The following is a 144,179-nucleotide window of genomic DNA, read 5'->3' on the forward strand; positions in this document are numbered from 1 at the left end:
CGGAAGTAGAAAGAGAAAAACATAACAAACGATAGTTGAGTTCATAACCAGTAGAACTGCCTCCCCCAAAATGTTAAAGAATATCCATGAAGCAGAAATAAATGATCATAATTAACATGGTGAAAACAAAAGAATGTGTTTGCAAGACTCATTGGTAGTGACCATCCTATTGTCAAGGTGGTCCATAATTACCTAGAACTCTAGATCAAAGATTAGAAAATGTATAAAATAAACACAACCACAATAACTTGTTTTAAACCATATTTAAAAATACGTAATTTTTAAATGAAATTTATTTATTTTCAGCATAACAGTATTCATTATTTTTTCACCACACCCAGTGCTGCATGCAATCCGTGCCCTCTATAATACCCACCACCTGGTACCCCAACTTCCCACCCCCCGCCACTTCAAACCCCTCAGATTGTTTTTCAGAGTCCATAGTCTCTCATGATTCACCTCCCCTTCCGATTTACCCCAACCCCTTTCTCCTCTCCATCTCCCCTTGTCCTCCGTGCTATTTGTTATGCTCCACAAATAAGTGAAACCATATGATAGTTGACTCTCTCTACTTGACTTATTTCACTCCGCATAATCTCTTCCAGTCCTGTCCATGTTGCTACAAAAGTTGGGTATTCATCCTTTCTGATGGAGGCATAATACTCCATAGTCTATAGGACCACATCTTCTTTATCCATTCATCCGTTGAAGGGTATCTTGGTTCTTTCCACAGTTTGGCGACAATGGTCATTGCTGTTATAAACATTGGGATACAGATGGCCCTTCTTTTCACTACATCTGTATCTTTGGGGTAAATACCCAGTAGTGCAATTGCAGGGTCATAGGCAAGCTCTATTTTGAATTTCTTGAGGAATCTCCACACTGTTCTCCAAAGTGGCTGCACCAACTTGCATTCCCACCAACAGTGTAAGAGGGTTCCTCTTTCTCCACATCCTTTCCAACACACGCTGTTTCCTGTCTTGCTAATTTTGGCCATTCTAACTGGTGTAAGGTGGTATCTCAATGTGGTTTTAATTTGAATCTCCCTGATGGCTAGTGATGATGAACATTTTTTCATATGTCTGATAGCTATTTGTATGTCTTCATGGGAGAAGTGTCTGTTCATATCTTCTGCTCATTTTTTGATATGATTATCTGTTTTGTGTGTGTTGAGTTTGGATACAAAGTCAATGTACAGAAATCAATGGCTTTCTTATACACTAACAATCAAAATATAGAAAGGGAATTTAGAAAATCGATTCCATTTATTATAGCACCAAGAATGATAAGATACCTGGTAATAAACCTAACCAAAGAGGTATAGGATCTGTACTTGAGGAACTACAGAACACTCATGAAAGAAATTGAAGAAGACACAAAAAGATGGAAGACCATTCCATGCTCTTGGATCATAAGAATAAACATTGTTAAAATGTCTATACTGCCTAGAGCAATCCATACTTTTAATGCCATTCTGATCAAAATTTCACCAGTATTTTTCAAAGAGCTAGAGTAAATAATCCTAAAATTTGTATGGAATCAAAAGAGACCCCAAATAGCTAAGGAAATGTTGAAAAACAAAAATAAAACTGGCAGCATCATGTTACCTGATTTCAAGCTTTACTACAAAGCTGTGATCACCAAGACAGCATGGTACTGGCATAAAAACAGACACACAGACCAATGGAACAGAGTAGAGAGCCCAGATATGGACCCTCAACCCTACGGTCAAATACTCTTCAACAAAGCAGGAAAAAATATACAGTGGAAAAATACATAAATTTTAATATCAATTACCTAAAATGTGAAGGACAGATAAATGTAAGGATAAATTTATGTATGCTATCAATAAGTTGTTATCAGTTTAAAATAGGATATTATAAAAATAATATATTTTATGTAATCCTTTACACAATTACAAAAGCAAACCCATAGAGATAAACAAAAGTTATATGGAGTGCCTGGGTGGCTCGGTAGCTTAATCATCTGCTTTCTGCTCAGGTCATGATCCCAGGGTCCTGTGAACTTGCTTCTCTGCTTCTCCTTCTCCCTCTGCCTGCCACTCCCCCTGCTTGTGCTCTCTCTGCCTCTCTGTGAAATGAATAAATAAAGTCTTTAAAAAATAAAAAATAAATAAAAATAAAAGAAAACTTACAAAATAGGAATCAAAGCATATCCCTACAAAAAGTCATCAAACAACAAAAGACAGCTAGCCAAGAAAGAAGAAACATATAAATTAAGTTAAATGGCAATGGTAATAAATAATTCCTTTAGTCATAAAATAATTAAATTATTTAATCAAAAGACACGAAATAATTGAATGGAGAAAAAAAATCTAAGAATATGCTGCCTACAAGAGGTTCACTTTAGCTTTAAATACACACACAGACTGACAGGCAAGGGACGTAAAAAGACATTTTAAGCAAATGGTCCCAAAAGACAGCACTGATAGCTATACTTCTATCAGACAGAATAGACTTTAAGCAAAAACAAAGGTCAAGAGACAAAGAAGTCATTATATAATGATAAGAAGGTCAGTCCACCAGGAATATACAGCAATTGTATTTATTTATGCACCCAACCTTAGAGCAACTAAATGTATAAATCAATTACTAACAGAACAAAAGGATAAATAAACAGCAATACAATAATAGGTAAGGGCCTCAAAACCCACTCTCAACAATGGAAAGATCATCCAGACAGAGGATCAATAGAGAAACAGTAGATTTGAACAACACTGTAGATCAAACAAGATCTAACACATATAACCATTAGATGCCAAACAATAACAGCAGAATACACATTTTTCTCAAGCAGCTATGGAAAATTTCCTAGGATAGATCATATTTTAGGCCACAAAAATAGTCTTAACAGATTTAAGATGATTCAAATCATTTCAAGTATCTTTTCCAATCACAATGGTGTAAAACCAGAAATGGGTAACAAGGGGAGAGCTGGAAAATGCTCAAATACATACAAATTAAACACCACACACTGAACAACCAATGAACCACAGAAGAACTCAAAAGGAAAATACACAGATATTTTGAAAAAAAGAAAACAGGAAACACAGTATACCAAAACATAGGGTGGAGCAAAAGCAGTTCAAAGAAGGGAGTTTACAGAAATAAAGGCATATACCAATCAAAAAGGAATACAGCCTCTGAAAAACCTTACCTTACACCTCAAGGAACTATGAAAAAAATTAAGTGCAAAGTTATCAGAAGGAAATGAAGATTTCAGTGCAAAAAGTAGAAAACAATAAAACTGTATGAAAGGTTAACAAAACAAAGATTTGGTTTTTTGAAAAGACAAAGCACATTGGCCAACCTCTGACTAAACAAGAAAACTAAAAAGAGGACCAAAATTTAAATAAAAAATTATAAATGAAAGAGAAGACATTACTACTAATACAGAAATACAATAGATCATAAAATGCTATGAACAACTAAAAGCTGATAAATTGGAAAAATTCAAAGAAATGGAAAAATCTGTGGAAAATACAACTACCAACACTGAATCACAAGTAAATAGGATATCTTAACAAACTGATAGTGAGTCAGAAGATTCAATCAGTAATTAAAAATCTACCAAGAAAGAAAAGTGCAGAACCAGATAATTTCACTGGTGAATTATACCAAGCATTTATAGAATTAACACCAATTATTCTCAAACTCTCCCAAAAGACTGCAGAGAGGAAACACTCCCAAACCTATTTTTTCAATACCAGCATTACCCTAATATTAAAGCAGATAACAACACTACAAGAAGACAATAGACCAATATCCCTTGTGATTACAATACAAAAATTACACACACACACACACACACACACAAATTAACAAAGAAAATTCAACAGTATATTAAAAATATAATGATCAAATGGGATTCATTTCTGGAATACAAGGATGGTTCAACATACACAAATCAATAAATGGGATACATAAAAAGAGTCTGAAAGTTTTCCTTCTGCTTCTATTTTTTGAAATATCTTCAGGAGAATAGGTATTATTTATTCTTTGAATGTTTGGTAAAATTCCCCAGGAATCCATCAGGTCCTGGGCTCTTGTATTTTTGGGACGTTTTGATCACTGCTTCAATATCATTAATACATATTGGTCTATTCAGGTTGTCAATTTCTTCCTGATTCAGTTTTGGAAGTTTATAGGTTTCCAGGATTGCATCCATTTGGTCTAGGTTGTTTAGCTTTGGGGCATATAACGGTTGATAATAATTTCTGATGATTGTTTCTATTTCCTTGGTGTTAGTCATGATCTCTCCCTTTTCATTCATAATTTTATTAATCTATTTTTTTATGAGTTTGGCCAACAGTTTATCGATCTTATTGATACCAAAAAAAAAGCTTCTAATTTCATTGATGTGTTCTACTGTATCTCTAGTTTCTATCTATGCTCTAATCTTATTTCCCTTCTTGAGTGTGGGGTTGGCTTAATTTGTTGTTGATTCTCTGGTTCTTCAAGGCGAAAAGAGAACTGGTGTCTTCTGGATTTTTCCTTTTTTTTTTTTTTTTTTTTTTTGGAAGGCTTGGATGGCTTTGTACTTCCCCCTTAGGACTGCCTTTGTTGTATCCCGTAGGTTTTGGACCAAAGTGTCTTCATTCCCATTGGTTTCCATAAATTGTTTAAGTTCTTTCTTGATTTCCTTGTTGAGCCAAACATTCTTTTTTTTTTTTAAGATTTTTTTTTAAATTTATTTGACAGAGAGAGAGAGGGATGACAAGTAGGCAGAGAGGCAGGCAGAGAGACAGAGGGGAAAGCAGGCTCCCTGCTTCCGAGCAGAGAGCCCGACGCGGGACCTGATCCCAGGACCCTGAGATCATGACCTGATCTGAAGGCAGAGGCCTAACCCACTGAGCCACTCAGGCAAGCCAAACATTCTTAAGCAAGGTGGTCTTTAGATTCCAGCTGTTAGAATTCCTCCCAAACTTTTTCTTGTGGTTGAGTTACAGTTTCAAAGCATTGTGGTCTGAGAATATGCAGGGAATAATCTCAATCTTTTGGTGTCAGTTGAGTCCTGCTTTGTGATGCAGTATGGAGCCTATTCTGGAGAAAGTTCCATCTGCACTCGAGGAGAATGCGTATTCTGTTGTTTTAGGGTGGAATGCTCTGTATATATCTATGAGGTCCATCTGGTCCAATGTGTCATTCAATGCTCTTGTTTCTTTATTGATTTTCTGCTTGGATGATCTATTACTGAGAGTGGCATGTTAAGATCCCCTACTACTAATGTATTCATATCAATATGACTCTATCTTGATTAACAGTTGTCATATGTAGTTGGCTGCTCCCATATTGGGGGCATAAATATTTACAATTGTTAGATCTTCCTGGTGGATAGACCCTTTAAGAATGATGTAGTGTCTTTCTTTATCTCTAACTACAGTCTTCAGTTTAAAATCTAATTGATCTGATATGAGAATCGCTACCCCAGCTTTCTTTTGAGGCCCACTGGCATGAAAGATGCTTCTCCAACCCTTCACTTTCAGTCTGGATGTATCCTTAGGTTCAAAATGGGTCCCTTGAAGACAACAGATGGACATGACCTGTCATTTTATCCAATCTGCAACCCTGTGCCATTTTATGGGAGTGTTTAGGCCATTCGTGTTGTGACTATTGAGAGATACATTTTTATTGACATCATGCTGCCTGTGAAATCCTTGTTTCTATAGATTATCCCCCAAAATTTCAGTTCTATGACACTCTTGGGTTCTTTCATATTTTATAGAACCCCCCCCCTTAATATTTCTTGTAGTGCCAGCTTGGTGGTCACACATTCTTTTAAACCTTGCTGCTGGTCTTGTAAGATCTTTATCTCTCCATCCATTTTGAATGTCAGTCTTGTTGGATAAAGTATTCTTGGCTGCATGTTCTTTTCATTTAGTGCCATGAATATGTCTTGCCAACCCTTCTGGCTTGCCAGGTTTCTGTGGACAGGTCTGAAGTCATTCTGATGGCCCTTACTCTGTATGTAAGGAAGCTATTCCCCCTAGCTGCTCTCAAGAGTTCCTGTCTAAAATTTTGATTCATCAGTTTCACAATCACGTGTCTTGAGGTCTTTCTACACTCTATGATCTTGGGGGAGCTGACCTTTCTGCCTCTAGGACACAAACGCTGGTTCCATTCCCCAGATTGGGAAAATTTTCATGGAGAATTTGTTCAACTATATATTATAGTCTTCTTTCTTTCTCCTCCCCCTCAGGGGTTCCAATAATTCTTGCATTGGAGCGTTTCATGGTGTCATTTATTTACCTAATTCTGTTTTCATGGCTTCTTAGCTCTTTGTTCCAGGCCTCCTCCTGATACTTTTTCTCTATCAGTTTGTCCTCTAGATCACTAATTCTATCTTCTGCCTCAGTTACCCTAGATGTTAGAGAATTTAAATCAAATTGGAAATCATTGATAGCATTTGTAACTTCTTCCCAGATTACCCTGATCCCAAAACCAGGCAAAGACCCCACCAAAAATGAGAATTTCAGACCAATATCCCTGATGAATATGGATGCTAAGATTCTCAACAAGATCGTAGATGATAGGAGCCAACAGTACATTAAAAAGATTACCCACCATAACCAGGTGGTATTTATTCATGGGATGCAGGGGTGGTACAACATTCACAAATAAATCAATGCAATAGAACAAATCAATAAGAAAAGAGAGAAGAACCACGTGGTCCTCCCATTTATGCAGAAAAAGCATTGATAAGATACAGCATTATTCCTGATTAAAATGCTTCAAAGTACAGGGATAGAGGGAACATTCCTCAACTGCATAAAATCGATCTATGAAAAACACACAGCGAATATCATCCTCAATGGGAAAAAGCTGACAGCCTTCCCTTTGAGATCAGGAACACAACAACGATGCCCACTCTCACCACTCTTGTAAACATAGTACTAGAAGTCCTAGCAATAGCAATCACACAACAAAAAGAACTTAAAGGTATTCAGGTTGGCAATGAATAAGTCAAACTCTCTCTCTTCACAGATGACATGATACTTTATATGGAAAACCCAAAAGACTCCACCCCCAAATTACTAGAACTCATACAACAATTTAGTAATGTGGCAGAATACAAAATCAATGTACAGAAATCACTAGCTTTCTTATACACTAACAATGAAAATACAGAAAGGGAAATTAGAGAATCAATTCCATTTACTATAGCATCAAGAAACATACGATACCTGAGAATAAACCTAAGCAAAGAGGTAAAGGATCTGTACTTGAGGAACTACAGAAGACTCATGAAAGAAATTGAAGAGGACACAGAAAGATGGAAGACCATTCCATGCTCATGGATCAGAAGAATAAACATTGTTAAAATCTCTCTACTGCCTGAACCAATCTATACTTTCAATGCCATTCTGATCAAAATTCCACTGGTAATTTTCAAAGAGCTGGAGCAAACAATCCTAAAATTTGTATGGAATCAAAAGAGACTGAATTGCTAAAGAAATGTTGAAAAAGAAATACCTGATTTCAAGCTTTACTACAAAGCTGTGATCACAAAGACAGCATGGTACTGGTACAAAAACAGACATATAGACTTGTGGAACAGAGTAGAGAGCCCAGATATGACCCTCAACTTTACGGTCAACTAATCTTTGACAAAGCAGGAAAAAATATACAGTGGGAAAAAAAAACAGTCTCTCAATAAATGGTCCTAGGAAAATTGAACAGCTGTATGTAGAAGAATGAAACTCTACCATTCTCTTACACCATACTCAGAGATAAATTCAAAATGGATAAAAGACCTCAATGTGAAGCAGAAATCCATCAGAATCCTAGAGGAGAACATAGGCAATATACACATATGGTTTTTTCTTCTAAAATCTTTTCTTCTAAAAAATTTGGCATAGATCAAAATACGCCCTAAATCTAACACTGGGCCTGTTCTAGTCTCCAGCCTGAGAAAACTCTTTCCACTTTCTTTTTCTTTATTCTCCCAACCAACTTATCTTATCAACTCCATTTTTAGAAATTAAAAATTTTTTTTCATCTTTATAGTCATATTCCATCCCTTCATTGTGTTTACCCTTATATATGTTTTTCATTCTTTAAAATTTGGGGAGGTAGTTTCTTCTAAGGACCAAAATACTCCCAAAATTAAGTGGGTGACCCTGTTCTAGTAACCAGTCTAACATATATAAATTTCCTCTTTTTTCTTTTTCCTTTTTTTTCTTTTTTATATTTTTTCTTTATTTGTTTTCTTTTTTTAATTTTTTTCTGAACTTCTTTTACTCCCTTTCTCCCCCCATGATTTGGGGTCTCTTCTGATTTGGTTAAAGCACATTTTCTTGGGGTCTTTGCCCCCCTTTTAGTATTTTATTCGCTCCGTCATATATTCTTATCTGGATAAAATGACAAGGCAGAAAAACTCACCACAAAAAAAAAAAAAAAAAAAAAACAAGAGGCAGTACTGAAGGTTAGGGACCTAATCAATATGGACATTGGTAATATGTCAGATCTAGAGTTCAGAATGACAATTCTCAAGGTGTCAGCCAGCCTCGAAAAAGGCATGGAAGATATTAAGAAACCCTGTCTGGAGAAATAAAAGCCCTTTCTGGAGAAATAAAAGAACTAAAATGTAACCAAATTGAAATTTATAAAGCTATTAATGAGGTGCTATAAAAAATGGAGGCTCTTACTGCTAGGATAAATGAGGCAGAAGAAAGAATTAGTGATACAGAAGACCAAATGACAGAGAATAAAAAAGCTGAGCAAAAGAGAGACAAACAACTACTGTACCACAAGGGGAGAATTCAAGAGATAAGTGATATCATAAGACAAAACAACATTAGAATAATTGGGATTCCAGAAGAAGAAGAAAGAAAGAGGGGAGCAGAAGGTATATTGGAGAGAATTATCTTAGAGAATTTCCCTAATATGGCAAAGGGAACAAGCATCAAAATCCAGGAGGTGCAGAGAACTCCCGACAAAATCAATAAGAATATGCCCACACCACGTCATCTAATAGTAAAATTTGTCTTAGCGACAAAGAGAAAATCCTGAAAGCAGCCTGGGACAAGAAGTCTGTATGTAACACACAATGGTAAAAATATTAGATTGGCGTAGACTTACCCACAGAGACCTGGCAGGCCAAAAAGAACTGGAATGATATATTCAGAGCACTAAATGAGAAAAACATGCAGCCAAGAATACTATATCCAGCTGGGCTATCATTGAAAATAGAAGGAGAGATAAAAAGCTTCCAAGACAAACAATAACTGAAATAATTTGCAAACACCAAACCAGCTCTACAGGAAATATTGAAAAGGGTCCTCTAAGCAAAGAGAGACCCTAAAAGTAGTAGATCAGAAAGGAAAGGAGACAATATACAGTAACAGTAACCTTACAGGCAATACAATGGCACTAAATTCATATCTCTCAATAGTTACCCTGAATGTAAATGGGCTAAATGCCCCAATCAAAAGGCACAGGGTATCATAATGGATAAAAATAATAAAACCCATCAATATGCTGTCTACAAGTAACTCATTTTAGACCCAAAGACACCTACAGATTTAAAGTGAGGGGCTGGAAAATAATTTACCATGCTATTGGCCATCAAAAGAAAGCTGGGGTGGCAATCCTTATATCAGATCAATTAGATTTTAAGCCAAAGACTATAATAAGAGATGAGGAAGGATACTACATCATACTCAAAGGGTCTTTCCAATGAGAAGATCTAACAATTTTAAATATCTATACCCCTAACATGGGAGCAGACAACTATACAGACCAATAAATAACAAAATCAAAGAAACACATTGACAATAATACAGTAATAGTAGGGGACATTAACATGCCCCTCACTGAAATGGACAGATCACCCCAGTGAAAGATCAACAAGGAAATAAAGGCCTCAAATGACACACTGGACTGATGGACATCACAGATCTATTCAGAACAATCCATCCCAAAGTAAGAGAATGCACATTCTTCTCTAGTGCATATGGAACATTCTCCAGAATAGATCACATTATGGGTCATAAATCAGGTCTCAACTGGTATCAAAAGAGTGGGATCATTCCCTGCATATTTTCAGACCACAATGCTCTGAAGCTAGAACTCAATCACAAGAGGAAATTTGGAAAGAACCCAAATATATGGAGACTAAAGAGCATCCTTCTAAAGAATGAATGGGTCAACCAAGAAATTAAAGAATAATTGAAAAAATTCATGGAAACAAATGATAATAAAAACACAATGGTTCAAAATCTGTGGGACACAGCAAACACAGTCCCGAGAGGAAAATACATAGTGATACAAGCCTTTCTCAAGAAACAAGAAAGATCTTAAATACACAACCTAACCCTACACCTAAAGGAGCTGGAGAAAAAAACAACAAAGAAAGCCTAAACCAGCAGGAGAAGAGAAATAATAAAGATCAGAGCAGAAATCAATGAAATAGAAACCAAAAAAACAAGAGAACAAATCAACGAAAATAGGAGCTGGTTCTTTGAAAGAATTAATAAGATTTATAAAGCACTGGCCAGACTTATCAAAAAGAAAAGAAAAAGGGCCCAAATAAATAAAATCATGAATGAAAAAGGAGAGATCAGAACCAACACCAAAGAAATACAAACAATTATAAGAACATACTATGAGCAACTCTATGCCAACAAATTTGACAATCTGGAAGAAGTGGATGCATTCCTAGAGACATATGAACTACCACAATTGAACCAGGAAGAAATAGAAAACCTGAACAGACCCATAACCAGTAAGGAGATTGAAAGTCATCTAAAATCTCCAAACAAACAAAAGCCCAGGGACAGACAGCTTCCCAGGGGCATGCTACCAAACATTTGAAGAAGAATTAATTCCTATTCTTCTGAAACTGTTCCAAAAAATAGAAATGGAAGGAAAACTTCCAAACTCATTTTATGAGGCATCACCTGGATCCCAAAACCAGACAAGGATCCCATCAAAAAAGAGAATTACAGACCAATATCCTTGAAGAACACAGATGCAAAAATTCTCACCAAATTACTAGCCAATAGGATCCAACAGTACATTAAAAAAATTATTCACCACCAAGTGGGATTTTTTCCAGGGCTGCAAGGTTGGTTCAACATGTGCAAATCAATCAATGTGATACAATACATTAATAAAAGAAAGAACAAGAACCATATGATACTCTCAATAGATGCTGAAAAAGCATTTGACAAAGTACAGCATCCCTTCCTGATCAAAACTCTTCAAAGTGTAGGGATAGAGAGCCCATATCTCAATATTATCAAATTCATATTATCTATGAAAAACCCACTGCAAATATCATTCTTAATGGAGAAAAACTGAGAGCTTTTCCGCTAAGGTCAGGAACACAGCAGGGATGTCCGTTATTCTCTAGTGCACATGGACCACTGCTATTCAACATAGTACTAGAAGTCCTAGCCTCAGCAATCAGACAACAAAAAGAAATTAAAGGCATCCAAATTGGCAAAGAAGAAGTCAAACTATCACTCTTTGCAGATGATATGATACTATATGTGGAAAACCCTAAAGACTCCACTCCAAATCTGCTAGAACTTGTACAGGAATTCAGAAACAGTGTCAGGATATAAAATCAATGCACAGAAATCAGTTGCATTTTCTACACCAACAAGACAGAAGAAAGAGAAATTAAGGAGTCAATCCCATTTACAATTGCACCCAAAACTATAAGATACCTAGGAATAAACCTAACAAAAGAGGCTAAGAATCTATACTCAGAAAACTATAAAGTACTCATGAAATAAATTGAGGAAGACACAAAGAAATGAAAAATGTGCCTCTGCCTTCAGCTTAGGTCATGGTTCCAGGGTCCTGGGATCGAGCCCCACATCAGGCTCCCTGCTCAACAGGGAGCCTGCTTCCTCCTCTCTCTCTCTCTCTCTGCCTGCCTCTATGCCTACTTAAAATCTGTCTGTCAAACAAATAAATAAAATTTTAAAAAAGAAATGAAAAATGTTCCATGCTCATGGATTGGAAGAACAAATATTGTGAAAATGCCTATGCTACCTAAAGCAATCTACACATTTAATGCAATCTCCATCAAAACCCCATCCATTTTTTTCAAAGAAATAGAACAAATAATCCTAAAATTTAAATGGAACCAGAAAAGACCTCAAATAGCCAAAGGAATATTGAAAAAGAAAGCCAAAGTTGGTGGTATCCCAATTCCAGATTTCAGGCTCTATTACAAAGCTGTCATCATCAAGACAGTATGGTACTGGCACAAAAACAGACACATAGATCAATGGAATAGAATAGAGAGCCCAGAAATAGACCCTCAACTCTATGATCAACTAATCTTCGACAAAGAAGGGAAGAATGTCCAATGGAAAAAAGACAGCCTCTTCAATAAATGGTGCTGGGAAAATTGGACAGCCACATGCAGAAAAATGAAATTGGACCATTTCCTTACACCACACACAAAAATAGACTCAGTGGAAGAAGGACCTCAATGTGAGAAAGGAATCCATTGAAATCCTTGGAGAAAACACAGGCAGCAACCTCTTCAACCTCAGCTGCAGCAACTTCTTCCTAGGAACATCACCAAAGGCAAGGGAAGCAAGGGCCAAAATGAACTATTGGGATTTCATCAAGATCAAAAGCTTCACACAGCAAAGGAACAGCTAACAAAACCAAAAGAAAACTGACAGAATAGGAAAAGATATTTACAAAATGACATATCAGATAAAGGGCTAGTATCCAAAATCCATAAAGAGCTTAGCAAACTCAACACACAAAGAACAAATAATCCAATCAAAAAATGGGCAGAGGAGCACCTGGGCGGCTCAGTGGGTTAAAGCCTCTGCCTTTGGCTCAGGTCATGATCCCAGGGTCCCAGGGTCGAGCCCCACATTGGGCTCTCTGCTCAGTGGGGAGCCTGCTTCCTCCTCTCTCTCTGCCTGCCTCTCTGCCTACTTGTGATATCTGTCTGTCAAATAAGTAAAATCTTTAAAAAAGAAAGAAATAAAGAAAGAGAGAGAGAGAGAAAGAGAGAGAGGCAGAGGACATGAACAGACATTTCTGCAAAGACATCCAGACACATGAACCAGGCCAACAGACACATGAAAAAGTGCTCCACATCACTCGGCATCAGGGAAATGCAAATCAAAACCACAATGAGATACCACCTCACAACAGTCGGAATGGCTAAAATTAACAAGTCTGGAAATGACAGATGCTGGCAAGGATGCAGAGAAAGAGGAACCCTCCTACACTGTTGGTGGGAATGCAAGCTGGTGCAACCACTCTGGAAAATAACATGGAGGTTCCTCAAAAAGTTGAAAATAGAGCTACCCTACAACCCAGAAACTGCGCTACTGGCTATTTACTCTAAAGATACAAATGTAGTGATCCAAAGGGGCACGTGCACCCAAATGTCCACAATAGCCAAACTATGGAAAGAACCTAGACGTCCATCAACAGATGAACGGATAAAGATGTGGTATATATATACATATATACATATATACATATATATACATATACATATATGTATACATATATACATATGTATATATATGTATATATGTACATATGTATATATATGTACATATATGTGTGTGTGTGTGTGTATATATATACAATGGAATACTATGCAGCCATCAAAAGAAACGAAATCTTGCCATTTGCGACAACATGGATAGAACTAGAGGGTATTATGCTTAGCGAAATAAGTCAATTGGAGAAAGACAACTGTCATATGATCTCCCTGATATGAGGAAGTAGAAATGCAATGTGGGGGTTTTGGGGGTTGGAAAAGAATAAATGAAACAGGGTGGGATTGGGAGGGAGACAAACCATAAGAGACTCTTAATCTAGCAAAACAAACTGAGGGTTGCCAAGGGCAGGGGGGAGGGAGAGGATGGTGGGGTTATAGACATTGGTGACAGTATGTGCAATGGTGAGTGCTGTGAAGTGTGTAAACCTGGTGATTCACAGACCTGTACCCCTGGGGCTAATAATACATTATATGTTTATTTTAAATTTTTTAAAAATATTTTTTAAAAACCCACATTGAGATACCATCTTACACCAGTTAGAATGGCCAAAATTAACAGGACAATAAACAACATGTGTTGGAGAGGATGTGGAGAAAGGGGAACCCTCTTACACTCTTGGTGGGAATGCAAGTTGGTGCAGCCACTTTGGAAAACAGTGTGGAGATTCCTTAAGAAATTAAAAATAGAGCTTCCCTATGACCCTGCAATTTCACTACTGGGTACTTGCCCCAAAGATACAGATGTAGTGAAAAGAAGGGCCATCTGTACCCCAGTGTTCATAGAAACAATGGCCACAGTCACCAAACTGTAGAAAGAACCAAGATGCCCTTCAACGGATGAATGGATAAAGAAAATATGGTCCATATATACAATAGAGTATTATGCCTCCATCAGAAAGGATGAATACCTAACTTTTGTTATCAGCATGGGCAGGACTGGAGGAGGTTATGCTGAGTGAAATAAGCCAAGCAGAGAGAGTCAATTATCATATGGTTTCACTTACTGGTGGAACATAAAGAATAACACGGAGGAGGTGGGGAGTTGGAGAGAAGTGAGTTGGGGGAAATTGGAGGAGGAGATGAACTGTGAGAGACTGTGGACCCTGAGAAACAAACTGAGGGTTTTGGAGGGGAAGGTGGTGGGGGGTTGGGTGGGCCTGGTGGTGGATATTGTGGAGGGCGTGTATTGCATGGAGCACTGCATGTGGTGAATAAACAATGAATTCTGGAATACTGAAAAGAAAATTTTAAAAAAGAAAATATTACAATGATGTTTCACCTCATGCTTGTTAGAACAGCTATTATCAAAAAAATAAGAGATAACAAATTCTGGTGAAGATGTGGGAAATGGGGGACCCTTGTGCACTATTGGCAGGACTGTAAATTTGTATAGTCAAAATGTAAAACAGTATGAAATTTCCTCAAAAATTTAAAAACAGAACAACTATATGATCCAGCAATCCTGCCTCTGGGAAAATATGTGAGGGAAACAACAATACTAAGTCAAAGAGATTTGTACCCCCATGTTTATTGCTCCATTATATGCAATAAGCAAGACATGCAAGCAACCTAGGAGGTCATCAAGCGATTGTGTGATAGATATATAGATATAGATATAGATAAATATATATTTGTAGATATATTTCAGCCATTATGTATATATATTTGAACCATTAAAAAAGGAAATCTTGCCATTTGCAACAGCATAGATGAAACTTGAGAGCATTATTTTAAGTGAAATAAATCAGAAAAAGAAGGAAAAATCTGTATGATCTCACTTACACGTGAAATTTTTTAAAAAATTTAAACATAGAAAAAGAGATCATATTTGTGATTACCAGAGGCAGAGATGGGAGGAGGAACTGGATAAAGTTGGTCAAAATGTTCAAACTCCAATTATAAGATAAATAAGTAATAGGGGTGTAAAGAACAACAGTGCCTTACAGGATATTTGAAAGTTGTTCAAAGAGTAGATTCTAAGAATTCTCATCACAGGAATTTTTTTTCTTTTTTCTTTTTTTTTCTGTATCTATATGAAATGATGGGTGTTAACTAAATTTATTTTGCTAATTATTTCACAATTATATGTCAAATTGTTATACTGTAAACTTTAAACTTATACAATGCTATAGGTCAATTATATCTAAATAAAACTGGGGAAAAGAGAATCTCAGCTAATAAATGCATTAGAAATAATAAAATTTGAAATCACCATTTTGCAACTCTTATTGAAGATTTAGACATCTATCTACAGTCATTCTAACCGTAGATAAAATGTTGTCAAGGGATTTAACCATGAGATAAAATGTTGTTGGAGGACTTAATGGTGGTAACAGGCTCACAAATCCAATCCATTTGACCAATCACAGCATCACTAAAAGTGCAACTATCAAACAACATGTGTCTCCTGATATAATGTAGGAAGAACAATATCATAACAAAAATGAACCTGAGATTCACCAAGCTTCTAGCTCCTAAATACTGGCTTACAGGAAATTTGATGATAGAATAAAGATTAGTAAGATGATTAGGAAAGAATCAACCAAATCTAAAATGTGGGAAATTCTACAAAATGACTTTTCAAACATAAATTGGATGAGATAAAAGGAGGTAAAACTAACAACAACAACAATAATAATAATTATGGAGTGCCACAGGCATATTCTGTATCTCTTGATGTATTGTTTTTCATACTTTTAAAAAGTAAGACTAATTTTCCTCACCATGTGGGCAATATCCTCCCTGTTGTGAATGCATAGAGTAAGAAAAGACATAATTAAGTTAGAGTAGGAATTATAAGGAAGCTATAACTACAGATAGAGCATAAATATAAAAATCAAATATTTCTGAACAACTTTATACCAATATATGCAAAGAGATGTCCAAATTCCTGGAAAATGTGATACCTAAAATGACTTGTAAAATAAATGGAAGTACTAAATAATGCAATGTGTTGGTCTGTTTTGCCTACTGAAACTACGTACCACAGGCTAGATGGCTTAAACAACAGAAATTTATTTTCTCATAGTCTAGACACTACTGGAAGTCCAAGATCAAAGTGTTAGCAGGGTTGACTTCTGATGTGGATTCTCTTCCCAAATTACAGGTGGCTACTTTCTTGGTGTGTGCATGGGAAGAGAGCTCTGGCATTTCTTTTCTTATGAGGACACCTGTCCTATGGGATTAAGGGCCCACACTTAATTATCTCCTTTAAACCTCATCACCTTCTTAAAGACTGTATCTCTAACTACAGGGACAGAATTCAGTAATAATATTCAGTATATGTTAAATAAATTATATGAGTAGTTTATCAACTTCCCATGAAGAAAACAGGCACAGATGATATACTACCAAATATTCAAGGAGTTGATTATGGTGATCATATTTGAAGTCTTTCCAAGAGAAAAGAAAGTAAAAACACTTCCAAATGCATTTTATTAAGTTAGCATTACATAATATCCAAATCAGATAAGGACAGGACAAAAATAAGAAATATAAACTGATTTCTCTCATGCTTATAGGTAAAAAATTTAAAAATTATAAACTAATAATAAACTCAATCAAACAGTGTTTTAAAAAATTACCATGGCCATGTTAGGTTTTGTTTGTAAAATGTTAAAATTAGTTTTAACATGCATTGGTGCAATTAATCATATGAATAGATTACTGGTGAAAAATATATATGCATCACGAAATATGCAGAAAATGAATTTAATTCTTCTTAGGAAAAATTAATCATTTATGCATAATTTGTAGCAAACCAAGCAGAGTATGGAAACTGCCTAATCTGATAAAGAATTTCCACCAAAAGCCTTTCATAAATAGTATTTTTTTCTTTTTTAATTTTTTTTATTAAATTTTTAAATTTTTTATCAACATATAATGTATTATTAGCCCCAGGGGTACAGTTCTGTGAATCGCCAGGTTTACACATTTCACGGCACTCACCAAGCACATACCTTCCCTAATGTCCATAACCCCACCCCCTCTCCCTTCCCCCCTCCCCCTGGCAATCCTCAGTTTGTTTTGTGAGATTAAGAGTCTTTTATGGTTTGTCTCCCTCCTGATCCCATCTTGTTTCGTTATTCTTTTCCTACCCCCCAAACCTCCCATGTTGCCGCTCCACTTCATATCAAGGAGATCATATGATAGTTGTCTTTCTCTGATTGACTTACTTCACTAAGCATAAATGGGATTTTTCACGTTGATATGTTAAAAGTATTCTTGTAAAAGTCAAGAATGCCTCCATCACAGGTTCCAGACAACATGGCATTAGAGAACCAGCCAGAGTAATTTCTTTTGTTTCTGTTTTTTATGGAAACCAAAACTGCTCTACAGACATATGTTAGAATTAGGGAGCTTAGCAAATTATATGAATAATCAATAATACATCTTCCCACAACACCAATAAAAGTTTAAAAGCTTTATTTTTAAAATGTCATTTACATTAAGAGCAAAAATATAAGATATTTAGGGAAGGCACTTGACAAAAAAAGGGTCTTCATAGGGAAATTTATATCCAAGGCACTGGAAAAGATATAAATAAATGGAGACATTGCCAGGTTCACTGATACTGGGAGTCCAGATGGCAGATTCAAATCAGACCAAAGAGTATCTATACATTAATGATCAATTAATTAATTTAATTCATTAAATTAATTAATGAATTAAATTAATTAACTACAGTGTTACTGTAATCAAGTATTAAAAATTTGGGGAGACTTTTCATAAGATCAGGCAACTAAAACAAATGGCCAATGGCCAATCTAAATTCAAAACTGGATATTTTGAAAGTATTGCTCATGGCAATTATCAGCTCCTACTGTTCTCAGAGGCTACAGTGTGTAAAGTTATCTAGAATCAATTTAGAAGAATCATAAGCCTATGATCTAAGTGAAAAGTAAGAGGTAAGAAGAAGAAGATCTAAAATTTATATGAGATTTAAATAGTGTTTCTAAAATTTATATGAAAGAGCAAATGGGTTTTCCATGTTTTTCCATGAAGCAGAGACAAGCCATCTCCACTCAGCTCTCTTTACATTTCTGATCCACAGACACTGTGCACATAGGAAATGGTTCTTGTTTTATGTCATTAATTTGCAGGTGGTTTGTTACACAGCAGTAGATAACTGGAATGTCCCTCATTCACAAAGGACTTTGGAATGCTTTCACCTTCTAGACCTTCTAGATCCTTCCATGTCCATGGGTGGCTTCAGTGTTCACATCAATGATGATTACTGTACTCTAGTCTCCCAGCTCCTGGACCTCTTCACCCACAGGGATGTCCCCATCTAAGCCACCTCAGCTGCCACCTTTGAGTTATGAAAAAGCAGGATCTTGAGGATTTTAATGCCCACCTGGAGGGTTTAGGATACGAGACAAATGGCGGCCTCATCTTATCCCACCCCACTCCCCGCCCCCACCCAAAAATCCCAGGACTCTTGCCTGGGGTTGTCAGAAGGCAGGACACTGAGCAGAGCGGCAGGTCATAAAGTCACCATGCCAACCCTCCTGCCCATCATAACAAGGCCTTCTGCCCTGGGGGCACGGAGGAAGGAAAGCGCAGGTAGTGGGGCCATCGCCCCAGAGCCAGCCACTTACCTCTTCCGCCCAAAGGGCAGGTAGCAGGTGGAGGCTTGAAGTGGGTCTTGGGAAAGGGCTGGAGAGGCAGAGTCTTCCTTAGCACAGGAGGAGTCCACCGAGGCAGCAGCCTGGGGCGACCTGAAGTGGCCAGAATCCAGCAACATCGCGAGAGCGGCCCAGAAAATGGGGAGCCACAGCCTGGGTTTGCCAGGCCCTGCACTCTTCCTGCTGCTGATATTGCCGCCTCCGCTGCTGAGAGCCGGAAGCTTCCTGCACACGATCAAGGCCTCCAGAGACATGAATGAACCCGGTCAGAGCAGGAAAAGCCAACACCACAACCCCCGCCCACATGGGAAAGTCCTCCAACCCAACAGCGGTCCGAGCCGCTACTTACCGGAGATCCGGATAGACGAGTCCAAAAAATGCCAGAGTAATTTTGATCTTTACTTCATCTTGGACAAGTGAGTGGCGCTCCTGCCCTACCCAACGCCCCAAAGGCAGAGCGATCCCTGAGGCTAATATGGGCAAGAGGGGACCAAAGGGGATGCCAGCTTCCGTGAGGGGAGGGAAAGGGGATTCTTTCCCTCAAGAAATCTCTGCAGACTCGTTCTTGAGACAGAAGGAATGCCCACAAGAATTTGTTCTCTGGGACTTTTCCTTTTGGAAAGGAGAAAAGGCCACAATATGGTTTTGGGGTGGCTCTCAGTCCCTCCTCTGACAGGGCCAGGATTTGTGCCCTGCATGTCCCTTAAACAGCTGGAGGGGCAGGTGATTGCTAGAAGCTCTTTCTAGTTAGAAGCTCGCTGGGTTTCAGTTTCTGTCTGTATGGTTTTTTGCTTGTGTTGCTTTTCACCCACGTGGATTCTATTTTTACTGGGCACCAGAGAGATTGCCCTGTTGCTTCTGGTGGGCATTCTCAGACTGTCACTGCTTAGAAAATCCTTTGCTTTCCTTCCCAGACTTTTGCTTCCTTCTTCAACCCCTTGGAGACCATGTTCTGGATTTAGTGCACTTCCAGAACAGCTAGGTCTGGCCAGCTGTTGTCCTGGGAAGCTGGGTTGTGCCTTGGGCACCCTGTAGCCCTCAGAGAAGGAAAGGGGGTGGATATTCATCCTGGGTGGATATTCGTTTCTAACTGGCGTATTGGATTGAGAATGAACTTTACTGGGTCAATACTATCAGTGGTATGAGAATAATATTATTAAAGCACATTTTGGTTTCCAAAACCCTCCCACTTACACTTCATCCTCAAAACCACTCTGGGATGTAGAGTAGGGAAGATATTTGCACTTGCTATCTCCTGGAAAGGGGGTGGGATCTGGAAGTTGGATGAAGTAGCCCCCAGGCTGGTAGGGATGACAGGACTCTGGCTTCCTGTGTACCCTGATTACAGCATCCCAGGCTGTACTGCCTCTGGTTCCTCTTATTCTCTGTGGAAGCTGATCACCTGGGGGTTGGGAGGGGGGGCAAGTGTGTGGCCAGCCACGGGCTTCTGAACAAAACCAGCAGAGCTGGGAGCCGCTCTGTCCCCTGGAATAAGTTCCTCCTCACTGTCTAGTGAAGGGACTTCTGAATTGCTCTGAGCAGGTCTTGCCTCAATGATATTTTGCCCAGCCCAGGGAGGTGATGATTTCTCTCTTAGGCATTAGGGTTGGAGTTAGGAAGACTCTTGTTTGTTGGGAGATTTTTGATTACTGATTCAATTTCTTTGCTGCTTTTGGATCTGTTCAGGTATTCTACTTCTTCCTGTTTCAGCTTTGGTAGTTTATATGTTTCTAGGAATTTATCTATTTCTTCATTTGTTGGCATATAAATGCTCACAATATTCTCTTATAATTGTTTGTATTTCTTCAGTGTTGGTTGTGATCCTTCCTCTTTCATTTATGATTTTATTTTTTTAAAGATTTTATTTATTTATTTGACAGAGATCACAGGTAGGCAGAGAGGCAGGCAGAGAGAGAGAGAGAGGAGGAAGCAGGCTCCCTGCTGAGCAGAGACCCTGATGTGGGGCTCGATCCCAGGACCCTGGGAACATGACCTGAGCCAAAGGCAGAGGCATTAACGCACTGAGCCACCCAGGCCCCCCATTCATGATTTTATTTATGTTGGTCCTTTTCTTTTTGATAAGTCCAGCTAGGGGTCTATCAATCTTGCTAATTCTTTCAAAGAACCAGCTCCTAGTTTCATTGATCTGTTCTTTTTTTATGTATTTCTGTATCATTGATTTCTTCTCTAATCTTTATTATTTCTGATTTAGGCTCTATTTTCTCATCTTTTTCCAGCTCCTGGGTGTAAGGTTGGGTCTTGTGTTTGAGACTTCTCTCACTGTGTTGCTATATACTTCCCTCAGGACCACCTTTGCTGCATCCCAAAGGAATTTAACTGTTGTGTTTTCATTTTCATTTGCTTTAATAATAAAAAATATATTTTTTAATTCTTCTTTAATTTCTTGGTTGACCCATTCATTCTACAGTAGAATGTTCTTTGACCTCCACATATTTGTGGTCATTCCAAATTTTTTCATGTGGTTGACTTCAAGTTTTATAGCATTGTGGTTTGGAAATATGCAGGGAGTGATCCCAGTCTTTTGGTACTGGCTGAGACCTGATTTGTGACTTAGTATGTGATCTATTCTGGAGAATGCCCCATATACAGTCAAGAAGAATGTGTATTCTGCTGCTTTTGGATGAAATGCTCTAAATATATCTGTGAAGTCCAATTAGTCTAGTGTATCATCCAAAACACTTGTTTCCTTGTTATTGTTGTGCTTCCATGATTTGCCATTTTCATGGGTGGGATATTAAAGTCCTCTAATATTTTTATATTATTATCAATTAGTTTCTTTAATTTTGTTATTAATTGGTTTGTATATTTGGCTTCTCCCAAGTTAGAGGCATAAATATTTACAACTGTTAGATCTTGGATAAACCCCTTTATTATGATATAGTATCCTTCTTCATCTCTTATTACAGTCTTCGCTTTAAAATCTAGTTTGTCTGATAATATGGATGGCTACCTTGGCTTTCTTTTGATCTCCATTAGCATGGTAAATTGTTCTCCACCCCCTCACTTTCAGTCTGGAGGTGTCTCTGGGTCTAAAATGAGTCTCTTATAAGCAGCACATCAATGTGTCTTTTTTTTAATCCAATCTGATATCCTATGTCTTTTGATTGGAACATTTAGCCCATTTACATTCAGAGTAATTATTGAAAGATATTAATTTAGTGCCATTGTATTACCTGTAAAATTGCTGTTCCTGTTAATTGTCTCTGTTCCTTTCTGGTCTTTACTACTTTGGGGTATGCCCCCTCCCTCTCTCTCTGTTACTTTTGAGCTCACAGGATCCCTTTAATATTTGTTGCAGGGCTGGTTTAGTGATCACATAGTCCTTTAGTTTTTGTTTCTCCTGGAAACTCTTTACCTCTCCAACTATCCTTAATGACAGCCTTGCTGGATAAAGTATTCTTGGCTGCACACTTTCCAGTTTAGCATGTTGAATATATCATGCCAGTCCTTTCTGGCCTGCCGGGTCTTTGTGGGCAGGTCTGCTACCAACCTTATGTGTCTGCCTTTGTAGATTCAGGGCCTCTTGTACCCAGCTGCTTTGAGATTTTCTCTTTATCTTTGAAATTTGTAAGCTTCACTATTATATGTCGGGGTGTTGACCTATTTTTATTGATTTTGAAAGGGGTTCTCTGTGCCTCCTGGAGCTGAATGCCTGTTTCCTTCCCCCAGATTAGAGAAGTTCTCAACTATAATTTGTTCAAATAAACCTTCTGCCCCTTTCTCCCTCTCTTCATCTTCTGGGCCCCCTATTATCCAGCTATTATTTTGCTTTATGGAAATAAGTCTCTCTTTGTGATCTAAAAGGTTTTTTTTTCTCTCTTCTTTTCAGCTTCATTATTTTCCATCATGAAAATATTTTATATTTTACAGATATAAATCTGCTATAGCACTGACTCTTTCTTCTGCTCATTCATCTTCATTTTTATGTCCTCCACTTTGGACTGCATCACAGTTATAGAATTTTTAATTTTGGACTGACCAGATTTTATTTCATTTATTTCGAGGTAAGGAATTCCTTAGTGTCTTCCATGCTTTTTTCAAGCCTATCTAGTATCTAGAATCATTCTAAAGTTCTAATTCAGACATCTTACTTATATCTGTATTGATTAAATCCCTGGCAGGGAGTACTACCTGCTTTTCTTTCTTTTGGGGTGAATTTCTCCATCTTGTCATTTTGTCCAGAAAAGAAAAGAGAGGAGGAGAAAAAAACAATAATAACAATAAAAAAAGACAAAGCAAACAAAGACAAAAACAAAATAAATAAAACAAAATAAAACGAACCAGATCCTGGGTATGTTTTAGTCTGCTTGTTAAAGGAAACAAGATCCACTTACATCAACTTGGATGGAACTGGACAGTACTATGCTAAGTGAAATAAGTCAATAAGAGAAACACAATTATATGCTTTTACTCATATGTGGAACGTAAGGAGTAGTGCAGAGGACAATAGGAGTGTGGGGGGGAACTGAATGGGAAGAAATCAGAGAGGGATAAAAACTATATGAGACACTTGACTCCAGGAAACAAACTGAGAGTTGCAGAAAGGGAGGTGGATGGGGGATGGGGTAACTGAGTGATGGGCATTAAGGAGGGCATATGATGTGATGAGCACAGGGCGTTATAGTGAACTGATGAACATTTGAATATTATATCAAAACCAATGATGTACTATACCTTGGTTAACTGAATTTAAATTTAAAAAATAAATATAAAAATTTAAAAATAGAAAAAATAATAAAAATTTTTAAAACTAGACCCAAAAATAAGAAAAAAAGACTTTTAATATAAAGTGAAATACAATGATGGGAAAAAATAAATATGTATATAATGTGTACATATAAACACAAAATTTAAAAGAATTGAAAAAATAAGAAAATAACTGGAAAAAAATAATACTGAAAGCCTAAAGAATAAAGAATGCTGTATACTGTTTTCCCCCAAGTGCTGAAGTTTTGCAGCCTTCTATGATCTGTAAACTTGGTGTGAGATAATTGTTTGTGTTGGTCTTCTAGAGGGGAGGCCTGCTGCACTGACTCTCAGTGGCATTCGCCCTGGTGGAAATGTACCTCCAGTGTGAAGGGAGTTAGGGCTTGGCGTAAGCAGCTCTGGACTCCACTCTGTGGCACTGTTTTCCTGCTTGAAGGCTTTCAGTGCTGATGGGGCCCTGCTCTCTAGTCCTGGAGCTAAAAACTCACTCCCCCAACTCTTCAATGAGCCCTCATAGAAAAGTAGTCAATGACTCTTGTCTCCCTGGTTTTCATTGCTAATCTGGGTTCACCCAGCCTATGACTGAGCATTTTTATCTCAGATGCATGACCGAGTTTCAAAACTCCAAATTTTTCTGACTCCTGCAGTTCAGATACAAGCTATTTTTCTCCAAGTGATGAGAGAGGGTCTTGCCTCACTATTGCCTTTTGCTGGACCCTCCCAGGAAAGCAGTCACACAACTCTGCAATGGTTCACAGTTTAAGGCATGGCAGAGCAGAAAACTGGTACCTAGACTCATTGTTCTCACCCAGCTTCCTTGCTCTGATGCCTGGGAACTCTGCCACATTTGGGCATACCTGTTCTTGTGACCGTGGGGATCCTACAATCACACTGTCCCATCTGGAATACCACTCCACTTTGCCCCCTGAATACCTTTAAGCCAGGGACATCCCCCAATGTAATACACTGCAAGAAGTTTTGATTTTACACTCTACTGCTCCAGAAGCATGCTCCTACCTATGCAGTATCCTCAGCTATTTCTCCCTGGATTCATCTAACTTCCCATCTTTCAAAAGATGGTCACTTTTCTACCTGTAGACTTGCAGCATTTCTTTTCTCAGATTGTCAATTGACTTCTCATGTGTTTAGAATGATTAGACAACTATCTAGGTGTATGTGAGGAACCAGACAAACTTAGGATGTCCTTCACCATCTTCTGTTTGTACATTTCTTTAGAAAAATGCCTATTGAACTCCTTTGCCCATTTTTGAGTTGTTTTATTTTTATTGTTGAGTTGTAAGAATTTTTTTTAATTTATTTTTTATTTTCAGCATAACAGTATTCATTATTTTTGCACCATACCCAGTTCTCTATGCAATCCCTGCCCTCTATAATACCCACCACCTGGTACCCCAACCTCCCACCCCCTGCTCCTTCAAAACCCTCATATTGTTTTTCAGAGTCCATAGTCTCTCATGATTCACCTCCCCTTCCAATTTCCCCCAACTCCCTTCTCCTCTCTATCTCCCCATGTCCTCCATGCTATTAGTTACGCTCCACAAATAAGTGAAACCATATGATAATTGACTCTCTGCTTGACTTATTTCACTCAGCATAATCTCTTCCAGTCCCGTCCATGTTGCTACAAAAGTTGGGTATTCGTCCTTTCTGATGGAGGCATAATACTCCATAGTGTAGATGGACCACATCTTCCTTATCGTCTGTTGAAGGGCATCTTGGTTCTTTCCACAGTTTGGTGACCGTGGCCATTGCTGCTATAAACATTGGGGTACAGGTGGCCCTTCTTTTCACTGCATATGTATCTTTGGGGCAAATACCCAGTAGTGCAATGGAAGGGTCATAGGGAAGTTCTATTGTTAATTTCTTGAGGAATCTCCACACTGTTCTCCAAAGAGGCTGCACCAACTTGCATTCCCACCAAAAGTGTAAGAGAGTTGTAGGAATTCTTATATGCTCTAGATAGCAGTTCCTTTTCAAATATATTATTTGCCAATGTTCTCTCTCATTCATTAGGTTATCGTTTCATTTTTTTATGCTATCCTTTGTACAAAAGTTTTTAATTTTGATATTTGGTTTATCTATTTTTCTTTTATTGCTTGTGTTTTAGGTGTGATATCCAAAATACCATTACCAAATCCAACTTCATAAGGCTTTTTCTCTGTGTTTTCTTCTTAAAGTTTACATACAGACCTTTGCACAGACCCTAGAGTCACTAACATGTATGGAGAAAACATTAAGATATTTTTGTATCCCTGGAATGATTAAGGAGACTATGCTAGAGTTTAGGCACAAGATCCCTTTAGAAGTATGCATTTTACTTATTTTTCTAGCAGTTTGTATTTTTTATGTTATGATAGTCACCATACAGTACATCATTAGTTTTTGATGTAGTGTTCCCTAATTGATTGATTGTGAATAACACCCAGTGCTCCATGCAATCTATGCTCTCCTTAAATACCCATCACCAGGTTCACCCATCCCCCACCCCCCTCTTCTAAAATCCTCAGTTTTGTTTCTCAGAGTCCATAGTGTCTTGTGGTTTGTCTCCCCCTCCATTTCCCACACTTTATTTTTTCCTTCCTTCTAATGTTCTCCATGCCATTCCTTATGTTCCACAAATAAGTGAAACCATATGATAATTGACTTTCTCTGCTTGACTTATTTCACTTAGCATAATCTCCTCCAGTCCTATCCATGTTGATGCAAAAGTTGGTATTCATCCCTTCTGATGGCTGAGCAATATTCCATTGTGTATAGGTACCACATCTTCTCTATCCATTCATCTGTTGAATGGCATCTCAGCTCTTTCCATACTTTGGCTATTGTGGACATTGCCACTATGAACAGTGGGGTGCAGGGGTCCTTTCTTTTCACTACATCTGTATCTTTGGGGTAAATACCCAGTAGTGTAATTGCTGAGTCATAGGGTAGCACTATTTTAATTTTTTGAGGACGATCCATACTGTTTTCCAAAGTGGCAGTACCAACTTGCATTCCCACAACAGTGTAAGAGGGTTCCCCTTTTCACTTGTTGCTTCTTGCTTTGTCAATTTTTGCCATTCTAACTTATGTAAGATGGTATCTCAATGTGAGGGTTTTTTTATTAACTTATAATGTATTATTTGTTTCAGTGGTACAGGTCTGGGATTCATCATTCATACACAATTGACAGCACTCACCATAGCACATACCCTCCCCAATATCCATCACACAACCATCCCATCCCTCCCACACCTATCCCTCTGGCAACCCTTAGCTTGTTTCCTGAGATTAAGAATCTCTTATGCTTTGTCTACCTCTCTGGTTCCATCTTGTTTCATTTTACCCTCCCTTCCCCTAGGATTCTCTGTATTTTTTCTCAAATTCCTCATATCAGTGAGATCATATGATAATTTTCTTACTTTGATCGACTCATTTTGCTTAGCATAATACCCTCTAGTTCCATTCACGTTGTTGCAAATGGCAAGATTTCATGGTTTTTGATGACTGCATAGTATTCCATTGTATATAGATACCACATCTTCTTTATCCATTCATCTGTTGATGAACGTCTAAGCTCTTTCCATAGTTTGGTTATTGTAGACATTGACACTCTAAACATTCGGGTATACGTGCCCCTTCAGATCACTGCATTTATATCTTTAGGGTAAATACCCAGTAGTGTAATTGCTGGGTCATAGAGTAGCTCTATTTTCAACTTTTTGAGAAACTTCCATACTGTATTCCAGAGTGTCTGCATCACCTTGCATTTCCACCAACAGCGTAGGAGGGTTCCCCTTTTTCTGCATCCTCGTCAACACCTGTCAATTCCTGACTTTTTAATTTTAGGCATTCTGATGAGGTGGTATCTCACTGTGTGGTTTTGGTTCCCTGATCCTGAGGGATGTAGAGCACTTTCTCATGTGTCTGTTGGCCATTTGAATGTCTTTTTTGCAGAAATGTCTCTGCATGTCTTCTGTACCTTTCTTGATTGGATTCTTTGTTCTTTGGGTGTTGAATTTGGTATGTTCTTTATAAATTTTAGATACTAGCCCTTTATCTGATATGTCATTTACAAATATCTTCTCCCATTTTGTCGGTTGTCCTTTGGTTTTGTTGACTCTGTGCAACAGAGTTTACTTTTCTGTGCAAAAGCTTTTGATCTTGATGAATTCCCAAAAGTTCATCTTTGTCCTTGCTTCCCTTGTTTTTGACGGTGTTTCCAGGAAGAAGTTGCTCTGGCTGAGGTAAGGAAGGATGCTGACTGTGTTCTCAAGGATTTTGATGGATTCCTTTCTCACATTGAGGTCTTTCATCCATTTTGAGTCTATTTTTGTATGTGGTGTAAGGAAATGGTTCAGTTTCATTCTTCTGCATGTGGCTATCCAATTTTCCCAACAACATTTGTTGAAGAAACTGTCTGTTTTTTTACTGGACATTTTTTCCTGCTTTGTCGAAGATTCGTTGCCCATAGAGTTTGTGGATCCACTTCTGGACTCTCTATTCTGTTCCATTGATCTGTATGCCTGTTTTTCAGCCACTGCCATACTGTCTTGATTATTACAGCTTTGTAGCAGTGCTTAAAGTCTGGAATTGTGATGCTGCCAACTTTTTCTTTTTTCTTTTTCAACATTCCTCTGACTATTTAGGGTCTTTTCTGATTCCATACAAATTTTAGATTTATTTGTTCCATTTCTTTGAAAAAAACTAATGGTATTTTGATACGGATTGCATTAAATGTGTAGATTGCTCTTGGTAGCATAGATATTTTCACAAAATTTTTCTACCAATCCATGAGCATGGAAAGTTTTTCCATTTCTTCTTGTCTTCCTCAATTTCTTTCATGAGTACTTTATAATTTTCTGAGTATATATGTTTTTCTTCTTTGGTTAGATTTATTCCTATGTATCTTATGGTTTTGGGTGCAATTGCAAATGCACCCAACTCCTTAATTGCTCTTTCTTCTGTCTTGTCATTGGTGTATTGAAATGCAAATTATTTCTGTGCATTGATTTTATATCCTGACACTATAATGAATTCCTGTATGAGGTCTAGCAGTTTCTTTTTTTTAATTAAATTTATTTATTTTCAACATAACAGTATTCATTATTTTTTCACCACACCCAGTTCTCCATGCAATCCGTGCCCTCTATAATACCCACCACCTGGTACCCCAACCTCCCACCCACCCCCGCCACTTCAAACCCCTCACATTGTTTTTCAGAGTCCATAGTCTCTCATGATTCACCTCCCCTTCCAATTTCCCCCAACTCCCTTCTCCTCTCTAACTCCCCATGTCCTCCATGCTATTTGTTATGCTCCACAAATAAGTGAAACCTTATGATAATTGACTCTCTCTGCTTGACTTATTTCATTCAGCATAATCTCTTCCAGTCCCGTCCATGTTGCTACAAAAGTTGGGTATTCATCCTTTCTGATGGAGGCATAATACTCCATAGTGTATATGGCCCACATTTTCCTTATCCATTCGTCCGTTGAAAGGCATCTTGGTTCTTTCCACAGTTTGGCCACCGTGGCCATTGCTGCTATAAACACTGGGGTACAGATGGCCCTTCTTTTCACTACACCTGTATCTTTGGGGTAAATACACAGGAGTGCAATGGCGGGGTCATAGGGAATTCTATTTTTAATTTCTTGAGGAATCTCCACACTGTTCTTTAAAGAGGCTGCACCAGCCTGCATTCCCACCAACAGTGGAAGAGGGTTCCCCTTTCTCCACATCCCCTCCAACACATGTTGTTTCCTCTCTTGTTAATTTTGGCCATTCTAACTGGTATAAGGTGATATCTCAATGTGGTTTTAATTTGAATCTCCCTGAGGGCTAGTGATGATGAACATTTTTTCATGTGTCTGATAGCCATTTGTATGTCTTTATTGGAGAAGTGTCTGTTCATATCTTCTGCCCATTTTTTTATATGATTGCCTGTTTTGTGTGTGTTGAGTTTGAGGAGATCATTATAGATCCTGGATATCAACCTTTTGTCTGTACTATCATTTGCAAATATCTTTTCCCATTCTGTGGGTTGCCTCTTTGTTTTTTCGACTGTTTCCTTTGCTGTGCAGAAGCTTTTGATTTTTTTTCTATTTCTTTTTTTTTAATTTTTTATTTTTTATAAACATGTATTTTAATCCCCAGGGGTACAGGTCTGTGAATCAGCACTCATCAAAGCACATACCCTCCCCAATGTCCATAACCCCACCCCCCCTTCTCCCAACCCCCCTCCCCCCAGCAACCCTCAGTTTGTTTTGTAAGATTAAGAGTCACTTATGGTTTGTCTCCCTCCCAATCCCATCTTGTTTCATTGATTCTTCTCCTACCCACTTAAGCCCCCATGTTGCATCACCACTTCCTCATATCAGGGAGATCATATGATGGTTGTCTTTGTCTGCTTGACTCATTGAAGCTTGTGATTTTGTTGAAGTCCCAAAAGTTTATTTTTGCTTTTGTTTCCTTTGCCTTTGGAGACATATCTTGACAGAAGTTGCTATGGCTGATATCAAAGAGATTACTGCCTATGTTCTCCTCTAGGATTCTGATGGATTCCTGTCTCACGTTGAGGTCTTTTATCCATTTTGAGTTTATCTTTGTGTACGGTGTAAGAGAATGGTCAAATTTCATTCTTCTACATATAGCTGTCCAGTTTTCCCAGCACCATTTATTAAAGAGACTGTCTTTTTTCCACTGTATATTTTTTCCTGTTTTGTCGAAGATTAATTGACCATAGAGTTGAGGGTCCATATCTAGGCTATCTACTCTGTTCCACTGGTCTATGTGTCTGTTTTTATGCCAGTACCATGTTGTCTTGGTGACCACAGACTTGTAATAAAGCTTGAAATCAGGTAATGTGATGCCCCCAGTTTTATTTTTGTTTTTCAACATTTCCTTAGCGATTCGGGGTCTCTTCTGATTCCATACAAATTTCTGGATTATTTGCTCCAGCTCTTTGAAGAATACTGGTGGAATTTTGATCAGAATGGCATTAAAAGTATAGATTGCTCTAGGCAGTATAGACATTTTAACAATGCTTATTCTTCCTATCCAAGAGCATGGAATGGTCTTCCATCTTTTTGTGTCTTCTTCAATTTCCTTCATGAGTGTTCTGCCGTTCTGCAGTTCCTCGAGTACAGATCCTTTACCTCTTTGGTTAGGTTTATTCCCAGGTATCTTATGGTTCTTGGTGCTATAGTAAATGGAATAGATTCTCTAATTTCCCTTTCTGTATTTTCATTGTTAGTGTATAAGAAAGCTACTGATTTCTGCACATTGACTTTGTATCCTGCCACGTTGCTGAATTGCTGTATGAGTTCTAGTAGTTTGGGGTGGAGTCTTTTGGGTTTTTCATATAAAGAATCATGTCATCTGCGAAGAGAGAGAGTATGACTTCTTCATTGCCAATTTGGATACCTTTTTATTTCTCTTTGTTGTCTGATTGCTGTTGCTAGGACTTCTAATACTATGTTGAACAAGAGTGGTGAAAGTGGGTATCCTTATCTTGTTCCTGATCTCAGTGGGAAAGCTGCAAGCTTTTTCCCATTGAGGATGATATTTGCTGTGGGTCTTTCATAGATAGATTTGATGAAGTTCAGGAATGTTCCCTCTATCCCTATACTTTGAAGCCTTTTAATCAGGAACGGATGCCGGATTTTGTCAAATGCTTTTTCTGCATCAATTGAGATGGTTCTTTTCTCTTCTCTTATTTATTTGGTCTATCACATTGATTTGTGAATGTTGAAGCATCCTTGTAGCCCAGGGATGAATCCCACCTGGTCATGGTGGATAATCTTTTTAATGTGCTGTTGGATCCTGTTTGCTAGGATCTTGTTGAGAATTTAGCATCCATATTCATCAGTGATATTGGTCTGAAATTCTCCTTTTTGGTAGGGTCTTTTCCTGGTTTGGGGATCAGGGTAATGCTGGCTTCATAGAAAGAGTCTGGAAGTTTTCCTTCTGCTTCAATTTTTTGAAACAGCTTCAGGAGAATAGGTGTTATTTCTTCTTTGAAAGATTGGTAGAATTCTCCAGGGAATCCATCAGGTCCTGGGCTCTTGTTTTTTGGGAGGTTTTTGATCACTGCTTCAATCTCATTACTAGATATTGGTCTATTCAGATTGTCGATTTCTTCCTGGTTCTATTTTGGGAGTTTATAGTTTTCCAGGAATGCATCCATTTCATCAAGGTGGCTAAGCTTATTGGCATATAACTGTTGATAATAACTTCTGATGATTGTTTCTATTTCCTTGGTGTTACTTGTGATCTCTCCCTTTTCATTCATAATTTTATGAATTTGGGCTTTCTCTCTTTTCTTTTGGATTACTGTGGCCAGTGGCTTATCGATCTTATTGATTCTTTCAAAAAACCAACTTCTAATTTCATTGATACGTTCTACTGTATCTTTGGTTTCTACCTCATTGATCTCAGCTCTAATCTTGATGATTTCCCTTCTTATGTGTGGAGTTGGTTTGATTTGTTGTTGATTCTCCAGTTCTTTAAGATGTAGAGAAAGCTGCTGTGTTCTGGATTTTTCAACTTTTTTGAGGGAGGCTTGGATGCCTATGTATTTCCCCCCTTAGGACCGCCTTTGCTGTATTCCATAGGTTTTGGACCAAAGTGTCTTCATTCTCATTGGTTTCCATGAATTGTTTCAGTTCTTCTTTGATTTCCTGGTTGATCCAAGCATTCTTAAGCAAGGTGGCCTTTAGCTTCCAGGTGTTTGAGTTCCTTCTGAACTTTTCCTTGTGATTAAGCTCCAGTTTCAAAGCATTGTGATCTGAGAATATGCAGGGAATAATCTCAGTCTTTTGGTATTGGTTGAGTCCTGATTTGTGACCCAGTATGTGGTCTATTCTTGAGAAGGTTCCATGTGCACTTGAGAAGAATGAGTATTCTGTTTTAGGGTGGAATGTTCTGTATATATCGATGAGGCCCATCTGTTCTAATGTGTCATTCAATGCTCTTGTTTCCTTATTGATTTTCTGCTTCGATGATCTGTCTATTTCTGAAAGAAGCGTGTTAAGATCTCCTACGATTAGTGTATTCATATCAATATGACTATTTATCTTGATTAACAGCTTTCTTATGTAATTGGCTGCTCCCATATTGGGGGCATAGATATTTACAATTGCTAGATCATCTTGGTGGATAGTCCTTTTAAGGATTATGTAGTGTCCCTCTGTATCTCTGACTACAGTCTTTAGTTTAAAATCTATTATCTGATATGACAATCACTACCCCAGCCTTCTTTTGAGGCCCATTGGCATGAAAAATGCTTCTCCATCCCTTCATTTTCAGTCTGGGTGTATCTTTAGGTTCAAATGGGTCTCTTGTAGACAACATATGGATGGGTCCTGTCGTTTTATCCAATCTGCAACCCTATGCCATTTTATGGGTGCATTTAGGCCATTCACATTGAGAGTCATTATTGCTAGATACGTTTTTATTGACATCGAGTTACCTTTGAAGTCTTTCTTTCTGTAGGTTGTCTCTATATTTCTGTTCAATGCTATTCTTAGGATTTTTCCTCTTTTATAGAACCCCCCTTAATATTTCCTGCAGTGTCGGCTTGGTGGTTGCATAGTCTTTTAAGCCTTGCCGGTCTTGGAAACTCTTTATCTCTCCATCCATTTTGAATGTCAGTCTTGCTGGATAAAGTATTCTTGGCTGCACGTTCTTCTCATTTAGTGCCCTGAATATATCTTGCCAGCCTTTTCTGGCTTGCCAGGTCTCTGTGGACAGGTCTGACGTTATTCTGATGGGCTTTCCTCTGTAAGTAAGGAGCCTCTTTGCCCTAGTGGCTTTCAATAGATTATACCTACAATTATAATTCCTCAATTTGACTATCAGGTGTCGTGATGTTTTTTTTGAATGTAAAATCTTTGGTGAAGACCGTTCAACCTCTAGTACATGAACGCTGGTTCCATTCGCGAGATTGGGAAAATTTTCATGAAGGACTTGTTCCACTATATCTTCTAGACTTCTTTCTTTCTCCTCCCCTTCAGGGATTCCAATAATTCTGACACTGGAACGTTTCATGGCATCATTTATTTCCCTGATTCTGTTTTCGTGGTTTCTAAGCTGTTGTTTCTAAGCCTGGAACAAAACAGGATCCTCCTGATCCTTTCTCTCTATCTGTTTGTCTTCCAGATCACTAATTCTATCTTCTGTCTCAGTTACCCTAGCTTTGAGAGAGTTTAGATTGGAACCCATTGAGAGCATTGTGAACCTCCTCCCTGGTAACTTTAAGCTCTGCCCTAACATTGTGAACATCCTGTCTGGTCGCTTTCAGCTCGGCCCTAATCAATTCTGTTTGGTCATCCATGGCTTTCTCCAACCTAGCTATTGCCTGCATAATTTTTAGCCTGAATTCTCTTTCTGACATATTGTCTATGTTGATATCCGTTAGCTCTGTTGCAGAAGGTCCATCCTCTGTGTTTTTCTTTTGTTGGGCATTCCTCCTAGTCATTTTGGTGGGAGATGACTGAACAGATGTAGCTGGATGTATTAACCGTGGTGCAGTCAAGATACACCCTGGAACACTTCTGAGCAATCAGGATTCCCCACCCAAACGAGACACAAAAGAAAAGAAAAAGAAAAGAGATAGAAAGAGAGACAGGAAAGAAAGGGAAGATGAAAGAGAAGGTTCAGCCCATATGGGCCCCAAGGTAAGATATATGAAGTAGACAAACAAAAACAGACAAACAAAAAGACTGATAAAAGTATATGACAAGAGAAAAAATATATATATATGCAAATAAAGGAAGAACCTCGTCAAAAAGAACCCCAAGTGTAAGATTTATATACTATCAGGACAAACCCAAAAACACTGAAACACTTGTGGAAGAAAAAGATGGAGAGTGGTTATAAATTCTCAGTGTGTGCGAGGAAGGTTGTTTTGATTCTTCCTGGATGTATCTTGATATCTTTGTTAAAGGACTCAACTTTCCTAAGATAAAGGGGGATTAAAAATTAGTTTACCTATAGGGGTAGTATTGATTGGGGAAAGGGGATTACTTTGAAGTTTAACTCTATATGAATATTAGAAGATAAAAATAAAAAGGAATAAACTAGACTAAACTAAACTAAAATTAAAAAAAAAGGAATTAAAAAAATAGAAATGCGAAAGAAAAACATAGGTGTATGTATCAAAAAGTTCAGGTTAGAAGGTTATTACAGAATTTGATGTACTGGACAGCTCGCTGTGATGGTTATTAGGTTAAAGAAATTACCTATATATATTAAAAAAAAAAAATGAACTAGAATAGTGGGAATGAATGATGTTCCCTGACTTAAATGAACCAGAATAGTGGGAGTCAATGATGCTCCCTGACTGAAGTCCTCCCGCCCCTCTCAAGGGGGTGGGCTCTGAGAAAACTGTTTTTTGTTTTTTGTTTTTTCAGGCTTTTGTTTTCTGGCGGTTTTTATGTTTGTTCACTTTTTTTTTTTTTTCCTCACTTTGACCGCTTTTGATGGTTTTTGTAGTTTTAGAGGAAAACAAACCGCACCCTGATCTCCCTCTCAGAGAGAAGCCTCAGTCTGGCTGCAGAGCCTAAATAAATTCCCCCTTGGCCGCTGGAAGAGCAGGTTCCAAATCAAGGTCCCTGGGGACGCAGGATCTTTTGCTTGTACCCAAAGCCAAGGTAGTGGCGGCTGTCTGGGCGGCTCCAGACCGCCAGAGAGGTTCCAAGCAGCGATTGCACACTGAGATTTTCCCACTGGCCCGGGCTGGGAGTGCCTGGTCTTTCTGGATCTAAGAGCGCCTAGCTTGCGCGCACCAATTTCAGGGAAGGCTGAGGTTCGCGCGCGGGTCTCAGGCTCTGAAAATGGGGCGCAGGTCCGAGAGCACCAGGCTGGGCCTTTGCGCACCTCTCTGGGGGGAGAGTTTGGTGCAGGCTCTGAAACAATGGCATGTATCAAAGGGCACCAGCTTGGCTTTTATACGTCTCTCAGGGGAGTATCTCAGGCTCTATAGCAGGACTCTCGCGTTCTGCCGCCCGTTGTGGCTCCCATCCCCTCACAGGAAACAGACCCCACGCGTTCTCGGTGCGCTGGCGGCTTAGGGACCAAGAGCTGGTTTCTCCGCAACACTCTCTCTGCCTTAGCACCAGGGGAGGCTGTCCTGGGACCAGGGACTTAAGCCCCTGTCCCTAGCCATCCCAATTCCCACAATTCCCCCCCCCCCCCGAGATCCTTTGCTCTTTTGGAGTGCTTTCAACCAGTCTCCAAATTAATGCTGGTCCCCAGATGCAGGGCACTCTCGCTCGTATTGCGTATTACTTTCCAACGGGTCGCCTCTGGTGGCTCCCTCCCCCTTTTGTTTATCTTCTGATATCAGTCACCGTTCCTACTCCACTTTACCTGCCCACTGGCGTCTTCTCCCCCTGTAGAGATCCAGACGTGTATAATTCTGATCTCAGGCTGATTTCATGGGTGATTGGAGTTCTTTGGTAGGTAATCAGCTCACTTTGGGGTACAAGTTGAAAAGGTGCCTCCTCCTACTTCCCCGCTGAGGTCTAGCAGTTTTGGAGTGGAGTCTTTCGGGTTTTCCACATAAAGTATCATATCATCAGCAAAGAGCAAGAGTTTGACGTCAGTTCGGATACCTTTTATTTCTTATTGCTGTCTGATTGCTAAGGCTAAGACTTCTGGTACTATGTTGAATAGCAGTGGTGACAGTGGACAGCCCTGCCATAGTTCCTGACCTTAAAGCAAAAGCTCTCAGTTTTTCCCTATTGAGAATGATATTCCCTGTGGTCTTTTCATAGATGGCTTTTATGATATTAAGGTATGTCCCTCTATCCCTACACTGTGAAGAGTTTTGATCAATAAAGGATCCTGTAATGTGTCAAATGCTTTTTCAGCATCTATTGAGAATATCATATGGTTCTTTTTCTTTTTTTATTAATATATTGTATCACATTGATGATTTGCACATGTTGAACCAACCTTGCAGCCCAGGAATAAATCCCACTTGGTCATGATGGTGAATAATCCTTTTAATGTACTGTTGGATCCTATTGGCTCGTATTTTGATGAGAATTTTTGCATCAGTGTTCATCAGGGATATTGGTCTGTAATTCTTCTTTTTCATGGGGTCTTGTCTGGTTTGGGGATCAAAGGAATGCTGGCTTCATAAAATGAATTTGGAAGTTTTCCTTCCATTTCTGTTTTTTGGAACCATTTCAGGAGAATACGTATTAATTCTTCTTTAAATGTGGTAGAATTCTCCTGGGAAAGCTGCCTGGCCCTGGGCTCTTCTTTCTTGGGAGATTTTTGGTGACTACTTCAATCTCCTTACTGGTTATGGGTCTGTTCAGGTTTTCTTTCTTCCTGGATCAGTTTTGGTAGTTTATACATCTCTATGAGTGCATCCATTTCTTCCAGATTGTCAAATTTGCTGGTGCATAGTTGCTCATAATATGTGCTTATAATTTTTGTATTTCTTTGGTGTTGGTTGTGATCTCTCCTCTCTCATTCATGATTTTATTAACTTGGATCCTTTTCTTTTCTTTTTGATAAGCCTGGCTAGGTGTTTAGCAATCTTATTAATTCTTTCAAAGAACCAGTTCTTAGTTTCATTTATCTGTTCTACTGTTCTTTTGGTTTCTTTTTCATTGATTTCTGCTCTGATCTTTATTATTTCTCTTTTCCTGCTGGGATTAGGCTTTATTTGCTGTTTTTTTTTTCTCCAGCTTCATTAGGTGTTAGGTTGTGTATTTGAGGCTTTTCTTGTTTCTTGAGAAAGGCTTGTATTGCTATACACTCTCTGTACAGGACGACCTTTGCTGCATCCCAAAGATTTTGAACACTTTTGTTTTCATTTTCATTTGTTTCCATGAATTTTTAAAATTCTTCCTTAATTTCCTGGGTGATCCATTCATTTTTTAGAAGGATGCTCTTTAGCCTCCATGTATTTGAGTTCCTCCCAACTTTCCTCTTGTGGTTGAATTCTAGTTCCAAAGCACTGTGGTCTGAAAATATGCAGGGAATTATCCCCATCTTTTGGTACTAGCTGAGACCTGATTTGTGACCCAGGATGTGATCTCTTCTGGAGAATGTTCCACTGGAGAAGAATGTGTATTCTGTTGCTTGGGGATGGAATGATCTGAATAAATCTGTGATGTCCATCTGGTCCAGTGTGTCATTTGAGGCCTTTATTTCCTTGTTGATCTTTTGCTTAGATGATCTGTCCATTTCAGTGAGGGGGGTGTTAAAGTCCCCTACTGTCATTGTATTATTGTCAATGTGTTTCTTTGATTCTGTTATTTATTTGTCTATATAGTTGTCTGCTCCCATGTTAGGGGCATAGATATTGAAAACTGTTAGATCTTCTTGTTGGACAGACCCTTTAAGTATAATATAGTGTCCTTCCTCATCTCTTATTATAGTCTTTGGCTTAAAATCTAATTTGTCTGATAGAAGGATTGCCACTCCAGCTTTCTTCTGTTGTCCGTTATAATGGTAAATTGTTTTCCACGCCCTCACTTTAAATCTAGAGGAGTCTTTTGGTCCAAAATGAGTTTCTTGCATATTGATGCATCTTGTTTTTTTAATCCATTCTGATACCTTGTATCTTTTGATTAGGTATTTAGCCCATTTACATTGAGGGTAACTACTGAAAGATATTAAATTAATGTCATTGTGTTGCGTATAAGGTGACTGTTACTGTATATTGTCTCTGTTCCTTTCTGGTCTGTTACTTTTAGACTATCTCTTTGCCTAGAGGACCCCTTTCAATATTTCCTGTAGGGCTGGTTTGGTGTTCTCAAATTCTTTTAGTTTTTGTTTGTTCTGGAAGCTTTTTCGTCCTCCTTCTATTTTCAAAGACAGCCTAGCTGGATAAAGTATTCTTGGCTGCATATTTTTCTTATTTAGTGCTCTGAATATATCATACCAGTCCTTTCTGGCCCGCCAGGTCTCTTGGATAGATCTGCTTCCAGTCTAATATATCTACTATTGTAGGTTACAGACCTCTTCTCCCAAGCTGCTTTCAAGTTTTTCTCTTTGTCTCTAGACTTGTAAGTTTTACTATTAGATGACCGGGTATTAACCTATTTTTATTGATTTTGAGGGGGATTCTCTGTGCCTCCTGGATTTTGATGTTTGTTTCCTTCCCCAAAGAGTAGTAGTTCTGTGCTATAATTTTCTCCAATATACCTTCTGCCCCTCTCTCCCTTTCTTCTTCTTCTGGGGTCCCAATTATTCTAATATTGTTTCATCTTATGGTATCACTTATCTCTCAAATTCTTCCCTTGTGATCCAGTATTTGTTTTTCTCTCTTCTTCTCAGCTTCTTTATCCTCCATCATTTGATCTTCTATATCACTAATTCTCTCTTCTGCTTCATTATCCAACAGCAAGAGTCTCCATTTTTTATTGCACCTCATTAATAGCTTTTTTTATTTCAACTTGGTTAGATTTTAGTTCCTATATTTCTCCAGAAAGGAATATTCTATGCTTTTTTTTTAATTTCTTTTCAGCATAACCAAATTCATTGTTTATGCACCACACCCAGTGCTCCATGCAATACATGCCCTCCATAATACCCACCACCAGGCTCACCCAACCTCCCACCCCCTGCCCCTTCAAAACCCTCATATTGTTTTTCAGAGTCCATAGTCTCTCATGGTTCACCTCCCCTTCCAATTTCCTTCAACTCCCTTCTTCTCTCCATCTCCCCTTGTCTTCCATGTTATTTGTTATGCTCCATAAATAAGTGAAACCATATGATACTTGACTCTCTCTGCTTGACTTATTTCATTCAGCATAATCTCTTCCAGTCCCGTCCATGTTGCTACAAAAGTTGGGTATTCGTCCTTTCTGATGGAGGCATAATACTCCATAGTGTAGATGGACCACATCTTCCTTATCCATTCATCTGTTGAAGGGCATCTTGGTTCTTTCCACAGTTTGGCGACAATGGTCATTGCTGCTATAAACATTGGGATACAGATGGCCCTTCTTTTCACTACATCTGTATCTTTGGGGTAAATACACAGGAGTGCAATGGCAGGGTCATAGAGAAGTTCTATTTTTAATTTCTTGAGGAATCTCCACACTGTTCTCCAAAGAGGCTGCACCAACCTGCATTCTCACCAACAGTGTGAGAGGGCTCCCTTTTCTCCACATCCTCTCCAACACACGTTGTTTCCTGTCTTGCTAATTTTGGCCATTCTAACTGGTGTAAGGTGATATCTCAATGTGGTTTTAATTTGAGTCTTCCTGATGGCTAGTGATGATGAACATTTTTTCATGTGTCTGATAGCCATTTGTATGTTTTCATTGGAGAAGTGTTTGTTCATGTCTTCTGCCCATTTTTTGACATGATTATCTGTTTTGTGTGTGTTGAGTTTGAGGAGTTCTTTATAGATCCTAGATATCAACCTTTTTCTGTACTGTCATTTGCAAATATCTTCTCCCATTCCGTGGGTTGCCTCTTTGTTTTATTGACTGTTTCCTTTGCTGTGCAGAAGCTTTTGATCCTGATGAAGTCCCAAAGTTCATTTTCACTTTTGTTTCCTTTGCCTTTGGAGACGTATCTTGAAAGAAGTTGCTGTGGCTGATATCAAAGAGGATACTGCCTATGTTTTCCTCTAGGATTCTGCATACAAAGTCAATGTACAGAAATCAGGTGCTTTCTTACACAATAACAATGAAAATACAGAAAGGGAATTTAGGGAATCCATTTCATTTACTATAGCACCAAGAACCATAAGATACCTAGGAATAAACCTAACCAAAGAGGTGCAGGATCTGTACTCGAGGAACTACAGAACACTCATGACAGGAATCGAAGAAGACACAAAAAGATGGAAGACCATTCCATGCTCTTGGATCAGAAGAATAAACATTATTAAAATGTCTATACTGCCTAGAGCAACCTATACTTTTAATGCCATTCCAATAAAAATTCCACAGGTATTTTTCAAAGAGCTGGAGCAAATAATCCTAAAATTTGTATGGAATCAGAAGAGACCCCAAATTGCTAAGGAAATGTTGGGTGGAAAAAAAAGCTGGGGGCATCACATTACCTGATTTCAAGCTTTACTACAAAGCTGTGATCACCAAGACAGTATGGTACTGGCATAAAAACAGACACATAGACCAGTGGAACAGAGTAGAGAGCCCAGACATGGACCCTCAACTCTGTGGTCAAATAATCTTTGACAAAACAGGAAAAAATATACAGTGGAAAAAAGACAGTCTCTTCAATAAACAGTGCTGAGAAAATTGGACAGCTATATGTAGAAGAATGAAACTCGAACATTCTCTTACACCGTACACAAAGATCAACTCGAAATGGATAAAAGACCTCTTCTATGCTTTTTTCAAACCCAGATAATGCCTTGATAATCATCATTCTGAACTCTAGTTCTGAAATCTTACTAATGTCTGCATAGATTAAGTCCCTAGCCATCAGTACTGTCTCTTGTTCTTTTTTTTTTTTTCGAAGTGAGCTCTTCTGCCTTGTCATTTTATTCAGATAAGAATAGATGAATGAAAGAACAAAATAGTAAAAGGCTAGCAATGACTCCAGAAAACATACAGTAACCAAATCGGAAGAAACCTGAAACTGGAAAGGGGGACAGGAGAGAAAAAACGAGAAAAAAAACTATATATATATATATATATATATATATATATATATATATACACACAAGTGTGTGGCTTTGTTATATATTAGGTTAATAGAACAAAGCCACACACTTGTATATATAAAATCAAGTGTGTGGCTTTGTTCTATTAACCTAATATATAACAAAGCCACACATTTGATTTTGGGTGTATTTTGGTCTGTTAGAAGAAACTGCCTCCCAAAATTTTGAAGAAAGAATAACATATATATACAAAAATAAGAGTAAACATGATGAAGGGATGGACTATGACTGTAAATATGAAAATTTAAAAAGATTCCATAAAAGGAATTGATAAGATAGGAAGTTGGTTGAAAAAAAGGGGGGAAAAAAAGGAGATAATTTGATCAGGCTGGAGACTAAAACAAAGCCATACAGTAGATCTAGGGCATATTTTGTTTGGGAGAAGGGGGTGGGATTATGGACATTGGGGAGGGTATGTGCTTTGGTGAGTGCTGTGAAGTGTGTAAACCTGGTGATTCACAGACCTGTACCCCTGGGGATAAAAATATATGTTTATAAAAAATAAAAAATTAAAAAAAAAAAAAGAAGAAACTGTATCCAAAATTTTAAAGAAAGAAAAACTTATATGTATACAAAAAATGAGGTTAAATACAATGAAGGGATAGAATATGACTATAAAAATGAAAATTAAAAAAGATTTTTACAAAGGTATTGATAAGATAAAATAGGTTAAAATAGGAAAGAGGAAAAATTTTTTAAAAAGAAAAAGAAAAAAGTAGCAAAAATTTTAAAAATTTAACTTTGAAAGACAAAGAATCATGGGTAAAAAGACACAAATTCTATGTGCTGTATTCCCCTAACACCAGTGTTTTACAGTTCTCATTGATTGATGAACTTGGTCTTGGCTGAATGTTTTTGCTGATCTTCTGGGGGAAGGGCCTGTTGCAGTGATTTTCAAATGTCTTTGCCTTGCCAGAGGCCCAACTGAACAGTCTGCTTGGGTTCATTCTCAGTAGCTTTCGTTCCCTGAATGATTTCTGTACAGCTTTAGAGGGCAAGAATAAAGATGGTTGCTTCCTAATCTCTGGCCAGGCCCTGTAGGAGCTGAGAGCTCGGGGCCCCACTCTTCAGTGTGCACTCCGAGAAAAGCACTCAATCTGTCCCATCTCCCTGGCCTCTGGCCACAATCTGAGTTGACCTGGCCTGTGACCGAGCATTTCTTCTCTGGCACACAGCCCATTTGGAGTCTCCAAACCCAGCAGATTCCTGCAGCACACTCCCATGCCACTCCTCCTGGTAGAGGAAGGAGGGGCCCTTCCCAGATCTGCTGCTTGTGAGGTCCCTGCTCAAAAAGTCATGGTCCAATGATTTAAGGTAACCTTGAACTGAGAGCCCATCCTCGGCTCCATCTCTGCAGCTGGATTCCCCGTTCTGATACCTGAGAACTCTGCCACATTCAGACACCCCTGGTCTTTCTGTGACCCCAGGGGTCCTGAGACCACACTGTCCCCATGAGGGCTCCACCCCTGCTTAACCTCTGGAGCAACCTCCCTCTGTGGAGCAGACTTCTAAAAGTTCCCATTTTGTACTCCACTACTCTACTGCTTGCTGGGAGCCAGCCCCAGCCCCCTGCAGTCTCTCTTCCTGTATGTTGCCTCAGATTCACTTATCCACATGTCCTACCTTCTAGAAAGTGGTCACTTTTATGTTCTTAGAATTGCTGCTATTCTTCTCTTCCATCTCCTGTTTAGTTGGATGTGTTGAGAATGGTTTGTTAACTATCCAACTGAATTCCTGGGACCAGATGAAATTTAGGTCTACTCTTCCACCATCTTGCTCCTCCCTCCTCAGTGTGGTTTTGATTTGAATTTCCGTGATGGCTAATGATGATGAACATTTTCTCATGTGCCTGTTAGCTATTTGTATGTCTTCTTTGGAGAAGTGTCTGTTCATGTTTTCTGCCCATTTTTTGACTTGATTGTTTGCTTTTTGGGGGCTGACTTTGAGAAGTTCTTTGATATCTTGGATATCAGCTCTTTGTCTGTAGTGTCATTTGCAAATATCTTCTCCCATTCCATGGGTTGCCTTTTTGTTTTATTGATTGTTTCCTTTCCTGTGCAGAAACTTTTTATCTTGATGAATTCCAAAAAGTTCATTTTCACTTTTGTTTCCCTTGCCTTTGGAGACATGTCTTGAAAGAAGTTGTGGCCAATGTTGAAGAGGTTACTGCCTAGGTTCCCCTCTAGGGTTTGATGGATTCCTGTCTCACATTGAGGTCTTTCATCCATTTTGAGTTTATCTTTGTGTATGGTGTAAGGGAATTGTTGATTTTCATTCTTTTGTATATTGCTGTCCAATTTTCTCAGCACCATTTATTGAAGAGACTGTCTTTTTTCCGTTGGATATTTTTTCCTGATTTGTCAAAGATTATCTGACCTAGAGTTGAGGGTCCACATCTGGGCTCTCTATTCTGTTCCACTAGTCTATGTGTCTCTTTCTGTGCCAGAACAATGCTGTCTTGGTGATCACAGCTTTGTAATATAGCTTGAAATCAGGCAACGTGATGCCCCCAGCTTTGTTGTTCTTTTTCAACATTTCCTTGGTGATTCATGATCTTTTCTGGTTGCATGCAAATTTTAGGATTGTTTGTTCCAACTCTTTGAAAAATGCCAATGGTATTTTGATCTGGATGGTGTTGAAAGTATAGATTGTTCTGGGCAGTATAGACATTTTAACAATGTTTATTCTTCCAATCCATGAGCATGATCTGTGTGTCCACAAATATATATTGTCAGTGTGAGATATTTTTCTCTCTGGATGGATATTGTCCAAACTAATTTGTAATGAGCTCTATTTCCTTGGTTTGGAGACAAGTACTTATAGGGATTGGGTATTCTAAAATTGTAAGAAAGATAGAAACTAACCTAAATATATTTCAAATTCATATGATCTAGGCAAATACTTAGTTATTGGTTTAAGTAAAATAGACATGGCTTTAGTTATCAGCATTAAAATTAAAACTTTCATGTGTCTTGGTTTACTAAAATAAGTAGATATGATCTCTGTTCCAAAATGTTTAAAAAAAAATAACTTGGGAGAATGATGAACTTTTATGTTTCATCAGGGTTTTTTTTAATTTTATTTTAATTTCAGTTAGTTAACACACCACGTTCTATTAGTTTCATGTGCACATTATAGTGACCCATCACTTCCATCCATCACCTGTGCACATCAGAACAAGTGGACCCCTTAATTCCCATTGCCTATTTCACTGATCCTCCCCATGTTTCATAAAGTTTTTATGGGTAATCTCAACAAAACTGTTAGGAACAAGTACATTGAATAGATGTAAATTAAATTAGAAATTTTAGATAAAAATAAAAGAAAATAAAAGTTTAACACTTTTAGTTCTTACATTTAAGTTTTTTATTCATTTGAGTTAATTTTTGTATATGACATAAGGTAAGAGCCCAAATACATTATTACATGTAGACATCCAGTTTTCCCAGCACTGTGTTTTTTGAAAATAGTGTCCTTGCCACATTGAATGTTCTTGATATCCTTGTTAAAAGATCAATTGAACATACATATGAGGGTTTATTTCAATGCTCATTATTCTATTCCATTAGTCTATATGTCTGTCTTTATGCCAGTATTACACCATTTTGATTATTGTAGCTCTGGGGTTTTTGTTGTTGTTTATTTAGATTTTTATTTAAATTCTAATTAATTAACATTTAGTGGAATATTCACTTCAGGAGTAGAATTTAGTGTTTCTTTGCTTACTTATAACAACCCATACTATCATAACAAGTGCCCACCCATTACCTATTTAGACCACCCCCAACCTAGCTCCCTCCATCTACCCTGTTTGTTCTGTATTGTTGAGTGTCTCATGGTTTGCTTCTCTCTCTGTTCCCTGTTAACTTCTGTTCTCGTGTTTCCTAAGTTCCTCATCTGTTTGAAGTCATATGTTATTTGTCTTTCTCTGACTGACTTATTTCATTAGCATTTCATTAGCATTGGAGCACTCTCACTCCATATGTCACAGCTATATATACATGTCTATATATGTCCCAACTCTTTTATCCTTTCCTCAATGGGTGGACAGTTGAGCTTGGCGTATAGTTTGGCTATTGTTGATAAACCTGCTATAAACATTGAGGTGTATGTGACCCTTGAGTCTGTATTTTTGTATCCACTAGGTAAGTACCTAGAGGTGCAATTGCTGAGGCATAGGGTAGTTTCCTTAAATCTTAGAGGATTACACAGGCAGTAACTTCTTTGACTTTAGTTATACAAAAATCTTATTATTTTATTTTATTTTATTTTTTCAGTGTTCCAAGATTCATTGTTTATGCGCCACACCCAGTGTACAAAAGTCTTAAAAAAATAGATTTAAAATAAGGCATCTGAGCTTCATCACGAGGAAAACCTTCTAAACATTGAAGGAAACAACCAACTAAACTAAAAGGCAACCTTTGGGATAGGGGAAAATATTTGCAAATGACCTCTCTAGTAAAGGGTAAGATCCAAAACACATAAAGAGCTTATCAAATGAACACTTAAAAAAAAGTCATCCAGTTTAGAAATTAGGCAAAATAGCATGAATAGACTTCTTTCCAAAGAAGACATCCAGATGGCCAAGGGGCCCATGAAAAGATGTTCAACATCATTCATCATCAGGGTAATACAAATCAAAAGTACAAGGGGTATCAACTCTCTCTGGTCAGAACGGCTAAAATTAACAACACAGTAAACAACAGGTTTTGGTAAGGATATGGAGAAAGGGGAACCCACTTACACTGTTGGTGGGAATGCAAACTGGTACAGCCACACTGGAAAATGGAGTGGAAATTTCTCAGACAATGATTATTGTAGCTTTGTAATAAATTTTGAAACCAGAAAATGTGAGTCCACAAACTTTGTTTTTATTCAAGACCTTTTTTTAAGATTTATTTATTTGGCGAAAAAAAGACTTATTTATTTATTTGAGAATGAGAGAGAGAGCATGTACATGGGTGCACACATACAAGCTTAAGCAGGGGGTTGGGCAGAGGAATAGAATCTCAGACAGACTTCCTGCTAAGGGAAGATTCTGTAGGGCTTGATCCCATAATCCTGAGATCATGACCAAGAGCTAGGCATTTAACCAACCAAGCCACCCAGTTACCCCAAGAAGTTTTTTAGATATCTGAGGTCTCTTAAGATTCCATATGAATTTTAGAATGAATTGTTCAGTTTCTGCCAAAATAAAAAAAAATGCTGAGATTTTGATAAAGATTGCACTAAGCCCATAGATGGCCTTGGCTACTATTGCCAGCTTTAAGATATTAAGTCTTCCAGTGAATATGTAAGGTCCCTCCAATGATTTGAGTCTTTTTAAATTTCTTTTAGCCATGTATTATAGTTTTCAATGTACTAGTCTTCTGCCTCTTTGATTAAATTTATTCACAAGTATTTTGTTCTGTTTGATGATATTATAAATGGATTTGTTTTCTTAATTTCCTTTTTGGAATGTTCATTGTTAGTGCATATCAAAATGTAACTGATTTTTTAATGTTAATTCTGTATCCTGTAACTTTGCTAATTTCTTTTATTAGTCAAACAGTTTTTGTGTGTATGGAATCTATGGGGTTTTCTACATGTAAGATCATATTGTCCAAGAACAGAGACAATTTTACATTTTCCCTTTCAATATGGATGCCTTTATTTCTTGTCCTTGACTAATTGATCCAGCTAGAACTTCCAATACTCTATTGAACTGAAATGATGGAACTGGGCATTTTTGTATTACTTTTGATCTTAGGAAAAGCTTTTAGTCTTTCACCACTGATATGTCAGCTATGGGTTTTTCATATATGGCTCTTATTATGCTTATCATAGAACTTTTCTCTCATTCCTAAACAGAGCATTTTTGTGACATATGTTCATTTTTTCAAATGGTTTTCCTCATAAATTGGAATGATCATGGAATTTGTTTCTTTTTTGATCTATTAAGCCTATCATATTCTATTCTGTTAATTACATTGTTTTATTTTTGCATTGAACCATGTTTCCATTGTGGAAATACATCCTAGTTGGTCATGGAATATAAATCTTTTAATATGTTGTTAAATTCAGTTTGCTAGATTCTTTTGCTGAGGATTTTTGCATCCATATTCATATGGGTTATTGATCTGTACTTGAAGTATTAGTATGGCTTTGATTTTTGGATAATGCAGATCTCATAGAATGAGTCTGAAGTTGTTCTTCAATTTTTTTGAAGTGTTTGGGAGAGATTGGTGTTAACTCTTCATTAAATGTTTGTTCATTTCAACCTACAAAACCTTCTGGTCCCAGGCTTTTCTCTTCTGGGAAATTTATAATTACTGATACAATCTCTTTACTAGGTCTATAGGTCTATTCAGATTTTTTTTAATTTACTTTAAATTTTCAGCATAACAGTATTCATTATTTTTACACCACACCCAGTGCTCCATGCAATCCCTGCCCTCTATAATACCCACCACCTGGTACCCAACCTCCCACCCCCTGCCCCTTCAAAACCCTCAGATTGTTTTTCAGAGTCCATAGTCTCTCATGGTTCACCTCCCCTTCCAGTTTCCCCCAACTCCCTTCTCCTCTCTAACTCCCCATGTCCTCCATGCTATTTGTTATGCTCCACAAATAAGTGAAACCATATGATAATTGACTCTCTCTGCTTGACTTATTTCACTCAGCATTATCTCTTCCAGTCCTGTCCATGTTGCTACAAAAGTTATGCTTCTTTTTGTTTCAGTTTTGGCACATTGCATGTCTCTAGGAATTTATCCATTTGCTGTAGGTTATCTAATTCATGGATGTATAATAACTCTGACTAATTTCTTATGATTCTAAGTATTTCTGTAGTATCAGTTGCAATATCTCCTCTTTCTAAATTAAATTTATTTATTTCAGCACCTTTTTTATTTTGTTCTCTGCTAACTTTGGGATTTATTGGTTCTTTTTTTTTTTTCTCGTTCCTTGACATGTAAAGTAAGATAAAGTAAGATATTTTATTTGACATTTTGCTAATTCCTTAATATATGCATTCCTCATTATTCATTTTCCTCTCAGAACTGCTTCTGCAGTATTCTATAGGTTTTGCTATTTGTTTCCATTCCCATTAGTTTCCATTAGGATTTTTTCTTCTATTTGTTTCTTTTTCCCATTCTAATCTTCTTTGACTCATTGGTCATGTTTAATTTCCATAAATATATGTTTGTTTTCCAGATTGTCTCTTGTTTTTTATTCCATGTTGTTCAAAAAGACAGCTATGACTTAAATCTTCTTAAATTTGCTAAGACTGGAGGAGTCAAGATGGCGGAGAAGTAGCAAGCTGAGACTGCTTCAGCTAGCCAGAGATCAGCTAGATAGCTTATCTAAAGATTGCAAACACCTGAAAATCCATCGGCAGATCGAAGAGAAGAAGAACAGCAATTCTGGAAACAGAAAAACAACCACTTTCTGAAAGGCGTTTTCTTTTTTTAAAAATTCTTTTCTTTTCTTTTTTTTTCTTTTCTTTTTGTTTTTTTTTTTTCTTTCTTCCTTTTTGAACCTCTTTTTATCCCCTTTCTCCCCACTCACGATTTTGGATCTCTTCTAATTTGGTTAAAGCATATTTTCCTGGGGTTGTTGCCACCCTTTTAGTATTTTACTTGCCCCTTCATCTACTCTTATCTGGACAAAATGACAAGACGTAAAAATTCAACACAAAAAAAAGAACAAGAGGCAGTACCGAAGGCTAGGGACCTAATCAATACAGACATCAGTAATATGTCAGATCTAGAGTTCAGAATGACAATTCTCAAGGTTCTAGCCAGGCTCAAAAAAGGCATGGAAGATATTAGAGAAACCCTCTCGAGAGATATAAAAGCCCTTTCTGGAGAAATAAAAGAACTAAAATCTAACCAAGTTGAAATCATAAAAGCTATTAATGAGGTGCAATCAAAAATGGAGGCTCTAACTGCTAGGATAAATGAGGCAGAAGAAAGAATTAGTGATATAGAAGACCAAATGATAGAGAATAAAGAAGCTGAGCAAAAGAGGGACAAACAGCTACTGGACCACGAGGGGAGAATTCGAGAAATAAGTGACACCATAAGACGAAACAATATTAGAATAATTGGGATTCCAGAAGAAGAAGAAAGAGAGAGGGGAGTAGAAGGTGTACTAGAGAGAATTATTGGGGAGAATTTCCCCAATATGGCAAAGGGAACGAGCATCAAAATTCAGGAGGTTCAGAGAACGCCCCTCAAAATCAATAAGAATAGGCCCACACCCCGTCACCTAATAGTAAAATTTACAAGTCTCAGTGACAAAGAGAAAATCCTGAAAGCAGCCCGGGAAAAGAAGTCTGTAACATACAATGGTAAAAATATTAGATTGGCAGCTGACTTATCCACAGAGACCTGGCAGGCCAGAAAGAGCTGGCATGATATTTTCAGAGCACTAAATGAGAAAAACATGCAGCCAAGAATACTATATCCAGCTAGGCTATCATTGAAAATAGAAGGAGAGATTAAAAGCTTCCAGGACAAACAACAACTGAAAGAATTTGCAAATACCAAACCAGCTCTACAGGAAATATTGAAAGGGGTCCTCTAAGCAAAGAGAGAGCCTACAAGTGGTAGATCAGAAAGGAACAGAGACCATATACAGTAACAGTCACCTTACAGGCAGTACAATGGCACTAAGTTCATATCTCTCAATAGTTACCCTGAATGTGAATGGGCTAAATGCCCCTGTCAAAAGACACAGGGTATCAGAATGGATAAAAAAACAAAACCCATCTATATGTTGCCTCCAAGAAACACATTTTAAACCCGAAGATACCTCCAGATTTAAAGTGAGGGGGTGGAAAAGAATTTACCATGCTAATGGACATCAGAAGAAAGCAGGAGTGGCAATCCTTATATCAGATCAATTAGATTTTAAGCCAAAGACTATAATAAGAGATGAGGAAGGACACTATATCATACTCAAAGGGTCTGTCCAACAAGAAGATTTAACAATTTTAAATATCTATGCCCCCAATGTGGGAGCAGCCAACTATATAAACCAATTAATAACAAAATCAAAGAAACACATCAACAATAATACAATAATAGTAGGGGACTTTAACACTCCCCTCACTGAAATGGACAGGTCATCCAAGCAAAAGATCAGCAAGGAAATAAAGGCCTTAAACGACACACTGGACCAGATGGACATCACAGATATATTCAGAATATTTCATCCCAAAGCAACAGAATACACATTCTTCTCTAGTGCACATGGAACATTCTCCAGAATAGATCACATCCTCGGTCCTAAATCATGACTCAACCGGTATCAAAAGATTGGGATCATTCCCTGCATATTTTCAGACCACAATGCTCTAAAGCTAGAACTCAACCACAAAAGGAAGTTTGGAAAGAACCCAAATACATGGAGACTAAACAGTATCCTTCAAAAGAATGAATGGGTCAACCCGGAAATTAAAGAAGAATTGAAAAAAATCATGGAAACAAATGATAATGAAAATACAACGGTTCAAAATCTGTGGGACACAACAAAGGCAGTCCTGAGAGGAAAATATATAGCGGTACAAGCCTTTCTCAAGAAACAAGAAAGGTCTCAGGTACACAACCTAACCCTACACCTAAAGGAGCTGGAGAAAGAACAAGAAAGAAACCCTAAGCCCAGCAGGAGAAGAGAAATCATAAAGATCAGAGCAGAAATCAATGAAATAGAAACCAAAAAAACAATAGAACAAATCAACGAAACTAGGAGCTGGTACTTTGAAAGAATTAATAAAATTGATAAACCCCTGGCCCGACTTATCAAAAAGAAAAGAGAAAGGACCCAAATAAATAAAATCATGAATGAAAGAGGAGAGATCACAACTAACACCAAAGAAATACAAACTATTATAAGAACATACTATGAGCAACTCTACGGCAATAAATTTGACAATCTGGAAGAAATGGATGCATTCCTAGAAACATATAAACTACCACAACTGAACCAGGAAGAAATAGAAAGCCTGAACAGACCCATAACCAGTAAGGAGATTGAAACAGTCATTAAAAATCTCCAAACAAACAAAAGCCCAGGGCCAGACGGCTTCCCGGGGGAATTCTACCAAACATTTAAAGAAGAACTAATTCCTATTCTCCTGAAACTGTTCCAAAAAATAGAAATGGAAGGAAAACTTCCAAACTCATTTTATGAGGCCAGCATCACCTTGATCCCAAAACCAGACAAGGATCCCACCAAAAAAGAGAGCTATAGACCGATATCCTTGATGAACACAGATGCGAAAATACTCAACAAAATACTAGCCAATAGGATTCAACAGTACATTAAAAAGATTATTCACCACGACCAAGTGGGATTTATTCCAGGGCTGCAAGGTTGGTTCAACATCCGCAAATCAGTCAATGTGATACAACACATCAATAAAAGAAAGAACAAGAACCATATGATACTCTCAATAGATGCTGAAAAAGCATTTGACAAAGTACAACATCCCTTCCTGATCAAAACTCTTCAAAGTGTAGGGATAGAGGGCACATACCTCAATATCATCAAAGCCATCTATGAAAAACCCACCGCAAATATCATTCTCAATGGAGAAAAACTGAAAGCTTTTCCGCTAAGGTCAGGAACACGGCAGGGATGTCCATTATCACCACTGCTATTCAACATCGTACTAGAGGTCCTAGCCTCAGCAATCAGACAACAAAAGGAAATTAAAGGCATCCAAATCGGCAAAGAAGAAGTCAAATTATCACTCTTCGCAGATGATATGATACTCTATGTGGAAAACCCAAAAGACTCCACTCCAAAACTGCTAGAACTTATACAGGAATTCAGTAAAGTGTCAGGATATAAAATCAATGCACAGAAATCAGTTGCATTTCTCTACACCAACAGCAAGACAGAAGAAAGGGAAATTAAGGAGTCAATCCCATTTACAATTGCATCCAAAACCATAGGATACCTAGGAATAAACCTAACCAAAGAGACACAGAATCTATACTCAGAAAACTATAAAGTACTCATGAAAGAAATTGAGGAAGACACAAAGAAATGGAAAAATGTTCCATGCTCCTGGATTGGAAGAATAAATATTGTGAAAATGTCTATGCTACCTAAAGCAATCTACACATTTAATGCAATTCCTATCAAAGTACCATCCATCTTTTTCAAAGAAATGGAACAAATAATGCTAAAATTTATATGGAACCAGAAAAGACCTCGAATAGCCAAAGGGATATTGAAAAAGAAAGCCAACGTTGGTGGCATCACAATTCCGGACTTCAAGCTCTATTACAAAGCTGTCATCATCAAGACAGCATGGTACTGGCACCAAAACAGACACATAGATCAATGGAACAGAATAGAGAGCCCAGAAATAGACCCTCAAATCTATGGTCAACTAATCTTCGACAAAGCAGGAAAGAATATCCAATGGAAAAAAGACAGCCTCTTCAATAAATGGTGCTGGGAAAATTGGACAGCCACATGCAGAAAAATGAAATTGGACCATTTCCTTACACCACACACAAAAATAGACTCAAAATGGATGAAGGACCTCAATGTACGAAAGGAATCCATCAAAATCCTTGAGGAGAACACGGGCAGCAACCTCTTCGACCTCTGCCGCAGCAACATCTTCCTAGGAACAACGCAAAAGGCAAGGGAAGCAAGGGCAAAAATGAACTATTGGGATTTCATCAAGATCAAAAGCTTTTGCACAGCAAAGGAAACAGTTAACAAAATCAAAAGACAACTGACAGAATGGGAGAAGATATTTGCAAACGACATATCAGATAAAGGACGAGTGTCCAGAATCTATAAAGAACTTAGCAAACTCAACACCCAAAGAACAAATAATCCAATCAAGAAATGGGCAGAGGACATGAACAGACATTTCTGCAAAGAAGACATCCAGATGGCCAACAGACACATGAAAAAGTGCTCCATATCACTCGGCATCAGGGAAATACAAATCAAAACCACAATGAGAGATCACCTCACACCAGTCAGAATGGCTAAAATCAACAAGTCAGGAAATGACAGACGCTGGCGAGGATGCGGAGAAAGGGGAACCCTCCTACACTGTTGGTGGGAATGCAAGCTGGTGCAGCCACTCTGGAAAACAGCATGGAGGTTCCTCAAAATGTTGAAAATAGAACTGCCCTATGACCCAGCAATTGCACTATTGGGTATTTACCCTAAAGATACAAATGTAGTGATCCAAAGGGGCACATGCACCCGAATGTTTATAGCAGCAATGTCCACAACAGCCAAACTATGGAAAGAACCTAGATGCCCATCAACAGATGAATGGATCAAGAAGATGTGGTATATATACACAATGGAATACTATGCAGCCATCAAAAGAAACGAAATCTTGCCATTTGCAACAACATGGATGGAACTAGAGCGTATCATGCTTAGCAAAATAAGTCAAGCAGAGAAAGACAACTATCATATGATCTCCCTGATATGAGGAAGTGGTGATGCAACATGGAGGCTTAAGTGGGTAGAAGAAGAATAAATGAAACAAGATGGGATTGGGAGGGAGACAAACCATAAGTGACTCTTAATCTCACAAAACAAACTGAGGGTTGCCGGGGGGAGGGGGTTTGGGAGAAGGGGGTGGGATTATGGACATTGGGGAGGGTATGTGATTTGGTGAGTGCTGTGAAGTGTGTAAACCTGGTGATTCACAGACCTGTACCCCTGGGGATAAAAATATATGTTTATAAAAAATAAAAAATTAAAAAAAATTTTTTCAGTAAAGACAAAGTGATGTGCTTCTTATAAAGCACTTGAAAGAATAAATTGAATGTAAATTTTCTGTGTTACCACAGGCCAAAAAAAAAAAAAAATTTGCTAAGACTTGTTTGGTGTCCTATCATAGGATCTATCCTGGAGAATAATCTGTGTGGACTTGAAAAGGATGTGTATTCTGCAACAGTTGATTGAAATGTTTTATATATGTCTTTTAAGTCCACTTGGCCATAGTATGGTTCAATTCCAAGACTTTCTTGTTGCTTTTCTGTCTAGATGATCTACCCATCACTGGAACCTAGGGTATTAAAGTTGCTATTTTTGTGTTGTTACCTTTCCTTCCTTCAGATCTGTTAATATTGCTTAATATATTTAGGTGCTCTTGTTGTGTATGTATATATTTATGATTTTTGTATCATCTTGATGTATTTACTCTTTTATCATTATATGATAACTTTCTTTGATTCTGTTCCTATTTTTTGGCTTAAAGTCTATTTTGTCTGATATAAGTGTAACTATAATTTTTTATGTTCTACTTGCATGGAATACCTCCAGTCCCTTCATATTGAACCTACATGTATCTTTAAACCTGAACAAATCTCTGGTAGGCAGCAAGTAGCTGGGTCTTGTTTTTTATCTGTCATTTTGCAGATTTTTTTGTCTAGTATTATGCTGTTTCTAATCCTATGCTAGTACTGATGCTGTTTGTTGCTGTTTGAGATTTACTAACTCTCTATTGTCTTCTGAGGGAGAGAATTTGTCTTTCTTACAGCTTAGGCTCTCTACATGACTTCCCCCCATCCTTTCCATTCTTCCAGCATAGTTATATCATTAGTGTGTTTTGGCCTCAAGCTTCGATGATGGAGATGTCTTCAAACGTCTGCTGGTGCTCTTCATTCTCATTTAAGAGTGAGACACTAGAACAGGATTGGAGCTCTGTGTGCTGGAAGCCCACATAGTTGCTGTTCCATATTGCCTCCTTCCTAGTGGCCTGATTGTCCCTGCAGTATTTTCCACTGCCCAGGAGCACTCACGTTGATCTAAAGGTTTCTGGAGTCTAAACCTTTCTTCAAAATCATCACAAACTGGAAACTTCTCCAGAGTAGGTGGGTGAGTTGAAGATTCTTATTTCCTATAAATCTTCTTTGAAATATCCTCTTCACTCAGGGGGAAAACAGGAGAGAAAAGTAATGAGAAGGAGAGTGGACAGGGTTTCCATTAATTAAGGATGTTGTCTTGCACTTTAACATGGAAGCTTCTAAAAAGAAGTCTGCATTTGGGTTGGTTGTCAGAGTCTAGTACTTTCTTACTCAACCAGAGTCACCTTGATCTGCCTAGTGTAATGGGTAGAGCATGGGTTTTAAAGATAGATCTGCATTCAGATCCATGCTCACTATTAATATTGTGGCAAATGCCATAACCTGAGAGTCTCATCTGTAAAATGGGAATACTGCTGATATCATAGGGCTGTTCTGGAGTTAGAAATCAAGCTTGTAAAGTGTCTATTATATACATACTCCATGAATGATAATCCTGACTTCGTTAGAAACCACCTGCTGATAGTTTTAGATATAGCCTAGAGGAGGCAAAGGAATGATATAAAGGAAAATCCAGGAGCATTTTGTTGGGATGTGGTACCCAAGAGCTCTGCCTCCAGCCCAACCACAGACACCTTCAAGGAGCAGGGGAGGAGCAGACATCTGAGAGACAATGGCAACCAGGAAAGCCAACAAATCAGAATCACTGGAGACTTTACCAACCAATGAACCCTCCCTTGTTTCTTGTCCAACGACCCCACCTAGCATGACCATACATCCTGGTTTGCTACCACAAGTCCCTCATCCTTTGAAGTTCCTCAGCCCAAGCATACAGATACTGTTAGACAACCTTCCCACAACTCACACTGATGAAAGTCACTATGAGGGAGACCCACTAGGTCACTGAGGATGTGTGTCAGGCTTTGGTTATGTTGAGGAGAGTAGAGGTGAGGAGTTTGCTAAAGGTCCTGCAGGAAGGCAGAGAGGACAGGAACTGTTCCTACACAACAGATGTGATTCATCTCTCTGACTCGAGTTTCTTCATTTTCAGGTCAGGCAGTGTGAACAACAACTGGATGGACATCTATGACATGGTGGAAGATTTGGTCAATAAGTTTGACAAGTATGGCTTCTCTGTGTTAATAGTGTTGTTTCCTTCTGCCAGACATATTACAGAGCTGTTTAGACTCAGTGGGCATGGGAATCCCTCCAGTCAAGAACACAGAGCCCAGAGTGAAGTTCTGAAGCAAGAAAGGAGAGATCACAATGATTCCAAGGGTCTCAGCAACTTTACTTGGCTCCTGCCTGACAATCAGGCCATATTACTGGAGACACGGTAATATGCCCTGAGTACCTAACAGATTAGGAAACAGGAAAACCAGTAACACAGTAATTAAACACCTGGTTAAAGGCATCAGGGGCCAAAATAAAAAGGCAAAGGACTTATATGAAAGCTTACAGAAAAAAGGAAAAATTTTAATTCAAGGATGGCTTCCCAGAAGATGTGGCAATATCAACTAGGTTTTGATGGATGGGAAAGACAGGGCAACAGGAACCATCAAGAATACTTCTTATGAAATGAGTGGTCTGTTTGGCTGCAGAGTAGGGTTATCTCAAGAGGGGACTAAGAGACGAGACTGGGCATGTTGGCTTGGAGCCAAGGCCATAATAGCTCATAGTGCCATGCCATGTGGCCTAGGTTTCATGTTGTGAGCAATAGGGAGCTACAGATAGTTCTTGTTGAAGGGTTTGACATGATCAAGGTTGTGTATTAGGAAGAAAAGTCTGACAGAAATGGGTAAAATGAGTGGAAACAAGAGCCAAGAGAAGTAGGGAATTCAGCTAGAGACCTATGGTACCAATTTAGCCAAGGATAATGAGAGTCAGCATACCAGAAGACAATGGCCAGGAGCAGGAAAGCCTGGAGGGATGTAGAGATGTAGGGATACAGGCCAGGAGGGATGTAGATGAATGGCTGCCAAGAGGGAAAATAATTTCTTTGAAAGGAGGAGGGAAGAAGTGGGGAAAACAGGCAAGAAAGGAAGGACAATGATGTTCCAAAGAATGTTAGAGAAGAGAGGTCATGTGGGAGATCCTCCTGCACGAGTGTGCAGGTGTTTCTCTGTCTCCTTGTAAATGCAGCTGCCTGTGTGAGTGCCTCTGTGTGTTTGTGTGTGTGTGTGTGTGTGTGTGTGCACCTGCACACACATGTCCATAAGAGAGAAAAAAAGAGAGAACAGACTGACAGAAAAACACTATTGGGTGTTGTGAGGTAAGGATGGATCAAGATGCCATTCTGGCACACTCTTCCAGAAAGGCCAGATATCTTACAGGTCTCTGAATTCCTTACTAAAGTTTTGGGAATTTCTGGGGTTTGGGAAATGGGCCCCAAAGGATAAGAATTAGGGCGAGAGCAGGGGAACTGTCATGTACCCCCTCCCTGGCTGCTCATTGTCTTCATTTTGAGCCTCTTTCTATGACTTCTCACACACACATTCTTCCTCCTCAGCCCAAACGTGCGGATGTCTTTCATCACCTACTCCACAGAGGGCCACACTCTCATGAAACTCACATCAGACAGGTAAGTGTTGACATGGTGACCCCCAAGGCAGGCTCAGAGGGTAGGACTACAGAAAGAGCCAGGGACCAAATGAGTTCCCTGAGACCACAGGGAGGAGCCCACTGGAGTGCAGGCTGGGCACTACCCTCATTGTGCACCCTGACTCACAGATCTGGCTCCCAAACCCTTTCTGACTCCCAGCTGCTCTGACATTGGCCACCCTGTGCTAATAGATCATCACCACTCCTAAGCCCTACCTTTCACCTGTCCTGACTCTTTGTTTGTGCATTCTTCCATCTTCTTAGAACAGACTGGCTGTGAGGACTCCCAGGATGGTACAGAACAGGTGTATGGTTCCTTTACAAACAGTGAACTGCATTAAGGATTTGTGGTCATGTGTCACTCTCTGCCCTGGGCCAGTGGAGGTGCCAGTGAAACAGTCATAACCAAGGAGGAAAGTATGAGCAACATCAAATTATTGATGGTCTCAGTGAAGGGGATCTTACTTTCATGGTGGGTCTGAGACAGGGGAGCCCATGAGTAGGGTCCTGAACATCAGAATTGAGAAAGACATGACATGCCCAAAGCCTAGGTGGGCCACGGTGGGGCCAACAGTTTGCCCAAAAGCCTAGAAGAAGGGAGTTATAGAGCTTCTGAGTAGCTGGCTAAGGAAGTTAAGATTCTTGAGGGCACAAATGATTGGAACACAACACAGAGAAAGTTAAGCAGCAAAGAGAGGGTGAATATCCTTAGGACTGGATGGGTGCCAGAGTTTGAGTCACAAAGCCACCATTCAGGACCATGGAGAGAAGCCAGGAGCAGCAGAGTGAGCAAGAACAACCAGACTGCAGGAGAAGGGTGTCATGATGTCAGTGCATACAGACAGCACTCTCATCTCTGACTCCAAGAAAAGCGGGGAGTGGGATGGCTGCTCCAAGCATTAGTGGAGACACAGATTTGTGCATATGCGTGGTTATGTGTTTAGAACAGAGAGACCTGAGTGGATATGAGCTGAGTGGAAGGAATCAAGTCCATTGAGGGTGATGCTGGCAAGTGGCAGAGAGATGCATGGCTGTTGGACAGGGGGCTCTTGTGGAAGAGCTGTCACTGGGGCGGGGAAGTCTTCTGCCTTCTCTAAGGTGGGAGTCTCAGGGCTCAGATGTGAGAAGCTGTGTGGGTGCTTAGGGAGGGCCTCCTGGTTTTCTCTGGACAGAAAACATGACGTCTTCCACAAACGAGGTTTCAGGAGTGGCAGTGTACCCAGAGGAGTGGAAAAGATGTGAAATGAGATGGGACCAGGTGTGCAGCTGAGAAGAGAGCTCACACTCAGATCAGGGTCCTAAGGCTGTCAACTCCTGAGAAACCCAGAGAATCTTGACTGGAGTTAAGCTCCACCTGAGACTAGGCTTTCCCAAACGTGCCCCACTGCCTAGGAGTTGAGGAGGCCTATGGCTGAGAGCCCAGGTGGACCCTGACATTCAGAGAAAATCCTGGAGGGGACAATGTTACCTAATACAAGTGTGACTCTGGGGGTTCTGCAGAGAATGTAGGACAAGGCTAGAACCTTGCTTGGTGCTTTCTGAGCCTGTCCTGCTAGAATCGAGTAGGCTGAGAAGACATAGTCCAAGAGGGGTTTCATCTGGATGTTGGAGAAGCCAGATGGCCCAGAAGCTAGAAATACCCAGAAGTGTTGCCCAGGAGGGTGACAACAGGAGAGAGATGGAGAGGCTCCAAGGAGTTGAGACAGGTATTAAAGAGGAAGAGAGACTGCTAGGGGACAAGGAGCCTGGTGTCCCTCTCACGGACAGAGCTGGGAGTAGGGCCAGAGGGGCAGCACTCCCTGGAGGAAGCCTATTGGGCTAGACAGTGGTAAGAGATGACAGTTCCCCCATATTTGGGATGCTGTCACAAAATACAAATCTTCCAGTGTTTGATGAGAGAGAAGGGGAGAGTGCTTCTGCTAGACTGGTGTGGCTTCCACTGGCCCCAGGTCCCAGGCCTCACCTCCTGGGTTGGGTGGGCTGGGCTGGGTGGGGCTGGACCTGGGGCTCTCAGGTCTCCCCCATAGCAACACCTGCACTCTCCACAGTGAGAAGCCTTCTCGGGTCCACACACTCCTAGACTGGCTATGCCAGCCCAGCTCGTCATATGAGATTAGCCTGAACAAACCCCCAGCCTCTCCTGTGTCCCCATCCCACCCATGAGATCTGCCTTCACAGCAGTTGTCTGGCCACAGACCCATGGCAGCTAAGGGATCACTCCTCAGAGCCGCTTCAGGCTTTGGCCTTTTTCAGGAGCACATGAACTCAGGAGCCCTAGTGTGCTCACGAAGCAGCTTGCTACTTCCTTTAGCACCAGTCCAGAAGGGAAAGAAGCTTGGGGAGACCATGTCAACCTCAGGGATCTTTGGCAGTGGAGGATGGGACAGAGCAGGAGCATCAATCAGCAGAACAACTTTTCAAAACTCAGCCTTACCTGTTGGAGGATAGTGTGCCTTCCTGAGGGATCTGGTAGCTTCTAGAAATCCTGCCCATCACATTGTGAGTGGGATTTACAGTGACACCTCCATGGGTGTGCCCCACATTCACCCTGGGTCTTGGGGGGTCCCCCAAGTCTGTGTGCCCAAGACAGTGATGATTGCAGAGAAAGCCAGGCCATACTCATGGGACTAGCAAAGCAGCATCTCCCACCATATTCTCACCCGATGGAAGACAGAAGAGGCCTGAACATGGCCTGTCAATATCAAGGACAGAGGGCCAAAGGTCATGACTGGGCTACTTGGCTTGTGTCCTGCCCCAGCCAGTGGCTGACACTCAGCACAGTGGCTTCAGAACAGCTTGTGGCTGCCTTTAATATCAAGCCCCAATTACACTTAACCACCTTTCAGATTTTTTTTTCACTGTTTTTTTCTCCAGCTCCTTTAGGTGTAGGGTTAGGTTGTGTATTTGAGGCCTTTCTTCTTTCTTGAAAAAGGTTTGTATTGCTATATACTCTCCTTACTGTCTTTGATGCATCCCAAAGATTTTGAACAATTGTGTTTTCATTTTCATTTGTTTCCATGAATTTTTAAAATTCTCCCTTAATTTCCTGGTTGATCCATTCATTCTTTTTTTTTTTTATTTTCAGCATAACAGTATTCATTATTTTTGCACCACACCCATTCATTCTTTAGAAGGATGCTCTTTAGCCTCCATGCATTTGAGTTCCTTCCAACTTTCCTCTTGTGGTTAAGTTCTAGTTTCAAAGCATTGTGGTCTAAAAATATGCAGGGAATGACCCAAATCTTTTGGTACCAGCTGAGACCTGATTTATGACTCAGGATGTCATCTCTTCTGGAGAATGCTCCATGTGCACTGGAGAAGAATGTGTATTCTGTTGCTTGGGGATGGAATGTTCTGGATATATATGTGATATCTATCTGGTCCAGTGTGTCACTTAAAGCTTTTATTTCCTTGTTGATCTTTTGCTTAGATGATCTGTCCATTTTGGTGAGGGGAGGGTTAAAGTCCCCTAAGGTGACTCCAGGATGGCTTGGGGCTACTTTATTTTGATTTTCTTTCTTCTTCTTCTCCTTCTTCTTCTCCTCCTCCTCCTTCTTCTTCTTCTTCTTCTTCTTCTTCTTCTTCTTCTTCTTCTTCTTCTTCTTCTTCTTCTTCTTCTTCTTCTTCTTTTTTTGAAGTATAGCTGACACACAAAGTTATATTAGATGTAGTGTAGTATAGTGATTGCACAATTCTATACATATGTTACACTCACCACAAGTGTAGCTACCATTTATCACCATACAACATCGTTACAGTATCATAGACTATATTCTTTATGCTCTACCTTTCATCCCTGTGATTTTTTTTCTCACTCATCTTGACCCATTTTAACCCTCCCTCCAACCCCTACCCCTCTGGCAACCGTCAGATAGTTCTCTATGTTAATGAGTCTATTCCTGCTTTTTTGTTTGATTGCTGCTTCTTTGTTTTGTTTTTTGATTTCACATATAAGTTAAATCATGTATTTTTCTATCTGACTCAATCATTTAGCATAATAACTTCAGATCCATCCATGTTTTTGTAAATGGCAAGACCTCATGGTTTTTATGGCTGAATAATATTCCTAGATGACATAAACCAAACTTTCTTTATCCATTCATCTATCATTAGACACTTGAGTTGCTTCCATATCATGACTTTTGTAAATAATTTTGCAGTAAACATGAAGGTGCAGATATCTTTTTGAGTCAATGTTTTCATTTTCTTTGGGTAAATACCCCATTGTGGAATTAATGGATCATATGGCAATTCTATTTTTAATTTTTTGAGGAATGTTCACACTGTTTCCCAGCATGGCTGCACTACTTTCCATTCCCACCAGCACTGCATGAGGGTTAGCTTGGACTCGTTTGAATAATCCACACCTCATACCACCACAACCCCTTTTCTGATTTTTTTCAGAAATGAAATACGTGACAGTCTTGCTCAACTCCAGAATGTAGTGCCTTCGGGAGCCACAAACATGCAGGAAGGATTTAAAATGGTACTGAAACTAGAGTTCTGAGGATTTCTGCTTTATGGAGTTCTTAGAGTGTTCCTGGGTCCTCCCACTGCCCTCCCCCAATACTCCTTCATTTCCTTGCAGGCAAATGAGCAGATTGAACAAGAAAACACTAAAGGTAAGTTGCTTGGTGACTTCACTGTGGGCAGGTGTGGGGCAGAGCAGGCCTGAGCCTCAGGGAGGTCTGGTGCAGACACTCGTCTTACTTACTATCACTGACCTTACTATCATTGACTCTTGGAACAAGGTGCTGTCCTCTCTGGGCCATGGGTCCCTCCTCTGTGCAGGGAGGATGAAAACCAACCCTAGTGATGTGTCTCAGAGTAACATGGGGCCATACATGTACCTTCTAGGTTCGTGGTAACTGAGAGGTGCTTGAACTACACTTGGGCTGCCTGAACAAGAAAACAAAAAAGCTAGGGGGCCGAGAGAAGACAAGATTCCATTTTCAGAAAAAAAGCGCTGGATTTCACCCTCGCTACCCACACTTTGTCTCCGCCACATTTCTGGCCCTGGCTCCTTTCCCTTCGGTTCCTTCCCTCTGGCTAATGTCATCCTGTGACTGTGTCCCCAGCACTGGAAAAGGCTGTCCTCTGCTCAGAACCGTCTTCGTCTAGACTGCAGGGTTACAGCCCTTGCCGGGAAGGAAGTGTGGGCCTGGTGGGGAAGTGCACTGAGCTGGCCATGGGGTCCACAGCCCGAGAGTCTCTACCTTGTCTTCTGGACCCCTAGGTGCGCAGAAAGAGCAGGACTTTCTGAGGGCACTGCCCTGAGCCAGAGCCAGGCTGTCCACTGCCCTGCGGGACATCTGGTACAGTTGAGTCTGGCTGTCCGTCCCTTTGCTCAACTGAAAGGCTGATGCTTGTGCAGTAAAGTAGCTGGAGTTACCTTTCAGAGCAAGGGTCGTACGTCTGGTCATAGTGACGGTTCAGTAGGAAGGGCCAGAGGGAGGCTCAGCGCTGTCATCTATAATGTAGGCTGGCTAAGGCCCTTCTCCCTCCAGGGCTGGGCTGCTAGCCCTCCAGACATCGCTGATGGTGGGTGCTCGGGTCGGGGGGCCTCTCCTCTGGAGGAGGAAGTGTGCGGAGCAACACGGTGCTCCAGCAGCCTGTGGAGAGTCACCCTGGGGGCCTTTACTGATCAGGCCACTGCATGCTGCTTCTGCAGGGAAAAAGATTCCCATCGTGATTCTCTCTCTGACCGACGGAACTCTGCTGCCACAGCCCTTTGAGGATACCAAGTTCGAAGTGAGTCGCATCCATTGTTACCAGTATTCTGCTCCACATAGCTGGTGACTTATACTCAACACTTTCATTCTCTTAGGCTGAAGAGTCTCGGAGACTGGGGGCCACTGTTTACACCATTGGTGTAAAAGACTATAGGAAAGACCAGGTAATTCCAAGCAGGTAACCAGGGGCCACCTGTGAGCCTAGATGGAGAAAGCTTTCATAGGCAGTTTTCCCAGGGTTACATGAGGATGGACATGTAACCCACCACTAGTGTCTGGACAGCAGATAGCCACTGCAGAAACAAATGACAAGTGTGTAAAACCTGCTGCCAGTGGTGCTGGTGGAAGGGTGTTCCCTTTCTGAAGGGTGGGCTGCTGGCCAATGCCAGAGTCTGGCCATCGGAGTCTAACATGACTTGAGGGAAGAGACTCTTTCCTGGGATGGGGACTTCTGTGTCCTCAACCTCTGGCCATGGGCCCCAGGCACCTCCTCTGTCTTATAGCTGTTGGAGATTGCTGACAGCCCAGACCACATGTTTCCAGTGGACAATGGATTTAAGGAACTACGAAACATTGTAGGAAAAGTGAGTGAGGGATGAGAGAAAGGGAATGGGGTGACATCTCACCACAACCCCCCGTTACGATCCCTGACCTGCCACCCGCCTCCCTCTATTCCAGCTCGCAGCTAAGTCTTGTATTGATATTACAAAAGTGGAGCCTTCCTCCTTCTGTGCAGGAGGTAAGAGCTGGAGTCACTGTTGTCAACACGGGGCAGGGTGGGGGCTGTGTTGTACGTGCTGGTTGCATGGTACACGCGGTGGGAGCATGTGTGCACTGTGAGTGTGTAGTGTGTGTATGCAAGGGGTGGTTTAGAGAAAGGTACATGGGTTATAGAAGTAAGTAGATCTTTCTGTGAGGTGTGCATGCCAGGGACCGTCGTGCAGGTATGTGTGTGACTCTGTTTTTTGGGTTTTGACGTAATGTACATACGCCTCTCTGCATAAGTTTAAAATAGTACAATTATTTCATATGCACATACGGCAAAATGACTACCAAAAAAGTTTCATGTGGTAATTTTTTTAAACCTGAAAACCAAAAATGGAATACATAACAAGAAAAAAATATATATTTACAAACCTTCAACAGAGAACTGTAAAATGAAATCTGAGAATATATAAAAAGCACAGCACAACAAGAATAATTAGTGACCACTCCTACAACACAAGTCCGATTCAGTATTTAAAATATCAGTGTAACTTACCACATCAGCAACGTGCAGAAGATAAACATTATCTCAATGGATGACTAAAGAATTGGACACAGTTCAATGGCCAGCGTCATATTGGGAACACAGCCAGACAGAAGGCATCCATACAGATACAGCTAACATCTCATCCAGTGGTTATATGGGAAACTCCTCTCCCTCACAACTGGAACTTCACAAGGGTGCCCTCTCCCCATCCAGGGGTCTCTGTGTCAGTCTGGTGAGAACTCCTATGCAGTGACTACTGGGACAGAAGCCCCCTCTCTGTAATGGGCTCTGTGTGTGCCCACTGGGGATCAGTACAGCGGAAGTGGAGGGAGAAGCACATTTCTTCCACTGCTAACAGCACTGAGCTGGATCTAGCCAGATGCAGACCCAGAGGCCTGCTCTGGCCTCTGCACTCCTAACTGTAGGGGCATACTGCCACAGACCATGGGGTCAGACAGACCTGTGTTCACATCTGGTTGTGCTGCCCATGAACGTGCCACCCGGAACAAAAAACTGAACATCTGTGTGCTCCCCTCTTGTCTCCCAGAAGTAGCAATAATAACACCCATGAGCAGATGTGAGATGGAAGGCCAGGGGATTTTATGAGGACTGGCACAGGGTCTAGAAGTTGGTCAGCCCTAAGCAGGAATAGTGGTACTAATATTCCCATCATCATGGTGCCCCTGACCCCAGGGCTGAGGCCATGTGTGGAGGGTGTGGGGAAATCATCCCTGATGAAAGCATCTCCAGCCAAATAAGCTGTGGGCCCGCAACTCTCTGATTCCTCCTGTCTTCTGCACCAACCTGCTGCGCGAGGAGGGAGGTGGGCAAGAGACCCCACATAAGTAGGCTCTTCTGGTTTAAAGCACTGAGCTGTGTAGCTGACCTGACAGCTTCGTTTCTCTGATTATGTCCCCTAGACACGCACAGGCCATGGCGTCGCAGCAGCCTGTCAAACTGCAGGTGCAAATGGCAGTCATCGTCCGTCCCCCATGGTGGCCAGGCCGGGGTGACAGGTGCCTGCCGCACACCCACTGACAGCTTAACTCAGCACTCCTGTTCTGACCTTTTCAATTGTTGCCCTCTTGAGGAAGCTGCCACAACGTGACAGTCACTGAGAGGCCAAGCTCAAGGCAGGATCCTGGACCCCAAATGAAATCAAAGGAGGCATTTCATCAGGCTGTCAGTTGAAATAAATCAGTGGGTCAGGGAGCCTTGGGAAGCAGACAGGGGACGAGCATGAGACTCAGGACCTTTTCAGCCCCTCAGGGTGCTCTCCAGGGTGAGGCAGAGGCCTCTGCTAGCCTTCCTTCCTGCCTGGTCTCCAGCCCATCCTCGGCTCAGTGCCCTCCGATCCTGTGTAGGTCTTTGGTGTTAGTGTGACTTGTGTGAGTGACTGGTCGTTGCATGGTGAATAAATCCCATGGCCAGAGCACCTAGAAAAGCTGGCAGGGTGAGCACAGATTCATAGTTTCTCCACTGTGGTGGCTCAGGCTGGCATCTCCTACACAGGGCCCGAGGGTACTGAGCAAGCCTCTTCCCAAACCCCAGCCTGGCCTGAGAGTGTGAGGTCCCTAGCCCCCATCAAGGCCAGGCAGGTCTTCCCTCAGCTCTAAGGCTGGGGCACGGGGTGACACTGGGCTTCCTGCAAGCCCCTCTGTCCACTTTCCAGGGTTCAGTCCACCCCTCCCTTGAGGCCTCACTCCCAGGAGTCTGCCCCTTGCCCCTTCCCTGATTCACTGGCCCCTCTGGATTCACACAGCCCTTGGTCTGTCCCTCTCATTAGTCACCTGCTATGACTTTGCCTTGGCTGTGTCACTGTTTATTTTTACCATTCAGTACTTTGATATTTTCTCGGACTTTGTGAAGGAAATTTCCAAACCTACAGCAAAGTGGAAACACCAGTACAAGAACAACCACATCTCCACTACCTGGGTTTTACAGTTCATATTTAATATCTGACCATATTTCATTATAATTTTGTCTATCTAGTGCTCTCTCTCTGTCTTGCAAACACACCCATCTATGCCCACACACAAATACAGACACAGTGCATCTTAATTTTTTGTGCGTTTCAAACCAGTTACAGGCATCAGGCTACCTCATCCCCAAAACCCATCATTCTGTATGTATTTCACTGTTTACACCGATATTTGTTAAGAGTTCTCTTTTTTAAATTGCAGCAAACTTTAGTGTATCATTTGATGACTTCTGGTAAATGCACATCTCAGGAAGACAAAGAGTTTACCACTGACCCCAGAAAACCCCTCAGATCACTTGCCAGGCGATCCTTGCCCCCCTCCCCCCATCCTGAAGGCAACTGCCCTTCTCAGTTTTTCTCCCATAGGCTAGTTTGCTGCTTTAAAACATCCTCTCGGTGGACTCATGTGGTACGAACACCGTGTTTGAACATCATGCTTGCTCTGGTACTCTTGGCACGGTGGTTTGGAGATTCATCCTTCCTGTGTGTGTGCTGGCTGGACTTGGAGTTTTGTGTCAGGGAGGAAGGCTGGAGGGGGCACCTTGTCATTCTTTTTTCTGTCTGTGACTGGCCCAGAGCGAGTCCGTGGTGGCACGTAGCAGGACCCAGGGCAGAGGAGGGCTCTCCTCAGAGATCCAGCGAGCAGGGCTGCACTGTGTGCAGAGGGCAGGGCGGGCTGTGTGGGGCAGGAGCCCCCAGAGGGGGAAGGCAGGACCCACGGTGCTGGGCAGAGACACCTTTGCCACCAACATGGGTAGCTGCTATCCATCTACCATGATCAAGCTCCCCTTTCATCCCATCCTCTGTCTGCCCGAGATAACTACCATAGACAGTTCATCGTATGTCTATACAGAGCTATCTAAATATGCTTTCCAAGGATGTTTTTACATGAATGGGGTCATGCAGTATGTAACATTCCCCAACCATCAGCACATATTCCATTCTACAGATGGAGGAAGTTTCTTTCACCAGTCTCCCCGGTCAATATTCTGGTTGTTCCTAACGTGGCTACAGCAGGCTGTGAACACCGTGAGGCTCACTCTCTGTGGGCATGGGTCAGGATTCCCTGGGTCAATCCCACAAGTAGGATTGCTGCATGAAAAGGACACACGGGATAAATATTGGTCAGTAGAGTCGGATTTCTCCCAAAGAGCCTGTGCTGAACAGCAGGGGGTATTCCCAGAGCCTGACCCTCCCCAGGGCAGTCACGTCCACTTGTGTGACCTTGTCAGTCACATGGTCAGTGGGTTGCCCTTCCTCACTGCTGGTTTCCTCCTGGCCTCCTTGGGGAGCTCCTCTCTCTGGAGCCCTGGGCAGCCCATTGTACAACTTCTTCTCCAGAAAGAAAATTCTCCATCCAGAAGGACCAGTCTCCCTTCCAGGGGATCTGGGTCCTCATGCCACCCAACCGCTGCGATGCAATGGCCCCTTGTGTAGGAAATGCAGCTCCCTCCAGCCGATGTTAGTCTGTGCTTCATTTTCATCCAGTGGTGGTTACTGTTGGAGGAATTGGGTGGGGGGTCTTGGAGCAGAAGGCGCAGTTACTGGACAGAGCAAAATCCTTTAACTCCACATCTCTTCTGCTCAAAAATCTGAGCCCATCACCCTGCTTTCCACTTACAGAGTTTTGCCAAAGTGACAGGACCCTCTGAGAGCAGCAGTGCCTGGGGACACAGATGGCACTGCTACAGAGGAGGAGTGATGACTGAGGAGGGCCCCGAGGGCTACAGTGCACACCTCATGGGAAGGGGGCATGTGGGCAGAAGGACAGTGTGCAAGATTCCCGAGGAGTGCAGGCTCTGTGAGGTCCCAGGCTGTCAGGCAGCCCTGCCCTCAGCGGCCGCCCTATATCCTGCGCAAACGGGTGATAGCTGCTCAGAACTAAGAGAAGAGCAGAGACAGCAGAAGGGGGACTTGCCTTGGGCACATGAGATCAGATCCTAGCCCTGTACCTGCCAGGGATTCAGGGAGAGCCACCTGCCCTCTCTTAACCTCAGCTTCCTTCTGTGTAATTTAGGGCATAATGCCTAGTGCGGGCACGTTGGGAGGTGAGGGAAAATAAAAATCATCCCATAGTATATGCTGTTCGTGAGGAGGGTTATTTTGGATGAACACCGGCATTACACACCTTGGCCTGGCACAGATTTGCCCAATTCTGGTTCCTTCTGCCTGTTTGCTAGTGGCAGGAAGAGTCTACTTGCTGTTTTGGCCTCCTCTGGAGCCTGATCTCACCTGCAGACACACACAGTCTGATGAATTTTCCCTTCTCTGCCTGTGTCTAGTAACAATGTGGGCTATGCGTTTACAGTTCTGTCTTGCAAGGAAATACTTCTTTGCAGTAAAAAATCCTGGGTTGTAAAGTGTAAATGCTACTTCTGTGATACTGAGGGGCAGCAGCTACTCTTGGGGTGGCCCTAGCTGGGCTGGCAAAAGGGTTCACAGGAGACAATCCCAAGTGCTCCTTCCTGGCCAATCTCAGAACCCTGTGTCATGGAGGGTCAGGTCCTCAGAGGTATGACAGGGAGCCTGGCACAATCAAATTCAAAGCAGCATTGTGAGATTTGGCAACTGTGTGTGGGAGAAGACACGTCACTTAGAGACAACAAGTCAGCCCTGAGTGGGCCAGTTCCATCTGTCAGGGGCCAGGCTGGTGCCACGAGCAGGAGGGGTCAGTCGGGATGAAAGGCTGCAGTGTGGGGTGTGCTGGAGTAAAGCAGGTGCTGGTCACGGGGAGTGCTCCCCCAAACTGAAACTGGGCAGTGGCATATGGAACTACAAACTCACTGATATCAGCTGCTCCTGCTTTCCAAGAAAGCTAGTGATCTGGATTACTAAGGAAATGTGTGGGCTTTACAATGCTCTCATTTTTGGAAAACACCTGAAAGCCTAAAAACCCACATCAACAGGCCAGCGTTCGGCCACGGGTCTAGAATCTATGTGCTTCAAAGCAGAGCAATTGCTGACAGTGCCCTGATCAATGGAAGCTTCGGGGAGACGGGAAAAAGGAGAAATTGGGACAGCCGGTCCAGTTCTGCTAATATGAAGAATTATATCTAGAGAGTAAATTGAGCTAGGGCAAATCAAGCTTCAGGAAGGAGAGTTAGCCCAGCTGGGACAGGAGGCAGTGGTGGAGGCTAATGACCTTGGCCTTGCCGCTGAAGACCTGCATGTTAGCCTGGTGAACTCCCAGAGGGCCAGGCCCACCAGCTGCCCCCTGGTTTTGCTTCAGAAGCCCAGAAGCTCCAGGGGAGCTGTAGCACCTTGTTTGGGGTCTAAGGCCTTCACCTGTCTCCACACTGATAGAGGAAGTGTTTGCTGAACCCCATGTGGGTTGGTTGTAGCCTATCAGGAGGAGGCAGGGGAAAATCATCTGTAGAGTTCCAGAACCACGGCAAAGACAGGAGCTGTCCTTCCCTGGGGGATTCTTCTCCGCAGGGTCACAGACTCAGAGGATATGCAGAGCAAGAGGCAGGGGCTCTGAATGGGCTCTGAATGTCAGGAGTGGAGGTGAGAGGCCCCCCAAGAACCTAAGCCTCCCCTGACACTCAAAGTGCACCCTTGGTGACACCGGGTGAGGATCTGGTCCAGGGGAATCACACGTCTTGGTTTTGACATGTTTGCTTCCTCATAGGAATCCCTAAGCATTCCATTTTGGGGGTGGCCTGCCATGGAAGACAGAGGTGCCCTCAGCCCCGCCTCACACAGCCTTTTGAATGTTGTCTTTGCAGAAAACTATGAATTGATGATTACTGGAACAGGCTTTAATAACGCAAAAAAGAAGGATGAAGTTATTTGTAAATTCATCTTCAGCGAAAATAAGTCCTTCAGTAAGTAGCCCCATTGGTGGTGCCTCCAAGTGACAAATCCCCCACCTCAGGCTGCCTTCCCCTCAGCCAGCCAGGCCTTCAGAGCCCTTGCTGACCATGCACTGTGAACATTGTGAGGATAGATCCCCATGGACAAGGGGAAGGAGGGATCTGACCGAGAAGTTGGGAAGTTCATCAACCCCAAAACACAAGAGCCTCTTGGAGCAGGGCTTTCCCCCTACTGAGAATGGCTCTGGGTGCGGGGTGTGCCCCAGAGCTGCTCTCCCCTCCCTTGGCTCAGCATTCACTTGCCTTGAGTGACAAGGACCCAAATCCATGGAGATTGCTGGTGGAAACAGAGGCAGCCCTGGGGCTCTGAGCGTGGGCCAGGTGCACTGGTAGCTTCCACGGAGGGTACATCACCTGGGACGGAGAGAGGCTGCCAGCTGCCAGGCCCGGACCCTGGAATCCTGGCACAGGCGTATGTCACATGTGTGACCTTCACCAAATGAGGAATCTATTCTCAGCCTCTCTTTTCTCTACCGTAAAATGGTAGCTGAACTAACTAAGCCATGTTGCCTATGTAAACCAACGTTTGGGAAACAGGCTCAGGCGTACCTCTGTAGGGTCGAATGGCTTGAGGAAGTACACGGGTGGACAGGCAGATGTGCCCTCAGTGCTGAAGTGGGTGTGATTCTCCCCAGAGATCTGGGGGGCAGGAAGACTTGCTGCGTCATCCTTTGCCTTCCCAGTTACCCCCTGATGCCATCATTTGACCTAATTATAGTATGTTCAGTGACATCTTCCTGCAGGGCCATCTGGTCAACCCAGAGCTACTTCCAGCCAATGCATCACTGCAGGATGAATGTTTCAGTCCCCTAAGGGAAATAGTGTCTCTAAAGGTCAGGACAGGTCCCCCATTCGTCAGCACCTGCCCCTTCCCCTCCACTCTCTGTGCCTTCCGTTGCTTTTTGTTGTCTCAGAACTTGTCACTCTCTGCATCTACATTTATTTTGTTCTTTGTTAGTTAGTTTTTAGTCTGTCTCCCTCCAGTCCCTCAGATGTAAGACCCTAGGGAGCTGGGACTCAGGCTGCCTTTTTCATTCAACCAGAGCATTGCACAGGCCTGGTGCACAGTAGGGGCCCAGAGGAAGGCAGAAAGAGAAGCTGGTATCCGCCAGAGTGTTAGCTCTGCTTGCTGGGGACCAACTGAAAGGGAAAGATGGGTGGGTGGACATGCCATTAACAGTATTCTCTCATGATTTTCATTTAGGTAAAAAAGCCACCACTGTGGAGGAAAACACCGTGATCTGCCCAGGAGTAAAGATAGATAATCCAGATCAGTAAGTGCTCAGGTCAGGGGCCACACATGTACAGTTTCCATCACTGTAAGGTATATAGAATGTGGCATGCCACCTGTGCTGGGGAAAACATGTCTCTCCGAGAAGGCTCAAGGCATTGTCAACACTTGTCCTTGTTGGTGGTCACACAAGATGCTCAGGGACCTGCTGTGGGGTCTCTGCTGAGGAGGGAGGATACTGGAGATGATGACTCCAGGAATGGTATCTCAGTTCCAGGCAGCTGGTGAGAGCTAAGCCAACATACTCTGTAAATGGAGAGGAATCCAATGTCACCAAGCCACTCTCCCTGGGAACTTAGCCCATGGCCACAAGGACATCTGACCTCATGTAAGGCTCCCTATGCCTGGTCAGTCTTCACTGCAGAGGTTAAACTCAGGTGCTTATGATGAGCCCCTCCCTTTCCCCATGTCATGTGCTCACTGGTGACCCCACAGTGCAATGAGCAAATCAGTGCAAGGAGAGCCACTGGCTATGGTTTGAGCAGAGTGCAAGAACTGTGCCCACCCAGGCTGCTGATCACTTTCTGCCATTTCTCTGCTTTAGGGTGGTCTTCGTTGAAGTCAGCCTAAATAATGGCATCAACTTCATCAGCAGCGGTGCTAACATCACGAGCAAGAACTGCGTGAGCCCCAGGGTAAGACTTCAGCCTCCCTCCTGGGCTGTCCAGAACACCTGCGCTGAAGAAGCAGACACCCTGGGGGGAAAGAGGGAAGGACAGGGTGCCAAGGGCCTGAGTAGTGGCTCCTGCAGACAGGCAGCTGGGGCAGCTTCTCATAGCCAGCTTGGGGCCCTCAGCCTGTCATCAGCAAGCTGTCCCCACACTCAGGCTTCTCAGGTGCCCTGAGAGTGGGACCACAGGAGACCCTGCAATGCAGCCACCTGTCCCGGCCTTGCAGAAACTCATGTCACTGGAGGCACATGAAAGAGGACAGCCAGAGCCCTGAGCCTAGAAATGGTGCTGAGCCTCTGACACATGCCTCCCCCCTTGCCACCTCCCCTGGCCCAGCTGTTTTGGGGGGAAGCTCAGAGCTCCATCCTTCATTCCAGACAGGCAGCTGAGAGAGCCTGGGGGGCTGTGGGCTAGGAGCCAGAGTCCAGGACCTCTAGGACACTGGGACACTCCAAATCCAAGTCCTGGACACAGGACATCTAACGGGTGGGGCCAGGTGCTGGTACAGCTGGTACCTCATAAGCTGGTACAGCTGACATGCCCATTACTGGCCCAAGCCCCAGCCCACTTGGGAACCACGCCCCCCGCAGTCATTTGGCAGAGACCATCAGCCTCCCCTCTACCTCCACCGCTTTCTTGTGATCCTCAGCTGTCCCTCTCTGCTAGCGCTCTCTAACCCTACTCTCCTGCAATGGGAAGGGAAGCAACCAGGGCTGTGGGAAGGGCCTGGGGCTCAGCTCAAGGACAGGCACATAAGCAAAGAAGGTTCTGCTCCCAGGTTCCTCCTCCTCAGAGCTCCATGTCTTCTGGATACCGGGCATAGGGCACCATGACATGAGCGACAGAGAGCGTTAGGATGGAGAAGACAGCTGCCTGGGAGGAGGGATGATGGTGCCTAATTGCCACCACCGTAGTGTCTTGTCCCAGCCGGGGAAAGTCCCAGCAGTGCTGACAGTCCTCCGACTGTGTCTTCGCTTATGTCCGGACATACATTCCTGAATCAGCAGACTGACTCACCCATGTGCCCATCAGGAGTCCCACCAACTCACAGCCCGCCCCCTGCAGACACATGTCAGAAAGACCTCAGGAGGAGCCACACCACCCTGGGCTCTGACCCTGCCTCTCCCTTCAGCTGCTTTGTCTCCTGGACACAGACCCTCAGTCTTCTCCCTCCCCTGCCTCTGGGAAAGGAGACCACTTAGCTTAGGGCAGGGCTGTGCAGCATGTCCGCCGAGGCGTGTAGAGAGGACTGGCTTTGTCCCACCATGGGGATTCTGCTCCCTGGTCAGGGCTCTGGGACAGAGCCTCTGAGCAGGGCTGGTGGTGCACTCTGTGGCCCAGGGCTCTTCAGTGGCTCTCTGGGTGCTGTCTCTGTTCTCCAGCCTTCAGTGTTTCCTGGGGTGGGGAAATCTGAGGTCCATGGGAACAGGTGGATGGGGAGGTCTGGTGTGGGTACTAGGGTATGCTCCCAGTAAGAGGTCACTCATGCCCACCCCTGTTGCTGACATGTGTGCTTTCTGCAGAATGCGCCAGAACAGATTCCACTTCCCGTTCCAAATGTCCCTCTACTACCAGTCCAGCCTGCCACACCATCACCTAGCAAAACATATCTTCCAGATATGAACCCTGTCGTCTTGGCTGGGATCGTCATAGGCCTGGTCTTATTCCCGTTTCTTATCTGGTGCATCTGGCGATATTGCTTCAAAAAGGTAAGTAACATCTCAAACATAGTCCCATTCCTGGCACCATGCCAATAGCATGAGGGACTCAGCCTCCCAGCCTCACCCCCAGATTCTGCCTGTGGCAGCTGCCCATCAGCAACCAGGTCCTCACAGGAACAACCAGAGGCACAGCCTGTCTTCTGCTCCCAGGCAAAGACTCACCATGTGTCTAAGGGCCGCCGGCCTCACACATGTCTCTGGAGGTAGCCTGTGAGCTGCCCTGGACGCTGGGGAGAAGCCACTCCAGGACCCAGATGCCAGGGAGGCTTCACAGCAGCCAGGCTTCTGGATACTCAGACAGACTGAGCACCAGACAAGGCCTCTGGTGTTGAGGGAAGAGGGTAGGTCTTGCAGGAGGCACTGAGAGCCCCAAGGGAGAATCCTGCTGGCTGGCAGGGGTCCTGACCTCTGGGACAACTGAGCCTTAGACACCAACAAGAATCTTTGCACTCATCCAGGATGTCTGGCCTTCCTTCCTCCTTGCTAAGGGCCAGGGCATGCTGGGCCCCTTGCTGGCCATAGAGGCCTAGGAATGGACCTGACACCAGCCTTGCCCTCAGGAACTTACAGTCCTGTGTCTTTGTCTGGATGGGTATCTGGGGGTGGAGGGTAAAATGTCACCTTCATAGTGTGTGGCAAGCAGAGCCTTAGCAAAGGACAAATACTGGTCCTGGGGGGAAGGGAGGAGCGTAGACACACTGGCCGCTGGGTTTGAGAGAGCCCCGGCCAGATCTGGTGAAGGAAGAGGGGATGACAGATGGTGGGAAAGGACAGAACAAACCTGCAGGACACCTCTCCTGCGGGAGAGGTGGAGCTCCCTCTGCCACTCCCTCCTCTGCCACGGACCAGGGAGCCTAGTCCGGCTGTCTCCCCATGCACCCTCCAGGGAGCTCCGATCCCCCTTGATAACTCAGGAGCCTGAGGCTCCGGGTGGTGCAGCTGGTTGACCAGAGACCCATGGGCAGTGGCTTGCAGAGTGACACTCCAAAGTCTGTGTTCTGTCCAACTGCTACTTTATAGGGACCCCTCCTGTCTGCATGGTGGAGCCAGCTCTCTCCATGCCACTCCAGCCTGTGTTCATGTCTCTTTAACATTCTAGAAAAAGGAGATACCAGCGGTGCATATAATAGAAAGGGTAAGTCATGATTTTGGTCCTGTTGCGGTCTGCTCCCTCGATGCCCACACTGAACTTCACACACAAGGGCTCCTGCTGCCTGTGGGATATTTGCATCCTCTGCCCCAGCACCTCCCAGCTCCCTGGGCAAAGAGAGCTGGCAGAAAGAAGAGATTAACCGAGGGACGGGGGCAGCCTCAGAAGGACTTGGGACTCATAACACCCTTCCCATGTGTGCAGCTCTGCTGCTCCAGGGCCTTTGCCCCCGAATTAGCAACTTGAGGTAGCCCGTTTCAGCAAGCACTAGGATCCCTATTAAAATATATGGACTTTGGATCAATTTCCAAAGGACTGTTTGAGAGAGTCGGGTGAACTTTGAGAATAGGAACCTTAGACTTCAAACGTTGGTCCTCTGCCTGGACTCTGATGTATGTTGGGCTGCATATTGTTGATCTCCATCCCTGTCCCCTGGCAGGGCCAGGAGCTTGGCTAGGGTGGGACTCTAGGGACATGAGGGGCTGTGGAGGTTGGAAGGTGTCTTACCTGGCATTGAGCTGGGAGACAGACCCAGTCCAGGTGAGCACAGTGAACCAGGGTCAGGAGAGCAGACTTGGATATCCCAGGGTGGGGGCCCAAACCAGGCCCCAGAAGAAGGAGTTATATGGGGACTCAGTGTCCTGAAGTGGGTACCCGAGCCTGATGGCTGGTAGGAAGCAGGCCTCACCGCGTATGGCTGTACAGGGACTGGGTGCAGTGCCACGTGCTGAGAAAGGATCTGCCAGGGTCAGGTGAGTGCGGCCCTGTCCCCTGCCAATGCTCCCACCCAGACAGCCCTCCTGTACACTGCACAACCCCAAGACTGGGCTTCTTCCCCAAGGGCGGGTAAAGCCATTTCTGCAAACAAAAGGAGTTTGCTTATTTTCACATGGAGAACACTGTCCTGGTGCAGGGTGCTCCTCATTTGTCCTTGAAAACTCTCTTGTGCTTTTTTGAGTGGGCAGAGCTTGGACAGGTGCTAAGAGGTTAGATGACATGGGTCTACACTGAGGAGCTGCCAGACCCACGAGCAGACTCTGCTTTCTCTTCCTAGGAGCCAGCGAGGAAATGTATGGAGTCATGCCCAACGATGGTCATCCCCTGTGGGTGCCAAGGAGGCGGAATAAGACGGATAGAGGTGAGACGGGCGTTAGAGAGGGTGCGGTCACCCTGCAGGTGGGGCTGAGGGAGAATGAGAGCAGCCACTTCATGCTCCACAGGCCTGGACCCAGAAACTATGGCTGAGGTGGAAATGAACTTTACTGAAACTGACATTGATCTCTTGGCACTAGAGAAAAAGCAGAGAGAACCCTGATCCCCAAGCCCAGGAGAGAACAGAAAGGGAGGGCTTCTGCCACCACTACCACACGGGGCCCAGCACTAGGGTCTCCCCCTCGGCATGGGCCCAGGTTTGCAGACGCTGGTAGCTGGCTACAGCTTGCCAGTCCTGGGCTTGCTCAAGAACTGCTGAGCAGCTCCAGCAACGGCTTGGTGTTCAGCAGCCAGCAGGGGGATGACGAAACACAAGCTCAGTCATAAACAGGCTCCCACGGGTCAGATGTTATGTTAGTCACCGTACAGTACATCATTAGTTTTTGATGCAGTGTTCCATGATTCATTGTTTACATATAACGCCCAGTGTCCCGTGCAATATGTGCTCTCCTTAATACCCATCACCAGGCTCACGCATTCCCCCACATCCCTCCCCTCTAAAACCCTCAGTTTGTTTCTCAGAGTCCAGTCTCCCCCTCCGATTCCCCCCGCTTCACTTCTCTTAATGTCCTCCATGTTATTCCTTATGCTCCACAAACAAGTGAAACCATATGATAATTGACTCTCTCTGCTTGACTTATTTCACTCAGCAGAATCTCCTCCAGTCCAGTCCATGTTGATACAAAAGTTGGGTATTCGTCCTTTCTGATGGGGGCATAATTTTCTGTTGTATATATGGACCACATCTTCTTTATCCATTCGTCTTTTGAAGGTCATCCCAGCTCTTTCCACAGTTTGGCGACTGTGGCCATTGCTGCTATGAACATTGGGATACATATGGCCCTTCTTTTCACTACTTCTGCATCTTTGGGGTAAATAAGGAAATTTTTTACAGGAGAATTCTGAGCAGGTTTGTTCACCATTAAAAGTATCCAGAAATACCAGTGGCTCCTGCAAGCCTTGCATTCGTCCGCTCAGCTGTGTGAGGGACTGAGCTAACTCCATTGTCCTGGGGACCCAGTGACATGAAGAGACCAGAGCCTCATGGAGGACAAGGTCTGCAGGAAATGTTCTCACTCCAGGACGTGCTAGGCCCCCACCCAGTGAGGGAGCCCCCAACCCTACAGGGGGCTGTGAGGACAGGAATGAGGAGGCCCCAGGCAGCCCAGCATGAGGAAGACATGTTTCAGACTCCAGAGACCCCAAACACACAAGGCCCCCAGGCCCCTGCCCCAGATAGACGCTGCAGGGCTCCCTCAGTGTGTTCCTGGGGACAGAGCCCTCTGGGACCATCTCAAGTCAGAGAGGACTATACCCTCTGGAGGTGACCGCCATGCCTACAGCTTCCCCATGGCCACATCTGCTTTTCAGGGCAAACTGGATACCCTGTGTGACTTTGTTCAAAGCTGCAACCAAGTGCCATTGATATGGTGTCAGCCTAAGAGAAAGGTAAGCAGGGGCACAGGGATGCTCTCCATGGGCCAACAGGCCTTTGCTCTTTGCCCTTGACCGTTGCACTCTGGGACTGTGGGTCAGAGATTGTGTCCAGGCACCTTCCAGGGAGGATGCCAAGATGTGGAGAGGTGGTGTTCATGAGCCTCACAGGCCGATTTGGGTCTGGCACCTACATTTTCATGCACATCCTCTCCAGAATAACAGGAAAGTTCTTATGACCCAGCGCCTCCAAACTTAAGTCAAAGAAGCTGTAAAGGGAGGCCAGCCAGAGTTCTCCTGGCCCTGACCATCATCCCTCCCCACTGAGCTCCCCACTGGAGGTCTGCTGGCTGCCCCCATCCACTGAGACTCTCCTGCACGGCTCACTCTTGTGCCAGGACTAGTGGAGGGCATGGTGACACCCCCATGTTGTTGGCCAACACTGAAAGCTTTTACCAGGTAGTAGAGTCCCTCCTTGTGTCATTGCCTGTGACAACAGGGAGAAGCCAGCTTATTACAGGTGCCCTCCATGGAACTGAATATTAGTGACAGCTTGTTGTTCTCAGATCTTCCTGTGGGCCAGCTGTCAGTCTAAGAACACTACATATTTTGACTATGTACTCCTGCCAGCAACTCCATGTGCAAGTGCTACTAATATGCCCTTCTTTACAAAGGGAGAGCTAAGGCACAGAGGTCTAGTGACTTACCCCAGGTCACAAAGCCTGGGAGTGGCAGAGCTGGACTTGACCTGGCTCTACCCCTCTCCTTGCCCTGCCCCCGTCAGGTCAGGATCTTGATCCCATGATAGTTACCCCACAAACACCACAAGGCTCAGACTGAGGGCCCACGAAGACCATGCTCCTGGCTCACCATGGCTGACCATGCAGAGGGTCTCAGACCCTTTGCACAGACTGGCCCAGGGGCCTGGAGGACATTGAAGTCCCCAGAAGCCCTAGTAAGAACCACATAAGTCACTTCTTTGGATCAGGCAAGCACGGCTCTCCCTCGGTACCAGGTGGGCATTTCGGAGTCCTGGGCAGGCCTGAGGGGCTTGGGACACTGCTGAGGAGACACCCCCGATGCATGCTGACCCCCAGCAGGGCCACCATGTAGTGTCAGAGGTGCCAGGGCTCCTCTGGGGCTGGGCTCTGGGCTCTGGGTCTGAACAGGGCCCTCAGTCCCAGCCATGCTCACACAGAATTCCCTTCTCCATCTGATTCTCCTGGAGCCTCTTCCCAGAACCGCAGCCCCATGATGGTCACATGAGCACCACACCAACCCTGTACCCTGAATCCACCCAGCGGTGCCCACTCAGGGCGGAGGGATGGAGCAAGACATGGAGGGAGGCCTGAGACCAGATGGAGAACAAGGAAGGGATACCAGAAAGGGCCATCCTACCCATCCAGGTGAGGGCAGGGTGCTGAATGACCTTCCAGAAGGGTCACATTCCTAAGACCCCAGATGAAGGGTGGCAGAATTCAGACTCACGCATTGTGGGGCACTGCCAGCTGCCCACAGCTCTGCCAGACCGCTGCCATGCCAGCTCTGGAGCTTGCCCAGCCCCCTCTGTAGCCAGGAGGGACCCTGTGTGTGTGCCGATGGCCAAACACTGTCCGAGAGGTCAGGAAAGAAGCAAAGTCCAACGGAGAGCAAGTTCAGCACCCAGGGCTGTCTGAAGTCAATTCTCTCATCCTGAGCAGACCTGGGAGCCCATTAACTAAGCCCTGTGGGAGGCGGCTCCCTCCCCATTCATCTGTCCCCTCCTGACCTTGTCCCTCCAACCATCCTCCTGGAGTCCTGAGTATTGGTAGGCCCCCAGGACTGCAGTATGTGCAGGGTTCTGGCACCTTCTCTTTAAGCCTTCAATGCACTGGTCCCAGGCCCTAGTCAACCAGAAACCAAAGGGTCTGAATATCACTGGGACCTGCAGTCTCTGCATACCAACACGGCCCCAAGCCCAGATCCCCAGCCCAGGCTGCTTGGGGTTAGAGATGGGCGTGGCCTGGGGCTTCCACGTGGGAAAGCAGATACTGCAGATGGTTATAAAATGACTAGGACTCTCCGCACCACCACCCCTACTACCTTTAAATCTCCAGATTTTTTCTAAAAACTTTCCTTTCTAAACTGACTTTCCCTATTGACATATACAAATGGTACAGCAAGACTCAGTCTAGTTGCTTAATCTTGACCCAAACCCTGAGATCAGTGTCTCTTCACTCCTTGCCTTATCCCAGAGCAGTGCACTAGTTCACAGATGCTGGTACTGTTAGTTCTGCCAGGTAAATCAGGCCCCCTTACCCTCCCCCACCGCAGGTGCTGCCCACAGTCCTAGAACTGTATCCCGGGGTGTGTAATCCGTGTGCCTCCCGAGAGGCTCTGCATAGCAGCTCCTTTCAAGGGACTGCTCCTGCCATTTACACAAAGCCCGCAGACAGGCTGGACACTGTCCTGAGGGCTCTATACAACCGACTCCTCCATCTCCCACACCTCCATGGGAGAGAGAGCTGAGGCCCACACAGTTAAGTCTCCTGCCCAGACTGGCCCCCGCGTGAAGCTCTTAGGACAACACCAGCAGCCCAGTGCCTTGCGGCCATATGACTCTCTCTCTCTTCTGCAATGTGGTCACTTCTCAGCATGTCACAGCTGTGGAAACTGAGCCTCTGAAGTTAGTGATGGACTTGAAGTGACAGGGTTGTGGAGGGCTGCGGCAGGGCAATGAATGGCCCTGGGGGAGGCTCATGTCCAAGTTCATGCTCTGACCCTGTACCAGACTATGAGGGCAGTAGGGAAACACGTGGAATGTACTTCTGTCCACAGTGCAGTGTCTTAGATGGGCAAACAGTTGTGGACGTCAACACCTTACTTTCCTAATGTGCTGCTGACAGACCTTGGGCATGTTTGCCAGAAAAGAGTTTCTCCAGGGAACAAGCAGAGCTGGATACAGATGGGCCTTACAATGCATTCGTAGTCCAGGAGCTCCTGAGTCTTTGACCTTACCTACAGAGGGAGCTGCACCAGGGATGCATGTGTGACAAAGCTGGGACATGGCTTTACACCACCCCCCCCAGGAAGGCTGAACTGACAGACAACTATCAAGCCAGTGAATTTGGGGAAGTTCTCACATGTAACTCTGGGATTGTGATAGCAGCTGGCTCCCCTGTGCTCTGCAACCCTCCCTTCTCCCTGACCCCAAATTCACACAATCTCTCTCTCTTTCTCTTCTCTCTCTCTCTCTCTCTCTCTCTCTCTCTCTCTCTCTCTCACACACACACACACACAGGCATGCCCAAGCATGTGCAAGGACACGTGCACACATGCACATATTCCTCATGAAGTAGCAGGAAATGCAATAATGGTTAAAATAATAATGCTTTAAAGCACCGGAGGTTAGGGCTAGCAAGCGACTGTTTGCCAGTAGATTCAAGGATAGTCCTTCACCTGTGCAGGCCTGAGCTGACGGAAGAAATGAGGGGTCACTGGCTTAGATCATCAAATGGTAAGAAGGCAGAGAGGAAGGAGACCCCTCTCAATGACCAAACTCCTCCACTCACCCCTTGACACTTGCACCACAGATTCAGGGTCTCTGTGTCCCTCCAGGGTTCCCAACACATGGGGCCCCTCATTCCTCCCAGCTACCTGTGGGCAGATCCAGCCGGCAGCTCCCAGGGATAGGCTTAGGCATGGGGGAGAGGGTGGACCTCAGTACCGATGCCCCACAGTCATCTCTTAACAAAATCAGAGGGACCCCCAGCAGTTGCTAGGTCTAGAATAATCTGTTCACATTCTGGAGTAAATAAGCAGAAATAAAAGAGGTAGAAATAAAGATAAGATACAAGATTCCAATCTATTCTCAATAGCAGCACTCCCACGCATCTGGGCAGCACGAGTGTACTGACCTATAACGAAACCACAGAGCTTTACTCATCGCTAGAAAGATTTGAGAACATGAAAACCTAGACCCCGTTGCCAGCTTTTCCTAGAGGAACTCATGGGCTTAGTTCTCCTTTAGTGGAATTGTAAAGAACATATTTAGGAAAAGCTGATTTTAAGTTTAAACACACACACACACACACACACACACACACACAGGAACCGTTAAGAATAGTTTAGAAGTTTTTGATGTGATCCTGGGGCAGGGATGGAGCTCGGGGGTTGCTCGGAGGGGAGGATCCCATGCGGTCTGAACTAGGGGAGTGCAGAACAGGTGACCAGGGGAATGGACACAGCCGAGCTGGCCTAAACAGGGAGCCTGAGGGCCTGGATGGTCCGTGGGTACACAAGAAGGTGAGAATGGACAGGTGACACGAGACACATGTGGCTCAGGACAGGGTCTGGGCCGAGTAGACCCTAAGGCTGGGCCTGATGCCCTGGAGGTTGGGGAGAAGGAGGCAGGAGAGGCGAGCAGGGATAATATGGGGAGCCAGCTGGAGGGCAGCCGCAGAACACACGCCTGGGCTGTGGGTCTGGGAGTAAGAATGGCCAGCTAGGGAGTAGAGATCTTAAAAGGGATTGCTGATAAAGGATCAAAAAACTTGCTATCTGCAGAGAGTTCAAGATTCTATTCAGAGTGGTTACCGTGGGTGGTTAGAAAACAAGCAACTTCTGTTTCCTTGTGCACATTTGTCTGTATTGTCTGCATTCTCTACAACGATCAGGAAAAGCAAAAATACTTACCTGTAAAAGATAAAATATTAACCTAATGGACACTAAGGTGATGTTGCATAGAATGTGGCCTAGAAAGTGACAGTTTAAAATGTATGTGAGTCTTGCTGTCCCACTAGCAAAAGTTACCACAAGGAGTCCTTGCCCATCTCTGGGCTCGTCTCCACTCTGCACAGAGGGGTGCAGGTCCCCAAGTGTGTGTTTCTCAAAAGTTCAATTGACTAAACTTCCTTGTGGGTGTGAAAAAGGATAAGGTCTGGCTCCAGGTGTCCCAGGTTCATTGAGAACACACTTAGAAACCCAATGGGTCTCAGAGGTTTTAGGTATGTTGTTTTTCTAATGTAGCTATACTAGGAGGGAAAGCCAAGGTCATTCTCAAGGGTTTGGAAGGATTTTTTTTTTAAGATTTTATTTATTTATTTGTCAGAGAGAGATTACAAGTAGGCAGAGAGGCAGGCAGAGGCGGGGGGAGCAGGCTCCCTGCTGAGCAGAGAGCCCGATGCAGGGCTCCATCCCAGGACCCTGGGATCATGACCTGAGCCAAAGGCAGAGGTTTAACCCACTGAGCCACCCAGGCGCCCCTGGAAGGACTTTTAAAACGAGGGTGATGATGATGACAGTCCCAATAAGAGAAAGCAGCTGTCCGGGCCCTCTGTCACTCACGGGCACTCAAGGTAACACTTCGAATGAATGAATGACAGGTCCACAGAAGTCCCAAGTCTGCCTCACTGCACGTGAGGACTGAAGGGTCTTTCTGGGGACCAACAGGCTCCCACAGATCCAGCAGAGGGATCAGTGGGGATCTGGGCAACAGGAACAGCATGGGCTTAGGTAGAGAAGGTGCTCGGCAGGCCCCAGCAGCCGGAGAAAGCCCAGCGTTCTGCTCCAGCGCCATCTCAGCGACCGTCTCTCTCTCCTCTTCCCTGCAGGGCCGCTGCTTCAACTTCACCCTAGTGAAACCCCTCTGCAGGCAGTTGCCCTGCAGCGGGAAGGTCTGCCTTCCGTCCAGCCAGGCATGCTTCCCCATCAACAGCTGCTACTCACGGTGCCAGCGCCCCATCCCCACGTGCTCCCGGCTCCCCTCCCGGATGCTGCCGCTGATCTCTACCCCGACCCGGGCAGTCTGCGGAACCACTTTGTCCCTCCCGCCCCCTTAGCCCAGCCTCTAATGCACCAAAACCCCCAGATTATTAAGAGCCCTTGTGCACTGAATTAGACATATGTATTGAGTCTTGGTTTGCAGTCAAAGGAGTTGGAATCTATTGCTGATCAGCAAGAGAGTTTGTTACCGGGAGAACATCGCTGCACTGTGTGAGACGTGTCTATACTGCTCCTGCCAGGACAGAGCGCCCTGGTGTCTGCTGGATGCAGACATGGATGCCTCCCACCTCCCACAGCCAGCTCTTCATCCGTCACCAAGGGCTGCAACGCCCGAGGTCCTGGCCAAATTCTGCTCCTTGAAAAAAATGCCCCAATGTCTCTGAAATATGAATGCAATGCTGTGTTTTGTTCCCTAACTTTGTGCAGAGGAAAAACTTGAGTCTCTCCCCTCCTTCACTCCACAGTCTTCGTGTTCTTAGTTTGGCTACCCCCACTTCTGAATGTGTCCTAGAAAGAGGCAAACCCCCTACAGTTCACCAAACACAAGGGCGACTTCTCTTTTCCAGCTACCCCAGATAGTCCCTAAGCCCAGGAGAATGTTAGAGGACCCTCTCCATTTCCCTAGAGAATGTACACCCTCCCCTACTGGCTGTGAGCCCTCGACAGGACCATACTCAGTCATCTCCAACCCACGCTGATAGGAAATGAAAGTCCTCTCTGCCTCCACCCTCATATCCTTCAATATCATAATTATGCTTTTCGGTGGAATTTCTGTAAGACAAGTGTAGGTAAAAAAAAAAAAAAAAAAAAAAGTCAGGTTTGGGTTTTTAATCTGTATGGATTAAAGTGGCTAGATAGCCATGACCCTAATTTAAAACAAAAATAAATAAGTGAAAGTCTTACCTGGCATGGCCTGTGTATAAGTATGTGGAGAGTATTTGCAGTGTAACTCTCCAAAGCATTTGTATCTGGAGCTGCTCTTTCTCAAGGACCCCTTCCCGACCTCCCCGTCCTGTCATGGCTTGGGCCACAGATCCATGTCCTGCCACCAGCCAGGACGGGAACAGTGACAGAGAACATCTCCCACCCCATTGTGGGCCCTTGGTGCATCCCCCAGCCCATCCATCTCACAAGCTGGTTTTTGTTGTTGTTGTTGTTTTATTTGATAGAGAGAGGTCACAAGGCAAAGAAGCAGGCAGAGAGAGGGGGGAAGCAGGCTCCCCACTGAGCAGAGAGCCCGATGTGGTGCTCGACCCCAGGACCCTGAGATCATGACCTGGGCTGAGCCCCCCAGGTGCTCCTCACAAGCTGTTTCTAAGAGAGCTTTTCCTGGCACAAAATGCTAGGTGCACCATGTCTCAGAGAAATAAGCCAATTCAAAATGGAGGAAGTAGAGGAGGAGGCTTAACCCTGCGGCATGGACTCATAGTTTCACTGGACCCCGCTCTGGGCCCCATTCCAGAACAACTATATAGGTGCGTGAAAGAGAACAAACAACTGCTCCAGGCCCCACTTCCCAAGGTCCTTCATGGAATGGGAGGCCCTAGTCAATGCTTGGGTTCGCTCTGGGGTTACAAGAGTGAAAAGCACAGGTGGTATAAACACAGAGTGCGGTGAGGGGGGATGCAGGACACCCAGCGGGCAGGTGGCCCTGCCCTTGTGCAGCCCCATGGGGAAGTCTCCGGATAGGTAGGTCACAGACGCCTGTGCAGCATGGGGGGGACCACTGGCTCTGGACCACCTTCACAGAGCAGCTGGTGCCCACGGGCCAAGCACGAATGAGCCAGGAGCTGCCACATCCAGCTCTGAAAAGGTGGCTCGACTCTCAGTCTTCTGAGAATCAGGGAAAACATGTTTATTGTACTTGTGATACCAAGAAAAATGTGTGAAACATTTTTTTTACAGAATGGGAGTTAAAACAACATGAATGTGTACAGAGAGATTTCATCTCTTCCCAAAAAGTGGGGTCTTTTGTCTGTAACTGGTGAAAGCATGATCCCGGCCTGAGAGGTCCAAGGACACTTTTCTAACTGGCTCTGGGCTCCAACGTTGTAGCTACATTGAACCATAGGATGGTACTTGGCCATCTCCGAGCCTCCATGACCCCATCTGGAGAAAGGTCTGGTCCTGACCAACATCAACATGCCTGTTCATTAGCAGGCGCTGGGAGCTGTCTTACTTTTAGCCAATACGAACCTGGGCTCATCGCTCCTTCCTCATCCCTGAGCTGAGGAGGGAAGTAGGCACGGACATCTGAGAGGAACATAGGCCTGCCCCCACCACCCCCACCCCAGCCCCGCAGCCATGGACCCTGGCCTTGCTTCTGGTGGGGACAATATCAGGAGGCATCAGGAAAAGGGAGATTCTTTGGAGACCCCTTCCTGGACCCATGCTCCCGCCCTGCCATCCCAGGATCTAGCTCAGCAGATCTTCTGGTTTGTCATCAACCTGGGGTTCCTAGCTTTTGTGAAGGAGAAAGGGGCACAGCCCACTGCTGAGAGCTGACTTGAAGATCACCTGTCTCCACCTCCTGCCTGAGGTTTTGGGGCAGGGCAGGACAGTTTTAGAAAATGTCTGACATCTGAGCTGTCCTGAGCTGAAACATGTGCAAGGGGGAATATACTGGGCAATGCTTACTCCTTCCCTCAGACATTTTCTGAATACCTCTCGGTGTCACTTGGGAGTGGCCCCTATAGACACAGAGTGGACCTGGGCCAAAGCTTGTGCTTCTGGAAGCTGGGAGCTTCCCTCAGATCCCACCCGGCTCAGCCACAGGCCTCCTTCACGAGTGTGCAAGCTACAGTGCACTCACACATATCTCCATGTTGGAACTCCTCCCCTGTCACAGTCCATGCACCGGGACCCCCCAGAGTGGGCCTGGGATGTTGAGGTGGCCAGTGGAGCAGAAAGAAACACTATTTCTCGATCACCACCCAGTGCTTCTTGCTGTGCTGTTCTCAGCATCTGCTCAGGCACTAAATTAGTCTACAGAAACATCCATCAGCTCCCCTCACTATCCCTGTTTTCCATTCCACACCCCAAGCAGGTGCCCAGGCCCTTGGTACCATCTGGCCATTTGAAGCAGGAAACAAGTGGTCTGAGCTCCATCTGTCTTCTACCTTGTGTCAAGAGGGCCCAGGGACCTAGCCTCGCCAGAGCCACTAGGACGGAAGGCCTGCGCAGGCCTGGCACTGGGTGGTTTGGGAATAGCCATGCAGGCCTCCTGCAGACAGGACTTTGGTCCAGCCCTGGAGGAGGAGGAGCCCTGGGGAGCATATGAAATCTACATTCTTCAATATGAAGAATTCTACTGTGAACTCATGAATCTCTCAGGTGAGCCGCAAAGCTCACAAAAATTTCACAGACCACTTCAGAATGGGCCCCCAGCTTGCTCACAATTTCCATGGGAAGGTTGGCAACATCCTGCCATGAGGGGTCCCCCTGCAGGAGAGCACAGCCTGACACAGTGGGCTGCAGCAGAACAGAATGACACTGGCCACAGGTCCTGACCTGTGGTCAGAGAGGCCACCAGTCCAGGCGAGACCAGACACTGGAAAGCCCATGGGAACAACATCTTCTCTTTCAGGCCCTCCTGCAAACATGGCCGCCTCTGGGCCTTGTGGTCTCTGAGTTCTGTCCATCCCGCTCTCTCCCTCCCATCTCTGCCTCCCTGTGCCCTCAGCTGCCCAGTGGCCCACAATCTCCAGTTGCCGGCCCCTGCTCAAGTTGAAAGGCTGCTCCCCAGTGCTGTGCCCATGGGGGAAGGATGTCCCTGTGGGCACACGGCTGCTGTCAGGCCCAGCACAGGGTGTGGGAGCAGGTAGAGGGTGTGACCATGGGCTGAGCAGTTGCCTCCAACATCCTGCCACACACTGGGGAGCCTGATCCATCTGTCTCTCAGTGAGTGGCCCCTCATCGCCCGCCATCCTTCACTCCCGCTCCTTTCTCTCACTGTCTTTGGCTTCCTGATGCCCCAAGTAGCTGAGCCATGTGAGCAAGTAGGAGCCTCTCAGGGTCCACTCTCACCTTCCCCTGGCACCTGCCCTTTCTCTCAGGGTCCCACATCCACCTGCTGCCTCCGACCTACAGACCCAGCCTGTGCCAGCCAGGGGCTGGGCTTGGACAGTGGTGGGAGACAGAGAAGACTAGCCCCTCGTGTGCAGTCTGGGCTCAGTTAACAGCAGACGAGACATGCGGTGTCTGTCCATCTAGGGGTACCGTGTTTGCACGGGCTACCAGAACAAAGTACCGGAGACTCGGTGGCTTAAAGAGCAGAAATTTATTTTCTTACAATTTGGGAGGTTAAAAGTCCAAGATCAAGGTGTCGGCAGGTTTCATGCTTGCTGAGGCCTCTCTACTTGGCTTGTAAAAGGCTAGCTCTTCCTACGCCTTCACAGGCCTCTGCTCTGTGTGTCCTCATCTTCTGCTGAAGGACAACGGTCATCTGAGAACAGGGCCAATCCTAGTGACCTCATCTAATTTTGCTATCTCTTTAAAGACCCCATCACCAGGGGCTCCTGAGTGGCTCCGTTGGTTAAGCCACTGCCTTCAGCTCAGGTCATCATCCCAGGGTCCTGGGATCGAGCCCTGCATCAGGCCCTCTGCTCCATGGGGAGCCTGCTTCCTCTTCCCTCTTTCTACCTGCCTTTCTGCCTACTTGTGACCTCTGTCTGTCTGCCTACTTTTGATCCCCAGGGGTCTGTCTGTGTCACCAGGTTTACACATCAAATTTCACCAAATCACATACCCTCCCCAAGGTCCCCCATCTCCAAAAAAGGCCCCAGTCCAAATAGTCACATTCCGAGGTACTGAGGGGATTAGGGCATCCACAGATTAATCTGGAGGGGACACAGTACAGCCCATAACAGCCATTAATCAACTGATATTGTCAGGAGTCCCCTTCCAAGTGGTGGGCTCTGGGGGACACGGGGGATCTTGTGAAAAGACTCTATGGTTAAGGACCAGCTGGGTGACCACAGGCAGGCCACTGTCCCTGCTGTAGAGACGACAGCTATGTGGAGATGGAGCATGAAGAGTGCACAGCGCCCCATCCTCACACACACAGTGAGGGCTCCCAAGTGGCAGCTCCTGGGAATCTGAGACAATGCTGGGTCAGGACCTAGTTGCTCAGGTCAGATGGCAAGATCGGGAAGGGACCGTGGGGACTCATCTTCTCTTTTGACAAGTGAGGAGCTGAAGAAAAGCATGTTGGTAACTCGACATTCTGGGGGGCCATGTTCATGACCCTTGCGGAAATTCTGGGGACTCTGACGACATGCAGAATGCCCAGGGTTGCAGCTCTTGAGCCTAAAGGTGAGATGGGATTCTCAAATCCAAAAATGGATTTCTTGTAACCGGAAATCCTGACCCTTCATTTTTTTCTTTCCCGCTACCCATGGGTGGGGGACATCCCTGGGAAGCACACTCTGGGTCAGCAAACAGATGGTTGGTGGTGAGAGGAGCCGCTTCACAGACAGGAAGCTATAAAGAAGAAGCTTAGGTACTTCTTCCTTTCAGGGAGCTGGGGCCAGGAGCCCACTCCAAGATGGGCTTGGGGCTCAATCAGCACAAGTCCCCTGGGATCCCAGAGGAGGGAAGGCACAGGAGGCGATGGGCATCTCCTGCAGTGCTCCCCACCCCAGAGGCTGTCCTAACTTGTGGCCTCGAGCATTAGGTGCCCAGTTGCCTCATTGAGGATGGGCATGAGAATAACGGGAGGCCAGGATGATGTGGTGGATTGTTCCAGAAGATGGCGCTCAAAGCTTATACTCCTTTACTAGCCTAGCTTAAAAATCTATCTTAAACCGTCCGCTGTCAGCAGAACCATGGAACAAACGTGGAGGTGTTTGCATCACCACTTAGTTAATTGCACGTCCGTTAAGTGTTGCTTTCTGCCACACCATCATTGATTACATTATTTTTCCTTTTTCTGGAAACTGCAGATATTTCTTTTAAACTTGGAGAAATGGGAGAGTACTTGGCACGGGATGGCGGGACCTGCAGTGCCCTAACCTCTCAACTAGTACTTTTCCAACCCACAGGCCTCCATGCCACCTCCTGTTCTAAGCAGACTTGCAGCTGGGGCAGCCAGGTCCGTGCCAGTGACCCGCTTCAGCCCCCGTTCCAGAGCCCAGTGGGCCCCAGGGCATGGGCCTTGCTCACAGTCAAGGACTCAGGGAAGAGCCCTGCCACTCTGCTGTGCCACTCTGTGCCCTCTCCCCCCAACCATCCCTCTCCTTCCTTTGAACTATAGACCTCGTATTCAGCTAACACGGCCATGCAGCCCAATGCCCGCTGTTATCCCAGCAAACCTCGACATCCACGGAATGTCACACCCAATGCCATGACCTTTTATCCTTGACCTCTCGGCCTCCACCTGTTTGCCCTACAAGCCACCTGCCTACCCCTGACCACACCCGGAGCCTTGTAAGCCACCAACCGCACAGCTGAGATATCTCCCTCTTGCCAACATCATGTACATGTTCAGTTTATTGACTTACTGTTCCCACCCCATTGTTTTTTAACCCATCAGGACCTCCCACCCACAGTCGTCTCCACTTTCTTTCCATCACAGGCCCCAGGGCCCAGCACCCAGGTCAACCTCCCTCCAATATGCTGCTCTTCCCTGGCCTCATTTCTTTGTGTCACACGCCCAGGGTAAAACCTCTGAGTCAAGTGGATGAAACCAGCTGTTTGCCTCTCCTGTGCCTGTCCTGGACTGAGGAATACCCTCCGGGGGGAAACCCATACCGCTGCCAGGCTCGTGCCCTCAGAAGCGAGTGCCTGCCCATCTCCCCTGAATCCTCAATGCTAAGAACAACTTTTAACACAAATTCCAGTAAAAAAAAAAAAAATAAGGAAAGCCATGTTCTAATTGCCAGAGATGTAAGAAGAAGAGGAGGAGGAGAAAGAAGGAGAAACTTTAACTTAAATGAATTCACAACAGTGAATGGCTCTTAGACTTTGAACACTTGACTTATGTCAAGTCTTGAACACAAGACTTACGTCAGGGACACCTGGGTGGCTCAGCAGGTTAAGCAGCTGCCTTCAGCTCAGGTCGTGATCCCAGGGTCCTGGGGTCGAGCCTCGCATCAGACTCCCTGCTCAGCAGATGGTCTGCTTCTCCCTCTCCCTCTCCCTCTGCCTGCTCCTCTGCCTCCTTGTACTCTCTGTCTCTCTGTCAAATAAATACATAAAATCTTAAAAATAAATAAACAGATAAATAAAAAAAGACTTATGTCCTGGCCAGAGGAGCTGAGAGGTGAAGTCTCAGTGCTCAGGCACACAGAGAGCTGAGTCTGCTCCGTTTTATGTCAGAGCTGCAGAGGGCAGTGCTCCCCATAAAACAGGACACAAACCCTCATCTCCAGCCCAAGCCATGACACAGAGCAGGACCACGTGTCCCAAGTTCTTGTGGGAAATGAGGGTGTCCAGTCAGCAGCATGGTGTGCATGCTGTGGGAAACCTGAGCTGAGAAGATAGCATTGGAGTCTATCTGGACCTAACAGAATCTCCCAGATTCCAGCAAAGCCAAACATGGCCCTGTCCCGCTGCGGTGCCTCCCCCATCTGGGCTACTGGGAGCGGGAGCGTCTCATGGAAAACATTTCCTGCTGAAGATGAGTTCAAGGGGGAAGAAAAATCCTAGGTATCTAGCCAAGGAGAGCCAGCAGATAAAAGAAACAAAGAGACTCAGGGCCCAGAATGTAGAGATAATAGAGCAACCTAAAAGGGAAATAAAAAAAAAAAGAGTGTGTGAAATGTTCGAACAAAATAAAGAAATAAAAACTAGAAGACAAGAACAACTAATTATGAAAATGGCAGAGTTTAAGGAAGATCAAGGTTTTAAAATGGCATTAAATTAGAAATTTAATATGATTCGACATAATTGAAGAGAAAAAATGGACTCAATCGAGAGACATATCTGCAGATGCTGTCCCTGTTGACTGAGATGGAAACCAGAAGGGGGAAATTAATAAACGAGGAAACAATGAGGAGCTACAGCCATGGCAGCCCATTCTTTCATCCCCAGTGGTTAAAGGATAAAACAAAGGCTCTGGAGCTCATACACAGAAAGGAACAAAGCCATGTTTGCTGACTCACCAGGCCAGAGAGCAAACACCAGGAGAGAAACCCACTGAGTGCTCTGCTAAGAGAGAGAGTCAGCAGACTCTCTAGAAGGTTCTGGAAGGGCTGGTGGGGCTGATCAAAGATGGAGAACTAGCACTCTGGATGGGACAGAATGCGTTCCTAGGTCTGTACGCAGCTGCTTAAAACAAGTCCCATGTTCCTGGACCAAGGGGGTCTTCACTCAGGCCTGACCCGTCAGGGGGACTCCAACTCTGGGATCAATACTCAAAAGGGATACCTGCCATAGGTTAATTTTCACCACAATGACAATTTCAAACCACCTGCCTCTGACCTCACTACCTCACCCCACACTCAGCACCCCTAATCGTCTCCAGACAAATACCACCTCAGAGCAGTGGAAACAAAGCCCTTTCTTTCCTGACATGCCCCCATTCCCTGCCCATTTCCCTCAAATTTCACAATAGAGGGTTGGAGTTGGGCTTTGGGTTTTCCTTCCTGACTAATGCCAGAGTCTCTGCTCATACCCTAGCTCCTATTCCCTACCTGCATCTTATGGAACTGGTGTCCCTGTTCTGTTCCCTCTCCTGCATCTTCATCCTTCTCTGCACTCCAAGAGCACTAAACACATTCAATCCCCCTCCTTCCTTAAAAACACCTTCCTCGGCCCCACACGCCCTTCCAGAGAAAGCCGCCCTCTGCTTGTGTTGCCTTCATTCCGAGTCTGTTGCTCCCATGTCATCCATGTCTACACGGTACCCTCCCACGTCCACACTCAGCTGAGTGGGAGCACGGCAGCTCCTGTCACCCTTGAGCCATGAATGAAATATGGGGCAGAGGATCTTGGCACCCCAAGATCATAATATTACTCAAGAGAAGTCCAGCTCAGCCTAGCTAGGAGCACCCCCAGTGCACTGGGGCAGCTTTGGCCAGCCTTGTGCCTAGGTGTGGTCTTCACACTGTCTGCCCGGGTTGTGGCAAGGACAAGCTATGATGATTTCCTCCATGGGGAGCTCTCCCAGAAAATTCAGACAGGGACCCCAGGGAGGAGCCCACTGTCCATTCTCTGACCCCCAGGCCCGGGGCTCACTCAGCAGGGCTCAGAGAGCTGCCCACATCTACCCAGGAGTGAGGAAAGGCCATTCAGGAGGGGAAAGCAGGCATAAGGGCAGAATGTAGTGAGAGGCTCCAGAGTTGGCATGAGGCCAGAGGCCCATGGCATGTGGGACCCCAGTGGGCGATCCAGGGAAGGGGCTGCTGAGCCCAGAGACCCTGCAGGAGCAGATGGGGCCTCTGGACTTTCATCTCTGGGGTGGTAGTTGCCCAAATCCTTGATTCCAAGTCCTTGGAATCAAATCCTTGATTCCAAAGGACAGCCAAGGCTTAGAACCACTGATGAGGAAGGGGAAGAACAGAGGGTCCAGGAAGGAGTCCTGGGGGTCAGTTAGGGTGGTAATCACGAGACTAAAAAGGCTAGCAAAGGGTGCAGGATATCCCAGAAGGGGAGCAAGAGACAGGCTGGGGAAAGAAGGTGAGGTTCTGGCTGTTGGAGCAGTCTGCACAGAGCCTGAGGAGAGAGCACAAACGCTGTTGGGGCTTGGTCTCATCCGGTGACCTGTCCGGGTCACTGTGCACCGCAGACCCTCAGAGAGCCAGGTCACAGGTGCATCAATCTCTGTGGCCTGTCCTGGTCTCAGTGCCTGGCATGGCTCTCCTGGCTCTGCTCAGGGCCTACCATGCCAGCCCTATCTCAGGTCATCCTCATAACTAGACTTTGACCACAGCCTCCCAGAGGGTACCTACTACCCAGACACGCCCAGGCCATGGTACGGACACCCCCTAACAGGCACATGGGTGTTGACTTGGTTGAAGTCCCAAGAAGGCCCACCAGGGAGGGCACCTCGCTTATGACCAAAGGACTCCCAAGAAGAATGGGAAGTCTGGGCATCCAAAGTCGGGGGTAGACCTTTCTCAGTCCATGTGACCAGAGGCAGGCTGAACGCTCCCTCTTTAGATGGCATCCCACAGTTCTCTCTAGTAGTCATCCCTAGTCCTCCGGCCGCTCTGGGCGGTGCCTGCCCTGCCCTGCAGACCGGCCCAGCTCTGTCCCCACCCACCCCAGCCTGTACTTCCAGAAAGAACAGCCTGGAGACACCGTGTGTGCAGAGCAAAGAGTACTAGACTCAGAGTCAGGAAACCAGACAAACCCGTATCTGTTACTCTGAAAGGTTTCCCTGAATACAAAACCATCACACCAGCACGGAGCCAGCTGTCACTCAGAGGGCAGGGCGTCCTCAAAGCCCCAGCCTCCCCCGACGGAGGCACCTAGGGGTAGTCCCTGAGGCACTGGTGTTTCCCCTGAAGGGCAGGTTAAGAGTTGGATGGAGAAAGTCTGCTGTGGAACATTCTAGTCAGGGGACCCAGGGAGAGTTAAAAAAAAAAATTTCTTCCAGAGAGGAAAAAATTAACCTCTTCCCAGTGGCCCTGTCCGCCTCCCTCGGCTGGCAGCTGTGGCGTTCTGCGGGACCCCGCCCAGGGCAGGCGTGGAGCGGGGCTCGGAGAACTGGTGGGTGACGGCTCTGCTTCTCCCGAGCAGTGGGACTCGTGCAGATGATCTGAGTGCTGGAGCCTGTTTCTTCCTGCAGGACGCAGAACTCACACTTGCCGAGGGCTGAGGCAAAGAATAAAGGGGACAGATGGGTCTCAGGGATTAAAGAAGTCTCCAGACTTAAGAGACACCCCCCAAAAATGGAGGCTGCTCGTACTTACGTCCTCTGCCGAGCTCCCCACGACACTGTTAGTGGTGTAGAAACTGTGCAATTAAAGAAAGGGAGACATAGTATCCTTCCCTTTTTTCTACAGCTCAGGTCCGGCAAAGACAGTCTGAAACTACGGCTGTGGTTACTAAGTGGGGCAGTCAAAGGCTGAGACTCAGAATTTCCAGTTGACATTACAGCCTCAGCCCAGACATCTGGCAGTGAGTGGCAGCATTCCACAGGCGGGCTCCGGGTGGTGGCTGGGCGCGGCCAGGGAGCCCTGGGAGGGACCCAGAGCCAGGCGGAGCCCAGAGGAGAAGGGGTGGGGCCTGAGGCCCCACTTTCGCCACCACAGCCAACACCCAGCCCCAAGGACCTGGCTTCTTGTGTGGGAGCCAGTTTTGTGGGATCTCCCGAGTAGAAGGAAGGTCGACTTGTAGATCTTCATTTCCCTGGGAAAGACAATCGAGAGAACAAGATGGCCTGGTGGAAAGCCTGGGTAAGTGGGGAGCAAGCCGTGGCGGGCTGTGGGGTTCCTGCAGAGTGCTGGTGGAGAGAGGCATGCTATCTGCTGGCCAAGCACCAGACTACCCACTGAGGGGGGAAGAGAGAAGAAACCGTCCCAGCCCTAGAGGCGCTCACAGCTAGTGAGACAGATAAAGGAAACTTTTCTTCTTAAAAGATTTTTTTTTTTAATTTATTCATCTGAAAGAGAGACAGAGAAAACACAAGCAGGGGGAGAGGCAAGGGGGAGAGAGAAGCCGACTCTCCAGTGAGCTGGGAGCCCAAGGCAGGGCTCAATCCAAGGACTGGGAGACCATGACCTGAGCCAAAGGCAGACACTTAACCAGCTGAGCCACCCAGGCACCCCCAGATAAAGGAACCTTGAGATGCACCTAAGGAAGCTGAGGGGATGGGGAGCCCAGAGGAAGAGCCGCAACAGGAAGTGTTAGGCTGCTCAAAGCTAGGGGGTGTCATATTTGAGTGAGATGTGCATGTATGTGGTATGTGTGCACACACATGTGTTTGAGGAGAATCAGGCAGATTATTCCTTGCAGAGGGAAAAGTATGTGCAAAGGCCCGGGGGCGATGGGGGTAGGGAAGCTTGGCTTTGGAGGGAAGTAGCTCATCATGGCCTGAGGACCCTCTGGGGGGTGGGGTGGGCAGAGGAATCAGGGGAGATAGACCTACAGAAGCAGGCAGGACAGCTCCTACAAAGCCTCACATGGCAGGATAAGGGGCTTGGGCTTTACCTTAAGAGCAGTGGGGAGCCATTGAAGGCACTTGAGCTGGTGAGCAACACAATCAAATCGGCTGATGGTGGAGATCTCATCGATGCCCACAACTTAGGACATGGGAGGGCAGGCAGTCTTCTAGGAATCCATGGTGTTTATTCAACAAGATTGAGGAGAAAGGAGGGAGGGCAAGAGGACCTGGCCTACAGAGGCCTTGAGTGTCTGAAACCTATGCTTTATAGAGTTCTGGAGGACTGTCCCCAAGTCTCCCACCTCACAGCTGAACTACCAGATTCTTGGGAGTGTTTCATCTGGGTTTGAGTCGAGGCCATCTCGTCCTCATGAGCTAAAGACACAAAGATGACAAGTCGATGACATCTTCTGGCCAGGCACAACTCCTTCATTTCATCCCCCAGGCAGCCCAGGACATCAGGACTGCTCTTCCCTTTTCACGGATGAGGACACTGAGTCTCAGAGACACCAAGTGACCTCTGGGTCCCACAGCAAGCAGTCAGGGGTATCTCTACCCCCACCTCCAGGCACTTTGTGAGCCACAGTGGATGACCCAGCCTTATCCTGCTTCAGGAAATCTCTTTGTCACAAATGGCACAACCCAGGGGCTGATGGGTTCAGACATGCCAGGCCTGGACAGTCAGGACAGAGAGGCAGCTAGGGACAGGGACAGGCTGCTGCCCTGGATGGCCTGATTCTGGGCCTTGCTCCCAGAGGACCAGGGGCCCCACCCAGCCAGGCAGGGAGAAGCCTCCTTGCAGGGACCTGGCCCACCTGGCAGGTTAATGGTGACCCTCACCGAGCACCTACTGTGCGCCAGACATTCCTCTAAGCATCTCACTTCTAAGTGTCTTGCTTAAGCCTTGGAACACCTCTACAACATGGACGAGAGTGTCTTTATTCACAGATGAAGAACGGAAGCACAAGGAGCCTCAGCAGATGCCCAGGGTTGCTGCACGAGCAAGTGGTAGAGTCTGGGTTAGAATCAGAGCAGCCCAATTCCAGAGCCCAGACTGGGGGCCTTGGCAGCCTACAGCCTACGGGAGAGCTGGCTTGGGGCAGTAAGACCACAGGCAGAGCCCGCCTGTGACTGGCTAAGGACCAGATGTCCTTCGGCCCCCAGCCTGACCAGGACCAGGACTAGGGGTGTTGAGGGGTGAGGGTATGAAAGATCAGCTAGAGGGACCTGTCTGTGCCTCTCTTACGGAAATGAAGTTCTGTGTCGCAGGTTCCCCAGGGCAGCCTCGTGACGGGGGAAGGCAAAGGTGGGGCAGCTCCTCAGAACCGAGCTCTCACAGACAGAGTCACGGGCAGGACTGAGTCACCTTCTCAGTGAAAATATTCCTGTCTGGACAAGCCAGTCTGGGCATGGGGCCCCGGCAGGTTCTCTAAAGGCGGGGCCTTTCAGATAGTTAGATCTGGTGCCCTACCCCCCACCCTGCTGATGTTCAGGGGTCTGATTCCAGACAATTGTACTTTTTAATCCCCTAAAATCACAGAGAAGGAAGAGAGACTGAGGCTCCTCAATGCCTCAAAAATCACAACCCTCTGGGAAGTGGGTTGACAACCGTTCCCCCCAGAGCCGACCTCGGACCCACTAAAGGGGCTGCTCCCAGGGACTCAGTCCCATGGTCTGGCCAGTCTCTGCTGCCCAGCACCACGTGTTGGCCTGGGGGCAGGGAGACAGCCCCTCATGGGTGGTCCCCAGACCTCGCGCTCCCTCCCAGATCACCTGGATTCCTGTGGACAAAGCTTCCTTCAGTAAAGATTTCCGGGAAAATTCCCTGTCCCGAAAAAGTTGAGTCATCAGTAGAGTAGGGGGAAGTAGACAGAGCTCAGCTTCTGAGTCAGGCTGTGGGTCTTGCTAGCCACATCAGCTTGACAAGCACTCTAAGCCCAGCTCCCTTGCCTGTAAAATGAGGCATTCATGGTTAGAGAGGTCCAGGAGTATGAGCACCATACTTCTGGCCCTGGAGGCATCGAACACAGAGGTCTGGCATAAAACAGCCGCTCAGTGGCTAAGGGTGGTCACGGCAGCTCCGACTCCACAAACAAGGGATACTGTGTATGAGTGCACACAACCAGGCCACCTCTGGGACCATACAGGCTCTTCTGGGTGGAATCTGCACAAGGGATTATTTCTAACACTTCTTGCTGAGAAATACGGTGCTCAAAAATGAGATAGAAAAATGTGCTAGCAGATATTTGAAATTCAAGCAAAGGGAACAGAAAGACCTTTCACCTTTTACTCAAAAGCACTATCCCTACAGATAGCCCCACAGATGGCAATCTGCCAGGCATTTTCAGGATCTAATTAGAGCTTGAAGAATAGAAGGAAGGATGGATGGATGGATGGATGGATGGATGGATTAAATGTGATTAAATGAATAGCTAGACGGGTGATTATATGGATGTAAGGATGGATAGAAGCATGGACATGGTGATTAAATGAATGAATAAATGGTTGGATAGATGGATGGATGTGGCCTTTGAGTATCTGGAGGGAGAATGGATGAGTAGATGAATGAATGAGTGGGTTGGTGGGTGGGAAGGTGGGAAAGCAGATGAGTGGATGAAGGACAGACAGAAGGAGGAAGTGAATAGTTTCATGGGAGACCAAACACGGTGGGACTAAACTCCTTCCCACTGAGGAATCTCTGAGTCTTCTTCAAATTCAGTGCCCATCTCCAATCTCCCTCCACTCCTCTACCAGCCTCCTAAAAGCACATACTTAAGAAAGAGCACTTATTTTCATCCGAGAAATTCTACAGGGCACAAGGCTAAAGAGCCCTCAGGCAAGCTCTGGGATTAGAGATCTGGCTCAGATCAAGGGCCCAAGAACTTTGGTTATTGTGTTTACTTCACAATTTCCAGAGCCTCATGCCGTTCTTTCTAAACCTAACCTTCGGTCCTCCATGAGCCTGCGCACTTGCAAAGGCTCTGGGCTGTTGGGTCTCTACCTGCTTGTGAACACCCACTTCTCAGAAAGAAGGCAGCTTGACCTCAAACCACACTTCTCTTCCCAACCTTGTCTGCATACTTTGAAAGCAGCACATTCAGCTCCACGAAGCCTGTCCTTACTCGCCCATTGCCCTGTGGTTTGGGGGTATGTGGCCCTTTCCCACCGACAGGAGTGCCTGTTGATGGTACTGGAGGGAGCTCTGGGGTGTGGGTGGGCAGGGCCTGCTGTTTGCCCTCAGATGACGCCAGCGGGGAGAGGCTTGGCCTGATCCACAGCCCACACCCCAGGGCGGGAGCGGGGACAGGAAAGATTCTGTGGCTTCTTCCTACAAGCTGCGGTTATGGCTGGTGTCAGCCTATTAATCAAAGAGCCATTCTATGGAGGTGACATGGCAGCCACAGAGCCCAGAGGGGAAGCAGCAAACCCTCACAGCCAGGCCAGGCAGATATGGTCTCTCACAGTACTCTCACTTAACGGTAGCTTCCCTACCCAGCTGACGCCTCTGAGGGCCTGGCTTGAGTCACAGACCTCCCTGCCCACCCCACCCCAGGAGATTAGATGCAGCCTGCCTAAACCCAAGAAAGCTACCTCCCATAGGACATCCTGCCCTTTGTGTTCCTTCATAACCCCTGTACGCACACCCTGCAGTGTCCCCACCCCTTCTCCCAAGTTCCTGTTACCCTCTATGAACCTCCCGCTAGCCATGGGAATCCTATCACAAAAGATTCTGGGACAGGTCTGGCAAGGAGGCTGAGGCAGGGGAAAACTGTGGGACCCTTCTGAAGACAGCCAGGTGACCAGGAGCACACTCGTGGTCATTGTTGTGCCTTGTCACCCCAATAAAATCACTGCTGGCCTTCTCTGGGGCCAGCCCCCTCCCCTAGGACTTCCTCCCAGTGCTTCCTTCCTCCTGACACTGAAGGCTGGGCAGTGGGTCTGCACACGGACAGAGCTCCAGCCACCTTCTAGGGTCAATGTATGCCAGCTCCACAGGGCTGGCTCTGGTGCTGAAGGCTGAGATTCCCCCCACTCACGGTGGCCCTGGACGCAGACGAGCTCGGTCCTGCCTCACTCCTCCTCAGAGGGGCCCTCCTTCTTCCTTGAGGCTGGAGCTGACAGGACAGGCCTCCCCTTAGCCAATGCAGCTAAGGGCCACACAGGGCCTCCACACCCACCCCCAGGCCTCCGCAGCCCCAAAGTGGAAGAGGCATAGGGCAACTCAGTGCCAAGCGGACCGAGGCACCCCTTCCTCGACACATATCTGCTGGTAACTGTCATATCCAGGAGCTACAGTCCTATCTCCCTTCATCCAAGGCAGACCATCATGGAGACCCATGCCAGGCTGGGGCAGGAGGGACCCAAGCCTCCGCCGTGATGGGCTGGTGATCTGCCTCCCACCCACCCACCCCCACCAGCCTTCCCATTTGGAACAAGCTTGGACTCTTTTGCAGGTGGAACAGGAGGGGATTACTGTGAAGGGCAGCCCCCACTTTAACCCGGACCCCGACGCAGAGACCCTCTACAAAGCCATGAAGGGGATCGGTAAGTGGATGTCTGCCGACCTGTCCACAGGCCTCTCTGGGGTCTGGCCACTCTGCTCAAGACCGCGAGCCCCACAGCTCCGGAGGGGGGTGGCCAGGGGACCCTGGGCTCCCAAGACGGAGTCCAGCCCAGAGAAGCACATGGGTGTTCCCAGCCCAGCGCTGGTCTACACCCCGCCCCGCACAGCTGGAGAAGAGGGAGAGTAGTTGTGCCTCCCCGAGTCAGGAGGGAGGGAAGGGGTCACCATCAGCTGTGCGTGCCTGCACCTCCTTGTGTCGGCAACTGTACCCCACCTGTCAGAGCTTTCGCACTCAGAATGGCCTCGGGAACCCTGGACCTGTAGGGCCGAGCTGGACTTCCCCACTCAGCTCGGGCTGGGCACTGGCAGCCTCTTTCCAGTGTTTAGGACGCACATTCCTGAAGCAAGCAAGGGGTTGCCCTCCTTCCTAGATGAACCTTGACGGCACGTTCATGACCTCTGTTTCCTGAGAGATCTCTGCTGTTACCCCCACTTCCCAAAGGAGAGAGCAGATGCTCTGGGCAGTGAGACAGCTGGGCCAGGACTCAGACCCAGTTTGCTGGGCCCTCAGTCCTGACTTGCCCCTGCCACCACCAGCCCGAGAGAGGACAGGGTAGAAGGTCCTCCTATCTGAGCACCAAAGGCCCCGGAGCATGTCCAGGGCAGATCAGATGATCAGAGGGACCTCAGCACTACCACTCTGAGACTGGCCTCAGGCAGCACCCCAACACCTTGTGGGTGGGAGGCAGGGGAGGGAGGGATGTATTTTTGCTTGGGTGTTCTATCTACACCATGAACATTGTCAGTTCTGGGAGCTATCCATGCGTTGTGCGCCCACTGCTTGGCCACCCAGCAGCTTCTCGCCCTCCTCCTCAGCCCCCTTGGGGGCCATAGGAATGTTCACACTGTGCACCCCTGCAGGGACCAATGAGCAGGCCATCATCGATGTGCTCACGAAGAGAAGCAACGCTCAGCGGCAGCAAATTGCCAAGTCCTTCAAGGCGCAATTTGGCAAGGTAAAAGGAGGACAGGAGGCTTTCCTTGGGAGCCTAGGGGGGCTGCTGGGGCCAGAGACCGCCTGGCAGGCAGCTTTGTTCTGGACCAGGCCTTCGGCTAGAGACCAGCTTCTAAAAGCATGAGGCACAGAGGGCATGCTTAAACTAAAAATATTATTAATTGTGTATCTGAAGTTAAAAGGATAAAAGTTAAGAGGAGCCGGCCAGGCTACTTTCTGTCCTAGGACCCGTCCACTCTCTTCTCACATTAGAGCTCCCATGTCTGTGCCTGCTCCCTCTGCCTCAGGGGAGCTCCAGGGGCAGGGAACACATGCGCTGGACCCTTTTTCTCATTTCCCTCCCTCCACGACCCTAGGATAGAGCCAGGCACTGGGGGTACTACCTCAACACAGAAACAAAGGCACACGTAGCCTCGGCTTCCAGAAGCTTCTGTCGCTGCATCTCCTTAGTTTGGAGATTGAACGTCAGAAGGTGAATGATGAAGCCCAAACATTCCAAGGGGTGTCAATGCGCGTCTTTCTTTCTTCCTGTCTTCCTTCCTTCCCTTTCTTTCTTTTTTTTTTTTTTCCTTAATTTCTTTCTCTTAACTTTCACAACTGTGCATTATTTCCTACATTCATCATTAGGGAAATTCATGCTCTAAGAATAAGCTCTACCAAGATCCCAGAGCCTATAAAGCAAGAAGGTTGGGATTTAAATCCAGGTCCAACAAGGCCCTTGGTCCTTGGCTATACTGTGCAGATCAGCAGGGTATGGCCTTGTGGCTCCTTGTGGAGACTGGTGCCCTTAGAAGCAGACCCACATGAAATGGATTCTTTAATTCATTCCTGAATTTATTGAGTGCCCACGGGCTATGACGGGATTTGATGGTGAGCAATGACAAACACATATTTCGGGCTTATAATGTGCCCAGCCTGGCCGTGAGAGCTGAGTCGAGCCACGCACATCTCTCCACCAGTCCCCTAAGCAGTGGTTTAAGGCGGAAGCCACACGGTCTCCAGTTCACAGGTAAAGGTAATGCTGCTCATAGAAGCTGCACCGTTGGCCCCCGAAACCCCAGCTCCCGCTCAAAGTAGAGCCTACGAGAGGCTCTCCAGAGCCTCCAGGACTGGCTGCCACCCAGCTGCCTGCCCCTGGGAGGACAAATGTCCAGATCATTGCTCTTCCTTCTTCTCACATTAGGATCTCACTGAGACCTTGCAGTCGGAGCTGAGCGGCAAGTTCGAGAGGCTCATCGTGGCCCTCATGTACCCTCCATACAGATTCGAAGCCAAGGAGCTGCACGATGCCATGAAGGTAGCCGGGGTGGTGGGGGGTGGCAGGAATGTTACAAGGGCTGGCTGGGGCCACAGCTGGGGACGCGCTCCCCTAGAGAGCCTGGCACTGGGACCTCCAAGCTCCCGGTGAACCACCCTTTGGAATGGCCCAGCCTGCCGCCCAGAAAGGCCAGCTTTTGCTGTCATGCGGCCACCAGGAAGCCAGAACCAGCACTTCTCAGGACAGGGCCACACCAGGTGTGCGGGAATGACAGGGCGACCTCTGCAGCCTCTTCCTCGTCCTCTTCCTGCAGTCACCTCTTGTGACCCCCATGGTTCCTTTAGCACTCGCAGAGAATGAGGAGGGAGTCAGGGCCCAGCGACTATAATCATCGCCATCGAAAGGACACTCACTGGGCGTGCACGCCTGGCCTTTCCCACCTGTTGTCTCCGATCCACCTTTGGGCTGGGCCGGCTCCTTACCAGAGGACGGTTGAGGACCCCTAGGCTCGGCGACGTGGAGTGACGTGCTAGAGACCACCCAGCGTGGAGGGCAGAGCTGAGACAGAACTCTCCCATTGCCTCCCCTGCCCGCAGGATCCGCCCCTGGAGACAAACACAGGCGACTTCCCCCAGTAACACCCTCCAGCAGAAGCCCCCATCAGAGGGGGGCAGAGCACTGACCAGTTCTTCCTGAGGCTCTTCCTGTCGCCTCTTGACAGAGGAGGGTAGGGACAGTGCAGGCAAGCCCGGGTAGGGACAGAAGAGGCAAGCCCGGCGGAGCTCTCCAGCAGACAGAGGTTTTTGTCCACAGGGCTTGGGGACCAAAGAGGGTGTCATCATTGAAATCCTGGCTTCTCGGACCAAGAACCAGCTGCGGGAGATAATGAAGGCCTATGAGGAGGGTAAGGGAGGATGCGGGGCCTGGACATAAGGGCTTGCTTGGGAATGGCCACAAGCTTTGGCAGCCTGAGAGGGGATGAGGGACAAGCAGTGCCCTGGGCCTTCACTGGAAAAGACCCTTTCTGGGCCTTTCTACACGTGGGTGCTGAGCACCTGCTATGTGCTCAGTCCTGTGATCTGATAGTCTCTATGCCTCCTGAAGCCCGCAAGCTGCAGGGGGAGGGATATGTACCCCTAAACTCTCTGCCCCTCGAGGGCATGGCACTGTGAGTCTCAGGCTGTGTCAGCCCTGGATGGGGCTGGCTCCTTCCTGGCCAGGCACAGGTTGCCCCTGGGGAAGGGGCAGGCCCTGCTGCAGTGTGGGCTATGGACCACAGGCTGTTGTGGAGCCTTCAGGATGCAAGCTGACCAGAGGCCAGCCTGGCATCCATGTGGTCTGCCCAACAGACAATCTGCCTGAAGATTCTGGCTTTGCCAAACCACAAACAAAGCGAGCTCCGTGGTCCCCTGCGGGTCTTTCAGTCTGACCTCGCTCTGTGCTTCGATCTATGCTGGCAGCCTGTGTTACGTTCTCCTTCTGAATGACCGCCAGGTGGTGGAGCCCCTGCCACTCAGACCCCCGGGCGGTGTGTCCATTCCGATGACTCGCCCCTACCAGACGGCTTGAACTGGGAGAAGTGTGGGAAACCCGGGCTGGAAGGAGGGAAGCCAGTCCATGCCTTGTGGTCTTGTTTCCCCCGCAGACTATGGGTCCAGCCTGGAGGAAGATATCCGAGGAGACACCAGCGGCTACCTGGAGAGGATCCTGGTGTGCCTCCTACAGGTATCGGAGTCCAGGCTCCTGGGAGTCCCTTGCCTGAAGGACCCCAACAGCTGGGCTCCAAGGATCAGTCCTTGGGGAGAGCTGCTGGGGTGGGTGAAGTCAGGGCCTGGGTAGAGGGTCAGTGACCGGGCTCCTTGGATAGCTCTCAGCGTGGCTGGAGGATTCTCACCACCACATGTCACTGACCCAGCCACAAGGGGACATCCCAGAACCAGGAGGAGACTACCCTGTCACCCAGCAGGTCCTACCCACCATGCCCCATGCCTGGCACTCTGCTCATCTCAGCTCACTGAATCCCCCAGCTCCCTACGAGGCATCCCTTACTACTGTCACTTTATAGATAACAAAATCTGGCCCTGGAGAGGGTAACTAACCGGTTAAACTCCCCATGGCCAAAAAGCAGTAGAGCCCTGCCTGCCCTCCCGCCAGGCTTTCCCCTCTGCCCCCGTCAATCTGCTGGGTTAGCCTGCCTTACATGCCTCCCCTTCCGTTCCTAGGGCAGCAGGGATGATGTGAGTGGCTTTGTGGACCCAGGACAGGCCGTCCAAGATGCACAGGTGAGGCTACATACATACACTCTCAGCAGCTACCTCGCCGTGGGCCACCTGCCCCATCTGCTGGGGGCTGATGGCTGAAAGCCCTACACAGCCCCTCTGTCCATGCAGGCTTTCTTTGACACTAGGCTAGGCTGGGACCCAGCTCAGCTCTCTGCAGAACTTTACCCTCTGGGGTTCCAGAAGGAAAGTGAGAGTGTTTGGAGAGAGTCAGGAACAGGGAGGGAGTGACTTGGGAGGGCTCCACTGAAGCGCTGTTCTAGCAGGAACAGCCCACGAACCTGCGGACCAGACGGGACTATTCAGATCACTATACTTTGGTCTGCTGGCAGAGTGCTAGAGATGCACAGCGGCAGAGCAAAGCCCCAGGGGGAGGCAGGGGAGTTCCCAGAGCAGCTTCTGGCCCCATACCCAGAAGGGATTTTAGCATCTCAGGGATAGCAAGAGAAGAGAATTCTGACCTGGTAGGTAGATGGGGGCTGACCATCACCTCCTTGCTCTCCTTCACTGGCTTCTTGTGGCTGCCCAAATGCTAGGATCTGTATGCGGCGGGCGAGAAGATTCATGGGACGGATGAGATGAAATTCATCACCATCCTGTGCACGCGCAGTGCCACACACCTGATGAGAGGTACCAGGGTGGGGGAGGCACTGTCGGGCTCCAGCTGGGGGCCCTGGCCACACAGCCCGTCCCTTCATGCGAGCCATCCAGTGTACGTCCTCATCTGGTAGCGATGCTGGGGAGAGAGCCAGAGAGACTTGGACCCTTTCCCGGGCAACCAAGTGGAGGTCCGGGGTGACACATGGATGTGCAGTCTCGGATCTGAGATGCTGGGGGTGTCGCCCTGAGATCTGCATATCCCACAAGAGAAATCGTCTCTCTGCAGTGTTCGAGGAATATGAGAAAATTGCCGGCAAGAGCATTGAGGACAGCATCCAGAGTGAGACCCATGGTTCCTTGGAGGAGGCCATGCTCACAGTGGGTAAGACATAGGGCTTGGCACTCAGACCCACAGGTGTCCACAGCCACTGGGCTCAGCAGGGGGGCAGCGCCCAGGGTGGCAAGAGCAAATGAGTGGGTCCCTATGTCCACTTTCCATAGACCCTCTCCCCCTCCCCACCTCCAGGCCAGACACGCATGTACCCTTCAGCCCAGGACCCTGGGACTATCCTGCCCTCATGTCTTCAGTGAGCCGGGTCCTGCCCCCATAACCCCTGTGCTGTTTGCGTGTGCAAGCATGAGTGTGAGCATGGTGCAGGTGAGAACACGTGAGGATGTGAATGTGTGAGCGCACTTGCAGGATTATGCCCGACCCAGGGCCTGTGCTCACCCACGGTGGCCACACAGGGAACATCCTGGCTCTGATCATAAAGCCCTAAAGAAAGTCACCTGTCTGGACCTTAGCCAAGGTGCTGGTCTCTGCCTCGGAGGCTCACTAAAGAAATGATGATGTGTAGTTGGAGTCCAGACTCAATGATTGATAGTCTGATGCTGGGCAGCACCGAGAACCTTCCCTCCAGCATGATGTCAGGTCTACTTAGGAGGACCTGTTCCAGACAAAACCAAGACCACCATGAAAGAAGTCATTGCACAGTGAGGAGCGGGGGCCCAGAGGCAGGGAGACTTTCCTCTCCTCCCATCCATGATGGAGCCAAGGACAGGGCCCCAGAGTTAGGGTGCTCCCCTCCACACAGGGCTCTCCCCATTTTGTGGTGGGCAGCCCAGGGAGATCCACATGTCCAGGTCTTTCAGAGTGGACTAGGACATCTGACCATCCCCGGCAGGCTTTGGCTGCTGTGATAAAAACCATCTATATTGAAGCAGCTCAGCATCCCCCTGCCCCAGGATCAGCAAGTCAGCCCCTGCACTGAATTTAACAACCTCCTGAATAAATCTTCCAGAGAGGAAAAGCAAAGGTGCATAGTGCCATCCTGCCCTGGGCGCTTCCTACCCCCTTGCCCTTGAACACTCCCACAATTCACACCACAGACGAGGACAGTGCGGAGCAGGCAAGTCAAAGAATGAAGTCATACCATGCCATCAGGGAAGAGCCAAACACCTGCCTCCTTCACACAAAGCCCACGCTCTTTCTGCTGCCCTGAGCTTAAGTGCCGAGCTCCCTGACCCAGGTGCCGAGCCTCTGAAGAAGCATCTGTGAAAGCAAACAGGGGCCCCCTCTCTGGGCCAGATGTCTCTGGGTGCCCCAGTGCTCCAGGGCTGTGCCCCACTGTCACGTGGAAACTCAAACACAGAAACCTTCCTGATATGTGGCGGTGTAAAGTGGGCACCCTGAGTCCCATGGAGTGGCTGGGTGCCTGGCAAAGCTGGTTCTGGAGTGTAAGAGCCCAGGGGTGGGGCTGGACAGAGCCATGCTCAGAGCGACCAGCCGCGCAGACCCCAGGACATTTTCACCTCACCCTCTGGCTGCCCAATCTGTGCCTTTAGACCTGTGCCCAGTGACCTAGGCTTCCTTCCCTGTCCTACCCCACCCAATGCCAAGCCTCTCATTTTGGAACTAGGCAACACATAAATAAATAGGCCAAAAACTTCATGACACTCACCCTTAAGATCCAAGGCAAGACATAAATAAATACACACACACCAATGCCACCTACAACTTCAAGTTTTAACAGAGCTTTCCTGTTTGCCAGTGAAATGCACCCGGAACCTGCACAGCTACTTCGCAGAGCGACTTTACAACGCCCTGAAGGTAACTCTTCATCTTTGGTGCCCCTTGTTCTCAGGCTACTCAGCGGCCACTGCCAAGCCAAGGCGCTCAGAGCCACTGCTGCTTTCGACACCTGTGTCTTCTCTAATTCCAGCCTCTTGTGATCAGAATGCTATAGCTCTCAAAGGGTAAACTGAGTCTGGGGAGGGGAGTCCCCAACTCCCAAAGGCTGAATTTGAGCAGGTGTTTTCACAGGTGTGCATTACATCGACTCCTTGCAGCAATCCTGGGAGACCTAGGTCATAACTGTAGTGCTAGAGGTGGTGAAACCAAGGTTTGGGTCAAGGTCACACAGCTGGTGACTGGCAGAACCAGTCCAGCCTCCTGTAGTAGGTGGAGTTTCTGGCACCTGGAACCAAACTGGAAGGTAGAGGAATTCCCTGAGCCTGAAGTCAGTGCCCACTTAACACCACTGGAAGTGAGAACCCCAAGTGCTCTGGCCAGGAAGTGATAGGGAGCATGGAGTTCCCTTGGCCTAACCTGAGTTAGTTAGAGTGCCGTCTAACCTGAGACTAGTCAAAGATGGACGTAGGCAGAAAGGTCCTGCTTGAGAATTGGCCTGGTAAGCTGAATTTCCTGGCATTGCTCCTCTCGGAAGAAGTCTTACTTTTAGAGCAGTGAGTATTCTGTGTCTAGAAGCTGATGTGGCAAACCAAACACACACGTCACTTTGAAGCATTGGGCTCCCAATAAAGACACACAAGGGTGAGGGAGAAGAGATGAAGGGAACAGAAACTCTGAGTCACTGAAGCACCCCTCGCAGTGCTTTGGCCTCTGAAGCAGAGGCTCATTCCCGCATCTCTGGGCCCCTGTGAAAGCCCCCTGGCCCCAGGGCACAGGTTGGTCCATCATCACAGAGCTGCACCAGAAATACGGGCAGTGACTGTTGACTACTGTGTCTTGTCCAGGGAGCAGGGACGAGCGACGGGACCCTCATAAGAAACATCGTTTCGAGAAGTGAGATTGACTTAAATCTCATCAAGTGTCAGTTCACAAAGATGTACGGCAAGACCCTCAGCAGCATGATTGTGGTAAGTCGGGGTCCCCAACTCTACCCCCGGTTTGAAGCAGACATTACTGGGAGACCTGGATACTGGGACTAGAGTCCTACGTAACATGTGTCCATCCCTTCCCAGTGAGAGTCACGCCCGTGCATTCATAGCCACACAGTATGTATAGAGCTCAGCAAGGGGGTCAGTGTGGCTAGGGCCTGGAGGGGGCTTGGGGGAACGCACAGGGACCAGACCATGGAAACCCCTGTACTTGGCCCCCAGAGTTGGCTTTGCATTCGAGTTACGCTTGCTCCTTTGGAAAGGACACAATGAACCCTTGCCAAGGAGACCATATCTGAATGTCAATGACAGTGAATAGTTCAGTAGGAATCAGGCAGCAGCCTTTAAAATCCAGACTGAAGTAGCCCTTCAGCAAAATCATGAAGCAGCACAATTTTAAGGAGACAAATCAGATGGGTTCCAGCAGGTTACCTAACTAGATGCCAGTCAAGGAACGTTCTAGAGCTGAGAAAACACACAGTGATCCTCACACCATCACAAGGCCATACTGTTGAGAGAAATAGTTCTTCTAGAAATTAATGCAAATGAGGCCTTGACCATATCATTAAGAGAAGTCGAACCTCGAGAAGTACATCCATCCCTGAGTCTTCATTGACCCTTAGGTCATGTCTGGTTACTCTACAAATGTCTGTTGTCAGCCTCAATTTCCAATAAACACATAACTCACAATATGTTAAAAAGACATTTCTCCCTAAAGACATTTCAGAAAGGGGTAATGGGTAGGTGGGAGTGAGGGACGGTAGAATTCTCTTTGTTTTGTTTTTGGCTTTCCAGCCACTCTGGTCAAAAGACAGGAGGGCTATCCGTAGACCAGCCCAAGCTGCTGATGGTTTTCCCAACACCCAGTTCCGGCAGAGAGTTAGGAATTTTTTCACCCATCCATGGCTCCTGTGGCCATCACGGAGATTCCTCTACCTTCCCACCACCACAGTTGGATAGAGGCACAGTCAGACTTCAGAAGAACAACCACACTGAGACAGAAGGGTCACTTGGATCCGTCCAGGATCCAAGTGGTGGAGTGGATCCAATCACGGTGGAGAAAGGCTTAGCAGGCTATTTAGCACATGATCAGTATAATTGATAATGGAGTCCCCTGTCTAGACACACAAGAAGCCCACCCTCTTTAGGTTTTGCCTACAGGTGCCGCTTAAGAAAACGGAGTTGGAATTGTGACTTATATGGCCAAATACTTCCTTTTTAGTATAGACCACTCTCTATAGATGTCATCAAAGCAAAAATGATTTCCAACAGTGATACCAGCATTCAAAACTCCTGCATTGAAATTCATATGGAAAATTTATAAAAGCCCTATGTATAATTTTATACCCACGCTTTTGTTTAAGATTTTTTTATTTATTCATTTGACAGACAGAGATCACAAGTAGGCAGAGAGGCAGGCAGAGAGAGAGAAGGAGGCAGGCTCCCTGCTGAGCAGAGAGCCCCATGCGGGACTCGATCCCAGGACCCTGGGATCATGACCTGAGCCGAAGACAGAGGCTTCAACCCACCAAGCCACCAGGCGCCCCTATACCCACGCTTTTAAAAATATAGACAAGATGAATAGTTTTCTAAAAAAACACAAAACAACACAGGAAAAAAATACCGTATTACAACATTGTGGAAAGAAAGCAAGGAAGGAAGGAAGGAGGGAAGAAATGGATACATTTAAAATGTGGTTGAAAATCTACCAGAATATTTCAGGCCCAAATTATTGCACAAGCAAATTTGACTAAAAGCTAAGGACTAGGTGATTCCCATGAGGCATAAACAGCTACGGCGCATAGAACAGGGGAACCAGCCCAGCACCATCACTCGCCATGTGGCCTTGATGAATACCACAGCCTCTTGCTCCCATTTTCCTCAAGCGCCGAAGAAGGGAGTTGGGGGATATGTCCTCCTCTGTTTCCCCTGGCTCAGTGTGCAGACTTTAAACCAATCAGACCTATCAGCACCTGCCTGACAGCAAGGGGGCATGGTAGACCAGAGAAACGGGGTTCAGCCATGGCCACGTGGGGTCAATCCTACTGGGAGACAGACGCCGCTTGACCCCGACGTGAGCCAGCCACTGTGCGGGCAAGCCCATGCTTCTCCTGCTGTTTACGCCTCACCACATCTCAGCAAGGCTCATATCAGCACCAGTGTCATCTGACAGACAAGGAGAAGTCTCAAGGTGGTGACAGGACTCGTCCCAGCCGCGGGGTCAGGGCGTGGTCCAGGTTCTGCGTGGACCCAAAGCCGGGCTCTGCCCACTGCACCCTCTGCCTCCACTGGGCACCCCGCAGTTCCCACCTGCAGCGGGAGGTGTTGAGTAAATGACCGGTCACGTCAAATAAACAAATAGTTAGACACTTTGGGGTCCTGAATGGAATAAGGGGCAGAGCCCTGGGGCAGCCAGTGGGGCTGGGGGCCGTCAAAATGCCTTCCTTGCTCCAGAGCAGAGCTGTGTCTGTGACCCATTTCCTACATGAAGCTGCCTGGTAGTTAGTAAGAGAATCAAAAGGCGATACAAAGAAGTATCCCCAGATGGCAAACAAGGAAAGACAGGAGGCATCGTGTGGGCCTGCAGCGTAGGAACTACAGAGGGACGTGCCAGGCCTCACCCCAAGGAGCAGGACTGTTGTAATAACCACAACTGGCAAATACCTTTTGTGACTCCCTGTCCCTCCTGTCCTCAGGGAGATACCAGTGGCGACTACAAGAATGCCCTGCTGAACTTGGTGGGCAGCGACTCCTGAAGGCCCAGGATAGAGCAAAGGCCAAGAAGCTGGAGCCACCAGACCCTGCCTGCTCAACCTTGGCCGTGCAATGGGGGGGATGGCGGGATAGGGACCCCCAACTTGCCTTTCAGTCTTCTATCTCCCAGCTTCTGGTGCTTTCAAGTCAGGTCCAGGTATGAGCGTAGGGCCAACCCTAGCATCATCTGGCCAGATAAACACTTCGGCACAAGAGGCTGTTTCTTCTTCCCTACCCATGAGTTTTCCTGAGCTCGACTGGTCACAAAGTGACCTGGGCCCCGCTCACACAGATACCTAGTCCCACCCCATCTACTAAATCAGGACCTGCAGAGAAAAGACCAGAGGATAAGGAATTTTAGCAAGCATCTTAGCAGATGAGCCTCCCTGAAAGGTCACAGGGAGGCTAGGAGAACTCCTATGTTTCAGGGCACACACATGTGAGCCGCCAAGAAAGAAACACAGGCATTCCGGCCGACTGGGATGCCACTAATATCCGTTCATCTAAAAACATTAGGCTATAGGCAGAATGAAAATTCTCTACCTACAGAGAAAGCTGCACATCAATGTCCCAACCCAAGGGCACTAAGCTCTAAGGAGCCCAGGCTTACCCAGTCCTTGCTCAGCGGAGCTGCTTTTTCCTTCCCTGACACAAGCATGGAGCATTTCTTATTCCGACCCGATGCCAAGATGCAGAGATGCCTCTGCTGGTCTTTCCAGAATAATAAATCTTGTACACTTGAAGCTAAGTGTCTTTGGATTTCTAGAAGTGATCAGAGCAGGACCAATTTAATTTGTCAGTGTTCATAAAAGAAATGTTATTATAAAGAGCTTCGCGGTGGTGGGGGGGAATGAATCAAACCTGAGCACACAGGTGGACATTTCCCCATGGGGACACACTGATCAGACTGTGCCCTCTGTACCCTGGGGACAATCGAGCAAATGAGGATCCTTCCTGTCGCCTAAATCCTGATCTCTCAGATGTGGGGCGTGGGGGGTAAAAAGTCTTGTGTTCCTATTCCAACCCGTGGCTTGCTTGTTTCATAGCTTCCATCCAGGGGGTTCCAGATGTCCTCGACTGCCCCCCAGGAATGGGGACTCCCAGCCTCCTTGGACAGCCCCGTCTTCTTCCAGCAGGAGTGATCAACAGAGCTCTTCCTTTAACTGAGCCAAACCCTGCCCCACACAGCCTCTGATCTCGAGTCTCCATCTAGGGCCACAGGGCCTATCTTTTCCCATCCTCCCCGCCTATCCGAAGACGACCCATAGACTCCACTAAGACATCTTCTGTCAAAGCTCAACTTCCCCGGTCCCTTAACTGTCCCTCCCAGAGCCTGGTTTGGGGCTACATCCTCTGAACATGTTCTAGTTTGCAAACTCCCTCTTGAAGTATGACCCTGAGGAGTCAGGCAGATCCGAGAGATGGCACAGCAGGCCCACTGAGCTCACACAGGTGAAAAGTAGGCTCCAGTTCTTCCCTGTGCTGGCTGTGTGACTCTGACCTAATCACTTCCTCTCTTCCTCTGAGCTCAGTTCCCTCAACTGTCAACGCAGGAATTCAGTCCCGGTTACTTGCTGCATTTCAAACCACCCTACAGTTGGTATAAAACCATCATTTTACGATGGTCATGGGTTCTGCAGGTTGGAAATTCAGCCAGGGCCCAGCGCAGATAGCTCAACTCTTCTACAGCAAGTCTGGGGGCTCTATGGGGAAGACCCGAAGAGTTGGTAGAACTCTAAGGCAGGATCCTGAAGTCATCTGGAAGCTTCTTTCCCTAAGGGCTAGAAGGCTAGGCTCAGCTGGAACTGTCCTCCAGCGCTCCGACTTGCAGCCTGCCCGGTACACAGAGGGTCACGGGGCTCTGTACATGGCAGGTCAGTGCCGCATGGCCTTCTGGGAGGCACCTCGAGAGGCACATAGATCACATTCACCATGCCCTATCTGTCAAAGACATCACAGGCCAGCCCAGCTTTGAGGGAAGCAGACACAGTCCCCAGCTGTCCACAAGAAGAAGGTCAAAGAATGAGAGGCCATTGTCTTAAATCCACAAGTGGTTTAAGTACTTGAACAACGGGTGTAGAATCCTTGAGCCATGAGTGCAGCTGTGGGTGGGCCCGAAGTAAGGTCCCAGAGGCCGCCCCGCCCCCCCAGAGCGTGCTTAGCGCAACCTGTGTGGCCCCAGGCCAGCCTCTCAGGGGGTCCTGATGCTTTAATCTTTTTTTTTTTTTTTTTAATTCAAGTCCTGCCCTGAACTTTCTTTTCATGCTGAGTCCCTGAGTCACCTTCTGCCTTCAGAAAAAACTTAGAGGATTTCTCTGCCCTGTAATCCCTCTGGAATGCCCACTCTCTGGGCACAGGATTGTCTTGAGGTCCATCCCAAAGCTAGCCTGAGGTGGCCAGATGGGAGCCTCCAGAAAAGCTGGAGCCAAGCAGACAGCTCAGGAAACTCTGTTGTGTCCAGCTAGTGCCCGGCAGGGGAGCGGGTTTCAGCGGAACCGTGCAGTTCATCCCTCATTTCGGCTGAGCTGATGGAGCTCCCTCTGGCCACAGAGGGCAGGAGCAGATCTCCTGAGATTACAGAGAGGTTCTCTCTCCCTGGGGTGACAGCTAGAGCAGCACGGGTGGTCCTGTGGCCTCCCCGGGAGGTGGTTTCTGTCTAGCTGAGGTGGCGGCTGGGGATGGGGGCGCAGGCCGGCAGAGGGACTAGGCCAGGACACTGAATGTGTCCTCAGCCCTTCCAAATCCTTTTTGCTGGAATAAACTTTTGAGCATTTCTGATAAAACAGACAGAGTCCTAAGGTACTTTTACAATTGCTCTGGGATTTTTTTTCTTTTTTTTTTTTTCTTTTTTACTTTTAATGCACCTGTCTCTTTAAAGAGAATTTGGAGTCCGCTCCATTTGAATTCAGCAAAAGAGAAAAATGAGACGCTAGGAGTTACCTGCTTGCAACCTCACCACAGGTCTATAATGAGAACTATTGTTTCCTAACTCTCTACAGAAGATTATATGCTCATAAAAGCCCTTTCTATTCTCAAATCCAAGATGCCTCATAACTTAGAAACTGGACCTGCTTGCTCCCTGAACAACACCAGCTGGTTGCAAAGAAAGACCTGTTCTAGTGCACTGAGTTCAGGGTTCGTCCTATGGCATTATTTGAGGCAAAATTTTCATCTGACACAGGATTCTGGGAGTTACCCAATGGCTGCTCCTAAATTCCTTTTCCACTTAAACTATCCAGAAGGGAAGCTCTTGTGAGCAATTCAAAAGTCTCTCAGTTATGAAGAATCCATGCCCTTATGGCACCAGAGGATAATTACCTGTTTGGGCCTCTTCCTCAAAAAGGCTGGGAACCAGGAGAGCAAGAACCTGGTTTTACTCATTCCTGAATATTCAGTGTCTATCGTGCCGCAGGCCCCTGATGAATATTTTTGAAGGAACAAAAGCAAACAAGATGACAGGCTTTGGGGATGGAAGACCTACCTAGCCAGGACACCTGAGCCCATCCTTCATCATCTCTCATTCTGAGAAGACACGCAACCTCTCAGACTCTCCTCAGAGGGAAGCCTACTCAGCCAGCCCTACTGAAAACAGCCCCAGAAAGATCTAAGGGGGAGTGGGCCTATTTCAGGCTTAACGTGGCATGACAAACAAACCCAGCAGGACCCACCCCGGCCTGAGCCCCTTTGGAAACGCTCGCCGCTCCTCACCACCAATCACCAGTCCAGTGGGGCATGCAGACACGGCCAGAAGCAGACCCGTGCCCATCAGCATCACTTTATGCTGCTGGAGGGCAAGGGCTAGACTGTGGGGCTTGGCCTTTTTCGGGTTTATCCTTGAGCAGGGGAAGGGCCACCTCACTAAGGATTAAATGCTTGGGCAAAATCAGGATCATCTCAGCAAAGGAGTAAACAGGAAAATGGATCTGCGCTTAGCACCTGTCCAACACTTCTGTTACCATGCCCACGCATTGTACCTGCCACCAGCTCGGGGCTAACTAGGGACGGCTTTGTATGGAAGGTGATGTTTGAGCAGAGCCTTGAAGGATGACTAGGTGCTTCTCAGGTAGAGTAGACAGGGGACCACAATCCAGGCCAAGGGAGGAATACAAACACAGCAGGGCCTCTGGCCTTCTTCAAATTATAGGAATGGTATGCTCAGGCCTCCTGAGGTGGGGGAGTCCAAGATAAAGGTGTTTTCAGGTGGCAAGTCAGGGCAGACTCAAGCTATGAGATGGAGAAGCTCCAAGTATTTCCAGGGACAAGGGAATCTTTTAAGGGGTCAGGCCAGGGAGTATCTGGGAGAGATCCAGGGAGAAGATTCCTGGCAACACTGCAGCAGAGGAGTCTGCCTGCGTGAGTCTGGAGGAAGGAAGCCCCACGTGGAGACCCATCCCACAACCCTCCAGCCTAGTCTTCTATGGTCCTAAGACGACTCCTCCAGGAGGAGGCTGGCCTGGCCACTATAGATCTGCTGTAGCCCAAGGCCACCGCATCTTTGACCCCGTGGAGAGGAGCAAAGCTGACTGTCTCGCCTCCCACCTTAGCACAATCAGAGCTGAACTTGCTTAGAGGGCCCTGGGCCTGCGTGTGAGGGTCCAGGGATTTTCATGGCCCATGTACATGTCCAAGCTCCCTACCAAAGCGGGCCCTGTGTGACGATGCCCCATTGGCCTGGGACTACCTTTGTTCCTCTCCCAGCCCCTTGCTGGCTGTTGGCTCTCATCCAGTACCATTCTGGGGCCCCCAGCTTGGAGGGAACACCCTGGTGGGCCCTTCCACAGCACAGGTGAAGGCCCCGCTCCGACCTCCTCCCCACCTCCCCATGTGACCATACAGGACTTAGAAAGCACCCCCCCCCCCGCAACCCCCGCTGCCCCTCAAGAGCCATTACCACCGCCTTTGCTGCAGGGACCCAACTGGGCATCCATGCTGCAGGCAGCGCCAAGCCGGCCTAGAAACCTGCTCACATAGTGCCCTCTTGTGGCTGCAGGGTTAACCGTCAGCCTAGGGGCAGCCACCCACTGCCCAGGTAGAGAAGGCTTGAGGGGCGGTGGCGGTAGGACCCTGACCCTCCTCACCACTGGGTGCGGGAAGTCGGCATTTTATTGCCCACCAGCTCTGTAGTGCTGCGTGGCCTCAGCTTGCTCCAATTACATTGCGAAAACACTTACCTGGGGCGGGGGGTTGGTGAGGGGTGGTGGTGTGCCTGGGTGACTCAGTGGGTCAAACCTCTACCTTTGGCTCAGGTCATGGTGTCAGGGTCCTGGAATCAAGCCCTGCATCGGTTTCTCTGCTTGGTGGGGAGTCTGCTTCCCCCTCTCCCTCTGTCTGCCTCTCTCCCTGCTTGTGATCTCTCTCTCTCTCTCTCTCTCTCTCTCTGTGTCAAATAAATAAATAAATAAATAATAAAAACCACTTACCTGGGGACTCCTGGGTCAGTGACTCCATTGGTTAAGCATCTGCCTTGGCCTCAGGTCCTGATCTCAGGGTCCTGGGATCGAGTTCCGCATGGGGCTCTCTGCTCAGCTGGGAGTCTGCTTCCCACCTCCTCCCTCTGTCCCTCCTGCTGCTTGTGCATTCTCTCTTTCTCAAATAAATAAATAAAATCTTTTTAAAATAATTACACACATTTACTGTACTGACACTCAGTGGGTCATTGCTACACCCCTTTGGCCCATTTTGTTCCCTGAGGAGTGACCTGCCTAAGGCCATCTGACTGGACACTCCCAAGCCACACCCCAGGCTCCAACGCCCAAGAGCTCTTTCCACTGACTCCCCTACACGTCTTCCTCTCATTCATTATTTTTTTAATATTAAAGGTAACATCCACATCTGGTTAAAAAAAATTCAGAAGGAGATCAAAGTCATACACCTAAAAGCTTACAGAATGAAACAGAATATCTTAACCACCTTAGGATAGGAAAACATTTTTCGATAAGACACAGAAAGCATAAACTACCATGTAAATCATTAATAAATTAGACCTTATCAAAAATTTAAACTTCACCAGTAAGAAAATCAATAGACAAATCAAAGATTGAAGAAGGATTCACAAAACATACCTAATAAGGGATTTGATGCCAGGATGTTTAAGAATTCCTACAAGTCTTGGTCAAAAAGTATAAACTCCCCCAAGTAGAAATAGAGTAAGTTCTGGGGATCTCCTACAGCACAGTGATTATAATTAACAACATTGTATTATATACTTGAAAGTTGCTTAGATAGTGGATGTTAAATGTTCTCACCACAAGAAAGAACTGGTAATTACCTGATGTGAAGCAGGTGTTAGCTAAACCCGCGGTGGTCATCATTTTGCAACATGTAAGAATATCAGATCAACAGGCTGTTCACCTTGAACTTACACAATGTTATATGTCAGTCATATCATAATAAAGCTGGAGGGAAAAGATTTTTTACAACTCAATAATAAAAAGCCCAATTAAGAAATGGACAAAAGACTTGAGCAAATGCTTCCACAAAGAAATAAATACAAATGGCCAATATGCACATGAAAATGGCATGCTTATTAAAAATTTTCAGTGGGGGGCACTGGACAGCTCAGTCAGTTAAGCATCAGGCTTCAGCTCAGGCCATGATCTCAGGGTCCTGGGATCGAGCCCCATATCAGGCTCTCTGCTCAGCAATGAGTCGGCTTCTACTCTTCCCTCTCCCTCTGTGATCTTTCTTGTTCTTGGTCTCTCTCAAATAAATAAATAAAATCTTGAAAAAAAATTTAAATAGGCCCATCCATTTTGCTGTGAGAAATAAATGATGGAAAACTCTAGAAAAAAGATCAGTGGGGGCGTCAGTTGAGCGTCAGACTCTGGATTTCACTCAGGGTCGGAGGCCTGAGCCCCCACCCTCACGGCACTGTCAGCTCCGTGCTCAACGTGCGATTTTCTCTCTCCCTTTGCCCCTCTCCCTGCTCGTGTTCTCCCTCTCTCTCTCTCTAAAATAAATAAATAAAATCTTTTTTTAAAAAGGAAAAAAAATTTAGTCATTTCTCATAAATTAATAATATGCCTTACTCTATGATCCAGACATTCCATTCTTAGTTTTTTGTCCAAAAGAAATGAAAAGTCATCTCTTTGAAAAAGATTTACGTGGCTATGTTCATAGAAGCTTTATTGAGAAAAGACAAAACAAGAAACAATCCAAACATCTATCAACAGGAAAATGAATAAATAAATTGTGGTGTATCCGTGCAAGGAAATGTTAGCAGGCAATTAAAAAGGAAATGAGCCGTTGGTGCACATTACAACACAGAAGAATCTCGGCTACATGTTCCTGAACAAAAGAAGCCAAACATAAAGGATCATATAGTGCATGATTCCATTTCTCTGAAGACTGATCTACAGTGAAAGAAATCAGACTAGTACTTGCTCTGAGATTTACGGGTGGGTTGAAGGGACAGAGATAAATTGGAAAGGGCCCAGAGGAACTTTCCAGGATATTAGAAATATTTTAAATCTTACAAAGGTGGGGTTCCAGGAAAGGCGTGAATTTGCCAAAACATATCAAATTGTAAAACCTTAGAGTTGTGCATTTCACTGTAAATTATCCATCAACAGAAATAATACAGATAAAGCTGCTAGGAACATTTGTGTGCAAATTTTTGTGTGGATTTACATCAATGTCTGGTACAGCCCAGGACTGTGCTTGTCGAGGGACACGATGAATGCAAGTCTTTGCTCAATGGACATTTAGAGTGTTTTTGGTCTTTTGTTTTTGGAAGTAATATGACAATAAACATACTTGTAAGAATGTCATCTTAACAATATCGAGTCTTCCAAATCCATGAATATAAGATATCTTTCTACTTATTTAGGTCTTCTATTTTAACAGTGTCATGTGGTTTTCAATATATACATTTTGTATTTCTTTTATGAGATTTACTCTTAATTTTTTTTATTTTTTTATTTTTCCATTTTTTGATTAAAATGGAATCATATTCTTAATTTTATATCTGGATTGTTTGTTGCTTGTGTATACAAATACAACTACTTTTTTTATTGATTTTGTATCTTCAAACTTGCTAAACTCATTTATCAGTTCTAATAGTTATTTCGTGAATTTCTTAGATCATATCGTCTGTGAATATATGTTTGCTTCTTCCTCTACAACCTGGATGAAAATTATTTCTGTTTATTTATTCACTTACTTATTTACTTGTTTGCATAATTGCCCCGTCTTGGACCTCTAGGACTGTGTTGAATGGAACCGGTGAGAGCAGATTTCCTTGCCTTCCTCCTGGTCTTAGAAGGAAAGCATTCAGTCTTTCACCATTAAATATGATTTTGGATATGGCTTTTTATACCTATCCTTTTTCATATTTCAGAAGCTCCCCTCTCTTTCTAGTTTGTTGAGTGTTTTTATCATAAAAGGGTATGGGACTTTGTCAAGTACTTTTTCTACGTCTATTAAAATTATGTGATTTTGTCCTCTAACAGTAATTTCAATGTCTGGGCTTCCCTTGTGGCAGTTTCTAATGACTACTTCTTTTTCCCCTATGAATAGACCATTTGTTACTGTTTCTTTGCATCTCTCATAATCTTTTTCTTGAAAACTGACATTTTAAATAGCATAATGTGGGAACTCAGGACAACAAAACTCTTTGAGTGTTCATCTTGTTATTGCTGCTGATGCCTTTTCTGTTTCTTTGTTCAGTGATTTTGCTAGACTAATTATCTAATTCTATATTCTTTGTCACTAGGGTTACTGATTCTTTTCTTAGTTAGTTTAGTGATCACCTAAAGATGGACAGAGGCTTCCTTTAGTTCCTGAACCTCTAAGTACCACCCCCCTAGCCTTTTGCTATGAAATGTGTGTGTGTGTGTGTTGAGGTATGTCTTCAACATGCCAGCAAGCAACTTACAACTCTGTCTCTCTGTCTTGTCTTTACTTGCTGCTTGTTCACAGCCTCAAGGTTAATCATAGGTTAAGTCCCTATACAGGTCTTTCTTGGGCTTGTGTACAACCCAGCACATGCACATGGCCTTCTAAAATTCCAGGAATATGCCAGAGCTCCTCCAAGTCCCTATGTATATTTCACTCACCAGTTTTTCTTTTTAAGTGTTTTGATCAGCCTCCTGTTAGCCCCAGCTGGTGTTGTTGCCCCAGGCTGCTGATTGTTTTTGACAAATGCCCTCAGGATACGGCTGTTTGCACGGAACAAGCACTGAGCTGCATCAAATAAAGATAATCCCAAAGAAGGGAGCTTTTCCAGAGAACTGTCAGATCAAATAGTGATGATTCTCTGGGAATGGGGTTTTTTGGAAAGCTCCAGACCCATTCTGTCCTCTTCAGTGATTGCCAGGCTGCTGGCTTTCCCTCCTGTAGCTGTGAGAATTTTGGTTTGCAAGTGCACCATTGACCTTGAAAGGATGATGGGAGTAAGGCAAGTTAAAACACCACAAAACTTGACTATTCTTACCACAATTCGTCCATTTTTCTTGAATCAGTTATTCTCAGATTGTTGAAAGCCTTTGGTTAATTTCCAGAGCTCTGAAAAAGTTCATTTTGACACTTACCACTAGTGTTCTTCTTGCTTTTATGAAGATGTATATTTCAGAGCCTATTATTCTGCCATTTTGGAAGTGTTTTTCCTTGGTCTGAGTTTTTGTGTGGTTGTTCTTTCAATTTGGGTTTTCGGTTGTTGTTGGTTTTTTTTTTTGTTGTTTGTTTGTTTGTTTGTTTTAAACCTGGCTTTTGGAGGAATGGTTTTTCACTACATACTCTTGGAATTTTTTTCTTTGAGGTCAAACATTCATTCATTAACCTCTGCTTCCATGTTGACCACTCTGTATATTTTCCTTTCAGCCAATAAATTCAAGTCTACTTTTGTTTCAGGAAAATTGTTTTGAATTTTGACCCTATTTTTTTTTTCTGTTCCATAGTTCAGGTTTCCCTAACCAAGAAACAGAATACCCTCCTTTCTTTTGAAAGGCTTTTGTCTTCTTCTACTGAGGACTGCCCATACACCCCTCGCCATTCAAAACAAGGCTTCTCCATGGAGATTTCTCTGTACCCAAAACAATTTAGAGACCTATCTGTGCTTCCACACTGATGGTATTTATCATAGTAATCATTATTACAAGGTAAGCAGCTAGTGCTTCAAAATCCAATGTTATTTAATGACCATAACTACCTAGCGAAGTAGGTATTATCTTCATTTCAATGTGAAGATACGGTGGCTCAGAACATTTGGAGAACTAGTCCACTGCTCCCCAGCAGTGAAGTACCAGGATCAGGATGTGTGTTGAGGAACATCCATCCCCAACGTCCATGCCTTCTACAGAATGGCCTACTTCTATCTTCCTCCCCCAGGTCACCAAACATCAATCTGGAACACTTGATAGCTCATCATCCCTGATACACTGTGAATAAGTTGAAGGCCAGGCCCATCTATGTTATTTAACAGGGCCCCTCTCAGAGCTTAGAAGGGTTTAGTGCAAAGACAGCAAAAGATGTGAAGCACATGCCACGTCTCACCCTCTGGCCAGTGTGGAAGGCTTTGTTCATTCAACATGGCATTCTTTCCTCTGTGCTCAGTTAGGTCAGAATCTTTCTAGACCCAGTTTTTAGAGCAGCCACTACCAATCTGTTGGAGCTGACATGCAGGCTGAAAGATTCCCATATCTAAATAGTTAATTAAATGAGGAGGCTGAACTGGGCGGTGGGCGGGGCGGGGGGATGTAGTAGAACTAGTGAACTAGAGAATTTTCATTCTCACAAAATGAAGAGGCTGAGTCCATGGGACAAATGTAGTTCATCAGAAATTTCCGGGGGGAGGGGGATCCTCAATAATCCTAGAACTGAGGAGGAGAGTATGAAACTCAGAAAAATCCGGAATCTTCTGTTCATGGCCTGATGCCAAGTCATGGAGCCCTTGTCTAATAGCACATTTGCACTTTTGTTTGAGTGTAACTGATTTAAACCTCTTTGGAGTCAGCTTTCTGTGTTGTTGAAACCCTCACGTTTCATTTTCTAAGGTCTCTAAAGTTTGTTGCCAATAAGTAATCCACGCAGCCTCAGGCCAATGGCTCGATGGTGGGTGGGTTTAGAAAATACCCAGGACCTCCGAGACTATGTGGGATTGAGATAATGAAACGCCTCTAATCACAGTCTGGGATTGTCCAGAGTGTCGCAGTCCCAGGGATCAAGGAGAGCCGGTCCCCTGGAGCTCTGATTCCAATCCCTGAGGCTTCCGTGAGGACAAGGAGAGCAGCCTAGGCCCCTGACTAGAGGGTCAGAAGTTTGCCCTGCAGACCTCAAGGAGCCTTCAGCCAAGGAAAGATGGACGGCTGGGGGCTGTGGAAGGCAGTGAGGGATAAGAAATGATGCAACCCTTAGCTCTAATTGGATTCTGAGTTTCCGTAGAGTGTGCTATCACGGCTTACAAATGTGGCCCAGCCACCGAATTGAGTTATCAGCTAAGCAGATTCCTGAGTCACGGATCATCTTGTCCTCCACAGCGTGATTAAAGACTGAACCCTGCTTGGGAGGACCGCAGCTGTGGGCTTGGAGGAATGTCTTTTCCTGCTATATCACGAGAGAAAAAGAGGCCAACAAATAGAATCTTAGGTCTGGCCATGTTTCTCACCAACCCTGAAGGGGTGTGTGAGTGTGTGTGTGTGTGTCTGTGCACGCGTGTGTAGGGTCACATAATCGGGGTCACATAATCTTTCTCTCCTAAGAGAGAAAGAAAAAGAGAGAGTGCACGCACGTGCGTGAGGTGGGGGTGGGGGGTGGGCAGAGGAGAGAGTCTCAAGCAGACTCCCCACTGAATGTAGAGCCCTACACAAGGGCGATCCCTTGACCCTGAGATCATGACCTGAGCCGAAACCGAGAGTGGGATGCTCAACCGACTGAGCCACCCAGGTGCCCCTCAATTCCTTTTCTAAAGTCTAACCTAATCTTATCATCACTGTTTTCTCTCCATCTCTTGTTTTTTCTCTTCAGGGAAGTCACTGCATTTTGTACTTGTCTGTGTGTTAGGGGAGGGAATGTCTGTCTCCCCCTGGAATGTGAGCCTCATAAGAGAGGGACTCTTCCTGTCATTCATGTCTGACGTCCAAGGCCCATGACAAAGACACTCATCGTGTGTTTTGATACTAGCAATAATCTAACAACAATAACAACTGTACTAGATTTGCCCTTTCCCAACCTGACCCCCTAGCTACATGTCACTTTCAGAAAAGAAACAGACTTTGGGGAGGGTATGTGCTATGGTGAGTGCTGTGAATTGTGTAAGACTGATGAATCACAGACCTGTACCCCTGAAACAAATAATACATTATATGTTAATTTTAAAATTTTTTTTAAAGAAAAGAAATAATTCCTGGCTTGGACCCACCCATGCTGGAAGGGGAACCAGGCCATAGCGACCCTGTGACCCTAGACTGTGGCCTGTGGCTATTGTGCCAGCCTGGCCTTTCTCCTGGGCCTAGTGCTGACAGCCCGGGTATATTCCCAGAGAGAGCCCTGTCTTCTTGGGCACGACCCTCCCACACCAACCCTCCCAAATCCCAACCAGCCTAGCCCAGAAAAAACACAGGCAGAATCTTCCAGGGCCACCTCTGCTGCCCCTATGGTCTCAGGAAGACTTGCCAGTGGTGCCTGGTCTTTTTAAGCATCGTGGTGAATGGGTAGGTTCCAGCTGGCCACTCTTTTCCCTTCACCCAAGGAATATCTCAGTGTCCCTCACTCCCATCAGCCTGTGTCAGGCCAACCTGGAGGCTTAAGGCTTTAGCAATTCAGGAGTTGCAACAGGGGAGATAAATGGAATGTCTCCACTCCCAGAAAAGATATGATCCTCATTCCCTATAACTCAGCACCTTAGCTCCTCTCTCCCCTCACCTTTGCCAATAAGACAAAGGCACTTCCAGTGCAAGTATCTCCCTCTTCCTTCCGCAGGATGGGTGGGGTTTCCTCATGGCCTCAAAGTCAGAATGAGGAGAGTATTCCAGGAATACCCCCCTTTAAGTGCACACAACCACCCATGTTTGAGAAAAACTGCTAAATAAGGGGTAGCAACCAACTAACCAAATTCTCATGGCCAATCTGATCTTAGAGGTTTCAGTGGTAAAAGGACCTTAGAACATTTGGGGATCAGAGTGAGCAATAACTTGACTGAAGTCACACAGCCAAAAGGCAACAGAGCCAGAATTTCACCTGCTGGTCCCCCAGAAGCCTTTGCTGCTGTACCCTGCCTACCAGTCAGTTACCATAGGCTTTTTGGGATCAGTCCTACTGAAGGTGTGTTCAGCAAATTGATCATTGTGGCACAATGTCTTGCCTCTTATGTGGTGAACACCCCAGCTGACACTTCCCTCAGCGAACATAGCCCACACCTTCCTCCTGAGAGCACTGCAGGGCTGTTTCACTCATGATCAACCCAGAATACAGGGCCTTTTGGCTTTTCCAGGGCTTATAAAAATGTCTGAGGCATGGGAAACTCTTGGGAGCTCTGAAATACTTAAATGAAACTGCAAAAAATTCTTATTAATGAAATGTCTTATAATGTAGCATTATGTTAACTTGTGAGCTTGTTTTCAGTAGTTACATGTGTTATATACAACTTCTGTCATTATATATAAACTACATTTAACTATATTGGATGTGGTGGTTTTATGGGGTGGGTAGGGCCTCCCAAGGACAGTGCACAGTGACCAATGACTTTCTTTTTTTTTTTTAAGATTTTATTTATTTATTTGCTAGACAGAGATCACAAGTAGGAGAGATGCAGGCGGAGAGAGAGAGAGGAGGAAGCAGGCTCCCTGCCGAAGCAGAGAGCCCGATGCAGGACTCGATCCCAGGACCCCGGGATCATGACCTGAGCTGAAAGCAGAGGCTTTAACCCACTGAGCCACCCAGGCGCCCCAGTGGCCAATGACTTTCTTAAAATGGCCCTAACCCACTCCCTTGCTCTCATTCAGCCACCAGGAAACCGTCCTCTCCAAGGGGGACATATCTCCTTTTTGGGACATCCTTTGATACCAAAAGTGGCTAAGTCAGACCTGTTTCAGGATCCAGTGAAAGAGGCCTGTGGTTACCCCTCAGGGCTGAACTGCACCCACCTAGTCCTCAGCTTTGGACTGGGGTGCAGATAATAAGAGCCCTTCATTGAACTGCTTTGTGCCAGGCCCTGAATCTGACTTCTCACACATGCCATCTTGCTCATCTTCCAGCAACACTGTGCACTGCCCAGGAGGACACTGGGGCTCAGTGTGATCTGAGTGCAGATCACATGCACCCAGGCCACACAATAAGCAAATGAGCAGCGCTGTCTTTTGACTCCCCAGGTCTCCCCAGAGCCAAAGTCCAGGCTCTTCCTACTCTCTGTCTTTAAGAGGGCCCTTGGAGCTTTCCATTCCTTAAAACTTCACCTCCTGTTTTTCTGAAGACATCACTAACACTGAAGCTTGTAAATTCAAAATGAAAAAAAAAAAGAAAAGAAAACATAGGGCAGAAGCCAAAGGAGAGGAGGGCCATTCATAAATGAGAGTCAACACAGTTCTGCAAAACTGAAGGTTCACAAAGTGTGGGGAAAAGGAATGGGGGGGGGATCTGCAGAGCCAAATATATTATTAAGGATCCCAGGGGAGGTGAGGGAGGCTCTTTTCACACTTTCAAAAGACCTGACAGCAGCTGCAAATAGGCAGGGTTTAAACACTTCACTGGAAGCGGTAAAAGGTAGAGATGAGTAGACTTTGATAAGACATGCGTGTGTGCTTAATGTCCAGAGCAACAACTCTGAAATCTATACAAAGAGATATACTCTTAAACATGATAAGTTGATCACAATGGAATCCTAAACAATGTTCAAGTAACCCACAAGAAGACCCCCCAAAAAAGAGAAACAGAGGAATCCTAGGAAATAAACATACAGCATATAACAAAATGGCAGATTTAATCCCTGACATATCAATAATTGCCCTCATGTAAATGGTCTGACTACAACACGCATGAAGAGAGATTGGCAGAATGTTCACAAAACATTTGCTGTTTATAAAAAGTCTCACTTCAAATTCAAGGACAGAGGTAGGCTGAAAATAAAACAATACAAGATACACAATGCATCCATTAATTTTTTAAAAAATTAGGTGTGGCTCATTAATGTCTAATAAAGAGAAGTTGCTAGGAACAAAGAGGAACATTATAAAATGATGAAAGGATCCATTCAGGAGGAAGACATAATGATCCTTTATGTATATACATCAAACAACAAAACTTTCAAAAACATGAAGCAAACACTGATGAAGCTGTAAGGAAAAGAACACAACTGCAAAATTATAGTCGAGGACCTCAACGTCTCTCTCAGAAACCCGAAGAAGTGCTACCCAGAAAATCAGCAACGATACAGAAGATCCGAATACCAGAGTCAGTCAACAGGATTTAATTAACATATATAGAACAATCCATCCAACAATAGCAGAATATGACTTTTTCATGTGTCCCTGGACTGTTCCCCAAGATAGACTATTTCCTGGGCCATAAAACAAAGAACAGCAAATTTAAAGGAATTAGAATCTTTGAGTGTATTCTCTAATCACAATGGAATCAAAGCGAGAAATCAAAAACAAAGATAACAGGAAGATATTTCAACACTTACAGTCTAGACTACACACTTCTAAACAATCCCATAAGTGAAAGCGGAAGTCTCTAAAGAAATTTAAAAAGTACACAGAACTGAAGGGAAGTTGAAATACAACATATCAAAACATCAAAAAACGTAAGTTACAACACATCTTCAACAGTACCGAGAGTGAAATGTATAGCACCAAACACATTAGAAATAAAAAATTTCTCAACTCAACAATCTAAGTTCCTAATTCAAGAACATAAAAAAGAAGATAAAATAAGCCCATAGCAAGCAGAAAGAAGGAAATAAAAATGAAACAAAAGATGTCAGTCTAGACCCTATAGCCATTTAAAAGATATAAAGGAATGATATCAACCACTTGACATTCATAAAGGCAGAGCTTCGGAAAGATAGACCAAGTCCTCAAAAATCAAAAACTACAAAAACTAAGCCAACTTGTAATAAACAATCTGAATAGCCTTATAACAATTAAACACCCTTGATGAATAATTAAAAAGCTCCAGTAAAATAAATCTCCAGGCCTGGAAGACTTTCCTCGAGTGCTCTATCAAACATTTAAAGAAAAATTAAGATTGATTTCCCACAATCTTTTCCAAGACACAGAAGAAGAGGAAACACTTCCTAACTTGTTTTATGAAGCCTCTATTACCCAGATAAAAACCAAAGACAAAAAGAGAAAGAAACAACACATCAATATCTATTCTGAACTTACACCCAAAAATCCTGAACAAAACATCAGCAAATCCAATCCAACAATGTGTAAAAAAAAAAAAAAATTAGACACCACAGCCAAGTAGGGTTTATTCTAGATATGCAAGGCAAGTTTGACATTTAAAAATCCACTCATGATACCCACCACATAATCAGGCCAAAGAAGAAAAATCAAATGATCATACAAATTGATGCAGAAAAAGCATTTGATAAAACCCATACCCATTTATAACAAAAGCCCTAAGCAAGTTAGGCATATAGGGAACTAACTCAAATTGATGAAGTGCATCTACCAAGAGCTATAACAAACATCATATTTAGTGGCCCAACAGAATATTTTCCTCTAGGACTGAAAACAAACAACAACAACAAAAAAAAGCCATCCACTCTCAGCACTGTATTTAACACAGCACTAGAAATTTTAAGACTTCAATAACTCAGGGAAGAAATGACACACAGATTGGAAAGGAGGAAATAAAACTGTTTCTATCTCAGATAACATGATTGTCTATGTAGGAAATTTCAAAGAACTTAAAAAACAAATAAAAACAAAAAACACCTCCCATAACTAATAAGAAATTCTGGCAAGATTATGAGATATAAGATCAACCCAAAAATCAATCTCAAAATTCAACAATTTAAAAAAAAAAAAAAAACTCAAGGGGTGCCTGGGTGGCTCAGTCATTAAGCATCTGCCTTTGGCTCAGGTCATGAACCCAGAGTCCCAGGATCAAGTCCCACATCTAGGTCTCTGCTCAGCGGGAAACCTGCTTCTCCCTCTCCCACTCTTCCTTCTTGTGTTCCCTCTCTCATTGTGTCTTTCTCTGTCAAATAAACAAAATCTTTTAGAAAACGCAATTAAAAGTGACAAAAGATTTGGACAAAAGAGAAGGCATACAGATAGCAAATACATACATGAAAAGATACTCAACTTCACTAGCCATTAGGGAAAAGTAAGTTGAAATCATGTGGTTTTAATATCTAAAATTTAAAAATCTGACATTTGCTGGTAAGGATGTAGGGTAAATTTTTGTAGCAACATGGAGGGGACTGGAAGAGATTATACTGAGTGAAATAAGTCAAGCAGAGAGAGTCAATTATCATATGGTTTCACTTATTTGTGGAGCATAACAAATAACATGGAGGACATGGGGAGAAGGAGAGGAGAAGGGAATTGATGGAAATTAAAAGGGGAGGTGAACCATGAGAGACTATGGACTCTGAAAAACAACCTGAGGGTCTTGAAGGGGTGGGGGACGGGAGGTTGGGGGAACAAAGTGGTGGATATTAGGGAGGGCAAGTATTGCATGGAGCACTGGGTGTGGTGCAAAAACAATGAATACTGTTACTCTGAAAAGAAATTAAAAATTTTAAATTAAAATAAAAAATAATAAAAGAAAAGAAAAAAGAAAAAAAAGGGGAAAAAGGATGTAGGGTAACTGGAGCTCTCCTGTATTTTTAGTAAGAATGAAAAATGGTACAGTCATTCTGGAAAATGGTATTGTTTCTTATAAAATTTAACATATACTTACCATGTGACTCAGAAATTCCCCTCCTAGATATTCACCACAGAGAAATAAAACTTTCATTCATCTTATACAGATGATTAGAGAAGATGATAATGGGTGATCCATAGCCACCAAAAACTGGAAACCCCACACCCAACATCCTTCCAGCAGGTACGTGGATAAGCTGGACCACAACTGTACATGCCATTCTACTCAGTTGGAAAGGAATGAACAATTGACACATGAACCAACATGGATGAATCTCAAAGACATTATGCCAGTGAAAGAAGCCATTTCAAAAATTACGTACCGAATGCTTTCATTTATGTGACAATCTTTAAAAAAGGGCAAAACAATGGGGACAGGGAGTAGATCAGTTGTTGCATGGGAGAGGTTCTACAGTCAAAGGGGCAGCCCAAGGGAACTTCTGGGGGATTAAATTGTCCCATGTCCCAACTGTGGTGCTTTAAAACTCATAGTACTGTAACTACCCCAAAAATGAATTTTGTTGTCTGTAACTAAAATGAATTCTAAACCACAAGAGACTCTGGACTCCAGGAAACAAACTGAGGGTTGCAGAGAGAGAAGTGTAGAGGGATGGGGTGACCAGGTGATGGGTATTAAAGAGGGCACATCTTAGGATGAGCTCTAGGTGTTATATGCAACTAATGAACACTGAACACAGCAACAAACACTTATGATATGCTTATATGCTGGCTAACTGAACATAATAAAAAAATAAAAAATAAATAAAAAGTTAATCAAATGCCTTCTGATGCAATGCAATGCAAAATTCACAGAACATCTATGAAGAAAAAAGGTTAAATATACACTTGCCATATGATCTAATCATTTCATTCCTAGGTATTTTCCCAAGAGAGATGAAATGGTATGTCCACATAACTGAAACAATTCAACATCCACCAAGAGCATTCACCTTCCACAGAGTGTTAATTTTAAAAATTGTGGTATGTCCATACAATGAAACACCACTCACCATAAAAAAAGAATGTACATGCTACAACATGGGTGAATAAATCTCAAAATAATCATGTTTAGCTAAAAAACAAAAAGACCCAAAAACAGGCATACATATGGTATGATTCAATTTCTAAATGTCTATGAACTTCTAAAAAATTCCTGTTGATAGGGGTGGGAAAGGGGGGAGGAATCAATTAAAAATGGGCATAAGGACACTTTAAGAGTAAATGGACATATGTTCATTTTTTTACCCTGGTGATGGTTTTATGGATGTATATGTATGCTAACATTTATCAAATTATACACTTTCAATATGTGCCATTTATTGAATATTAATTTTATACACCAATGAGCTGTTTAAATTTAAAAGCAAAATGAAAGGTAAGTATGTACTTAATGGGGGTTAGGATATGAAATTTCATTTAAAATGTGAAGGCTGGTAGGCAGAATAATGGCCCCAAGTTGGTGTCAGAGAACGAGATTTGGTGTTGATATTGGAGAACTGGAGAATTGATTGAAAAGACACCACACATTAGATGTCAGAAGCAGTGTCAGAAAGAACATCACAATGGCGAGGGGAAATTAGGGTAGCAGATGGAATTAGGTTGCTAATGAACTGACTTTAAGAAATAAAGAACATCCTGGATGGTCTAGGTGGATCCAATGTAAACCCAACAGTCCCTGAATGGGGAAGATGGAGGTAGAAAAGGAAGTGAGAGTGATGCCATGTCAGAAGGACATGCTTCCCACTCACTGCTGCTAATGGTGGACATGGAGGGAGAAGTCCTCAAACCAAGGAAGCAGGCAGCCTCTAGAAGGTGAAAATGGCAAAAATCTCCACTAAATCTCCACTAAAGCCTCCAGAAGGAACATAGTCCTGCGGACACCTTGACTTGAACCCAGCGAGACCCACTGTGGACATCTGACCTCCATAACTGTAAATGTGTAATGTTGTAAGTCACTACATTTGTAGTAATCTGTTAATGCAGCCAGAAGAAAATAATGCAGAGAGCAGAGCTGCTGGTTCTCATTTCATCTTCTACACAATGGGGTGTTTGCTCTGCCGTGATTAGCACTGTAATAGTCAGAAAGCTAATATACCTGGTTGAAGCTAATAATGAAATGTTCAAGCTCTTGTAGCTGTGAAGGTCAAGAGGTGAACTAGTTCCAGGAGAGATGGGCCAGCAGCCTTTGTCATCATCAGAACTCATCTCTCTCTCTCTCCCTTTTTCACTGCTGTTGACCTTTGCATTGGTCTTGTCATTTTCTCTATCTGCGGTGGCCCAGAAGGACACTACCCATGGGCAAGTTCCATTTCCCTGCTGGAGGTAACCCCAGAGAAGAAGAAAGCAGTTTTAATAGTAAAATTGTGGGGCGAGGATTCTTTTCTTCTAATTAATTTTGTAAGTTCCCATATAATTAATGTACAGTGTGATATAATTTACAGGTATACAAAATAGTGATTCAGCAATCCTATACATTACTCAGTGCTCATCATGATGAGTGTCCTCTCAATCCCCTTCACCTACTTTGCCATCCACAACCTACTGCCCTCTGGGAACCATCAGTTTGTTCTCTGTAGTTAAGAGTCTGTTTTTTGGTCTGTCTCTTTTTTTCTTTGTTTGTTTTGTTTCTTTAAGTCCACATATGAGTGAAGATCATATGGTGTTTGTCTTTCTCTCACTGACTTATTTCATTTTACATTATATCCTCTGGATTCTCAATGGCCTACATTGGGGTACGTGCCCAGGGGTCAGGCAGTTGCCATGGCTGGGGAGGCGGAGTGTCCTTGATGAGCCAGCCAGGAGGATCTTCGCATGCACCTCTGGGAGAGAAGGGAAGAGTCCTTTCTAAAAGAAAGAGGAGTGGAAAGTATGGGACCAGGCCAAAACTGCCTGCCATGGTCCATTACCCTCCCTGAGGTTGACAAAATGCAGAATAAAGTTATAATTACACACTCTAAAGTTATAAAACTAAATAATGGAAGAACTAAAAATAATCATGGGAAAACTATGGAAACTTGGGATAATAAAGGGAGGAAAGAAAGGCATATACATGGAGCAATTTCTCTTTTTCTAAATGACCTTGGGTTTCAGGGAACTGTGACCTATGAGTCAATAGGAGATTCAGGTCCAAAGAAGATTCAGATCCATAAACTTTCTACAGACAGTAAGTCAAGAACTAAGAGTACATATACATGCTATTTAGAGTTATGGAGATACCCACTGGAAGTACTAAAAATGGGAATGTTTAAAAGAAGTTTGCTTCAGAGCGAGGGTGGATGCTGCTTTCCTTCATCATAAACCTTCTCTCCTGTTTGATTTTTTTCCTATTTGTAGGCATTGCGTCAATGACCAGACTCACTGTGATGATAGCAAAAGATTTTTAAATATTTGGACGAATGACCTAAGCTTTGAAAAAGGATTTGATCAGAATCTAGTATGGGGACTCCCTTTAGAATGCAATTTTAGGATCATAAGGAAAAATGTATAATTTGGAATGATCTTTATTAATATTTGAGTTATTTTTTTAAAAAGGAAACTACCTTATTTCTTATCTACTTGGATGAACCTCTAGGAGTTTGACCTGTTATATCACAGGTCAGTAAAAAAAAAAAAAAAAAAATTGATGTTCCAAGTCTAGAAAAAGAAAAAACCCTCACCTGCTTTAATTTTTAAAAAACCAACCACAAATGGATGAGTGAATGGACTCCTTGCCATCCCCTTCTCTCCAGGAGACAGGAAGATGCCTTGATTCACAAAAGAAGAATTGCCCCTCCCCATTTATCTGCTTTCCAAGCATATGGCTCATCTACCTCCAGTGTCTTTCCAGAACACTGACCACACCTGTCCATTCTTCTATCCCTGACAACTCAAGCCCAGGGGATGGTCGAAAACCACCTCAGCAGCTGACCAGGATCCCATTTGCCGTTGTTTCTCTGGAGCCTGACCTGGTGCTCAGACTCTTGGCCTAGATCCCCCACCTCCACTTGCCCAGAATCTAGATCTGGCTTCTTTGGACCTGAATCTCCTATTGACTCATAGGTCACAGTTCCCTGAAACCCAAGGTCATTTAGGACCTATGGGTTATCTGCATTCCTTCTTCATCAAACCAAGCTTCCAGATGGCCTTGAGCACCTGCAGTGACAAAGACACCATCCCTCCCTGGTGGCTGCTCCTTCTCCAAGTAAGTCAATAATCATTCCCAAGTTTCCCTTCAACACAAGAGACAGCACTAGGACCAACATGTGGGAAACACTGAGGTGGAACTTGGCCTTCCCTGCGTGCTGACCCTGAGGCAGTCAGACCACAGCCTTAGGATGCTCATATACCACGACATAGGCCTAATGCTGACTTCCAGTTCCCTCTGGGTCCCCCTTCATCCACACAGGGCTCCTGGACTAGAAGTTCAGAGTGTCACTCTTCACCCTCCTCCAGGGCCCAGGTCATTTACTTACACTGATGCTGAGTGCCACATTGAGCCATAGTTGATCCCACCCCTGTACTCTTTGGCCACCATCCCAAAGGCAAGCTTCTGGCCACCCACTGTTTCCCTCTCTCCCTCCATCCTGCTCGGGGATTCCTTCTCTGTCAAGTACTTGTCCCATGGCTGACCCCAAGTTCTTGTCACTGTACTCTTGGGAGCCCCATTCCAGAGCAAACAAACCCTCCATCATCAGCCTCTTTGCAGAGCTCCCTCCCTCCTGGGATTCTCTGAGGATACAAGCCCTTTGCCCTCAGTCAGGGACTCTCAGTCTCCACATCCAACTGGGTCAAGGATGGAGTGGGACCCGGAGCCTTCCTCTCTTTCCTCTAGCCTTCTGAGGCATCATCTGATTTCTGAGGGCTGGAAGAAACTGCCTCCCCTGAGCTTCCCATACCCGGGTCCTCCCAGGTCCCCCTGCTCTCCACCTGAAGATGGACAGTGCCTCTGGGGACAGCATCTCCCATGTTCTGACTGGAAGCTCCTGGACTTCCCTGGCTTCATGCCAGGCTCCCAAACCAGGAGACTTCCTTTGTTTTAGCTGCAGTCCCTCTCCTTGGAGGACCCCTCCCCATGGGAAACCTCAGTCAAGAGTGGATTCAGCATTTTCATTATTTGGAGTCATGGCAGGAAGTGGAATGCATCCCAGGTGGTTCAAATCCTGAGACTTTAATGACAATACTCCCAAAGAAAGGTGGGCCGGGTGCAGAGACCTAGTAAGGGGTGTAGAGAACATGGGCGCAGCAGCTGTAGGTTGCTGTTACCACTCACAGGGCTGAAGAAACAAACAGACAACAGTGCCACCACTTCCAGGAAAGCTGGAGGTATGGGGGTAAGGGGTTTCCTGCTGGAGTGAGGTCTTAGAGGATAACACCCTGACCTCTCTTCCTATCCTTTCACCCTCCAACCAGAGCCTCCCATTGGCTGAATCCAACCTATGCCCAGCAAGAAAGCCCTGGAGAGGCAGCCTGTGGAGGTCTGCTTTCCAGGCCAAATGGGCCAGAGAATGACAGCAGGAGGTAGAACAGGGGCTGGGTGGACAGGTAGGAACAAAAGGAAAGTTGCAGAATCCAAGGCCATCAAAATCATTCTCAGAGTCCACCTCCCTTGTTTTGCAAATGGAGGATCAGGGGCTGGAAAAGGTTGGCCTCACAGAGCTTGTGGCCTGGCTAAGCCCAGACCCTGGGTCATCGTGTCCCCTGCTGCTTGTCACATGGCCAAGCCCATGACTCCAGTCCTCCTTTCTATGCAGTCTTTTCAAGTGTTTATGCACTAAAAATAATTTTTAAACCATTTTAATTGGGTACATGGCTTTGACTCCCTTCCCCAACAGGAAATATGCCGGCTGGCTGGTGGGAGGGTTGGCAGCTAGCCTTGAACTCCCTTGACCTCACCACGCCCAGGGCTGAGGTTTTCCATCCAGAGCTATTGCCCGAGCCCAAGCTCCACAGTGGGCTGGGATTCAACAATCATAACCCTTCTAGTTATTGCTCTGTGGCCAGCAGCTGGATTAATATTCGGAGAGAATGGGAGGAGAAATCTAATTAAATTCAAAACATAATAAATTGAAGCCAACTCATTCGATTTATGGCAGTGTCTTCTGGCATCTTTTAATTTTGCGTCACATTCATTTGGAGCCAATCAAATTAGGGTGCTCATTAGCGGCTGAGGTGGGCGAGGCTGGAGCCACACTCCCTGCTCCCGGCGGTAATGAGATCTGTGCAGCAGAATAATTCAGGGGTCAGTTTGTGAGTGGGAGATGGGAGGCTGCGAGGGCACAGTGGTCATTGACTCAACCTCAGGAAAACTGACTTGGGGCGGGGGCAAGTGTGGACTGCAGGTCTAGCTACTTGATTACGGGATGGCCTTGGCCTTGACTTTCCACAGCTTCGCCTCCTCCTTGGGATAAGAGCATCAGCACGTACCTCTGAAGGCTGAGCATGAAGTAGGATCAAGATGTAATAAGTATCTCCTCCTTCAGTGCCCAGACTCTGACCTCCACTCTCTCCTCCCCGAGGAGCACCATCAGTAAGCCACCTCCGTGCCTGATCCTTGCACACAGGCCTCTGGCTTTGGTGACCCCCTGGATTCACCCGCCTCCCAAGAGATGCTCTGTCAAAGAGTCTATGGCCATCATTAACTTTCCACAAGGTCACACAACTTAAAGCCCCACCAGGATTTGGGGGTATGGTTGGGCCCCAGAAATTCAAACAAGGTTCTTGGGTTTTACTGCTCTACCTTTAGACTCTACAGGACTCTGCTTAGCTTCAGTTTCACACACACTGTCTCCATGAGCCAGCAAGATGGTGGGAAGAAGCCCCAAGCTCACACAGCCCCCCACGGTACATTTCGAAGGGGAGTAGACTCTTCTCCCAGAGTTAATTCTCAGTTCCTAAAGTTGGACTCTGGCTGGCCCTGCTGTGTCACATGCCAAGGCCCGAGACAACAGGCATGTTCAGTGTGATAAGTCTCTTTATTATTACCACCAATATCTAGAGGGCTCCCTCCCTCCAACTTCTAGGGAAAAACCAAGGGAACACATCTGTCACAGTCTAGGAACCACAGAGATTCTCTGATGCCCAGTGCACCTACTCAAGGCGGAAGGGAACTTTCGGTGGGATGCACAAAAGGGATCTCATCTGTGATGTAGAGAGACAACAACTGAGATGCCACCTTTGGATGGGGAGTCCTTGGCTTTGGACAGCCATGGAAGCCAGACCCTGGCCTAGCACAAGGAAGCATGGTGGAGTGGAGTAAGGGGGAGGGTGCTTCTGCCCTGAGTTACTGCTGGAAAAAGCAATCCCTTCATATTATGTTAGATCCAGAGTCTTCAATCTAGATGATCGTAAGCCCTGCTTTGCTGGGGATAGTCCTGATATAATGTCTTTTGTCTCAGTATAATTACCAGTAAAATCCTGTAGTGCATTGAGTTATGTCCCCCAAAATTTGTCCATGCCCTTACTTCTATCACCTGTAAGTGTGACCTTGTTTGGCAAAAAAGGTCCTGAAGATGTCATTAAGGATCTCAAGATGAGATCATCCTGGATTATCCAGGGGGCTCTAAGTCCAATGACAAGTGCCCTTATAAGAGAGAGAAGAGCAGATGCAGACACAAAAGAAAAGACCATAGGAGGACAGAGGCAGAGATTGGAGGGAAGCAGCCACAAACCAAAGAATGCCAGGAGCCACCAGAAGCCAGAAGAGTAAGGGAAGAACTTCTCCTAGTGCCTTTGGAGAAGACAGCCCTGCCTGCCCTTTGTTTGCAGACTTCTGGCCTCCAGAACTGTGAGAGAATAAATATCTATTGTTTTAAACCCCCAAAGTTGTAGTAATTCATTATATAAGCCCTAAAAAACTCATACAAATCCCCTTTCATTTTCAAAAGTATCCAAGTCCACATAATTTTATTATGTTCTCCCCCCTACACACACACACACACACACACACACACGCACCGGAGGGAGTCTGGGGAGAGGGAACATGAAGCAGGTCTCCTAGACCTGTGTCTATCTCCCACATAGGACCAGAGGCTCAAGGAAGGTACTGGAGACTAGGAGGGCACCAGCCCAGGTCACCAGCACAGGATATGGGCAGAGATAAAAGAATATGTGTCTGACTCACACTTTATGATTTCAAAACTCACTATAAAGCTACGATAACCAAAACAGTGGCATATTAGCATAAAGATAAACATTTAGACCAATGGAATAGAACTGAGAATATCCAGAAGTAAAACCATGCTTCTATGATCAATTGATTTTAACAAGGCTGCCATGTCCATTCAGTGCGGAAAGAACAATCTTTCAACCAGTAGTGCTCAGATAACTTGATTTCCACATGCAAAAGAGTGAAGCTAGAACCCTACCTCCCACAATATACCGATATTGACTCAAAATGTATCAAAGACCTAAAGGTAAGAGCCAAGACTGTAAAACTCTTAGAAGAAAACATAGGGGTAAACCTTTATGACCTCAGATCTCGCAATGGATTCTTAAAGACATCCAAAGCATAAGCCAAAAAAAGGGGAACGAATAAACAGACTTCATCAAAATGTAAAAACCTTGGGGAATCAAAGGACATTATCGAGAAAATAATATAATGTACAAGATGGAAGAAAATATTTGCAAATCATGTATATCAAGATTCAATACCCAGAATGTATAAAGGATTCCTAAAACCCAACAATAGAGAAAAACCCAAATTTCAAAATGACAAAGACTTGCATAGGTATTTCTTCAAAGAAATTATATACAAATGGCTAATAAGCATGAGAAAAGATGTTCGGCACCTTTGATCATTAGGGCAATGCAAATTGAAACCACAATGAGACACCACTTTACCTCTATCAAGATGACCATAATTTTTTAAATGGAAAATAACAAGGGTTGGCAAGGTCGTAAAAGAAATTAGAACCCCCATACACCTCCAGCGAGAATATAAAACGACGCCGCTGCTTTGGAAAACAGTCTAGTCTCCTCAAGAAGACCAACAGAGAATTACCCATGCAGGACCCAGCAATTCCACTCCTGGGTGTAGATCCAAAAGGACTGAAAACACATATAGCAATGTTCACTGCAGCCCTCGTCACCATAGCCGGGCTTGGAAACAACCCAAGTGCCTATTAACAGCTGAACAGATACACAAATGTGACACATACATACAGTGGAAAAGTACTCAGCCATAAAAAGGAATAAAGTTCTGGGGCACCTGGGGGCTCAGTTAGGCATCCGACTCTTGATTTTGGCTCAGGTCATGATCTCAGAGTCACGGGATCCAGCTGTGTGTTGGGCTCTGTGCTCAGCCAAGAGTCTGCTTGGGATTCTCCCTCGGTCTCCCTATCCAAACTCTGCCCCTCCCCACCCCAAAAAAAGGAATGAAGTTTTGTTTGTTTGTTTGTTTTTGTTTTTCTAAAGATTTTATTTATTTATTTGACAGAGAGAGAGAGATCACAAGTAGGCAGAGAGGCAGGCAGAGAGCGAGAGGGAAGTAGGTCCCCCGCTGAGCAGAGAGCCTGATATGGGGCTTGATCCCAGGACCCTGAGATCATGACCTGAGCTGAAGGCAGAGGCTTAACCCACTGAGCCACCCAGGCACCCCAGGAATGAAGTTTTGATACGTGCTTACCACATGGATGAACCTCAGAAACATTATGTTAAGTGAAATAAGACCGTTACAAGCAGACAAACACTGCTTGACTCCACTTGTAGGAAATACCGAAAATAGGTAAACCCATAGAGATAAAAAGTAGAGATGGCCAAGTGCTGGGAGGAGAGGGGAGCAGGGAGTTACTGTTTAATGGGCTATAGAGTCTGTCTGAGACAATGAAAAAATTGGGGAACACTAGTGATGACTGCTTAATACGAATGCAGTTAATGCCATTGCATTGTACACTGAAAAACGTTAAAATGGCAAATCATACATTATATATACATACATTACAGCAATAAAAAAAAAAGAATATGGGATATGTCATGCTGTCTTCAGTCACCTGGCAGAATTCAGCAGCTAGTTGAGGTCTTGGTGTCTTATCCTCAGAGACCCAGCTGACAGACATCTTAACCCATTGTTGGCCTGAAAGCTCTGAAAGACCTCTCTTCTGAAAAAGAAGGAAGTTCAGGGCACAGAGAGACTCATGAATATTCATAAGCTGGTAACAACGGCCCACTCACTGAAAACACTGTTCCTCTGCACACCACCAGACCCTAAAGCCTAGAAAATCCATCTATGGCCCGAGGCACCGTGTTCCACAGCCACAGTGTGCCTCTCTGGGGACAGATGCTGAGACATGAGGGAGGGGTGGAGTGTGGAGACTTTGGAAAGATGGTTATAGCTGAGCCAGGAAATTCAAGAAGCCACAGAGGGAGGAACAGAGGGCTAGAGGCAGTCTTGGGCATCCCAGAGGGAATGACATGAAATCTGTCCATAGTAGGTTAGTTGGGGGGTGGGGGAGCGGGTGCAGGGGTGAAAATCATTCCAGGTGGAGGGAAGTGTGTATTCAAAACCCGGGGAGGAGGGCAAGAGGAAGTGTTTAGAGAAGAGAGGAGCCCCCATGGACCTGGAATGGGGGTGGGGGAGACAGAAGCCCAGGCTAGAAGAGCTGGAAGATCCTGCCAAGATCCGGTGGGACCCCCCGGCCTGGCCTCTCCAGGACTCAGATGGGAGCAAAGTTCAAAGGCCAGCATGCGGTTGGGGAGGAGCTGTGATGAATGAGGTGCCCATGGGGAAAGGGAATGTCTACAACAGGGGCTTCAGGCCAGGCACTGTCCCCCTCGGGAGGCCTCCAGCCTTGCCAATATTGAAAGAGGGAGGCTCAGGGTTACCAGGGGCCTGGTGGACTGCCTTGGAGTAAGCAGCCGCATTAACACGGGAGACAAGCACAGATGCCGAGGCTGCCTACACAGCAGAGCAGCGCCCTGAGCCCACACCCAAAGCCCTCCCTTCCCACTGTACCAAGCTGCATCCTACATCACATTCTGCGGTTCAAGTGCAATTCAAGAAATGACGGCAAGCCTGGGAGACTTGCCCTCTAACTCAGGCAGCCAGCCTGCTGGACACTGATGGAGAGAAATCGACTGCCATCCCCCCACCCATAGCTCTACCATGACCCCGCAGGAGCCACATCGTAGTGGTGCCACCAGCCTCAGTGACCAGACTCAGAGAGAATAAAAGGGGCTGAGACAGCCCGTTCCTGCCCCTCCCTCTCTTCTTACTCCCCACCCCGTGAACAGCCCAGGCCTTCCGCCAGGAGTCTGGCAGGACCCCAGAGGGGACAGTTCCTTTCTCTCCTTTCTGACACAGTCCTGGAGTTTCTCCTTGGGGGTTTTTGATCCCACAGCCTCCCCCCAAAGCACTGCGAGGCAGAAAGCACTTTGCTTCATTGTGCCCACCTCAGTCTCGTAAGGACAGCTCGTTGCTCATCACACATGGGAGGAAATCATCCTCAGAGGTCCCAGCATGCTCTGCTTCTCCCCGGGAGGCAAGCTCAGACACAATGTCTCAGGGAAGCAAGCTGGTGTGATGGGCTCCACATGGTCAAGGGAGCCTCAGGTGTCCTCTCAGCTGACCTCCCAATGGCCATGGGGCTTCAGGCCACTCCATGCTTCCAGGTTTGTTTCCTCATCAGTAATGGGAGAGTCTTCACCCAGCCAGATCCCACCCCTAACTCTCTGAGCTCAAACAACCCCGATCTGAAGTCCAGGGCCAACTAAAACTGGAAACCCTTAAATGACATGAAGCAAATCCAGTGAGGAGTTTATCTGGGTTCTGGGGTGGGGGAGTGCCCTGATGCTTTACCTGGCATCTCCTTATACCAGAACATGCAGAACAGCCGGATGGTTCAGCAGGAAGGACACTAGAATGCATGTCATAGGTGTGGAAGCTGTGGCCCGGGACAGGGTAGTCACCTGCCCAAGGTCAGTGGCCGCCTGGCTCCCTAGTCCGGGCTGACTCTGCAATGCCCCCTTTGCTTCCTGCCTCCTGTATTCTTAGCAGCGTCTTAGCGACAAACAGCCGGCAGAGCCAGCCTCCTGCAAACTTGATATCGTCTCTCTGGAGATAACAGACCATTCAGGCAGACTCTGCGACTTCCGACTGCGGCAGAGGACAGTCCATAGCAACGGCAGGACAAGTACACTCTGGGAGATAGTACGGCTTCAGGCTGACTGAAGGGAGCGCCAGCCTTTTGTCAAAATGCATGTATTCCTGATCTCTTCACCAGGCCTGGATGTCTGGAGATAAGATGGGATGTAAGCAGGAGTCCGGGCGACTAGCTGAGCAAGTGTGCTATGGGAGGCAAGTGGGCCTGCCACCAAATGTTGCCAGAACACCTGTCCCCTCAGCACCAAAGCGTCTCCTCCGAGACTCTGTAACTTGTCACAGAGGCTGTTGGAGAACGTGAATCAGCACAGCCTTGTTGGAAAGAAGTGTCGAAAACCCATCAGAAGCTTCGAAATGGGCATATCCTGTTGACCCTTCATTTTGCTTTTAGGTAGCTCTCCTAAGGAATTGTTAGAACCAAGTTCTCCTAACAGAAAAGCAGACCCCGAGAGAGCCCACAAAGCTTCATGAACAGTCTTTTTCACCCAGGCATGAAGACTTTTAAAAATCGCTTTTTCTGACTGCAAATGCAATGGCTGCTTATTGTAGAAACCTTGGACAATGTAAGAAATACAAATAAAAACATCACTGCAATCCCCTAGTCACTGCAGTCTTTCCTTCCAGGGATATTTTTCTCTATGAATGCGTAAGTGCACTTAACAAATAGCGGGGAGTATATGCTCCAGTTCGGCATGGTGATTGTAAAATACTTAACAGATCAGAAGTATCCTCAATATTACCCAAGCGTCTCCCCTCCCAGCCGGTAGCCCACTCTCCCACCTTGTTTAGTCTCTTCCGATCCATGGGCGTCTGCTTGTTCCCCACGTATGACACTGTACACACAAAGGCCTTTTTGTTACATCAATCTTACACCAAATATAGGTTTCCCTTAAAAGCTCTGAGTTCCTCCAGACTACCTTATGCATGTTTGCAGTCCTGCCTTCCTCAGCCCCGGTGCTGGCACGTGCCTAGGCATTTAATGATGTTGACTGAATGACCCTCGTTCATCGATGACTCACACAGAGTCCCTTCCTCCTCGTCAGTAAGTTAGAGAGTCCACGCATGGGGCACACACCCGCTAAAGAACGTGTTAGCATCAATGAACCTGACAATGACCATTGAAATGCTCAGAAAGATGCAGGGAAGACTGATAAAGACAGATGGATCTAGTTTTTTTATTGAAGTGTAGTTGACCTATGATATCACTTCCAGGTGTGCAACATAGTGATTCGACAAGGATATACATTACAAGATGCTCGCCGCAATAAAGCATGGTTACCATCTGTCACCAACGTAATTACCATATTATTGACTATACTCTCTGGGCTGTACTTTCATCCCTGTAACTTACTGTTTTTACCCATGACTTACATATCACTGGAAGTCTGTACCATCTGGTGTCCTTCCCCTATTTTGCCCATGCCCCTCCCCCCCTTCCCTTTGGCAACCATTTATGGGACTGTTTCTCTTTTTTGTTGTTGCTATTGTTTGTTTATTTGTTTTGTTTTCTGGAGTCAACGTATAAATGAGATCGTATGGTATTTGTCTTTCTTTGTCTTATTTCATGGAGCATAGTACACTCCAGGTCCATTTTAAAAATTAAATTAATTAAATACATTTAAAAAGAATAGAAAAGAAGATGGCTAGGAAAGACTTTAGTAATAGTTCATTCTAAAGTCTGTGTGAATAAATTAATAGAATTCAAAAGGGGAATATGCATACAAATTGAAATGTGAACGGTCATTCTTTTCATTTGTCTGTATTTCCTAACTTTTGCTTAAGTTAGACAAAGTTAAATTTGGTTTTTTGTTTAAAAATAAATATAAGTCCCTTGTATAGCGTTCATTTCAAGGAAAGGGAACTTACTCAAAAAGAAACCAGAGGCATCTAGGCACCTGGCCGCCTGGAGCAGGGTGCAGCGGCTGACATCTCGTCTGCCACCCCTATTTGTTAAATATTTCTAAAAAATAAATATTTCTAAGCCAAATGTCTGCTTACTCCTGTCCGCATAAGGAAGTTTCCATATTTACACAGGAACACATGCGTTTGTTAATTGGTCTCTGTTGATATATACAAATGTTGTAGATTCCTGTGTCAACAGTCCTGCCTGGGGAAAAGTAGAGGAAGTGTGATCCGGTGATAAACTACTGAGTCCAAGAACGTGCTTCCATCATGCCCAAGGAAACTACAAGGGATAGTTGCTCTGCCTAGGTTCCTTTCTCCCTTCTCTCTCTCTCTTTTTAAATAATTTATATTATAGTTTCCTGCTTACTTAAATACAAAAAACTTTGTTTTTTGTTCGGGACCCTAGACCCCAAAGTCTAATTTAAACACTCTGTATGGAGAGTTGCTTTGTGCATGTTGGAGCCAGAGATGACTGTAGACTCGATTAGCTGCCCTGTAGGGGAAAAGATTTGCCAGCCCTGCTCTTCCTGATCTCCTCCTTGAGGCCTCGATCACCTCTGACTACAAGTTCATTTTTCAGTTCTTCCTGGGGAATTTACTCAAGGCCAGGCATTATGTGGCCTATCCAGGTGCTGAAGTCCCTTTGCTTGAGGGGACTACAGTCAGGTGGAAAGCAGAGA

General features: G+C 45.2%; 2 protein-coding genes across 2 annotated transcripts; both read left to right on the top strand.

Annotated features, from left to right (window-relative positions):
* The first annotated feature begins 19,176 nt into the window (after window positions 1-19,176).
* Window positions 19,177-84,759, top strand: ANTXRL (ANTXR like). Its single transcript, XM_045068961.1, has 17 exons — window positions 19,177-19,561; window positions 56,381-56,452; window positions 57,839-57,910; window positions 62,335-62,416; window positions 62,519-62,552; window positions 63,602-63,681; window positions 63,758-63,826; window positions 64,166-64,246; window positions 64,341-64,401; window positions 70,624-70,722; window positions 71,975-72,044; window positions 72,606-72,696; window positions 74,256-74,441; window positions 75,553-75,588; window positions 76,658-76,741; window positions 78,187-78,264; window positions 83,841-84,759. The coding sequence occupies exons 1-17, from the start codon at window positions 19,284-19,286 to the stop codon at window positions 84,066-84,068; spliced, it is 1,701 nt and encodes a 566-aa protein (XP_044924896.1). The 5' UTR covers window positions 19,177-19,283; the 3' UTR covers window positions 84,069-84,759.
* Window positions 84,760-95,185: 10,426 nt separating this feature from the next.
* LOC101693255 (annexin A8) lies at window positions 95,186-112,454 on the top strand. The gene is made up of 12 exons (XM_004765821.3): window positions 95,186-95,354; window positions 100,516-100,606; window positions 101,547-101,641; window positions 102,824-102,937; window positions 103,712-103,802; window positions 104,544-104,623; window positions 105,121-105,180; window positions 105,714-105,807; window positions 106,064-106,159; window positions 107,829-107,887; window positions 108,814-108,936; window positions 111,654-112,454. The coding sequence occupies exons 1-12, from the start codon at window positions 95,334-95,336 to the stop codon at window positions 111,711-111,713; spliced, it is 984 nt and encodes a 327-aa protein (XP_004765878.1). The 5' UTR covers window positions 95,186-95,333; the 3' UTR covers window positions 111,714-112,454.
* The last annotated feature ends 31,725 nt before the right edge of the window (window positions 112,455-144,179 follow it).

Source organism: Mustela putorius, unplaced genomic scaffold (genome assembly GCF_011764305.1).
Source record: "Mustela putorius furo isolate JIRA1106 unplaced genomic scaffold, ASM1176430v1.1 tig00003909_pilon_pilon_pilon, whole genome shotgun sequence".
NCBI classification, from domain to species: Eukaryota; Metazoa; Chordata; class Mammalia; order Carnivora; family Mustelidae; genus Mustela; species Mustela putorius.

Excerpts from the sequence above, each read along its gene's own strand:
- ANTXRL (XM_045068961.1), top strand. The coding sequence starts at position 19,284 with ATGGGGAGCCACAGCCTGGGTTTGCCAGGCCCTGCACTCTTCCTGCTG. Across the intron at positions 56,453-57,838 it reads TTGGTCAATAAGTTTGACAA|CCCAAACGTGCGGATGTCTT; the intron begins GTATGGCTTCTC and ends CTTCCTCCTCAG. Across the intron at positions 75,589-76,657 it reads CGGTGCATATAATAGAAAGG|GAGCCAGCGAGGAAATGTAT; the intron begins GTAAGTCATGAT and ends TTCTCTTCCTAG.
- LOC101693255 (XM_004765821.3), top strand. The coding sequence starts at position 95,334 with ATGGCCTGGTGGAAAGCCTGG. Across the intron at positions 105,181-105,713 it reads AGGCCGTCCAAGATGCACAG|GATCTGTATGCGGCGGGCGA; the intron begins GTGAGGCTACAT and ends CCCAAATGCTAG. Across the intron at positions 108,937-111,653 it reads CCCTCAGCAGCATGATTGTG|GGAGATACCAGTGGCGACTA; the intron begins GTAAGTCGGGGT and ends TCCTGTCCTCAG.